Genomic DNA, 144,179 nt, shown 5'->3' with positions numbered 1-144,179 from the left:
TCATATATGTCCAGCCATGTCTGCCTTATTTCTGCTGGGGGATCCAGGCAAATTCTCACCTCAAACACTCCTACTGTCCCTTCTATTACAGTGGCTGGTACAATCTCCCCTTCATTATTTTCCTTAAATATTACATTCCTGACTCTGTTCAATATCTCTAAGCTCACATTTTTCAAGATTGTCACGCCTTCTCCCACTGGTCTCTCCAGAGTTTCCCAATAATGGGTCACTTCAGTGCTAAGATAAGGGATTTGCACTTGTTTAGCTGACTTTCTTATTTCTATCCCAAAGGTGTCCAGCTGTTCCCCAAATCCTGCCTGGCAGAGTCTTTCTATGCCTGTTATAAAGGTTCCAAGACACAAGTTCTCCATTGTGACTTCCAACCAGTTTACAAAAGGCCATTCTTGTTCTAATTCTGGTAAATTTACTATCTTAGTCAAACCTCTCAACAGTGCCTTCTTTTTGTCTAATGTCAATTGTCTTCTCTGTCCCGTGTAATCTACATACTCTGTTTCCCTCCAAAAATGATCACGTATGCCCTTTGACTCTATCAATGTCTTTTCCAATTCTCTCTCCCATTCTTCAGGTCCCCGTCGATCTTCACATCTCACAAATTTCATGGGTCTCTGCATTTTCTCTTTAGTTTTGTTTACTGCAATGGAAAACATTTTTCCTTCATTCTATTTTCCCAACTCATTCTTACTTTTAGTTTGTGTTATTTTTCTTGTTGCACCTGATTCTCTGCATTATTCTGCGTTTGCACACAACACATCATCAGCACTGTGATCATGCATTTAAATAAGCACATAGACAATGCGGTTAGTAGTATAAAAACACATGCACCAACAACATAGTTAGTTATACACATTATTCATTATCTCAAAACATGCACATAGTTCAACAATTCCCCCGTTTTCTGCACAGTCCGGGTTCCATCAAAAACACTTCAAAAATAGCTAAATCTACCACCTGGAGGACTTTTACGCAAATTTCAACCACCCGAGTTAGGATTTTCACCTGTACAGGATTTTCTCTGCCACTTCTTGGCTAAACCTTGAATAAATGCACCTAACCGGGAATTTTCACGCGTCGTCGCTTCTCGACTCACCTCCAGGCCCAGAGTTGCTTCTCAACTCTTTTTTTAGTCGCTTCTCGACTTTTTAATAACTTTCAGTCGCTTCTCGACTCTTTAAATAACATTCAATCGCTTCTCGACTCTTTAAATAATATTTCTCAAATAATCCCATCCCAAATTATTTGAAATCTGGAACTCGTCTCTATTTTAGCCAATTAGTTCGAATGATTCTATGTCCGGACTGGCAAAAGTCTTAGGGAAGCCACTTACTGGGACTCGCTACCACAGATCACACAAAAACACCTTAAGCAAAGATGTTTACCTCAGTTTCTGGCGCCGGTGTTTCTGTGCGATTCGTGCAAGCCGTCCCACCAGCGACCTCTACCCCCTTGACCTCAAGGCCAGTCCCTTCGTGGTCGCCAAAGATATGTTGTGGAATATCGCGATGATTTTCTCTAAGTCGAAGAATACTCTCAGAGTCTTGAGTTCCAGATGCCAAAGTTGTAGTTTATTGAGAATCAACAAACATGAGTCCAGTCAGCTGTCTGTCCTGACTCTATCCTCTTAAGGTCTCAGTTATATACCTTTGTTATCTTTCTATCTGTTATCTCTGTGCAATGAGGAAGTTACCCTAATCTCTGCCTCATGCCACCAATATGTTTTAATTCTCACTTTAAGTAATTATTGGTGGAAAACTCCCCATCTCTCTATTTTTAAAAAAGACAAAGACATACATTATGCATATGTCTGCAATAACATACATATGTCTGCAAATACATACATACATATTTACTTAAATGCATTAGTATACGGGACTTTTTCACACAATAAGAGACTCTTTTACACATATCATTCTCCTAGTAATGATGTCAATTTGATCACAAGACAAAGATCACATACATCTGTACTTTTTCCCTTAAGATGACCTGGTGACCTTGTTTGAGCATGTGCTGCAACATTAATACATTATCAGTAAGCAAAAGAGAATACAAGAGATATATTTCATAAATGAACGATATATGACATCAAAAATATGATTATTCTACCATATTTCTTCCAAACTCGAGCCATTTCTGCCCCACACTCCACAGCGGGCAGTGCAGTAACCGCCGAAAAAAGAAGAAGAAGCTGAACGTTGCACACGCGGGAGACGTGACCGGTAGCGCCAAGATCCGCCCTACGAAGCAGCTCATTGCATGGCTCACGATTGATTAGACTTTTCACCTCGAGTGGTTAAGGTTAGGATAGCGGATTGAACAAATAAAATTTTTTTTTTATAAATTTTATAGAATACAGGGCTTTTAAAAAGAATTTAATAGTATAAAGGAAATATAATATGTGGGTATACTCCAGTCCAGCGGTGGCCGTAATACAACAACAAGTTGTCAACCGCCAGATAAAAATAGGAGAAGAAGAAGAAGATTGGAGGGCGGGTCTTGGCGCCAATTCGTAATTTCGCTGGGGTTAGAGAAGTGCGTTGGTCACTGCTGCTGCACCTGTTGGCTTTTGCCCCTGCCACGCCGAAGAGGTAAGAATGAAATTCTTTTGACATTATCATAATAATGGAAGGTGGGGATTAGGTAATTAGGTGTCTGTCCAAAAAGTAATTGACAAAGAAACTCCGAACTAGGGCTGCACGATATGAGGAAAAGCTGCGATGTGCGATAACATTGTTTAATATTGCGATGACGATATGACTTGCGATAAATGTGATAGTTAACTATACTGTTCCCATGTCTTAGTGCTTTAATAGGTTCTTTGCTTGATAGGTCAAACGTTTATTACCTGCCTGGTTCAGAATACACGATTTTAGCGCGATTTTGGCACGATCCGTTTGACGTATGGGTGTCGTGGAGATTTGTAATAACGACAACGGGCGTCGGGACGCAAGATTTAATCGTTTCATCTCGTATAGTGTGTCATAGTGGGCGACAACCTACGTCGCGTCTGCGATGCTTCACGACAGAAAGACTATAGCATGTTTAATTCTTTAACGGTCCTCCACGACGGGTTGAATATGTGAGCGAGACGAGAGTGAGTGAGTGAGAGTGCAACAGTGAGTGTGTGTGTGTGCGCCAGTGAGCGTGTGTGTGTGTGTGCGCGAGTGAGTGAGTGAGTGAGCGAGCGAGCACGAGTGAGTGAGCGAGGGACAGTGAGTGTGTGTGTGTGTGTGTGTGTGTGTGTGTGTGTGCGGAGTGAGTGAGCGAGGGACAGTGAGTGTGTGTGTGTGTGTGTGCACGAGTGAGTGAGCGAGGGACAGTGAGTGTGTGTGTGTGTGTGTGCGCGAGTGAGTGAGCGAGGGACAGTGAGTGTGTGTGTGTGTGCGCGAGTGAGTGAGTGAGCGAGCGAGCGCGAGTGAGCGAGGGACAGTGAGTGTGTGTGTGTGTGTGTTTGTGTGTCTGTGCGTGCGAGTGAATGTGTGTGTGTGTGACGGCACGCGATGACTGGTCGGAAAGCAACGTGTAGTCTGACATGTTTCTTGTCCATGACACGACAAGATTTTAGGAGTCAAAAACGTGTAATCTGAACATTATTCATCGTGTCAGGCTGTCTGTTGCGATGTGTTCATCACGGGAGTTCATATCGCGATGACGATGAAAATTCGATGTATCGTTCAGCCCTACTCCGAACTGTATTCAGCCCGTCGAAAATGGGATGGTTGGCTAAGTTAGCTAATGTTAACGTTAGCTAATGGCTAATGTTAGGTTCTACATTGCATATCAAACTGGGGGTCCTTGAAATGAAAACAGTTTGAGAACTGGCGATCGGTGGATCTTAATTGGGGAAGCTGAGCTCATATTAATGACCGGACTGGGAGAAACAGGACGGTGTCGCACGCTGAGTTGGTGGCAGCTGCGGCCGGTAGATCTTAATTTGCTAGGGCGGGTTCATGTTACGCTCGGGACTGGAGCTTATGGAACGGGCCGCAATGCACAAAACCCAGTATGCAATACCATTCTGTTTCGTTCCATTCGCTCCAGTCCCGAGCGTAACATGAACTCGCCCTAGCTAATTAAGATCCACCTGTGGTGGCTGCCAACAACTCAGTGTGGAATACCATTCCGTTTCGCCCAGTACGCGAGCAGTACACTTGTGAAATATCTAACTGAAATATTGATTAGCCTACATGTTACCAGATGTTCATTTATTTTATTCATTTTCTTTGACTGTGAAATTCTAGGGTGTGGCAATTCTTGAAAACCATGATTTGATTTGACTTTTGATTTAAAAAAAATAAAGGTCACGATTTAATTAAATTTAAATTTGACTAAGTTGACTGGACTCGCCCTCCTATTTTTGCTCTACAGTAGCTAAATATCTCTGAAATTTCAGATCTGCAAGTTCATAAATATTGTGTCACGAGTCCGTATGTTGTGAGCAGATTTTCTGCCAAAGCTCACCCAAGAATAGGGATGCTATCATGGTTCATGATCTTTAAATTATTTTAATCTTGGTGGTTTTATAGGTTATAAAACTAACAATCAATTAGGAAAATAATTTGATTTGATTTTTGCTCATTTTGATACCATTCTTGCCTCAAAGATATGAAGTGAATTAGGTTAAAATAGTGTCTATTTATATTTATACTTAGCGTTAATGATCTAAAATGTATTTTTTTCATTAACAGGATGGAGAAAAAACAAAGTGCTGGCAAAAAAGAGGCTACGGGTTCCCACTCAGAAAATGAAGGACCTGAACTGCCCTCTCCCAAATGAGCAATCTGGTAAGTATTAACGTAATAGTTTCTGTTACATACGGGGGTAATAATCATAACATTATTGTCCAAATAATGTCTAAAAATACCAGTCTAAATTGTTGTGGCCAAATAGAAATAGAAATTAAACATATTCTCTCTCTCTCTCTCTCTCTCTCTCTCTCTCTCTCTCTCAGGAGATGGTCAGACACAAGTGGATTAATCAGTTTGTCCAATAATGTAAGACAGGAAACAAAGGAGCTGCCTTAAATTCAGGAAGTAGTGGAGCTGTGCGTAGAGCCCATTACTGTATTTCAGTAAATAGTATGTGAGTGACTCGTGGGCCCTGATGAAAATTATTTGCTATTATTTTTGCTTAATGATCAGAATCGTTTACGTTCATCTTTTTACGAGCTCACATGTCACAACATATTGTGATCTTGTTGATCAGCTATTTCCAGTATTGAAATGTTTTATGTTTTTAAAGTATAAAATGATTATAAATATGGCAGATTTTGGTCATAGTACATTTATTTTCATTATTGGTACTGGCCATCATATACATAAAAAGAGTAGACAGCCCCAGTTGTCAAGGCAGCATCTACCCTTCATTTATGTCTATGCCAGTCAGTTCTATGTAGTTATTGGTCAAATCTCTTCTGGGCAATTTGTGTTTACAGAAATGTCATTTCTGGTTCCATGTAATTTTATTATAGCTCTGCCAAAGGGGGGACCATTGGTCCATCACCCTACAGAGGCCATACACCCAGCCCATCACTGTATGACCTCAACACCTCTGGTCCATCACCTGGTGGAGGCCATACACCCAGCCCATCACCGTACAGCCTCAACACCTCTGGTCCATCACCTGGTGGAGGCCATGCACCCAGCCCATCACCGTACAGCCTCAACACCTCTGGTCCATCACCTGGTGGAGGCCATGCAGCCAGCCCATCAGCGTACAGCCTCAACACCATTGGTCCATCACCCTACAGAGGCCATGCACCCAGCCCATCACCGTACAGCCTCAACACCTCTGGTCCATCACCTGGTGGAGGCCATACACCCAGCCCATCACCGTACAGCCTCAACACCTCTGGTCCATCACCTGGTGGAGGCCATACACCCAGCCCATCACTGTATGACCTCAACACCTCTGGTCCATCACCTGGTGGAGGCCATACACCCAGCCCATTACTGTTTCATGCACTTTTTGATCATTTCTTCACTGTTGAGGAGTGTCAAAATGCAGTGCCCTTTGGTCGCCCTGGCAACAACCCCTCAGGAAAGGAAGGAAAGCAGGTCCTTGACTGTAAAAAAGTTGACGGAATCCTAAGTAAGTTTTTTCAAAATTAGGCTCTGTGTGTTTTTAGGCCACGATATTGGGAATGATTATATCCAATCATGACAGTGTAGCAATGATTGATGAAAAGTCTGCGAAACTACTTCTGGCAGACAACTCATGCTGATCAGCTGATCAGTCACATGCCCTCCTCATCCAAATAGGGCGGGCTGTTTAACCCCCCAAGCTTACCTTCTCATCCCTGGCTATGCTTCTGCTGCCGTTGCTACTTCCTGCTCTGCTGCCTTGCTGCTGCATACATCTTGCTGCTGCTGCTGTCACCCATTAGCCCTCCAGGATTTTGCAGGCTTTTTTTGTGATTGTTGCGGGCTAAAATGCCTAATATTGTGGCAGGTTTTCTAAAAAGTTGTGATGAAAGTTGCAATTTTTTTTATAGGTTAAAACTGCAAAGGTAGATAGATTTTTACCTAAAGTGCTCATATTATGCTTTTTGTATTTTTCACTTTCCTTTATTGTGATATACAGGTGCTGGTCATATAATTAGAATATCATCAAAAATTTGATTTATATCAGTAATTCCATTCAAAAAGTGAAACTTGTATAATGTATACATTCATTCCACACAGACTGATATATATCAAGTGTTTTATTTCTTTTAATTTTGATGATTATAACTGACAACTAATGAATTCTCCGCGTATATTTAGTCGTGGCAAAGTGTTTTTTAATTGTCGATTTCTGTTTATGTTTGACAACTATATTGCACATCTTTCAAAACAGTTTACCCCCGCTTTCGTAAAGAACACCTGGGGGGTATTGCACAAAACTAGGATAAGGGATTAAGCTGGGATTTTCCAGTTATCCTGGATGAATTTAGTCTTGACTTGTTTGCACAAAAGCAGAGGCACCTTAGTTACCATGGAGATTTATTCTGTGCAGCTAGCCTGCTCCAGACCAGGCTAACAGCCAGGATTTATTAATCCTGGGGCCTTTTCTGTTCACTCAGCAGTAGTTTTATCTTATTGTTATCAGCCTGTATTAAAATACAATAGGTGCATAATTGATGTTCAGTTAAGCACTATTACTATTTAAAGTTGTGACCAAGCCAAGATGCACATACTAGACTTGGACAAGCCTCGCTTTTTCAGTTATCCTGGATTTGTTAAATTCTACTTTTGTGCAATAGCCCCCTGGATACTGTTTTTCACCGCCTTTTGCTGTTATTTTTGTAGGCAAATGTGAGACATTGGTAGCACACATACATGTCTGCGGCGTCTTCTGAACAAAACAAGTGACTTTGCTAACGTATGACAACGCCCTTTGCAGGAGACCGCAATGATTGGTCAAAGTTGCAGAAACGTTGCGGTGATTGGTCCAAATTGCAAATCGCACTGAATTCACAGGGATTTGTTGAATTTGCGTTAATAGTTGCGATCGCGACATCGCGAAATCCTGGAGGGACTGATTAGGTTTTGCAAACCCACCTCCTCCCCAGCATCCACCTTTGAGCTCTGTCTTCATGATCCCCTGCAGGAGGTCTGCTTCATTCCCTGTAATGTCTTGCAAAGCAGATCATTCAGGGAACAAATTACTGAGTCAGAGCCTGATGCCCAACCTGCTGCATCCATGCTCAAGGATACTGTGCTTCAGCTTGCAATGCTTATAAATTATTTGTTCTAATTTCAGAGTTGTCTGACTAAACTGTCAGAATAGAAGTTTAAAACCAGAAATGAAGTTTTATCCAGTATCACTTTATAGCACCTTTAAGGATAACACTGTTGTTTTATTTATATTCATGATTGGCCAAAAAATCTTACTTGCTGATTTGCAATTCTTTGAACTGAAATGGACGTCTCACTGTGTTATTTCCTTTTAACCTGAAGTGCAGTTGTATATGGTCTATGTGGTAATTTTTTTTGTCAAATTACTCATGACAGATTTTAATGCTCTTGTCTTACAGCTTATATCCTGAGATGTGCAACTCTACCGGACTGGGAACCAATTGAGGAGGCCAAGCTCAAGAAAGCCTTTGTGAACAAATGTAGGGCCAGAGCAGGCTCCAAGGAGTAGGCCACTGATATAGCCTGTCCTATGTGGACCGCTATCTCTCTCTCTCTACCCCTTCTTTTATTTTTCTTATTCGTTTTCATGGTAATATGTTAATATAGTTAGTAGTAGTAGGCAACGGGACTGCCAGACCGGTAATGACCATGGCAAATTCACATACGGTAGTCTACTGCCGGCAACGGCACCGATCGGGTCAGAATGAACACCATCAACGACAACAACTCCTATTGGCTGCTCCCATTCACCTCTGGTTCAACCTCAGAGTTGGTACATTCCCTTTCTGGTTGTTGATATTTGTAAATTTGTCTTGGTGTTTGTAAAAGTGTGTTCTTGGTAATTTGTTTTCTGAAATTTAAATTTGTTTCGGGACTTGTAAATGTGTTATGGTAATGTCATTTGTTTTATGATATGTAAAAATGTTTTCTAAAATTTAAATTGGTCTCAAGCTCTGTAAAAGTGTTTCAGATTTTGTAATGTTAGTTTGCACCTCCAGGCCACCGTACTTTTCATGTGTGTGTGAGCCAAACATTATTGTTCCATGTGCTAGTCAGTGTTTTATTTTTACAATCTGGAAGTGTTGTACTGTACTGTACTAGTGATGTCCCCACACTCTAGCACCTACATCTGAGGAGTGAGCTGAGTTGGTACAAGTGTGCCTTACTATAGTTAGCATTCTAACCAAACCCTGTTATCTTTTCATGTTGGTTTTGCACCTCCAGGCCACCATACATTTCATGTGTGAGCCTAACATTGTTGTTCCACGTATCCCACGTTCCACTTGCTGGTCAGTGTTTTTTGTCTTGAAGTGTTGTACTGGTGTTACACAAATACAGTTTTCAACTGTTCAATATTGAGTATTGTTTTTACAGTTATTTCTAATTAATAAAGATAATTAATCTTTAAATTGCATTCTCAATTTGTTCTTGTATTTATCAAATATACCTCAGATATCATTCTCATATATAGCTTCAGTAAGACATTAAAGAGAAATAATCAAAGAGATGGAAGAGACGTTGGACACACAATAATAAGATCTCTTTTAAGGCTCATAATTCTCAGATTTGTCTCATAAAAGTCTCAGATTCATCTCATGTTATTCTCTTTAATTCTCCTTCAAATAACCAAGACATAATTGAGATCAGGTGTATACAATTATGAGATCTCCGCTGTTTATCCCACTTCTCAAGTATTGCTCAAATGGTTTTCTCAATTTAACCTCCTTTGTCTTACTGGTGTCTTGTCTCTTTTTAGCTTATGTCTTGCTCCTAAGGGACCCTTAGGAGAAGTAACTCAGAAACAAATGATCACAGAATGATATGAATATGAGAAGCTCAAACTGATCTCAAGAGATGAGATTGAACAACAGATGAGCAACACATTTTTCCTATGGGTTTACCTTTTGCAGGTAAGGGATTCATTTGCAATTATGACCTGTACAAACATTTAAGTAAGTGTTAAAGTCCCTGTAAAGGCAATAAAAAAAAAAATCTTAAAAAAGGGGATAAAAATTGCTAAAACACATTACAAAGACTACTGTGGAGTACTGAATAGCCTACGTGCACAAGCGTAGTGACAAACTTCCGCTGTCGCCACAAGTCGGCATATCTTTTTACGGTTTACTTGCGCGTCGCCCAAAATGTCTGTTTTTACTCGATGTCTCCATGATCTTCCGAAAATTTGCGTCAGCGATGTTCATCGCATTGTTGATGCCTGGTCCCCTGCTCTGACAAGCAAGAGGGACAAGGGCTTTAAACTCTACATATCGAGTTATCTGCACAACTACAAGGGTAAGTATTTTAATATAATGTGGTGTGCCGGCAGATAGCGGCTAAGCTAGTTCGCCACGTGTTCATTTTTAATGTAACGTTAGTATAGAAGCTTGTTTTAAAGCAGACTGTTTGTTAATTTTTGTGATAATTGTAATATCAATTATATTAACTTGCTCTCCTCTCAGTTTCTAATAAAGATCAGGGCACAGGTGAAGTCACTGTCAGGGCATTGTGTTACAGGTCCATGAGGAAAACGGAGAAACCTCACAGTTTGAGTGTATGGTGAAGCTAGAATTGATAAGACTGCAGTTATAGGCTTGTTACTTTAATAGCCCGATGTTCCTGGGGACTCGGCTAAGGTTATTCATGTTTAATGTAACTCAAATGAAAACAGTTATTGTAGGCAGGTAAGTTTCCCTAGCTGTCCCCTCCGGGTAAAATGAGTTCTTATTCAAGTTTTCAACTCAGTCATTCGTTTAAGATGCAATCTTGTGTTATAAGTATTAGGCTATCATGATTATACAGTGAGCAAGCTATATAAATAAGTATTTAATATAATAAAAGTGTAGAGAAACAACCTAGGGTGTAAGGTAAGGCTGAATATTGTAGATTTATTACAATATGTTGCATGTTTGAATTAAAATACCTGTGGATATGCAACTTCTCACTCATGAAAGTTTTATGTTATTCAAAGGAGCACACTCTCTACAAAGGCCTGACTGGAGATTTGCCTGATCTATCCGTCCTTCAGGTGAGTAGGGATATAACAATAGCAAATTTCACTGTACAGTATGATATATCAACCAAAATCTGTATACTAATATTTCATTATTTTCTTTTTCCTCCCCTTTTACAAACAAATATTCTGCTTCAAAGAAAAAAAATGAAATTGATGTTATCATAAGGGTTCTTCATTATGAACTTGTATGCCATGCATAACATACTATGGATAGAAATTACAGGGAAAGTTACTGGTATGATAATTGTGGTTATATTATATTACTATTATATTTAGTGTATTGCTGTGGAATAATTAATGCTTCTCAACAACTTCTCTGGTGATGTAATGTGGAAAAATGAAGGCCTCTTTTACACTTCTTTTGTTGGGGGTAGCTACATCTGTTTCCTGTTCCAAAGATGTTCTAAGGATTGTGTTTTTGTCTCTTTTCTCACGTTTCACACTACCTCGAATGTATGTCACCCCCATATAAGGTAAATAACTATTTCATTGGTGGGGGTCCAGTGGAATGTGGTTTTCTGGACCATATAACAGAATGCTGAGACAATAAATGTCGAAGAAAGGATTTGATACCATTCGTGTCTGTCAGTTCTTCCCTCAGCTGAGCCGTATCGAGACGGGGATTGCAGCTCAACAAAAAAATTAAATACATTGGATGACAAAATTATCTAACAGTTTGGGGGCTCGTCCGGGATTTCTCCAGACAGGTAAGACTGATTTAAGTATCAGGTATTCCTATCTGATGAGAGATTGAATAAAACTTAGTTTAATTTGGCTATATATTTTCTCCGTTAATAACTCTGCTCGGGGGCCTCTTCTGAGAGACGAATTTGCCCTATTATGAAATAGGTTTTGCTCTATTATATTATAGGGAAAACCCCACAACCGCAGCAGCAGTTTAAGGATATCCTTATTCTGGTATGAATAAAAAGAGGACGGGAATTGTCCTAAGGAAAAGACGGAACAAATTTGATCTGCATTATTGATCTGCAGGGACCGTGTCGATCGGGAAATTGTTTGTATTATTATTATTATTATTATTATTATTATTATTATTATTATTAGAAGGGTGACATTGTGGGACAGGAAATAAGCCGCCCGTTATTGAAGTAAACTCCAAAATAATGGATGTTTTGCAATAAATATGATTATAATACTGAGCCATATTTCAGCAATGTGGCTGGGTGGTCAGAGAAAGGAGAAAGGAAAAAGGAAGAAAAATAAAAGGAAAAACTTAATTAGATCAATTCATGAGTAAATTAAAATATATGGTAAAAGGGTGAAAGGACCCTCAGTGAGATTATAAATACATAAAAGAGTCATACGAGGTGTGAAAGAAAATAAAACTATTCTGGGACATAGGTCCTGAACAACAAGAGACTAATCAAATGCACGCAGCGGTCTCTGTTTCAGAACAAGCCGTCTAAATATGATATTGTCGTGAACAAAGCTTTAACCCCTAGCTCCCAACGACACCGTGCGCACTGTTGTATCACGGATGTATTCGATTCAGAGTCAAAGAAAAATACGAGTAAAGATACAACAGCTGCATTTCCTTTAATCAAGTGCCCAAACGGATATAAAATGGTTTCAATAACATTGTCAGAGACGCTGACTAAATGCAAAGAATTACCATATAAAAACTGCATACCTTTATCATCGAAACTGCCGCATTTAAAAAGATAATTTACAGCGCATTGCTATGAGGGCTCTATTACGGGACGTACTCTGAACTGTGGGAATGAATGGCATTCCTGTGAAGTGTAATATGACACCAAAATGAACCTTAACATCTCCAGATAACACAAACTTGTTTAAAAGGCATGATCTGACTCGTCTGTGATCCGATGCATAAAATTGGAAAAAAAACTTTTGATTCTAACTCAGTACAATTACTGTTTCCCTCAGTATATTTTCAGTCTGTGTATAAAGGACATTACGGAGAAGTTTGCAGCTCAACGTCTGACAACACTTCTGCTGCGAAACAGGAAATGCTCAACGTCGACCCAGCACTATGGGCCGCCTACAAAGATGAGGCGGGCTTTATTGACGTAAGACCATATGTTGCCAAACTGTCTTTAACTTACCAGTATAGCCTACTGCAAACAGTATCCACTTTCCAAAGAAAAGAACAAGGCATTGGATAGCAATGCCTGTAACAAGGTATTTTGAAACACATTCACTCATCACAAAAATCACCAATTAATCCTATGAAGAAAGCTAATAATACATGGCGATTAACACAATATTTGAAAATGAATACCATTGTCACCAGTGGTGCCGGATGTGTGCACTACTATTAACTAAATTCCAGCAGACCACACTCATTTTACTATTATTAATTTGTGTTAATTCAGTGTCAGTTATGCCAATTACACAGCCGCCGTTCACATTTCACATATGGAGGCCAATAGTAACAGAATTTAGAGACTCGCCTGCTGTGTTCTCTGCTGTAGTGCTTTGAAGGACACCAAGCTGCCATATGTCTATTGCAATATGCTGACGACATCCTGCTTTCTGGCCCGGAAATCAAGTCATGCACAACCGCTTCAACTACTGTGTGCAATGTATTAGCGAAGGCTGGCTTCAAGACATCAAATGGAAAGATGCAATGGGTGAAACTGAATTATCAATCTGGGTCATGAACTACAGAAAGGAACAGTATGTCTCTCCACAGAGTGAAGAAGATTAATACCTTCCAACACCCTAAAACAAAGGCTAAAATGCCAAGCCTATTGGGTTTAGTGAACTATTGTCAAGCATGGGTGCCAAACTGCTCGTTATATGACAAAATCCTGAAAGAAGCAACACTCTCAAGAGCTGAGGAACCTATCAAATGGACTGCTGAAATGAACATTACTACCAAATCATGATGAACCCTTTCATCTGAACGCGCACGAGGCGAAAGGCACAGCAGCAGCGATCCTCGCTCAGTCCCATGGCGGAACATATAGACCAGTGGCGTACTTGTCAAAAATTTTAGAGACAGTCGTCAAAGGTATCCCTGCATGTTTGTGAGCAGTGACTGCTGAGGCATTGATGGTTCAACATGCAGAACGCATTGAACTCTCACATCCATTAGTTGTGAACACCTCTCACCAGGTAGGAACAATCATGCACAACATTACCACATGACAGCACAACATTGATCGGGGTATGAAGTTATTTTATTGGCTACTGCTAATCAGACCATTAAACCAACCTCCGATGTACACACCACGACTTTATCATTACAAATTACTAACTCAAAGTGAATTTTCTAACGACACACATGATTGCTTTGATCGCCTAAAAACATCTACTTTATACAGGCCGGATGTTTCATCATCCACCCTGGAGGAGGGGAACCATTGGTACGTTGATGGGTCCTGTTTGGGTAAGCTGTAACGGAACTTCCGAATCGAATTATTGAAGCTTATTCACCCATATAAGCTGCACAAGCCGCTGAGTTGTTTGCGTTGATCAGAGCATGCCATTTGGCTAAAGGTAAATCAATAGATATCTACACAGACTCGAAGTATGCTGATGAGGTAGCAAAGTGGGCTGCAAGGGAAGTTATGGTAAGCCCAGATCTGAATCGAGCTGAAGATATTTTCCATGATATAATCAATACTGGTAACAGACAATGACATTAAATTGTTACAGGTAAATCCATCTGAATCTGACAACATTGGGCCTCAAATTAAGTGAATTCAAACTTATTGCATAAATGGCTTACAAAATGCAGTAAAATGTATGTCTTGTGTTTTAATATGCGCACGGAACAACAGACACAAGCCTACGAAGCACAACTCATTACCACACTCGGAACTGCCATTCTAAACGGACAGAAGCTTTCCTGTGTGTGAGGTAAAATTATAAAATGGTGAAAATTTGGCAAAATAAATAATACAGAGATTCGGCTGACTGAGCTCAGAATGTCACCGTCCTCTGTTGTTAATCTTTCCATTTGAAATACTAATGGGTAAGCCTTTCCTGACCCCTTGGGGTCAAAGGACGCGCTAGCTTTCTCTCCACAGGTGACAAGGAGGTGGTGACTGCAGAATATGTGGATTCCCTCATTAAAATATTAAATGGCATAAATGATGATATCTCTCTCCCTCTGCCTGCAGAAAGCCTTACTCATTTGTTCCGAATCAGCAGGTTCTGGTGAAGTGTCTGAAACCAACACTGTTAGGTGAACCAAAGTGGGCCCAAACTACTGAACTGCTGTGACCAGAACGGGGGTGCTGACTGACCTTCAACCACAGTGGATCCACGCAAGCCGCGTGAAGCTTGCTCCAGAGGAGGGCCTTACTGATTCAAGGTGAACGGTGAAAGCACTGGAGGAGCTGAACACGCAGCGCCAGTGCCCAACCGGGAATCTGTGAATTAGGAGGACCTGAGGAGGGACCCGGAACAGTCAACATGAAGACATTCCTACTGACACTCTGCATATGGCAGGTGTTCGTGCTTGCCTATGCCCGTTCAGTATCAACACAACAGCAAGGAGTCACAAGTGTAATTCCAATTCCTAGAAATAATGTATGATGGTTTATGTTTTATGGTAATGTTACAGGAAGATGTTTCTGTTATGAAGGTACGGGTGAACACCCGGAAACGAAGGTACATAGAATGTGATGCCTCAAGTGACCCTGAAGTATATCTAGACAGTGTTGGACAGCCAAGAGGCATTAAATGTTTGGATTAACTCTTGGCTAAAGATGGAGGAGGAATATGTAAAATGTTTGGAGACAAATGCTATACATACATCCTGGGTCACATTGATGATGATGGTGAATTCATGAAGGTATGAAAGGAAATGGATAAGTTGAATAAAGAATTAGCTGCTGATAACATCAGGGAATATGGGGAAATTTTCAATGTGTTTGGGTGATTTGCACCCTGGATGTCTTCCATTATATCGATTTCCATATGCATTCTACTTATGTTATTATTTGGCCCATGTTTGCTACAATTACTAATGCAAAAGATGAATGTAATGATAAACGGGCATAATATCGCCATGGTCCATTATGTGTGTATACCTGACACTGAAGTTGGTTGAGAAGGCTATGTGATCCTTTCAGGATCAAAGTGGGCATTGTGGAATAATTAATGCTTCTCAACAACTTCTCTTGTGATGTAATGTGGAATAATGAAGGCCTCTTTTACACTTCTTTTGTTGGGGGTAGCTACAACTGTTTCCTGTTCCAAAGATGTTCTAAGGAATGTGTTTTTGTCTCTGTTCTCACGTTTCACACTACCTCGAATGTATGTCACCCCCATATAAGGTAAATAACTATTTCATTGGTGGGTGTCCAGTGGAATGTGGTTTTCTGGACCATATAACAGAATGCTGAGACAATAAACGTCGAAGAAAGGATTTGATACCATTCGTGTCTGTCAGTTCTTCCCTCAGCTGAGCCGTATCGAGACGGGGATTGCAGATCAACAAATAAATTAAATACATTGGATGACAAAATTATCTAACAATTGCTAATCAATATATTGTTACTTCCCATGTGACAGCGGCTCACTTATAGAGCAGGTGAAGCAAGTTGGGACAATGTTGAAGACGTTTGCTCGCACTGGGCAATCAGGTACAACTTGCAAACAACACCTGTGGTTTTTGGTTTAATTCCCACTGGGGCCACCTGTACATGTAGTAGACCTAGATATAAATGTCAGAGTTTAGTAGTTGAAGGACCAGGACTGACTACTTTATTCTTTTATTCTGGGAACACATGTAGGTGCAGATCAGACCCTAATGCTGCGACGTCTTGGAGAGTTTGGCGATGTTGTGCGTAGCATGGACAACAAAATGGACGCTATGCTGCAACATTTCAGTGCCAATGTGTCTGTTGGAGAGTTATCCCTGCCAGGGGATCTGTTACTCCCCCCTAGACACCCAGGAAGATTTGGCGTTGCTTGACAACAGTTTGAGGCAGGATAAAGTGCTCCAGCAACGATTTGTAAGTGTGCCGATTTCGTTTATTACGCCATAGGGTAATCTAAAAAGTAAAATTAAGATTGTACACTGCATATTCTACAGTCTGAATCCACAGCCTGTCACATTTTTAATTTATGAGAAGCTTACATTTATGAGAAGCTTCAGAGAAATGTAATTTGTAACACTTTTTTTTTGTATTTTCAGCTTCGGTTTTTGGCAATCAAATGTGGGAAGGACCTAAAGACAACCGTGTGGCGAATGCTTCAGAGTATCTTCTCTAATCACCTTTCCATCAATACAACCTGGACTGGTGTAGGGGATAAAGCATGTTTTAGAGACATGTTCCTGAAGACCATTGTTCAAAGTAAGTTGGATATTTTTTTTTATATTTAAGTAGATGTGTATGACCTTATGCCATTCAAATGGAATGACAGATCTTTATTTTCTACAGGAGCCATCTGGAAGAACCCGGCAACCCAGGATGCCACTGATGAGGCGATCCAGGTTAACGTTACGCGTTACCTGAAAGGAGCATCTGAACGTGAAGGTGGAAAAAGGTGCCGCACAGCTTAGAGGGACCCACAGCCGACCCCTTAAACCTAGGCTGACTACTGACACCCCAGCATCACTGACAACTGGAACCCTTTCTTTATCCTGCAGTCAGTAACATCAAGACCCCTAAAAAATCCTGCTAAAAGTGTCAGACTACACTCACCCAATCCACACTGTTCACTGTGGAAATTGCTGTTTTTGTTTTTCGTTTTTTTTTTTTCTCTCATGACCCTGCTTTGAGGGCAGCTCCTTGGATGAATATGGGATGGTTTGTCCTTTTATACCTGTTATCCTGCACATTCTTTGATACCAAAGATCCCAATTATTTAATATACAATTTGCTGCTTATTTCATTGTTACAGTGCTTAACTATTCTATTTTCAAATATAGCTTGTACATCCTAGATTATATATCTAATACTTGATATCTGCACATTATCTGGTATAAAAAATTCTACTTACCGTGACATTAGTATTGGCTTATTTCATTCCGTCAGTGCTTAATGATTCTATTATAGTTTGTAAATCCTATTTCATACCTCTGATACTTGATATTGCACATTAACTAGCACCAAAAATTCTACTTTCATTCCGTCACAATGCTTAACCTTTATTCTATTGTTAAATATAGCTTGTAAATCCTTGTGCCACAGGTCAGCATTGCAGTTATAATGGTATATTCTACTCCAGAGCTTTACTCTAAATTATTACCACTTATCCTATTGTTAGAAATGACTTGTAAATATGATGTTATACCTCAATTTATTTGGTATCCTGCACTTTATTTGGTACCAAATATCCTCATTGCTTATGTTTACTGGTAATTCTTTTCATCCCAGAGCTGACCTCTTTATATTATTAAAAATGATTGTAAGTGTTACAATAGTGTTTTTTATTTTTTTTATTTAATTTTTTTACCAAAATTGAATTGGAAACCTGCATGTTCTTTAGTGTGTGTGTGTGTGTGTATGTATATAATGTTTGTATTTTTCTGTTATTTATATTTCAGTGATCTGACATCTTGTTTCAATGACAGTTACTGTACTTTGAAATGTGGAATTAAAATGCCAAATGGAAATTTGTCTGGTTTGATCAATCATTATTCTTGATAAACTGCATGCTATAAATATTTAAAAAAAAAAATATATCACAATAAGCGGCGGCAGATCGCTCGAAAATAGCGTTTGCCTCCGACGCCCCGCGGAAGGTCCGCCTTCGATATAACGGCGGCGGAACGGCGGATGGCCAGCGGGCCGGCCGCGGAACGAAGGCGGTAGGAAGGCGGCTGCCGCTTTTAAAAAGCGGCTGCCGCAGGTGGTGCGCCGGCAAACGTGTTTGCAATAACGCCATTCTGCCGCTTCTACTGCCTCCGGAGCACCACCAGCGGCCCACCGACTCATTGCTATCTGGGTTTTTGTCCTCTTAGAGTAAACGCATTTTATTGTTTCTGGTTTTTGTATTTTTCCCTTACCCTGGCAAATTAGTTGTATTCGTGTATCTTTGTCTTTTTTGTTTTGTTTTTTTCCATGTTTATCTGTATTGCTTTTATGCTTTATGATATCTAATAAAAAATTTTAAAAAAGAGTTGGAAAAAAAAACTCGAGAATCGCTTCAGTTTGATTTGTCAGTGAGTCGAACACGAGAATCGCTTCAGTTTGATTTGTCAGTGAGTTGAACACGAGAATCGCTTCAGTTTGATTTGTCAGTGAGTTGAACTCAAGAGGGGGGGGGCAAGATGGCGTCTGAGTAGCATACCTGTGCCGAAGCTCTGCATTCGTTATATTATTGACAAAATACTTAATAAGTAAAAGGGCATAATGTAATAATTTATTTACTGATTTGAGAAAGTCTTTGTTCGTTCTTTCGTTTTTCTAACTTTTTAACGAGCGCGATGGAAGAAGATAAGCCTACTCGGGGTGCCATGCATTCATACGCAAGGAAAGGTGAATGACGCTAAGAATGCATCAGGATGTAAAGTTTCCCTACCGAGAAGATGTCCGGAAAATTCTAATCGACCTATTCGGCAAAGTTTCTCCGGAGATCGCAGACCAGCTCGTCTACAGGCTCGACATCGGCCACAGACTGGGCCCGCGCTCTGAAGGAGCTCGCGCAAGCCGTCGCATCATCGTGTAGTTTCTGTCACGCAATGTTCGAGATAAAATCTGGAGGGATGTCAGAACTGCGGCCATTCTCAAAGAGAGGAAAATCAGAATTTTTGAAGACTTAACGTAAAGCACCAAAGACGCCAGGAACAAACTTTGGCCACTTGTGGAACGAGCAAGAAAGGAGGGGAAGAGAGCGGGCTTCAGTGGGCCGTTTGCATATGTTGACGGTAAAAATATTTCTGCAAATGATCAGCCAGGCTGAATGATGCTGTGGCATCCTTGTCGAAGTTTCAGCACACCACTCTGTGGTACTCTCGGGTGGGCACGAACAGCTTCAGAATTATATAAATATTTTTTTTCTTCTTCAGACAGAATGGATAGACTTTTTGTAGTACTTAGTGTTGCTCATTTGATCTTAATGCACATGCTGGATCTTTAACGCAATTGTTTTATTTTATTTGGAATTTTTACTTTTGAATCCATACCTCTCTATCAATGAGAGTGCTCATTCTGAAGAAGTAAGGTACCAAAAACTTGATGACTGAAAGAGGAACGAAAGTGAGATAGAACAGACAAAAGGGTTAAAAGAAACGAAACGAAAAAGACTTTTACTCATGCCCTAGTACTCGTTACTGCTGGTTCTCTATAATGCTGCAGAGTCAGGCGAACTACTGCATTTTTTTTTATTATTATTCTAGTTCTTTATGTTCTAATTGGTATCCTGTTTCATACCTAGTTCTTCAAGTATTATATACGCTTGTTCAATTTTTTTTATGTCTTTGTCTTTATTTTCTTTAAATGCCAGGGGTTTGAAAAACAATATCAAAAGGAAGGCTTTATTTTTATTTTCTAAGAGGCACAAAGTAGATTTCTGTTTTTTCCAGGAAAGTCACTCTGCTTCAAAAGATGCCAAATTTTGGAGGTCACAGTGGGGCAATGATATTTGGTTGTCACATGGGTCAGAACATTCTGCTGGAATAGGGATTATGAGGTATAATTTTAATGGTAACATTTTGGAAACCAGTTTTGATCCTTCAGGACACTTCTTGCTAATGGTGGTTGTTGTCAATCATTTTATATTGATTATTGTCAATATCTATGGTTACAACTCTGTTACAGAAAACTGTGCTTTCTTTAACACCCTAGATCAAAAACTTTCATATGCTTTAGGCAAATATCCTTCTGCTTTTCTGATTTTAGGTGGTGATTTTAACATAGCAATGAATAACATGCTAGATAGGCACCCTCCAATAAAAGCAGTTTCCCCAAACTCAAATCTTGTAGGATATCTTATGGATAAATTTGATTTAGTTGACATTTGGAGAGAAATGTATCCAGGTGTAATACAGTACACCTGGAGTAACAAAGACCGTTCAAGGCAGTCCAGAATTGATTATTGGTTGATATCTAAAACATTAAGAGCAATAATATCTCTATTAATATTAGTAACAGCCCACTGACTGACCATAATGCCATTTACATTTTAGTTAAGTTATTGCAAAATATCGCAATTAATGCCTGCAAACCATCGTTCTGGAATTTAAATAGCTCCCTCCTTAAATATGAAAGGGCCAAACAACAGATTATTAAGCTAATTCAAATATACTGGGAAAGAGCTAAATCACAAAAAGCTTATGGACGTAACTGGGAGCTTTTAAAATATGAATTAGGGAAATTCTTAAGAAAATTTGGAAGTAATATAGCAAAGCAAAATAGACTAATAGAGGATGAAGTTCTTTTCACAACTATCTGCTATATCATTTAAGGAACCATTAACAGATATTCAAAGCATTGAATATTCCAAACTACAAAGTAAATTAGATGACCTCTATAGATCCAAAGCTAAAGGAGCCTATATTAGATCCAGGAAAAAATGGCTGGAAGAAGGAGAGCAAAATTCAGCCTATTTTTTTAGGTTGGAAAGATCCAATGCTATGAATGTTTCTGTTGATCGCCTCCGTACAAATGATAGTGTTATCGAGAATCCTAGGGAAATAGCTTCTTTTTGCTCCAAATTTTATAATAACTTAAGTTATTCCTTTAGAAGATAAAGAAGCTTGTGATAATGTTATATCCCAATCAGAAATTCTACAGGCTATTAAGAGTTTAAAAAATAACAAAAGTCCCAGCTGTGATGGTTTAACCTCTGAGTTATACAAGATGTTCGCAGAGAGCTTATCCCCTTTCTTACTAAAACTTTTTGAGGAAAGTTTGGAATCGGAAGCAATTCCACCAATGATGGCTCAAGGGGTCATCACTTTGATACCAAAACCCAATAAAGATAAAGAATGTTTAGAAAATTGGAGACCGATAACCCTCTTGAATAATGATTACAAAATTCTAGCATTCATTTTAGCAAAAAGAATTAAAGCTGTCCTTAATTGTATTATCGATGCATCACAATCAGGTTTTATGGGAAAACGTCACATTACGAATAATATAAGATTATTCCTAGATATGTTAGATTATGAGGATCTCATCCCTAATGATAGTTATTTGCTTTTTCTAGACTTCTACAAAGCCTTTGACTCACTTGAGCATAATTTCATATTTCAAGCCCTTACCAAATTTGGGTTTGGAGATTCTTTTTGTAGAGCCATTAGGACATTGTATAGAAATAATAATAGTGTTATTAAATTAAAATTCGGAACCTCACCAAGATTCGATTTGTCACGTGGAGTAAGACAAGGCTGTCCTATATCTCCATATTTATTCTTGCTTGCCTCACAATTTTTAGCTATACATATTTCCAGTAGTAATTTACAAGGTATTACAATTGGCGATAGACAAATTATTATTAGCCAGCTGGCTGATGACACCACTTTGTTTTTGAATGATGCCTCTCAAATCCCTTTAGCTTTAAGACTGATTGATTCCTTTTCCAGAGCTTCTGGTCTGTATCTAAATATTAACAAATGTGAGTTAATGTCAATTAAAAGCTGTAATGTTCCCTCTATATGCAATATCCCTGTAAAACAGGGGTGTCAAACTCAGTTCCTGGAGGGCCACAGCCCTGCAGAGTTTAGTTCCAGCCCTGCTCCAAACTGCCTTCTTGTAATCTTTAAGCACTCCTGAAGACCTTGATTAGCTGCTTCAGGTGTGTTTAATTAGGGTTGGAGCTAAACTCTTGTGGACTGTGGCCCTCCAGGAACCGAGTTTGACACCCCTTTACAGTGTAAAAGATCAAGTTACATACTTAGGAATTGTAATTAATAAAGACCAAAAAACAAGATGTCAACTAAATTTCGATCCTCTTATAATGAAAACCCAAAGGAAACTCAATTCTTGGCTGCAGAGAGACTTGTCGATAAGAGGAAGAGTTTTACTCTCTAAAGCTGAAGGATTGTCGAGACTAACGTATGCGGCTCTCTCCTTGGAGGTTGATAAAGGGACATTAAAAAAGGTTGATAGCATGTTAAATAATTTTGTTTGGAAAATAAAACCCACTTCATTAGAAAATCAGTACTGATGAATCCATTAAAATGGGGGATTGGAGTTTATAGAAAAAAAAACTTTTAAAATCAATTGGCTTAAAACTTCCCTTAATAATCCCTCTTCACTTTGGAATATTATACCTAATTATATTTTCTGAATGTTATCCCTAATTTATGAATTTTCTCCTACTTTGTAACTATAATGTTACAAAGATCCCTATCAAACTCTCTAATTTTCATAAGCAGATGCTCTTGGCATGGTCCCTAATATACAAACACAACTTTTCCCCACACAGATATTACTTATGGAACAATAAGGATATTCTCTACAAGAATAAATCTCTTTTTTTTGACAACTGGTTCAAAAATGATCTTTTAGTTGGTCAGCTTTTTAATTCACAGGGTAGACTTTACAACTATTTAGATTTTTTACAGAAATGTAAAGTTCCTATAACTGTTAATGAATATGCAATTCTTTTCAATGCAATTCCCTCTGGAGTGTCTTTTCTGTTGCAATGTTCTACATTTCCATAGCCATATACTTACTCTTTGAACCTAACTGACACAATGATCGGAAATGTATGCTTTTCTGTAGAGCAACAAAAACATAATTATAAAATCAGAGCTCTCTTTCAGAAATAGATAATGACAATTCCTTATGTAATACCATACTGGAATAATATTGTAGAGAATTTACCATGGGAAAAAGTTTGGTCTTTGTCTAATAAGTATCTGCTTACCAATAAAGTAAAAGAAATAACATTTAAATTAATTCACAAATGTTACCCAACCAAAATCTTTCTTAGGAGATATAAGTCAGACATTGAATTGAATTGCTGTTTCTGTCACGCTCCTGAGGAAGATGTCATTCACTTGTTTTGGCAATGTACCCACACAGTGACATTTTGATCAGATTTGTTAATGTTTATCCAATCTTATTTTGTAAGTGACTTTTCTTTCTGCTTTAAAGATGTTTTCTTTGGTTTCTTTGACTACTCAAAAGAGAAAACAGGACAATATTACATCATTAATTTGTGTTCTCTTACGAGAGGTTCTCTCGTATTGCGTAAGCTAGCTTACGCTACGGGAAAGATTCATCTTTTCTGAGATATTGAAGCCAAAAAATTATCCTTAATTTTGTATCATTTGTCAACGCAGTGCAGCAACTGCTGCAGACTATAGACGATTGGTTGCTCTGCGGCAACTGCTGCAGACTATAGACGAACTTGGGCGAACTCGCGTCCAATGAGAGGCATCCGCGCGCTTACTGCATCAAAGCCCACCAAAATGGGCGTGGCTAGAGTGCATATAAGCGTAGTTCGTAGGCTGGAACCCTGATTTTCATCTCTTCAGCGAAGCTCTTCGCATCTCTGAACTGGAAGCCGCGTTGCCGTTCGAGGGGCATCTAGCAAGCTTGGACAGCGCTCGAAGAAGCCGGCCGTCTCCACCACCTTCAGCCGTCCTGCGAGCTACGCCATCCGGCGACGTATCCTTTTTTAGAGCAAGCTAGTTCTTAACGAACTTCACAAAAGAGTAACGAGCGTCTTTTTTAAGATGCCTCGCACCACTTGCGCTTCATGCCGCGCCCCTCTCAGCGCCGGAGACCGCCACATCATCTGCGCTCTCTGCCTGGGACTGGGGCATGCAGAGCTCGCCCTCGCTGAAGGCGGATGCGACCTCTGCGAGGAGCTTCCGATGTCGACCCTGCGGGCTCGACTCGAAGCGCTCAGAACCGAAGCCGCCGCGCCGCCTTCCGTTCCGCCGCGCAGGAAAAAGCGCCGCTCCCAAAAGCTGCCAGAACCGGTGATAGAAGCGACTGCCTCTCCCTCGAGCATCGCTCTCACCCTCCCCGCCCCCCCGGGACGCGCAGTTGCCGCCCAGCGGCCATCTCGGAGGATGAGGCGGAGGATAAGGGCTGTTCCATCATGGCTTCGGACAGCGAGGAGTGGTCAGGCTCCCACGCCTCCTCCTCGGCCCAGGAATCCAGCAGGACCCGCGCCGGAGTCGAAGGGGAACTAACACGCCTCCTCACACAGGCCATCGACCGCCTCAGGCTCAAGTGGTCACCGCCCCCTGAGCAGGCTCCCAACAGACTCGACGGCTGCTTTCTTCAGAGCCGTCGCCGCGCAACACCCGCGGCCCGGGCCGCTCCCTTCCTGCCGGAACTTCACAATGAGCTTGCAAAGTCGTGGAACGCGCCTTTCTCGGCCAGGATCCGTTCCCACGTCTCCACCCCTCTCGCTTCGGTGGACGGCGCCACCGAGAAGGGCTACTCCTCCATCCCCCCGGTCGAGGATTCGGTAGAAGCACACCTTTGCCCACCCTCCGCGAGATGGCGGTCTAAGCACACCTTTGCCCACCCTCCGCGAGATGGCGGTCTAAGCCAGTGCTCCTGTCTAAGGCCTGCAGAGCGTATTCTGCCTATGTTGGCCGCGCCTATTCCGCCGCCGGCCAAGCCGCATCTGCTCTGCACTCCATGGCCGTCTTACAGATCCTCCAAGCGGACCTTCTTCGGGAGTGGGATGAGAAAGGCAGGCACCCAGAGGCTGTTACAGATCTAAGAAGCGCGACGGACCTCGCCCTTCGCGCCACCAAAGCTGCAGCCCAAGCTCTAGGGAATTGCATGGCCTCGCTGACTGTGGCCGAGAGACACCTGTGGCTAATGCTAGCCGACATGGGAGAAGCAGAGCGCTCCACGTTCCTCAACGCACCGCTTTCTCCGACCGGTCTCTTCGGCTCCGCGGTGAGTGGCATTGTTTACCGCTTTTCAGAAGTCCAGAAAGCCACCCAAGCCATGAACCTCTTCCTGCCGCGTCGCGCTACCTCCTCTGCAGGCCGCCCATGTGACCAGCCTCCTGCACGAGCCTCTTCACAGCGCCCAGCTCAACAAAGTCAGACTTCTCAGTGTCGACAGGGCGGCCGCCCTCGATCGCGCTCAGACAGCCGCCGCAGACCGCCGCCCCCCCGCGGGCCTCGGTCTAAGGTTGCGCTGGAAACCTGAGCAACCAAAGTCCTCCTAGCCTTGTTGAAAAAAACGACGGCTAGTCCCGCCGCGGCCGGACCACCGTCAAAGCTTCGCCCCTGTCAGTCCCCTCTCTCAGGCTACTACAGTGGTGGATTCAGCAGCCAACAAGCCGGTGATACTGCCCGCTTGCCTGCACTCAAACGCCGTTTTCACGGCGACCCAAAGAAATCTTGTAAAAGCAAACATGCCTTATGTGTAGAAAATGTGCCCACAATCCAGTGTTCACCCCTACACACAAGCATTACACTTCCCGTGTTCCTATCAGAGCCCACTCACATAAAGCGGACACAGCCCGCTCGAGTGTTAGAGTCAATAAACGCCCCACGAATCCATGCTGCGCCCCTTCTCTGGCAGCTCTGTCACACGACCAGCCTTATGTGTAGAAAATGTGCCCACAATCCAGTGTTCACCTCTACACACAAGCATTACACTTCCCGTGTCCCGATCAGAGCCCACTCACATAAAGCGGACACAGCCCGCTCGAGTGTTAGAGTCAATAAACGCGCTCACGCAATACGTCGCTGCGCCCATTCTCTGCCCGCTCTGTCACACGGCCAGCAAACACTTCTCTGTATGTAAGTCCCGTGCCCGTGACTATGCTCGCGCATCACTTAACAGATGTGACTCTTTCCCCATTCACCTCAATCGGGAAGTCACTCACAGAACAGCCTGTCCCTGCTGTCTGCGAGCAGTCATGCATAAGCACAGTAAGCGGCTCACACATTCTGTTCAGCGCTGTGTGCAGCAATCAGGGCGATTTGGCCATTCACCCTCTAGCGTTACGCTTCAAAGCGTGGGAAGCTATCCCAGGGATATCCAAATGGGTGTTAAGCACAACAAAACAGGGCTATTTGCTACAGTTCGATCGCCGCCCTCCCCGCTTCAGAGCGCGGCTCGAAACTATTGTGAACACGGAAGCAGCCTGCATGCTTCGTTCAGAAATAGCAAACCTTCTGTGCAAAAGTGCCATAGAGAAAGTGCCGCCTTCGCTAAGCGAGTCAGGGTTTTTCAGCCGTTATTTTCTTGTTCCCAAGAAAGACGGCGGCCTCAGACCAATATTAGATCTCAAGGGTTTGAACAAGGTGCTTGCAAAAAGACTGTTCAAAATGCTTACAATCAGGAAACTCCTCGTGCATACACGCCAGGGGGACTGGTTTATCTCTCTCGATCTGAAAGATGCCTACTTTCAGATTCAGATAAATCCCCGTCACAGGCCATTCTTGAGATTCGCCTTCGACGGCCAGGTTTATCAATACACCGTCCTTCCGTTCAGCCTGTCTTTAGCACCCCGTACTTTCACGAAGTGCATGGATGCGGCGCTCGCACCCCTGCGGAGTCAGGGCTTGCGAATTCTCAACTATTTGGACGACTGGCTGATTATGGCACAGTCACATACTGAGCTGCTGTCTCACAGAACAGTTCTCCTCAGCCATCTGAAAAGTTTGGGTCTTGCAGTCAATTGGACCAAGAGCTCACTACAGCCCAGTCAGGCAATTTCCTTCCTTGGAATAGAACTAGACTCCGTGGCAATGACGGCTCGCTTATCTACACAGCGCGCGCGCCGTGTTCAGCGACTAGCCGCGTCCTTTCAGATGAACAGCCTCACACCTCTGAAAAAATTTCAGAGAGTGCTAGGTTACATGGCCTCAGCCGCAGCAGTACTTCAGCTGGGTTTACTGCGCATGCGCCCGCTTCAGCATTGGCTAAACACCCGCGCGTCTCGCCGGGCTTGGGCCACAGGCCGCCAGCCAATCAAGGTGACTCAGACCTGTATTTCAGCTCTGCAGCCCTGGACAGTGGCCGAATGGTATCAGCGGGGAGTGACGATGGGAGCTGTATCTCGCCGAAAAGTCATCTCGACAGACGCGTCCAACACGGGTTGGGGCGCGGTCTGCGAGGGCTCTCCGGTTTTTGGCCTATGGTCAGTTCAGGAAAAGCTCCTTCACATAAATTGTCTGGAAATGATAGCGGTCGAGTACGCGCTTGTGTGCTTTCTCCCAGTCATTCAGGGTCACCACGTCCTGGTCCGTTCGGACAACAGATCTGTGATATCCTACCTAAACCGTCAGGGCGGTGTCAGATCCAGGAACCTCTTCCATCTGACGAAACGCATACTGAGTTGGTCCCAGTGCACCTGCGCTCGCTGAGGGCGACGCACGTGCCAGGCCACCTGAACGACGGGTCAGACAGACTGTCCAGAGACAATATTCCTCCAGGGGAATGGCCCCTGCACGCTCAAACAGTCCAGAAGTTATGGCGCATATTCGGCAGAGCAGAGATAGACCTCTTTGCTTCAGAAGAGAACTCTCACTGCCCAATATTTTTCTCGAAAAGCGAGGACGCGCTGGCCCAGGACTGGCCCAACCGCCCGCTTTACGCCTTCCCTCCCGTCTCACTATTGCCACAGGTAATGCAGAGGATCAGGGAAACGCGTCACTCGGTGCTCTTCATAGCCCCGCGTTGGGAGAATCAGACATGGTTCCCGGAGCTTACGCAGCTGTCACTGACAACGCCGTGGCCCATCCCAGTGAGAGCAGATCTCCTCTCTCAAGCTCGCGGCACGATCTGGCATCCCCACCCAGAGCGCTGGCCGCTGCACGCGTGGGTGATCAACGACTACCCGTCGCTCTGCCAGAAGGGGTAATAAACACCATCATACACGCTAGAGCCCCTTCCACGAGAAGGCTCTATGCGTCAAAATGGTCTGTGTTTTCAAAATGGTGCACCGACAGAGACCTGGACCCACGGACATGTAGGGTGTCGTCGCTGCTCGTGTTTTTACAAAAGCTGCTGGATAAGGGCAGATCCCCATCCACGCTCAAAGTGTATGTGGCGGCCGTCGCGGCATTCGCCGAACCCCTGCACGGCCAGTCACTGGGAAAAAACGAGCTGGTCATCCGCTTCCTCAAGGGAGCTAGAAGGATGAACCCCAGCGCTCCCATCGGTTCCTATCTGGGATCTTTCTATAGTTCTCGAAACTATGAAAGCCCCCCCTTTCGAACCGCTTCAATCCGTGGATTTGAAATACCTTTCACTCAAAACCGTTTTTCTGACTGCCCTGTCATCAGTCAAAAGTGTGGGAGACCTTCACACGCTGTCTGTCAGCGCTGCGTGTCTTGAGTTCGGACCAAGTGACTCCAAGGTCATTTTAAAGCCTAGACACGGCTATGTTCCCAAGGTGATCGGTACTCCTTTCAGAGCACAGGTCATTTCCCTATCGGCGCTGCCAGCATCCGATAGCGAACGCGACGCCAATTTCCTTTGCCCAGTCAGAGCACTGAGATTGTATACTGCGCACTCCGCCTCTTTCAGACGCTCTGAGCAGCTTTTCGTTTCGTTCGGAGGGCGCACCAAATATCTCGCCGCATCGAAACAGACACTGTCTAGATGGATAGTGGACGCTATTGCTGCCGCATACGCGTCAAAAGACCTGCCATGCCCATTGGGCATTAGGGCTCACTCCACTAGAGGCATGGCCTCATCGTGGGCATGGTCCAGCGGGATTTCCATTCACGACATATGTGTGGCAGCGGGCTGGGCTTCCCCCTCCACCTTTGTCAGATTTTACAATCTGGAAGTGCCCGTCCTGCAGGCAAAACTACTAGCGGTTTAATACGCTACAGCTCCCCTGGTGAGCTGCACTGATGGGACTCATTCCACACAGACCGGCACCGCCGCTCTGTCGTTCCCTTCCCACTATGTGCTTATGTATTACACACACACTGGCCCGCACTCTTGCCGGCCAAATATTACTTCCCCACTCACAAGGGCTCCCCCGGGTCCCCCCCACACCCGGGGCTCATGCAGTGGATGCTTGGCGCACACGGCGTTGACAATGGGTTCCCGTAGAGTAAGATAGCTTACACAATACGAGAGAACCTCTCGTAAGAGAACGAATCGGTTACCTAATGTAACCTCGGTTCTCTCTAGATGAGGGAACGAGTATTGCGTAGCCGGCCGTAACTTTCACTTCATTCAATGAAAACCAGGGTTCCAGCCTACGAACTACGCTTATATGCACTCTAGCCACGCCCATTTTGCTTGGCTTTGATGCAGTAAGCGCGCGGACGCCTCTCATTGGACGCGAGTTCGCCCAAGTTCGTCTATAGGCTGCAGCAGTTGCCGCAGAGCAACCAATGAGCTCGCTAGCTAGCCCGCTCAAGGTCTGCAGTTGCTGCACTGCGTTGACAAATGATACAAAATTAAGGATAATTTTTTGGCTTCAATATCTCAGAAAAGATTAATCTTTCCCGTAGCGTAAGCTAGTTTACGCAATACTCGTTCCCTCATCTAGAGAGAACCGAGGTTACGTTAGGTAACCGATTCGTTTCCTTCTAGCTAAATTTCATATACATAAGCAAATATTTACTGGCTCTAAACCTCTCTTTTCTCTATTTAAAAATGATCTAGACAATTACATGGAAACTATCCAAAGCTCTGTTAATCCCAAAGCATTGAAAACTGTATCTCTATATTCATCCTTTGTGTCCTCTTAGAGTAAACGCATTGCATTGTTCCTGGTTTTTGTATTTTTTCCTTACCCTGGCAAATTAGTTGTATTCGTGTATCTTTGTCTTTTTTGCTTAGTTTTTTTCCATATTTATCTGTATTGCTTTTATGTTTTGTGATATCTAATAATAAAAAAATTGAACATGAGAATCGCTTCAGTTTGATTTGTCAGCGAGTTGAACACGAGAATCGCTTCAGTTTGATTTGTCAGCAAGTTGAACTCGAGAATCGCTTCAGTTTGATTTGTCAGTGAGTTGAACTCGAGAATCGCTTCAGTTTGATTTGTCAGTGAGTTGAACTCGAGCATCGCTTCAGTTTGATATGTCAGTGAGTTGAACTCGAGAATCGCTTCAGTTTGATTTGTCAGTGAGTTGAACACGAGAATCGCTTCAGTTTGATTTGTCAGCGAGTTGAACACGAGAATCGCGTCAGATTTGTCAGTGATTTTATGTAGGGTTTTTTTGTGAAATAGAAGAACCGTAGATAAACGCATTGATTAAACTTCATGAATATGGTTTGCTCAGGTTGAGTTATTTACGTGAACAAAATATCAAATGAATGCAAAATCCGTTAGTATGTGGTGACATAAAAACTCACTTCAATTTCTACTTGTAGATATATTAACAAATGGACAACATATGAGCAGTACGGGACTGTGTGTGTGTGCTATTTTACAAATTGTATATTGTTTGTGTGTGCATACATGACTGCTTTAGATGCTTTTAGATGCGTTTACTGCGTAGGTGCATTGTAAACTTATCATGGTGATTTTTATTTTTTATTTTTTTTGGGTGGGGGTGGGGGCTGCTATTTGGCAGTCTGTTTCATATAACAAGCGTATCATGTGCTTAAAAATAATTTTTGGGGAGCTGTTTGTCTTATGAATGATAACTGTACATCCACGTTAAGCAGATATGACTGCGTTCATTTGCGTTTCGTGTTGACCGTGTATTTGAGCAGAAAATGTTAATAGTATTAGATGTCCGTCTCATAAATACTTAATGAGAAACTGTTTGCTGTGCCCTGCAATATTTTTTTTAAATGCATGCTAATTCAAATGTCTCTTCCTGTATGTATAATTATGTTAAATTTAGCATGAACATTATCATGTTTATAATTTAACATTATCATGTTTTTATCATAAAGTAGAAAGCCTATTCGCTGCCCATATTTTGAATAAAATTGTTTTGTGTAGTTTACGTGAATGGATCTGCTATTATTTTAGGCTAAACTGTAATTTCTTTTTCCTTATTTTCTTAGATTGATCACTGAGCTTTACATCCTGAGCAATTCTTGAGGTGAGTGGCATTATTATCCCACAATTGATGAAGTGAATTTAATCAGATAGGATACAAATCTTCTATCTTAAAATATCTTATCCATGCGATGTGCAAATGCAGTCTAATAGACCAGCTGTTGTCAGTTATAGGTTAATATTAATCAAACAGCAATGTTGTCAAGAAGAGAATGGCACTAAATGTGTCCTTTGCTGCATAACTATAGTAGCTTTTAGCCCAATACATTTCAGTAAAGGTTTTATTGCATTGAATCACTATTAATGTATAGACCATCTAATAATCACACTGATTTTATTAATAATTTATATAGTTTCGTTTTGCATTTATATAACTTTTTCGTTTTTATATACAAATTGTTTAATTGCTGTAAATATTGAAAAAGTTAATTCACTATTTACTCTGCTTCATTGCTTACTGGCAGTAATAAAATAACAATGTTTATTAAATAATTATTTCAAGTATTCATAATGAGACCTCAAATGTTTTGTTTTATGGTCTTCCAGGAAAGGAGAAAGCATCACTTAAACAAGACTATCACATTTTGTTCTCTGTATTTAGTAATACAGATAATGATAGTTCATTATACTTGATTAATATGTCTCTTTTCTCTTCAATTTTTTTTTAGGTTTCCTGTGGTTTGTGTGTTCAACAGTAAGCAGATACCAATACTTTTAATGGATAAAAACAACAACTTCTACAAACCCTTTTTGTTGAATTTGTTACTAGATTTTGTTCCTTTTTAATTGTTTATTTTTTCCTTCTCTCTCTCTGTGTGTTTTTCAGTTCTCTGACACAACGGTTACTTTATACAAAAAAGTAACCCAAAGTTATTCCCAAAGTTGAAGGTTTTTCTTACAATACTGACTTATTTGCCTGTATTCTTTTTCACATACTGTCGGATTAGCTATATTTACACTACATTGTATTTGCTATTATAGTTATTTAACTGTTTGTTTTCATTATACTTCAAGTTTTATCTTTTCTGACAGCATTATTAACTCCAGAGAAACTTTGAAGTAAGTGCCTAGTCCTTGTGTATATTCTGTTGCAACAAATGTTATAGATAGATAGATTTCTTTGTTCATCATGCTTTGTGAGTCTCTCATATTATAATAAACATGTTTTTGGTGAAATCTCTTTTTGAAAGATGTATAAAAACATGGCTATTTCTTTCAAAATTATACAGTTTATTATCTCAAGTATTATGTTTTTATTACCAAACAGTTTTTTACCTTTTTGAAATTTAAAGGATGCCAAGAAAAGGTAGGCGATCCCTGGCTCAAAAACTACGTTGGGTGAAGCTAGACCTGGCAGATGAACAGACCAGCCTGTCAAATAATACAAGGGTCTAGAGAGAGACCAGGTCTAAGTTCATCCTTTTCTTCTACACTCACTTCCTGCTCAGGTGTCTTCTTGTGGCACTTCTATTTGTTCAAGGCCTTCATCAAGGTGACTTCCAAAAGTTGTGTTTTCGTTTATGGAGATGTTTTTGTATTCAGAATGCATCTCTTTCAGTTTAGACAAAGCTGCAAGCACATTTTGCATATTCACTGTATGGAAATGCTGGTATCCTTTGTACTTGATGTTTCTTTTTAGCTTCACCTGCAGTAGCTGGGATTCACTACTAGGTCTTGGCAGACAGCTGACTGTTGTCTCCACTTCAGAGGGTACACAGACAACAGCACCACGCACTGCTCTTTGTTGTCCTTTGGGCAATGCAACAATTTTTGCAAATGGTAAGAATTTAGCAATGAGCTGTCTTTCAAGCACATTTAATTCACACAATTCTGCAGGGATATGTGCCAGTTCAAGATTGTTTGCCACTGCAATGGAAGGCCTGTGTCCTCTCAAAAGATGACTGTCACAATTGTAGCAGATCCATTCCTGTAGCCTGTTCTCTGGAATTGAACAAGGATCCGTGCAGGTGCTGTCACAGGCATGAATGTATTTCCCGGTTAAGCAAAATGATGCAACATTTACATTTTTGTCATATCGCTGTAGGTTGCATATCTTGACTTGATTTGGAAACAAACTTCGGTAGCAAACTGTGCAGACATGTGTAGGTCCTTGCTGAATTTGAAGATGAAATGCAGATATGGCTGTATACATCAAGTTGTTTGACACAAGCTGGTTTATAGCATCAATATGGGGAGTGTCCTGGCAGGAACATGCAGCTTGCAGAGTGACTTCCTGCAGAACATAATCAAGGATGTGCGTAAAACGGATGTAAACGAGGAAGAGGAAATGAAGCACATAATGCAGGCCTACTGTACACACAGGCAAGTAAGCGCTCAGGAGTCCGTGGCACGAACATGCAGCTTGCCGTTCAAGAAGTGTTCACGTAGCATTGTGTTCATACCGACGGATGACGATGCACTAAAAATGAGCCTGCCCCTTAGTGCCTTACACAACAAAAATCCTGACTCTGAGGATATCTGGATGTCAGGCATAATAGACAAATACAGAGCCAGGCCTGAAACTTTGGAGTTTGAAAAGATGTGTCTAGCAGACTTCGCCTCAAATTACCGTGTTGTGTATGGCCGTCAGACTAAAGGCAAAAATGTTCACCGACTGCTTAATGACCTGGGATTTATTCAGGAAAGAACGGTCGGTAAGGCTGCAGTCATCAGATATGCTAGATTTTCGGAGGAGAAACAACCAGAAATGTTTTACGGAAGATTGCTGAAACTTTATGTGCCACATCGTGTTAATGCACAGCTGAAACCTCAAAGATACCCTACATATGAGCAGTTTTACAAGAATGCATTTGTGGAACTTCCTACACTCCCTGGTTTTCTGCTTCCTGTTTGTGCAATTGTCAAAGCACACCAGCAGAAGTTTGAAAAACACAGCAAACAAGTGGACGAAGCATTTGAACAGGTGCAACAGCAAGGACCAATTGAGAACGCATGGACAACTTTTGCACCTGAAGTTGAAGCGGACCGTTTAGAGTGTATTGCCGAACAAGGAGTCGACACAGAGGAAGAGAATGAAGACCATGTTCCCGAATTCCAGATCGTTTTTGGAGGAGACGGAGTCATACCAAGAATGGAGGCACCGCAATTAGTTATGACTTTGTGAGGAAGATGTTTCGCAGTCTAAATGAGACGCAGGCATCTGTATTTTACACTGTCCGCCAGTGGTGCCTGAGATGCGTTTGGGGTCAGAATCCTGAACAGTTCTTTTACTTTCTGTCAGGTGGAGATGGCTGTGGAAAATCACATGTCATTAAATGCGTATACACAGAGGCAACCAAGATTTTACGATAACTTCCTAGACTCCAGGAGGACGGAGATCTCTCCATGCCTACTGTGCTCTTGACTGCATTTACAGGAACTGCAGCATTTAACATCGCTGGCAAAACACTTCACTCCATTTTAAAACTCCCAAGGAACTTGAAACCACCTTATCATGGACTTGGAAATGCCCTGGATGAAGTGAGAGGAGTATTATCTAATGTGCAGATTCTTATCATTGACGAAGTGTCCATGGTTTCTAAGCATCTGTTTGCTTATGTAAACTGGAGATTTCAACAGATTAAAGGCAGCAAGAAACCTTTTGGTGGCATCTCTGTTCTTGCTGTAGGAGACTTTTACCAACTGCCACCTCTTGGTAAAGCCAAACCACTCTGTGTATATGAAGACGACGTGTTGGACTTCTGGAAGGACAATTTTCAAATGATAACCCTGGCAGAGATCATGCGTCAGAAAGAAGACCTTACTTTTGCTGAACTTTTGAACAGGCTGCGAGTAAAGCAAAAGTCTGAAGCTCTTAGTGAATTTGATAGAGCTTTACTTCTCCAAGCTATGGTGGACCCCAAAGACTGCCCACGTCATGCACTCCACATATTTGCTACCAACAAGGAAGTGAAAAAGCACAATGCTGAAACTGTCCGTGCCCTTCACACTGACATCATAACCATTGATGCTGAAGATTACAGGAAAGACCCTAGAACGGGAGAGATGAAGAGGCAGAAGAAACCTGTCAATGGTAAAAAAGATGACCTACTTGACACCATTCAACTCGCTGTCGGAGCGCGTGTTATGGTGACTCGGAATCTGGATGTTGAGGATGGAATCGTAAATGGCAGTTTTGGGCAGATTGGCAACATTGTCAACCGCACAACAGATGGAATAGCCACAGTAAAGATGCTTGGACTTCAGCTGGACAATGCAAGTGCAGGTCAGAAACATCGCCGAAAAGTACAAGTTGAAAAAGATAACCTGGTTTACATCGACAGAGCCGAGGAAAGCCTGAGAAAGGGATCTGTAAGAAGACAATTCCCCATTAAGTTGGCCTATACCTGTACCGCTCACAAGGTTCAGGGGATGTCAGTGCAGTCTGGTGTGGTGTCTTTGAGGCATATTTTCGAGCCAGGAATGGCATATGTTGCCCTCAGACGAACAACCTCATTACGTGGACTGCACATTTTGGGCTTCAATGAAAAGAAGATATATGCTGATCCAGAAATCACAGCATCATTACAAACCATGACACACGCATCATTCAAAGGTATTATGCCTTTTTTGCAGCAGACAAGAGAAACTAATCGGATCCAAACACTTTCGGTCATCCATCACAACACAGAAGGACTGTCCTCTCATATTGAAGACATCAGATTTCATCATGAGCTGAGACTATCTGACATTCTTTGCGTAACCGAAACTCGATTGTCCGGATCGTTCATTTCACCAAATCTCCAGGTAGAAGGATACAAAATTTTATATGCAACAGACATGTTTCCTACTCGACACATACAGGATTCGCAATGAAAGATGGAGGTGGAGTTGCAATATATTGTAAAAACCATATTCAAGCTCAAATCATGCAGTACATACAAAATGTCACAGACCTGGAGTTTCTTGCTATCAAAATTGACACTCCAATGAAAGCAATGATTGCTGTGGTGTACAGACCACCACAGTACAGTCATGGAGATTTCTTGCCTAACTTGAAGAGCTTATTGGATTATTTGGACACCGTGAATGACCATCCAGTAGTTGTCTGTGGAGATTTCAATGAGGACCTGCTATGTACAGGAAAAAACCTATACTGGAGTTGTTTCTATCAAAAGGATACACTCAAATGATCTCAACATCAACGACTGAAAAGAACACACTACTGGATCACATTTATATCTCTTGTCCAGACATCTGCCTTCACTGTGATGTTACAGAGCTATCACAGTTATCACAATCCTGTGTACTGTATTTTGCAGTCATGAAGACATTGAGTCAAGAAAAGTGTAAATGGTGCATGGAAAGGAGGATACTTGGTGATTTGGTTGCCTACAGTCCTAGCTGGGGCAATTTGTGTAGTATTATTGTGTGTTGAGGCATTATGCCATATAGAACCGTGAGCATTGAGAATACAGAGGAAAGGCTTAGCCACTGGGTTGGCGTGTATGGTCATGTGAGATATTATGCCATACTGAACCAGGGGACAGCCTTGCGGTTGTTGTGTATGGTTGTGTGAGGTAATATGGAACCGGGGGGCTAGCACAGCCTTGCAGTTGGCATGTGTGGTTGTGTGAGGTAATATGCCATACAGAACCGGGGGCACTGAAAATACACACACAATGGCTAGGACAGCCTTAGCCACCGGGTTGGCATGTATGGTCGTGTGAGGTATTATGCATACTGAACCAGGGGACAGCCTTGCGTTTGTCGTGTATGGTTATGTGAGGCATTATGCCATATGAAACCAGGGTCACTGAGCATGTATTAACTATGCCAGTGGCTCTAGTATATAGCCTTAACAATTAACAGATTGGCAGCTACTGTGCAAGTGGACTGGAAAAAGGATAGTCAGAGCAGCAGCTTCACTGGCTGACAGGACACAAAGAGGAACACACTGAAGATGACCTGACAATGAGGTAAATCTAGTAAGACACAATTTTATCATATATTTGGCTTTTGAGCTCTTCTCTGTTTAGCTTTTAAACAATTACCAATTTTGGTCCTTAAATCTTGCTCAGTATATTATATAGTGCCCTATTTTTAATTACCAGTATACAGTGGGTACGGAAAGTATTCAGACCCCCTTAAATATTTCACTCTTTGTTATATTGCAGCCATTTGCTAAAATCATTTAAGTTCATTTTTTTCCTCATTATTGTACACACAGCACCCCATATTGACAGAAAAACACAGAATTGTTGACATTTTTGCACATTTATTAAAAAGAAAAACTGAAATATCACATGGTCCTAAGTATTCAGACCCTTTGTTCAGTATTTAGTAGAAGCACCCTTTTGATCTAATACAGCCATGAGTCTTTTTGGGAAAGATGCAACAAGTTTTTCACATCTGGATTTGGGTATCCTCTGCCATTCCTAATTGCAGATCGTCTCCAGTTCTGTCAGGTTGGATGGTAAACGTTGGTGGACAGCCATTTTCAGGTCTCTCCAGAGATGCTCAATTGGGTTTAAGTCAGGGCTCTGGCTGGGCCATTCAAGAACAGTCACGGAGTTGTTGTGAAGCCACTCCTTCGTTATTTTAGCGGTGTGCTTAGGGTCATTGTCTTGTTGGAAGGTGAACCTTCGGCCCAGTCTGAGGTCCAGAGCACTCTGGAGAAGGTTTTCGTCCAGGATATCCCTGTACTTGGCCGCATTCATCTTTCCCTCGATTGCAACCAATCGTCCTGTCCCTGCAGCTGAAAAACACCCCACAGTATGATGCTGCCACCACCATGCTTCACTGTTGCGACTGTATTGGACAGGTGATGAGCAGTGCCTGCTTTTCTCCACACATACCGCTTAGAATTAAGGCCAAAAAGTTCTATCTTGGTCTCATCAGACCAGAGAATCTTATTTATCACCATCATGGAGTCCTTCAGGTGTTTTTTAGCAAACTCCATGCAGGCTTTCATGTGTCTTGCACTGAGGAGAGGCTTCCGTCGGGCCACTCTGCCATAATGCCCCGACTGTATTGGCTGCAGTGATGGTTGACCTTAAGGGCAGCAGAAATTTTTTTTGTAACCATGGCCAGATCTGTGCCTTGCCACAATTCTGTCTCTGAGCTCTTCAGGCAGTTCCTTTGACCTCATGATTCTCATTTGCTCTGACATGCACTGTGAGCTGTAACATCTTATATAGACAGGTGTGTGGCTTTCCTAATCAAGTCCAATCAGTATAATCAAACACAGCTGGACTCAATTGAAGGTGTAGAACCATCTCAAGGATGATCAGAAGAAATGGACAGCACCTGAGTTAAATATATGAGTGTCACAGCAAAGGGTCAGAATACTTAGGACCATGTGATATTTCAGTTTTTCTTTTTTAATAAATGTGAAAAAATGTCAACAATTCTGTGTTTTTCTGTCAATATGTGGTGCTGTGTGTACAATAATGAGGAAAAAAATGAACTTAAATGATTTTAGCAAATGGCTGCAATATAACAAAGAGTGAAAAATTTAAGGGGGTCTGAATACTTTCTGTACCCACTGTATGTGCCCTTCCATAGAATTGTAGGAATAGTTTGCAGACAACAGCATTGATATTCTGAAACAACACAATGAAATGGACTCCTTTCCAAGGTGGGATATGATTCTGCAGTTTACAGTCTGAAGCTAAGTGTTTAGCCTTTTTAATTTGAATCATTGTAATACACTAATATGTCATAACCATGTGTAGAGGTCGACCGATATTGTTTTTTTCAGGCCTATGCCGATGCCGATCTTTTGAAATCTGGGTCGGCCGTTGGCCGATTAATGCTGCCGATTTATTTTGGTCGATATTTGGCCGATATGTGCTTGTTTTTAACCTCTTATTTGAACCTTTTATTTGAAAGATAACATGTAACACAAATAATTACTTAAGATAGACAAAATTTCTAAACAAATACATTTATTGAACACTTGACCAATCTGCACTTGTACACTTAAATTAAAAATGTATAATGTAAAAACATATTGTATAAATAATGTATAACAAATATATTAAATAAACGAAGCAGGTGTTACGAAATGCTCCGAGACACGAAGGTTGAGATCCAAATGCAGCTTTAATTAAGGGGCAATCCAGACACGTAATCCAATATTCAGAGCATCCAAGAGAAGCATAGGCATAACTACGGATGGTTATCGTTAAGGTTTTAATGGTATTACTACTCTTATCGATCCTGCTTATCGATCCGGTACTTCAACGGTATTCTTAACGGTTCTTCCCCTTCTGTCGCTCTCTCCACGTTGTGTCGGAGAAGCGACACTAGGGGTCTCTCTTGAGTGCCGATATTCACCTCTGATCCATTGAAAAGGGCCAATGGGAGTTGGCAGTCAGTATTTGCATACCCCGCCCCCGGACATACGGGTATTTAAGCGGGGCAAATACGGGAGTTCATTCAGAAAAATTTCTTCGGAGCCGATGGTCTGTCTGCAGTTGCTGCGAGTTTACACACCACTATAAAACGTTCCTGTTTCCTCTGACGATCTGCATGCTGTTGGATCTTGACGGCGCACAACAGCGGCTTTCTCCTTCACTTTGCACGGCGTGCATTGTTGCCCCTGAGCGCTTCGACAGCGCAGACACACATACACACTGTGTATATTAAAAGAGTTATTTTCCTTAAAAGAGTAAATTTCTCTAAAAGAGCAAACACAGCGGCGTTGAACGTCCTTTTCAGGATGCGTCTTTCTGAAGATGCCTCTCCGCCCCTGTGTAGTTTTTGGAGGCGGTGATTTCTCCCCACCTCTGACGGTCATAAAAACCGCCTGGCATACCTGGGTTGCGAAACACGCAGGCAGCGTTTTTTATGAATGGTCTATGTTTTCAGTACGAAAACATAGCCATGACAGCATTGCGGTCGTAGGCTTTCTCTTGTAGTGAGAGAGAGCCGCTTCAACCGCCCCCTGCGCCTCGCCTCCTTCCCACGGGATTGAGGCAGGCGCCGCGCGCGATGAAAACGATCTGGGGTCAATGACGGGTTGCGTTTCGCCGGGTGAACCCCTTGAAACCCCCGCCTCCCGGCACGCTTGCTGTTTTCCGTCCGGGCTCGGGATGAGCATGCTCTCCAATGGGTTATGTTTTCAGCCTGAGAACATAGCTGCAGCAGCGTTGCGATCTCTGCTTTCTTGTGAGGAAGAAAGCCACTTCAGCCGCCCTCCGCTCCTCGCCTCCTACCTACGGGTCTGCTTGCCCAGTCTGAGCCTGACGCACGGAGATCCGCTATGCTTCCCCGGGCTTGATGATTCACGGGCTGGTGCGCCGCCCACAGCCGCACCCCCCCCGTTCCTTCCCGGACGTGCACGACGAGCTGAGCGAGCCAAGCTTCCTCGCTCCTCCGCTCTCACTACCCTCGGCGGTAGAACGGTCCCAGACCGCTCCCCCCCTGCATGCCATGGCCCCTCCCTGCAAGTCCACCGGGCCAAGGCACTTCAAGATTTGCACTTGGGTAGTCCTGTTCTTGACGTGCTGCAGGAACTGCACTTGGACAGGCGATGTCCACCCTCGTGGTCCAGAAACATAACAAATGGACTGGATCTGGTCGTAGTACAGGAGGTAGACAAAGCACACTTTCTCAAAACTCTCCAGTCTCCCAGCTCCATTCGGCGACACCACCTGACGACTCCACCCAGCAGTCCTCAGTGGTGAAGAAACAGACGGAGGCCAGGTCACACGTCCTGCCCGCCGCCAAACCTGCCGCCAGGGGCCATGCCCTGTCTGCTCGCCGAGGGCGTCCTCCTGCGGCTTTCAAGGAAGAAAGGAAGTGGTGCTCCGCCTCAACGAATGAGAGCGGGCCTAGCTCTCAGCCCCGCGTTGAGCTCCCCGCAGAAAGAGGACGCCCCCTCGTCTCACGGACCCCCTCGAGGACCCGGAAGGCTCCCAGGCGCTCCTGAGACGACCGACCCAGAGACCGAGACGTTAGCTCCGGAGGTGGTAAGACCTCTCCGTTCCCGGTGGAGGGCGGGAGGAGAATCCTTTGTTTTTACATTTTCCACATTCTCAATAATAGAGCTATTTCCTTTGCCTCTGTGTCACCTGGCCCGCAAATGCCATTCTCACGGCAATCTGCTTTCAGATTACGACAGTCCCGGTACACCGGACACGGCGATCCCGCCTTCCGCCTGCCCACGACTGTCCCCGGCCGGCCGGTTCAGGCGAGTCCAGAGGACGCCAGCATCAGACCTCCTCCTCAGTCACGAACCCGCCCCTGCCGGGTGCGCGTGAGCAAGGTAAGTGCTTTGAGTCTATTCTCAGCACCTCAGCCTCAGGCCGCAACGAAGCCGCCCGACGCTGCATTACCTGTTCGGCCCCGCTGCGAGGCCCCGCCAGGTACGTCCAAAATACTCGTCCCTTTGGTGCCCCTAGCGTAGAGCTGGGAAGCGTGGCTTTCGCTTCCCAATGCACCACGCTGGCTGCACCGGACCATTCGACTCGGTTACGCAATTCAATTTGCCCGGCTCCCGCCCCCCTTCAGGGGCATCCGCGGAAATCACGACCCTCTTAGCCAAGGGCACGGTAGAGCCCGTCCCTCCAACTGTAATGAGGAAGGGTTTCTACAGCCCTTACTTCATTGTACCCAAGAAAGGCGGCGGCTTACGACCAATCCTGGACTTGCGAGTTTTCAATCGGGCCTTGTTAAAACTCCCGTTCAAAATGCTCACGCAGAGAAATATTCTGGCTGGCGTTCAGCATCTAGATTGGTTTGCAGCAGTAGACCTGAAGGACGCGTACTTCCACGTCTCAATTCTGCCACGACACCGACCCTTCTTACGGTTCGCGTTCGACGGCCAGGCGTTCCAGTACAAAGTCCTCCCCTTCGGCCTGTCTCTGTCCCCTCACGTCTTTACGAAAGTCGCAGAGCCCTTGCCCCGCTATGAGTAGCCGGCATCCACATTTCTCAACTACCTCAACGACTGGCTCATCCTAGCACACTCTCGAGAGTTACTATGCACACACAGAGACCAGGTGCTCCGGCACCTCAGCCGCTTGGGGCTTCAGGTCAACTGGGAAAAGAGCAAGCTCACTCCGGTTCAGAGCATCTCTTTTCTCGGGTTGGAGTTAGACTCAGTCTCAATGACAGCACGTCTCACAAGCGAGCGTGCTCAGTCGGTGCTGGACTGCCTCGCTTCCTTCAAGCCAGGCACAGTGGTCCTTCTAAAACTTTTCCAGAGGCTCCAGGGGCATATGGCGTCCTCCACGGTGGTCGCGCCGCTGGGGTTGATGCATGTGAGGCCACTCCAGCACTGGCTCCAGACTCGAGTCCCGAGACAAGCATGGCACCACGGCACGCATCGGGTAAGGATCACCCCCGCCTGCCTCAAAGCACTCCGACCCTGGACAGACCTCTGCTTTCTACAGGCAGGAGTGCCCCTGCAGCAGGTGTCCCGACACGTCCTGGTCACAACCGACGCCTCCCGGTCCGGGTGGGGTGCCGTGTGCAGTGGGCATGCAGCAGCGGGCCGTTGGAAAGGGGCCCCGCTGCGTTGGCACATCAATTGCCTGGAGTTGTTGACCATCCTTCTTTCTCTCAGGAAGTTCCTCCCGTACATAAATCGCCAAGGCGGCGTACGCTCCCACCACATGTCACAACTCGCTCGCCGTCTCCTCAAGTCGCTGCGCGCCACTCACATCCCCGGCAAGCTCAACATCGTAGCGGACGCGCTATCACGACAACGCCTGCCCGGCGGGGAGTGGAGGCTTCACCCCCAGTCGGTCCAGCTGATTTGGGAATGGTTCGGCAAGGCCCAGTTAGACCTGCTTGCCTCCCAGGAAACCTCCCACTGCCCGCTCTGGTACGCCCTAACAGAGGCTCCCCTCGGGACAGACGCGCTGGCACACAGCTGGCCCTCGGGGCTGCGCAAGTACGCATTTCCCCCAGTGAGCCTTCTTGCACCGGTGCTGTGCAAGGTCAGGGAGGACGAGGGGCAAGTCACGTTAGTGGCCCCCTACTGGCCCACTCGGACTTGGTTCTCGGAACTCAGGCTTCTCACGACAGCTCCTCCCTGGCGAATTCCCCTGAGAAAGGACCTCCTCTCTCAGGGACGGGGCACGCTCTGGCACCCGCGCCCAGACCTCTGGAACCTCCACATCTGGTCCCTGGACGGGACGCGGAAGAGCTAGCCGGCTTACCGGCGACCGTTGTGAATACAATCAACCAAGCCAGAGCCCCTTCTACCAGGCACCTTCACGGCCTAAAGTGGCGCTTGTTCGCAGATAGGTGTTCTTCCCGAACTGAAGACCCGCAGAGATGCGCTATCAAGTCAGTGCTCCTGTTCCTACAGGAGAGGCTGGACAGGAGGCTGTCCCCGTCCACCCTCAAGGTGTATGTTGCCGCCATTGCCGCCCACCACAATCCTGTAGACGGCAAGTCTTTGGGCAAGCACGACCTGATCCTCAGGTTCCTGAGAGGCGCCCGGAGGTTGAATCCCTCCCGGCCAGACCTAGTTCCCTCCTGGGATCTCGCGGTAGTCTTGGCAGGACTCCAGAGACCTCCCTTCGAGCCGCTTGAATCAATTGGACTCAGGGCCCTCTCTCTTAAGATGGCCCTGCTGATCACGCTCGCCTCCATCAAGAGGGTCGGGGACCTGCAAGCGTTCTCTGTCAGCGACACTTGCCTGGAGTTCGGTCCGGCAGATACGTCTGTGATCCTAAGACCGCGACCGGGCTATGTGCCCAAGGTTCCTACCACACCATTCCGAGATCAGGTAGTGAACCTGCAAGCACTGCCCTGGGAGGAGGCAGACCCAGCCCTTTCATTGCTGTGTCCAGTGCACGCCCTGCGCATTTACCTGGACCGCACACAGAGCACCAGACGCTCTGAGCAGCTCTTTGTCTGCTTTGGGGGACGGCAGAAAGGTAATGCCGTCTCCAAACAGAGGCTCGCCCACTGGGTTGTCGACGCCATCACACTGGCTTATCACACCCAGGCTGTGCCCCTACCCTTGCGGGTTCCGAGCTCACTCAACAAGGGGTGTTGCGTCCTCGTGGGCACTGGCAAGGGCACCTCCCTAGCAGACATCTGTAGAGCTGCGGGTTGGGCAACACCCAACACCTTCGCGAGGTTTTACAACCTCCGCGTTGAGTCGGTTGCGTCTCGTGTTTTCTCAGGTCTGAGCCCGTAGAACTCGGTAACACGTAGACCGACAGGCCGGGTGGATCGCTTGCCCCCAGCGCCCTTTTCCTGACGTCAAGGTAAAGTAGTGCGCCTTCTTCCCAGGGCGCCCCACTCCGAGTCGGGCCCCTGGTCGATACCTCCCTAGCCCTCCGGGTCCGCGGTTCAGCGGAGGAACTCGCCGACCCAAGCCACTGCGGGTACCCTGATGGCTACCCTGTACTGGTATAGGTGCTCCACAGGTAAGGCCTCCTGCTCCTCCACGGTTCTGTCCCCTTACGAGCGGACCCCCGTGTCTCCCTTAGGCAGTTACAGCTGCCCCGGTTGCTGTGCTGTAGCAACTCCCCCCTTTCGAGGCTGGATCTACCACCGCACCATACTTTCCACACGAGCCCTAAGACGGCCGTGTGACGTGTCTACCACTTTTCCTCCCCAAGAAAAAGGGCAGGTGTGTTCTCCGCAGGGTCTGGGTAAGACCCCCTTCTCTATATGCGTGTAAGGGCCCCGGCCGTGATTGCTCTATGCGAGAAACATAGAGAGAAAAGAGGCCCAGCCAGGCTGGCCCGTTCCCATGTTGGCAAACATCGCCTTGTTCCCCTCCCAGGGTAACAAGAAGGATTCCGATGTTCTTATGGGGCATTGGGGAAGGGTACGTGCAGCCAGGTACAGACGATGCGCAGCACTGGATGAAATCCCTGCCCGCCTCTGTATCGGCGGTTCACGTACACGGTTCAGCGCATGGCAAGATTGGAATGGGTCCCCTAGTGTCGCTTCTCCGACACAACGTGGAGAGAGCGACAGAAGGGGAACGTTTGGTTACGTATGTAACCTCCGTTCCCCGAGGGAGGGAACGACACGTTGTGTCTTTCCTCCGCCATGTCGCTGAACCGAGCCACTGTTGTGGCCGGACCATTTCCGGCTCCTCAGAAAAATCCTGAATGCCCTCCGTATTTGCCCCGCTTAAATACTCGTATGTCCGGGGGCGCGGTATGCAAATACTGACTGCCAACTCCCATTGGCCCTTTTCAATAGATCAGAGGTGAATATCGGCGCTCAAGAGAGACCCCTAGTGTCCCTTCTCCGACACAACGTGTCGTTCCCTCCCTCAGGGAACGGAGGTTACATACGTAACCAAACGTTTTTGTTATATATATATATATATATATATATATATATATATATATATATATATATATATACACAAAGATAAACGTTATATAGGCACAGTGATTTAATTTCAGGAAGGTCTACTAACATTACTGTTCGGGTGTGTTCTAAAAAGAAATCTAATAAAGTTATCAATTGTAAAATAACACTGCATAGTTTATCATAGATAGATTAATGCAGAAGTTATTCATTCAAGAGCTGTAAGTGATTTTCTGTTTGCCTTTTGTTGTTTGATTTGCAGTAATGGCTCAATCGTCAGCATGTTTATTATTAGACAGCTTCCCCTTTAAGACCGAGTCTAATAGGCTCCTGATGCAGCATATTTTCTCCCAACTATTTCCATAACTATGTCCATTTAAGACATAAACTGTGTTTAAGTGAATCTCCAAGCCGGTCGTTTTGACATATTTTTGTGTATAGTTGATCGTTTAGACGCACATGAAACCCAAAGTAGCCTATAGTTTGCTTGTCTCTTTGCGGTGTGTTTCGGAGCGTGCACCGCCTTGGGAACGGTATCTCTTGCGCTCTTTTTATTATTAAACGCGTCCCGCAATTTAGCAACAGTAGCTAGACTGCATTTTACAACAATCACCGATCGTGCTGATTCTGACGTTAAGTTTGAGTTTTAGGGAGAAATGTTAGTGCACCGCTGTGAAGGGAAGGAAGTTGTGCTAGACAGAATGCGGCTTATGTATAAATATTATTTTTATAATCTTTGGAAGGCGAAATCTAAAATAAAATCAGACTAATATCACAGATCTAAACCAGGCTACGTTTGAATGTTTAGTTCTGTCACTCATTTAGCTGGGCTCGTGTTGTGCTCGCTGTGCGCGAGATCTCTCTCTCTCTCTCTGACTGCAAATAGCTAAATTGCATCACAGACACATGGTTTCATATTATTATACATAGAAATGGCTGGCGAGATGAAATAACTTTCTCTTTACAGCAATAATAAATGTATTTTCTTAATTTCTCCAGTACCAACAGCAGAACCGATAACGTCCGAGCTTACCAAAGCCAGTCCTTCAATAGCCTATAGCGCGTTGGTATCTTTTTATTACTTATTTCTCTGCATTGAGTGACAACCCTCTCAAATATAAGACACACAAACAGAACAAATAAAAGTCTCAGATTCACTGTCTGTAATTGCAAATTTCTTGCTTACTTGCCATTGTGACATGATAGCAACCCTTCTGCTGTGATAATGCAACTTCAACTACGCTATAATATCCAAAGTAGCCGAACGTAATGTCATGTTTTTTCTCGAAGTTGGCAGTAACATATCAAAAGTTTTTAATTAAATATAAAGAAGTTATACAAATTTAATCCTTACCGTTCTCTCAAAGGAACTTAGTTCCTTCCTTAGGCACTGGATGAGGTCTGCTCACTCTGCTGGAAAATGACTCTAGGGGCAGCGTGCGTCGAACACGTGTTCCACAACAACACTAGGCTGCCCATAGATGCGCCTGCCTAATAATCGGCTTGATATACTTGGATATTGGCCGATGCCGATTATGTTAAAAAATGCAAAACGAATCGGCCGATTAATCGGCCGGCCGATTAATCGATCGACCTCTACATGTGTGTAGGGAAAAGTTAAAGAGTCACAATGAATTCAAAAGTTTAATTTAGGTGTTGTTTAATGTCTTTCAGAAACTGGACAATTGAATTGACCAGAACAATCAAGCCCTCCTTTACAACAAGAGGGGCAGACTGTGGTGAAGTGTGCTACAGCACTGATGAGAGGGACAATCTGGATGGCAGCATATGCGGTAAGCATGGGGTTAGAATTGTTTAAATTATGAACGCACAATACGTTTATTTGTTTGATTAAAATGGGTCTAACCTATGTTTGATTATATTGTTATAAATGTATATTAAATATTGTATTGTTATTTCATGTATATTATTTTCATTGTTATGTGGTTCACATTGTTTATTCATTAATTTATTTTGATTTAGTAGTTTTGTGCACATAGTCTTCCCATGATTAATTTATTCATTCTTTGCTCATAGGTGAGGACCATATGTGGATGGTAATGAGGACCACAGTGATGATTAATGACAAATTGGAGGAATGGGCACATTTATACACTGAGGTAAAGGCTATGAATAGCACTACTTTTTTTAAATCATGTTTTTGTTCAGATGTATGATTATTTTAATATGAAAGGTCAGATTTTAAACTATGTAAGTGCACATAATCTTTGTAGAATGAAGTATATTACATTCATAGCAGTATAGTCTAAAAAAGCTTTCTCATCAACCACTGCCTGCTTGATCTGTCTTAGGATGGACTCCATAGAGAATAAACTGCTGTTTTATGTATTTCAATATAAAATCATTTTCACTGTTTATTCAAATATGTTCCAGATCTGGTTAATGTTATTTAGTTTGTTTATTGATGTATTATGTAATATTGTTTTAACTTAAGATATTGGTTAATGATATTGTCTGTGATTTTGGGGCATCAAATTGTTATTTAAAATAAATGTATTTAAATAAAAATTGTTTATTTGATATTGTATTGTGTACTGATATTCATTGGAAACCAGGTGTGTTGTCCTCCCGAAAAGTTAGGGTCAGGTGATAGCTGAGTTTAAAATAATAAAGAATAGCGTGTAACGCTTCACTGATCACTACTTTCATCACTTCATTCTCTTAAATTAATATACATTGGTAGCCATTCAATTATTATGCTTTAGTTTCAAACATGTCCTACCATTTAAATTTTTTTTTTTTTTTTAAATCTACTCCATTTGCTCAATGCATTACCCATAGCTAAATGATATTGCCATTGTTCATGCTGCACAGCCATTATAGTTTTAGTTACACCTATTCAAATATAATCAAATGGACTATTCCAAACTGATATTCTTGCATTTGTTTTATGTTCGGTTTTATATCATGTCCATGTGCATATTTGAGGTACACTGTAGATATTTACCACACTGTTTTGTAAACATGTAGATTAAAGACTAACATCACTCCTGTAAAAAAAGCCAAAATTGTATCCATACTTTTAAAATCTAACAGCAGTCAGTACACTAAAATGTCAAACTTCTTCTCACTTTCACCTGTTGTCTGCCCAGAACACCAGATAGCTTCTTCCTCTTATTTACAGAGGTAGGTGGAAAAGCACACATTAGCGCTATATAGATAAAATAATTGTGTTGAAATGAGGGGATAAAGTAAACCAATTGAAAAGTGAGGCAAATACAACTTCTGTTACTGTACTTCGCAATGATAAATTTGTATATTTTAATTAAGACAGATTTGTTGCTTTTTACAGGGAAATACTAACAGTTATGTACACATTAAAGGGGAAATTGTATGGTTATGACATCGTGGTAAGAAATTTTGCCACGGCAAGCACCACTCACATTTTCTTCAGGAAAATGTACCTATCTAGTTAGTGGTGCTCCGTACAAAACTTCGGCACCTAACTCGTCCCGCACCGTTTGGCGTAGACCCACAAATGAGGTGTCAAATCGAACGGCCTATTGAGGACACATGTGCTATGACTTTTCTAAGGGATGGGTGGTATGATGTTCGCACAGCGGATGAAAAAGTGGCCAAAAAAGTCCCATTGACTTAACATTGCAGAATGTTCAGAAATTTAAATCCCAACTAACATTTTCACACACACAGACAAAAAGGGCCTGACAGCCCTGCATGTCTCTCTCTCTCTCTCCCTCAGAGGATATATATTATCAAGCAGCCTATAAGTAATGACCTAAAATCTTCATAGCCACACACTAAAACTTGCTAGCATCATGTTAACACATGCTAGCATCGCCTAGGGAAGTTCTAAAACATGCTAAAAACGTGCTAGCGTCATGTTAACACATACTATTATTGCCTAGCGAAGTTCTAAAACATGCTAAAAACGTGCTAGCATCATGATAACACATACTATTATTGCCTAGCGAAGTGCTAAAACATGCTAAAAACGTGCTAGCATCATGATAACACATGCTAGCATCGCCTAGCAAAGTGTTAAAACAAGCTAAAATGTGCTAGCATCATGTTAACAAATGCTTGCTTCGCCTAGTGAAGTGTTAAAACATGCTGAAAACGTGCTAGCATCACGCTAACAGATGATAGCATCGTCTAGCGAAGTATAGAAGACATTGTTGACACAGTGCACCGAATTGGCAGGAAGGAACCAGGGAAACCAAGGCAGATGATCATGCAATTCACATTGTGGAAATATGGGAATGAAATGTGGAAATCAACAAAGAATTCGTCAGTCTACCTGATCCATGGAGTCAGAATCATGGAAGATCTTACGAAGGCTTATCGAAACGCCCATGCTGCACTGTGGCATTTGATTGAACAAGTGCGTAAAGAAGGGAAAAAGGCTGACTTCCGGGGACCATTTTGTTACATGGAAGGAAGATGCATTGTCTCAACATAATATTTTACTTGAACTGATTAAGGGTAGGATGGTGTGAGATATTAATATTTGGAGACACACTGGGTTGTGAGGAATATTCTGGGTTTGTTGGTACCCAACCCTGAGGAACATTTGTTCCTTTCATACCAGTGCTTGTTTTTTTCTAATTTCAAACTTTAGTCTTTTATGTTTCCAGTTAAGTTACCATTTTCATTAATGTCATTAAACATTCAGGGCATTCAAAATAAGGTCAAAAGAAAGGCAATGTTCTTAGTTTGTAATAGTGGCTCTCACTGTACTTTTCTACAAGAAACTCTAATGTAACTGATGCTGTTTTTTGGTCCAATCAATGGGGAGATAAAGTTTTATTTAGCCATGGATCTTCTCACTCAGCAGGAGCTGCAATTTTCTTAATGGACATTGGATAGCGGGGGTTTAAGATTTTGAAAATATTTTTTTCATTATGATTAATTTATATGGTCACAATAATGCTAAACAGAATCAACATCTGCTTTCTGAGGTTTCTTCCTTAATTCTCTGAATTAAAAAGGTTATATCCAACAGATAATATTGTTGTAAGTGGGGACTTTAATGTTGTACCAGATGAGACACATGATAGACCAACCAAACTCCTTAATTACCAATTTTTGCAATAATCTCAAACTGATAGATGTGTGAAGATATCTTAATCCTTATCTCAAACAGTTTCCTTGGTTAAAACCCAATGCTTCCAGCAAATCAAGAATTGATTATTGGTTTATTTCAGATAATTTATCGTTGTTTGTAAAAGATTGCAGCTCTGGAGCACCTCTGACAGATCACTGTGCCCTTTCTTTATTAGTTAAACCGAATTATAACACTTCACGTAATAAGGGATATTGGAAATGTATTTCTGATTTATTAATAATGAGGGATTCTATGATAGAATAAAAGTTTTAATTCAGAAAATTATTAATAATAATGAATTAAATTCTCATAGCAAAACACTTGCTAAAGGAGACAGCACGAACATAACATTATCTATGAGATTAACGAATACTGTAGTAAAAGTGTATTAAGGAATGTTAAAAAAAGAGAATTGGAATTAGATTTGGATAATCTTTACATTTAAGAAAGCCAAAGGTGCATAAGTTTAAAAGCTAAATGGATAGAAGAGGGTGAACAACGTTCTTACTTTTGTAGATTAGAAAAAAGACGATGGTCTAAAAATGCAATTCTTTCATTAATGGTGAATGATACTGAAAGCACAGATCCTAAATAAGCAAGGAAATCCATCACTTCTACAGTGCCTTGTATTCTTCTAAATTCGCCCCAATATAATCTATATCTATAATAAAAAATATTTTTAAATAATACATTTCATTCCCCGCATCGATATGAATTGAGAGATCGCTGTGATGGTGGGTTATGGATTGAAGAATTTGACTTAGCGGTTCAAAAACTTAAGAGAAACAAATCTCCTGGTCCTGACGGTCTCACAGCTAAGTTTTTTAACATTTTCTGGAGTGATCTTAAATTGTTGTTATTTAATGAATTTGTTGAGTCTATGGAAGAGGGGTCTTTAGGCCCACAACGAGTCATGGGCAATTACCTTAAACCCTAAACCAGATAAAGACCTAAGATATGTAGATAATCTTTGCAAAACAATGATTATAAAATATTCACACATATTTTTGTAAATAGATTAAAAGATGACATTAATAATTTAATGAGACACAATCAGGTTTCCTTAAAGGGAGATCTACGTTTTAGGCACTAATAATGCCATAAATATTTTTCTTTTATCAATAAACATCATACAAAGTCCAGTGAACATAAAAAAGCTAAATCAATATTTGATGTGGCCACCTTTGCTTTAAAACAGCCCCAATTCTCCTAGGTACACCTGGACATTTTCTTGGTTGTAGGCAGATAGGATCTACCAAGCTTCTTGGAGAATTCACAACAGTTATACTGTCTATTTAGGCTGTCTCAATTGCTTCTGTCTCTTCATGTAATCCCAGACTGACTTGATGTTCAGTGGGGGGCTCTATGGGGGCAATGCCATCTATTGCAGAGTGCCTCTTTCTTTTATTTTTTTTGTGATTGGTTAAAGATGTATTTTAAGTCGTTTTTTGAAGACAGAGAGTGAGTCAGCTTCATGGATGGAGTTGGGAAGGTCATTCCACCAATGTGGAATGATGAAACTGAAAGTTCGGGAAAGTGTTTTGGTGCCTCTTTGTGTTGGTACAACGAGGTGATGTTCCTTAGCCGCAGGCTTCTGGTGGGCGGATAGCTCTGCAGAGATTATTTTAGTTATGCTGGAGCAGACCCAGTGACTGTTTTGTATGCCAGCATCAGAGCCATGAATTTGATACGTGCATCAACCGGCAGCCAGTGGAAAGAGAAAGAGTGGTGTAACATGTGTTCTCTTTGGTTCATTAAAGACCAGACATGCTGCTGCATTCTGGATCGATCGATCTATCTATCTATCTATAAAGGCTGTCAATCGATTAAAATATTTAATCAAATTAATTACATGATGTCCCGATTAATTAATCGCATATACAAATATTTACTGAGAAAGCCCCTCATATAACAATAATTAAATATATAATGATGAAATGTATGTATATATAATAACATTTAACCTAAAAAAAATTTTATGGTGACAAATTCATTTTAAAAAGTGCAATTGTATTTTTCTTTAATGTTGAACTTGCATGTGTAATAATACAAGTGTAATGCCACTATTGGAAATTTCATATCAACTACACATTTTAACACATATTATTAGCGAGTTGAAACCTAAAAAAAAGTGGTGTTATAACTGTCCAAATGTGATCTGCCGGGCCCAATTTACCTCCCGTGGTTGTGGGAAAAAACGAACATTTAGAGTGACAAAAAAAAACACCTCACTAGCTTTTTAACATAGTAAAAGGGTGCTGTAGACTCACACATCAACTCTTGGTGAAAAATACTTTCTTTGCTCCCACACATAATCCATTTTGATTGACTCTTCTTAGTAGCTTCAGTACAAAAGTTAGATGACAAAATTAGGAGCGCTGAAAAGGGTTGGGCTGAATAAGGTGACTAGTTTATACAACTGCGTTACAACGTGCCCTGTCGGCGCAACTGGGATTTTGGCTCGTCAGTTCTGCTGGCTAGCTAACAATTAAAGACCATGTAAGATGCTAGCTAACAGATTGGAGATTAAAATAATACCAAGTTTGCCTCATTTTAAATATAAACACTAAAAACAGAGATGAAAATTTACTTTTGTGTGAATTATTTACTTTTGCTACATAAAACGAACTTTTGGTGAAATCTTCAAAAGTTGTCTTTTTTTTTTTTTCAAATTTCAAATTTCACAATTTTCACAAAAATGTATTTTTTTTCTTCCCTTTTCTCCCCAATTTGGAATGGCAATTCCCAATGCGCTCTAAGTCCTCGTGGTGGCGTAGTGACTCACTTTAATCTGGGTGGCAGAGGACGAATCTCAGTTGCACCTGTGTCTGAGAACATCAATCTGTGCATCTTATCACGTGGCTTGTTGAGCGCATTGTGGAGACGTAACATTGTGTGTGCATCCACGCACAACTCACCACGTGCCCTACCAAGAGCGAGAACCACACATTATAGCGACTATGAGGAAGTTACCCCATATGACTTTAACCTTCCTAGCAACCAGGCCAATTTGGTTACTTAGGAGACCTGACTGGATTCACTCAGCACGCCCTGGATTCGAACTCGCGACTCAGCGTAAATAATCGCTGAGCTAACCAGTCCATAACTTTAAAACATATAAAACTGGATTCTATAGAGAATGCATTAAAAAATAAGCACTTTATAGCTCAGACAAATAACATGTCTGAAAACTTTTTTACCAACATAAATATGTTTCAAATTTCAAATGTACATAAAAGTACAAGGGAAAGTGTGTATTTTATGTGCTGTGACAAGTCTGCATTTCTTAATCACCTTTCAACTTTTTTCTAGAAGTGCAAATTAATTATTGCCTTAGTTAATGTGAGGTTGTGGAAACAACAAGTATAATTATAATATATTATATGTATTTGTAGTTATAAAAGATCATAAAATTATGTGTCACACAGTAGGACACTGATGACAATGCTTAAAATTTGATTTGATGCCGTATGAATATGTACATGACTACATGACTCATCTTATACTTAATATGTTGTCTTTGGTTGTTACCATTATTGTATGTTATTGTATGTCAAAATCTGGTCCACATGAGGAACGAAGTTATCGATAATATCGACTAATCGTTTCAGCCCTAGATAACATGAAAATGAATGTGGAAAAATATAATTATATAAGCGAATAGTTGCATGGCATCAGAACAATTTTTTCTTCCGCTCATCTTGACGCACAGAAATACTAAAACACACTAGCTGACAGACAGCGCTCACCCTTTCAGTCATAGCACTCGTTCAAATAGAGAGCACTGTTTTCCTTAAGTAATAACAGGAAAACAGCATCTGGAGTTAGTAATGACAAACCTAGACATGGCATGTTTTATAATAGGCTTATGTAGCAATTTTGACAGGTTTATTTAAATTCAGGTGTTAAAACATTGATAATGATCTTTAATTATTGTTAATAAAAATTTATAAATATGAAAACTATTGAGTTGCTTATAGGCTACTTACTAATTTTTAAAAGGTAAACAAAGCTAATAATTTTCTGCTAAGGCCTATATATATATATATATATATATATATATATATATATATATATATATATAATTTAAGGTACTTATTTTATCCAAAGAATTCGTAAAAATGGAATTTATTAGAGGTAAATACATTTGAAATTAAATAAACCTAAAAGTACTTGGTATCGTATCTAAAAGAAAATAAGCGGTTTCGCCCATCAGTACTTGCTTAACAACAGGCCCAAATTACCCAGCGGCCATATGCCAAGATTGTGATAGAATTTTGAGTAGTGGGCAAACAATTTAACAAAACGCAAACAGATTAAAATGTTAAAAATTGAGTTTTGCCATGTGTCCAAAAGGTGGCAGCAAGTCTTTTGGAATGCGACTTGACACACCTGTATTCAGTCAAAAAGAAATGGGAATTTACAGCTGGGACGTGGCTATCTAACCAAATACATTGAAATACTCCAACAACAAGTTTCGCTCATGCAACACATTCCAGCTCTTTTTGAGAAAGTGTCACTCTTACTTTCAGTTCGCTTCTTTACACACTTTAAAAACGTAACTTATAACTGAAATGTGAATCTACGTGACGCACTTTAAAACTTAATTTCATTTGCATATCATAACAACCCTCTTCTACATTGATAAAAAAAAAAAACTTTAAAATCAAATTATGATTTTACTTGATTTGTTTTAAAATGTATCAACGACCAAACATAACACTCTTAACACAAAACAAACCTAGAGAAATCCCTTGCGTAACGCGTCTTATAAATGCCTCAGTTCCGGGTAATAAAGGCAGACCAGAGCAATAGTATTGTGACTATGGGCGACGACGCGCTGGAGTTAAAGACTATTGTTGTATGTTACAACAATAACGTCGCCACTGACCAAAGCATCGAGGCAAGTTGTTTGATATTTTTTTATTTTATTCGTTGCTTCATTCTATTTTAGTCTTCTGACCAGGGACTAGTTTAGTTAACTCGTGATCTGTAGATGTTTGTGCAAGTGCGCACACGTCCTGTCTTTTCAGGAGAGCTTCAGTTTCACTCAGATAGCCAATATTGTGTATGTGGAGGGATAAAACTTTTAAAATATAATTTTAATCACCTACAAAAAAAGAATAGCCTGCAGTTATGGTACTATTGTACAACTGTGATGGTAACATACGACATGGAAATATTAGGGTAGTTTGATCTACTGTGGTAATGAATGGTTAGCTTAATATAATGTCCATGTACTGTACCATTGTATGTCTAAAAACATGGTAGTACCTTGGTACCCCATGTGCTAATAACCAGGGTTGGGAGGGTTACTTTTGAAATGTATTCCACTACAGATTACATAATACATGCTGTAAAATGTAATTTGTAACATATTTCGTTAGATTACTCAAGGTCAATAAAGTATTCGAAATACTTTGGATTACTTTGTCAGCAGTGGCAAAAATGTTTTCCATTTGTTTTGACTACGGCTGGGCGATATGACGAAAATTGTTATCACGATAATCTTTTTCATATTATGCGATATCGATATTTATCACGATATACATTTACAAATTGCACTTTTTTTTTATTTCAAAGTTAACGGAAGAAAATAAGAAAAAATAAATTCGAACAGTCAAAATAGTCTCTACAAAACTGCATAGGGGGTCCAGAGACGGCCAAAGCAGTGGGGTCTGCGGATCTTTTACCAAAATATTAAAATATTTTATAGTTTATCAATTGAAAATGAATGTTAAAAGATCATCTGTTTGTTCTGAAGCATAGTGACAGCAGTCCAGTATTTGTTGGAATATTTTACATTAAATTTTCTTTTTTTTTTATATATATATTTCTTTAGATTCAGATACCCAAGTATGGGGCATAGAAGCCCTTGTGACTGTGGAATGATGCTGAATATGGGTTCAGCGGTGTCCCGAGAGAATTTAGAAAACGTTTTTTTTTTTTTATTTAAAAAAAACATTTGTATATTTTCTTTAAAGTGAGAGACTAGTCTACCAACTAGTAATTTTAGTCTTTCCTTATCCATTCCAGACATCTAATTAATTTTCACAAAATTAGAAATGAAATAGATTTGTTTATTATTAAAGTCTCATAACATACTGATTAATAAAGATACATTTAGAAGGGAAAAACGTTATGGTCTAAAAGGTGCTTTGAAACCACGTTAACTCATGTGGCGCTTCATGTATACACGTGCAGGGAAAAGAGGCAACATGTGCGGAGCGAGACAGGGCAGAAATTATGCATGTTTGGTGCTAGAGGACAATATTCAAGATTACAGCGCAGAAAGATCAGAGCAGTTGTCCACATCACTGTTGTTCTGTCGCGCTCTTCACTAGAGATGATGAGAGGGCGCAACCATTGTTATGTCCGATGTAGCCTAATCGCTAGCAAGGCAGCTAGCATTAGCAAGTTCATCCAGTCTGACCCTACGTTATCACTGGCGCGTTGTGAGCGAAGCTGAGAGCATTTTCAGTTCATTCCTATGAAAGCCGAGCGTCATGCTCGCAAGGTGGATCGTAGGATTGGCAGCGGGGCGAAGCAAGCTCTCTCTCGCGCTGAGAGCACCTTTGAGCGGATTTCGTCCACCCCAGTGGAAACGCAGCCTGAGAAAGCCAAACTGCTTGTGTTGTAGTGACATGCAGTAAATATCGAAAAAGCTTATCCTGGATTTTCTTTATCCTGATAAATATCGATATCGTTTTATCGCCCAGCCCTAGTTTTGACTATAAAAAGACAAAATACACATGTTAAAAATACATTCTCTGAAAAACATAAATATCTTATGCAGTGCTGTTTCTAAAACAAGATCAATCAAATAGATCTTGTTTTAAAGATTTTTTTTTATATTTTTACAGGAAAACAATAAAAAAATTATTATCAAGAATACGATTTTTGCCCTAATATCAAAGGTCTTACTAGTAAAAAAGGAATTATGATCCAACATGAATTTGATATATGAAATATGAACGTGCCTGCTAACATATGTATGTAAAATGGCTAGAAATAGCATTTTAGCTTAGCGTAAAGCTGACAATTTACACAAGGTTTATTTCTATTTCTTCTGCTCCAAACTTCAAACTTACTTCTCTGTCTGCTCGTATGAATGTAACACATCATAAGAAGGTGTTTCACCGTTGGTCAAATGTACTTTGGATCGCATAATTTATATGTATACATTTTTTACATCTGATAGGACTAAATATTAAATTAAACAAATTACAATAAAATTCAAAGTAATCTCTTCAGTAATCAAAATTATTTTTTAATGTAACTATTCTAATTAATAATGATTTTAATTGTAACTGTAGTGGAATACAGTTACTTAGATTTTGTATTTTAAATACATATTCCCATTACATGTATTCCGTTACTCCCCAACCCTGCTAATAACACTGGTACTATGATAGTAACATGGCACTCATTTTAAAAATATTTTTTCATGGTTGTTAAAAGATATATTTTATAGTCTACCATAGTGCAATATTTGTCTCTGAATGGGTGTATTCTATCCATCTGTCAATCTATCTAAACAATTTAAGAATAGAATGACAAGATGAAGATGTTATTGATGGGAAGTCAGATTCTTTTCCGGACAGTTCGTTTCAATAAACTGTTTAAAAAAAACAATTATTCACCAGTTAATTTACATCGTCGCATAATGACGTCACTGTATATAACGCTAATACTCCAGAGTCATAGAAAAAAATGCTCAAGCACATTAATTAGAGCCATATGTAAGTGCATATTGCTGATTTATTACATTTTATTTAAGTTATAATAATATTGACATATTATGACTATTTCATTCAGTGATCTTTCAATACATCCTACATTAAAGTGTTTCTCCTAAACCAATACTGACACTAATATACAAATGCAGATGTTCTACAAATGTCTAAAGCATATAAAGTGATTAAACTAGTCTTAATCAACTCACCCTTTTTTTTTACAGAAACCATGATTCTGCTCATCACAATTCCAGATATAATTTGCATGCACAATACTCAATAGTAAAATTAATTTACAATTCTCGACTACAAGTCCTCGCTTCACGCATGCTCATCAGCTGCACACTGATCAGCAGTTCTCAGTATTATGTCCTAAAGTGGCGATTCTCATATCATTGTGCTGCTGACTCGCATACTGCTGTGAGCGACCCCATGTACAGTTGACTCGAGAACTGTAGACTGGATCATCTTCATACATTGATAAAACAGTAATACAATCAAGTCATATTTGTTATACTTTCCACTGTTCAGCAAAGTACACCAGAAACAGACATTTTGTCCCTTAATCACATTCACGCTCAATGACACCAGCTCATCGTTTCTCAGTATGTCACCTCCGAAAAGGCGATTCTCAGTACAGTGCACTGTTGACTTGTGAACTGTTGCGACCTGAGCGTTCAGTCCGATTTGTTAACAAGTTAGAGCGGTTAATTTCAAAGAAAATTTGGCAAAAGCAGATATCACAAGTTTTCGGATCATATTACTCCCGGTTATCAGCTAATTTCGATTCGGAGTGTCAGACATGTCCTGTAGACAGATTAAGATGAAACGAACTGTATTTTAAAATAAACATACCCCCCTCAACTACTACTGTGCAAATGTTTACAGGTGACTCCAGGAAATGGAGCTTGCTCAGACCATGCAAAATCCGGACCAAATGAGGTGTCTCATCTTCTATCAGTGCCACAGGTAAGCTCAATGCCACATTCTTGCAGCTGTAGATTGGCTGAAGAAATAAATCAAAGCTTGCAGATTGACTGTAGGCTATATCACAATGTTTCTGATTTGGCACAAAACCTTCATATAGCAGGGTCAGAAATTAATGGGGGCAAAAATACCACCAAAATGTAAAAATGCCCCCTAAAGTCAAAATGAACGAGCATAAAAATTCCCTTATAATGAATTAATTTGTTTTTGTATTTGTAACATCTGCTACAAATCTTGATATTCTATTATAGTCCTAGTAATACAAATTATGGCATACAAATATGACCTGATGTTGATTTCATTCTTAGGTTAAGAGGTAATAAATTCTCTACATTGTGAATTTGTATTAATTAATTCATGAAATTGATGTTTTGAACATAAGCTGATGAGACACAATTTATATTCAAAATGGTTGGAAAAATATACTCAAAAGTAAAAAAACAAATCAGGAGTAAATACTGCCCCTTTATGTAAAAGTTAATTTCATAGTTTCATTCAACTACAAAAAACAAAAGCATGTCCTACCTTATTTCAAGTGGGATATTTGATATGCATTGACTCAAAAGAAATATGCACACATAGTTGAAAAGCAATGAATGGTGCCAGTGATCTGATACAGTAATTGCACTCCTTCTGTGGTTTTATTTTATTATAATAATGCTAATCTATTTCAAATGCTTGCAGTGTGCAGTTTCATCTGTGTGTCTGGCTTCGTGTGTGTGTGTGTTCAGGTCTCTGACAACAACAGGGAACAGTACAATGTGGATGGAGATGCTATTGATGATGAGTCTGTAAACGGAATATTTACCTCAGAGGTAATTCTTTTTGTGAAAAATCAATGGATGTTTTTTTCCAAGTGTTACAGAAAGATGCATAATTTGACACACACATGTATGTATGTATATATATATATATATATCTAGAGTGCATCCGGAATGTATTCCCAGCGCTTCACGTTTTCCACATTTTGTTAATGCCTTATTCCAAAATGGATTAAATTCATTATTTTCCTCAAAATTCTACAAACAATACACCATAATGACAACATGAAAGAAGTTTGTTTGAAATCTTTGCAAATTTATTACAAATATAAAACGTAAGTACCTAAGTATTCACAGCCTTTGCCATGACACTCAAAAATGAGCTCAGGTGCATACTGTTTCCACTGATCATCCTTGAGATGTTTCTACAACTTGATTGGAGTCCACTTGTGGTAAATTCAGTTGATTGGACATGATTTGGAAAGGCACACACCTGTCTATATAAGGTCCCACAGTTAACAGTTTATGTCAGAGCACAAACCAAGCCATGAAGTCCAAGAAATTGTCTGTAGACCTCCGAGACATGATTGTATCGAGGTACAGAAGAATTTCTGCAACATTGAATGTCCCAATGAGCACAGTCGCCTCCATCCGTAAATGTAAGAAGTTTGGAACCACCAGGACTCTTCCTAGAGCTGGCCACCCGGCCAAACTGAGTGATCAGGGGAGAAGGGCCCGATAAAGAACCGATAGTCACTCTGACAGAGCTCCAGCATTTCTCTGTGGAGAGAGGAGAACCTTCCAGAAGAACAACCATCTCTGCAGCACTCCACCAATCAGGCCTGTATGGTAGAGTTGCCAGACGGAAGCCACTCCTCAGTAAAAGGCAAATGACAGCCCACCTGGATTTTGCCAAAAGGCACCTGAAGGACTCTCAGACCATGAGAATCAAAATTTTCTAGTCTGATGAATCAAAGATTAAACACATTGGCCTGAATGGCAAGCGTCATGTCTGGAGGAAACTAGGCACCGCTCATCACCTGGCCAATACCATCCCTACAGTGAAGCATGGTTAGGGCAGCATCGTGCTGTGGGGATGTTTTTCAGCAGCAGGAACTGGGAGACTTGTCAGAATTGAGGGAAAGATGAATGCAGCAATGTACAGAGACATCCTTGATGAAAACCTGCTCTAGAGCACTCTGGACCTCAGACTGGGGTGAAGGTTCATCTTTCAACAGGACAACGACCCTAAGCACACAGCCCTTATAACAAAGGAGTGGCTACGGTACAACTCTGTGAATATCCTTGAAACATTTCAACATCTCTGGAGAGATCTAAAAATGGCTGTGCACCGACGCTCCCCATCCAACCTGATGGAGCTTGAGAGGACCTGTAAAGAAGAATGGGAGAAACTGCCCAAAAATAGGTGTGCCAAGCTTGTAGCATCATACACAAAAAGACTTGAGGCTGTAATTGGTGCCAAAAGTGCTTCAACAAAGTATTGAGCAAAGGCTGTGAATACTTAGGTACATGTGATTTTGTAAATTTCAAAGAAAGTTCTTTCACGTTGTCATTATGGGGTATTGTTGGTAGAATTTTGAGGAAAATAATGAATTTAATCAATTTTGGAATAAGGCTGTAACATAACAAATGTGGAAAAAGTGAAGCGCTGTGAATACTTTCTGGATGCACTATATATACAGTATATACTGTGTGTTTGTGTGTGTGTGTGTGTGTGTGTGTGTGTGTGTGTGTGTGTGCGTGCGTGCATGCATGTGTGTACACACTCACACACAATGTCTAGTTCACACTTTACACTTTTACAATTTATACAAATAGAAGAGATGACAATAATATTTTTTTAATTAGTTCTGCCCTTCACAAACTACATAACAAATATTTACACATATCTCACATAATAATTTACACGTCAACCCTGTTCAAAAGTTTACAGCCATTTGGTTCGTATGTGTGTTGCCTTCTTGAGCATCAATGTTTGCTCCTTTTGTAAAAAAAAAACTGCGCAGAAGATGCTGAGAATAAAAAAACCTCCAGGATTTTCCTTAATAACAGTGGGCAGCTTCACTGCTTAGAACAAATAAACTATCATCAAAGATAGAGACCGTCATTGATAATCAAGGAAGAACCACACAATATTAACAACAAAGAGGATGTAAACTTTTTTACAGAATAATTTGTGTAAAGCTAACATCTGTGTGATTATGACTGAACTCCTCTAAGTCAGAATCCCCCCTAAACGTAACGATATCATAGTGCCACGGAGCGCTGATTGGCCCGGGATAGCGGCCCACGAAGGCCCGGCAAGGAGAGCCGTTCGTTTGTGGAGAACCTGGTGCTAAATGACTCGTAGACGACCTGAATATGGGTTGGGGTATCGTGTGTGTCACTCGCTGCGATCCATTGAAAGTCAGCCCTCGATGCAGGGGACATAGAAGAGGACGCTAACCCGCTGATCATGCCCACTTACAGGACTTCCCGTTCCAGTTGCTGTCGGCACACAGCACGGGTGTTTGTAGCCTGCTAGCCTGATTAGCATTGCTTATTCTTATACGTTCATCGTTTTATTATTTGCCATTTTACCATGTGCTTTGGGTTTTCTCCACTGTGTTTTTACACGGATTATTGCATCAATCTCAAACATCTGCTGATCAGGATCCACATCGAACCACATTGATCTCAAATCCTCGCCACTCAAGTAAAACCATAACAAAAACAAAAAACAATTGCGGTAAGTCATTGCATCCGCTAATATTATTTCTTCCTGCATTGCCTGCCACAAGATTATAGCTTCTTCTGTCAGTAGTGAGGGATTTACATGTGAGAAAATGTAAGGAATTAGTCTGGATGACAAAGAAGGTTAATGAGTTAGATACACATATCTGAACACTAGTGGAGTCCCTTGAGAAAGAGGAGCCGGTTGATACCGTTTCAGATGTGGGTAGTACAGCGAGCAACACACACACTTTGGTTCCTGCTCTAGAGCCCCCGCAGCAGGGCATTTGGGTGACGTCTCAGCGCATACACGCTCAACAAAGCAACACCACTCTCTCATTCCTGTTAGGGTTTCCAATCGATTCTCCACACTCAATGATGCACCCACTGAGAATCATGTTGAAAAATCCTTAATAATTGGTGATTCTATTGTAAGGAGTGTGGAAATAGAGACTCCAGCCACCATTATTAAATGCATTTCCTAGTGCTGGCTAATGCTAAACATATATTTTCTAAAATTGTTATTCATGTCGGCACTAACGATGTCTGGCTTTGCCAGTCGGAGATCACTGAAGATAATGATAAAGAGGTGTGTGAACTTTTAAAAACAATGCCAGACACTGTAATATTCTCTGGCCCCTCTCCCTGCTTATCATAATGACCAGGTTTATAGTAGATTAGTGTCACTGAATGGCTGGATGTCTGAGTGGTGTCTGGAGAATAGTATAGGATTTATAGACAATTGGAAGAGTTTTTGGGGTAGACCTGACCTGCTAAAGATCTCCCCAGAGAAAGTGCCATTCTCCTCTGTAGAAATTTGGCTCATATTCTTAATAATGAAAGTATTTGACTAATTGGGGCCCAGGTCAGGAAGCAGACAAATTGGTTAATCTGAACGTCTGCTAGCTGCCTTAAGATGTCACACAGGTCACATAAACTGCAACATATAGACTGTGTCTGCTCCCCAATCTACCAAACCAAACCCCTGATTAAATAATTTAGAAAGAATTTGTCAAACTTGGGGGAAAAAACAAAAAACATTTTAAGATAAACATAGGGAGGTAAGGCTACTAAATATTAGATCTCTTTTTACCAAAACACTAATTGTAAATTAAATTATTACAGATCATAGTTTGGATGTGTTCTGTTTGACTGAAACCTGGCTTAAACCGGATGAATATATTCGTTTAAATGAATCTACTCCCTCAGGTTATTGTTATAAACATGAGCCTCATCTGAAGGGTCGAGGAGGTGTTGCTATAATTTACAGTGAATTTTTTGGTGTTAATCTGAGGACAGGTTAAGAGTTTGTCTTTTGAACTTGCTACATAGATCCCCTGGGCCATACTCAAGATTTCCTTGGTGGATTAGCACATTTTCTGTCACATCTAGTAGTTTATGTAGATAGAGTTTTAATTGTTGGTAACTTCAACATTCACTGTAGCCTATTTTCCATTCACCTTTCGGTCTTTTTTTTTTATCAACAAAGTAAAAATGAAAAAAAAACATTTGCGACATTTGCCACCTTCTGCCCGTTTCCATTCAAATGGCCTTTTATCGATAAAAATGGTGTGCGTGATGACGTCATGCCTAAAAAAATACTTTGTCGCATAGGTTTTGGTTTAGCGCAGAAGAAATCTGCCCTGAAGCCGTTTCCATTCAGAAATGTGTGTTTAACGCTAATCCGCCTCACAGATGTCCCTAATTTTTTTTCCTCTGAAGTTTGGGTAAATGGGGAGATTATTGAGACAATTCATTGAAATTAGTCAGCTTACTGTCATTTTAATTAACAAATAAAATCAATCAGAAGAGGAGGAATTGCAATCAAAAGGGAGTTGTTGCCCTTCTGATATGACCGTTATATTGGTCTTGATGTTGCGAAGCGGATCGACATGGCCCTGTTCAAGCTGGCAACCTGCCAGCAAAAGCAGTGAGGGAAACTTTCTGTCTCAGTATAAGGACCATCAATCGATGTGTATATGCGGTGTGCACAGCTATTAAAGAAAAAAAATTATGCAGTGTTATATCAGGGTTTACATATGATACATTCCTGATATTCAATATTTTTAACAATCATCTAATCAAAAGCATCGCCATCACAACTGCATTATGTCCCACATATTTCTCCAGCAACTTTTAATGACCAACTGAACTTGATTATCATCTAAAATGTATTTTACTTTCATAATGCAAATACATTTTATTTGAAAGAAGCAGTAAATGTGATCCGAGGTATAGATGGTTAGATTTAAAGTATTTAAATGTTTAAAAACTTTCAAAAGCTTGTTTTCGGAAAGTGAACTCCGCATTGGACAAATAGTTCTGATAGTTTATAGCCTTGTAGAACATTCTGAGACTGTTCTAGTCTACAGAAGAGGGTAAAGCTCATTTACGTTTGTGTAAAGAAAAGGCATATATAGGTCTAAAAATATATATATTTTTTTCATTTGGTAATTAGTTTTTTTTATTTAATGCTTTTTTCGTTTGGTAATTTAAATATTTTTTTATTAAATTTATTTGATTTAATAAAGATAATTTTTTTCAAAAGTAAAACTAAACAATAATTTAATAGAATTGTGCTGTGTGTTTAAAAAAAAAAAAGCACTGATCCTTTTCTCCTAGCATTGTGTATTTATTTTTAATTGAAAACTCTCAGAAATTATATGTTTTGTGGGCCATGACTGCCAACAATTTTTTTTGAATGGTGTCGAAAAGAAACTTTAATAAATAGCTAAACGGATGGATACTGCGATTTAAATTAATTGCAAACAGTGGCCATTCAATTGTTCAATGTGCACGAGATATTGGTGTTGGCACTCCTGGAAGTTTCACGTTTGCAGATCGGCTCTATATGCCATAAAGATCATTCCATAATCACGTACAATAAATTGGCTTTCAATACTGTCGTCATGATTAACACAGGCTAATGATTGGGGCAAACTCTGTCATGTGACAAAAATGTTTGCGTTAATGCCAATTTTATCGACAAAATTGTTTCCAAACCAGTTTTTAGTGACTTTTCATGTATCGACAGTTTATGCGCTTGAGTTAAACGGAAAAATATTATGTTGACATTTGTGACATTTTAGCAATAATATGAAAATAATGTGCGTTTCCATCGCTAAATGTGCGTTAACTTTTTCCTCAAAAAATTCTTGGATGAAAACATAGTTATAGATAATGAAAATGACACAATGGGATTAGCATTTATCGTTATTCTCAACTCTATTTGAGTCAGACAAAATGTGACCGGACCAACTTATCACCATAACTATATGCTAGATTTAATTCTGTCTTATGGAGTTGATGTTGATACTATAGAAATTCTTCCACAGAGCGATGACGTATCAGTTCATTACCTAATTTCTTGTTTGCTGTGATCAGCTAATGTCACTCAATCTACACCACGCAGTTCAGGTAGAACTATTCTTTCGACCACTAAAGATAGATTCACTAATAATCTTCCAGCATTGTTTCACATACTCAGTAAGTCAAAAAGTCTAGAAGAACTTGATGTAATAACAGAGAATATAAATACAGTCTTCTCTAGCACTCTTGATAGTGTCTCCCCCCTTCGATTAAAGAAAATTCAAGAAAAAAGCCCCGCACATTGTACAATGATAACACTCATGCTCTCAAGAGAGCAGCTCGTAAAATAGAGCACAAGTGTAAGAATACAAAATTAGAGGTATTTTTGAGTGCATGATGGATAGTGTCTGTAGCTACAGACAGGAACTAAAAGCTGCCAGGTCTGCATATTTGAACAAACTCTAAGAAAATACCCACAATAATCCTTCAGTACTGTGGCTAAATTGGTTAGGAATAAAGCACCGACTGAACCAGATATTCATTCACAGCACAATAGTACTGACTTCATAAATTTCTTAACTGATAAAATTGAAAATAAATATGAAATAAAAGTGGATCTATGCAATCAAATGTCACAGCACCTCAGAAAACAGTGTCTCGTAATTTTCCTCACAAGCAACTTCAATCCTTCGCTGTCATAGGTCATGAAGTGCTAACAAAACATGTATGTTTGATCCAATACCAACTAAGCTCTTAAAAGAGCTATTCCTTGTAATATCAGAACCTCTTCTTAATATGAATCAATATTAATGGAAAGGATTGACAGATTGATAGCTCTTTCTCGTTTCTGTGGGTGGTGGTGCATGGCTGTTCTTAGATGGAGTGATTTGTCTGGTTAATTCCGATAACGAACGAGAATCCAGCATGCTAAATAGTTATGCAGCCCTGTGCGGTCGGTGTCCAACTTCTTAGAGGGACAATTGCCGTTCAGCCACACGAGATGGATGCCCTTAGATGTCCGGGGCTGCACGGCATGCCACAATGGGTGGATCAGCGTGTGTCCACCCCGCTGAACCCCACTCATGACCGGGACTGGGGATTGCAACTATTTTCCATCAACGAGGAATTCCCAGTAAGCACAGGTCATAAGCTCGCGTTGATTAACACTCTGGGGTCTTAGGGTGTTTTAGGCCTAAGTTTTGACATGCCTTGCCATATGTGCTTTTTTCAGTTGTTTAAAAACATATTAATGGCTGAAGTCTGATTTACTGTATTCATCACAAACTGGGCTAAATTAATATGCGAGCAACATGTATGTATTTTTGAGAAAATAACGTTTATGCATGGTTTTTGAAAAAACATTTCAAGTTATTGAAATAAGGCCATATAACACATACTAAACATTTGTCCATAAGACTTTTGAGAACTAGATCTTGTAGCCTAGAGTGTTTGCTACAAAATGATGTGAAAAACATCCTGATCACTCATTCATACAAAACAGTATAGTAATTGAACTTTTGTAAGACACTTTTAGTGTTAGAAAGGTCAAATGCGAGGAGGCGTAAACTATCATGAATATTTATTGTAATTCACACCTGAGGAGACAAAGAGGGCCTATCAATGAGGAATGTGACAGAAAGAGAATGAATGTAAGGAGACTTAATGATCAAAATCAAGTTTAAGTTAAAATAAGTAATCTGACTATACGTTTTCTTTACATAATTACTTAATTTTAGACCTACACTACCATTTAAATGAAGTCTCTTCTGCTCACCAAGGCTGCATTTATTTGATCAAAATACAGTATAAACATTGATATTGTGAACTCTTTTTACAATTTAAAAGAACAGTTTTCTTTTTGAATATATTGTCAAATGCAATTTGTGATCAAAGCTGAATTTTCAGCACCCTCATTATAATATGCTGATTTGACACTTTAACACCTGAACAGATATTTGCAAGCACAAGCTTCATTGATGATAATGAGGCAGCATAAACATTAGTTAAAATATAATCTAAACATTCATATTATTTTTTACATCATGTTACATATCATATTTATATGTATATAAATGTATATAAATAGCAAACTATTTAAATACCTGCTTTAGACAAAACAACATTTACACTTAACTAAAACTTGCCTATTTATAAAATTTCAATACACTGAATCCTGGCTGGCAAGTCTGGAAACAGTCCCACTAGTAAAATATGTACATGTTTATATAAAATAGCATGTCAACTAATATGTAATTAAAACGAAATGGCTTACACATCCGAAATTGTATATATATATATATATATATATATATATATATATATATATATATATATATATATATCTCTTCAAAACACAAACGTTCATTGGAGTCCAGTTCTTCTTCTTAGGAAAATGTTAACTCTTAAGTCACTATCCAGGAGTTTCCTTAGTGTGTATCGTGCTATCTTTTAAATGCGCAGAAAAGTGAATAGACCTGTTGTTTTTAAGGCACAGTCGGGGGCAATTTACCATTTGCATTGATCGTCTCAGCACATTACCTTATGAATGGCGCCCTCTGCCCGTGGGTGTGATCACATTAAGGATAATTAGCTGAGCCAGGGGAAATTGTACATTGCTTTGTTTCATACAGATTACATTGTAGGAGAATATTTGTTTTAAATTTGAATTGTTTTATTTTAAAGTGACATTAAGCTTTCTTTAGACATATGTTTGTGTGCTAAGTATTCATGGAGTTTCAGTTCATTTTGTGACGTGTTTCAGATATTTGCTCGCGAACACAGAGACTGCTGAAAGCTCACCCTTTTTATTTTCTTTATTTTACAAAAGCACAAGGTTTTGTTGTTATTGTGAGTATACACAAATAAAAGTAGACCCTTTATAGTCTCTAATGATGTCTTAAACTTATCTGTATGCCCCAAAATGACAGAGTATTTTATGTTGTTTCTGCTGTAATGATGAAAAAATCCTGCAGGGTGTCCACACTTGACCCTTTGTACACACCGCCCGTCGCTACTATCGATTGGATGGTTTAGTGAGGTCCTCGGATCGGCCCCGCCAGGGCTCCTCGAGGGCCTTGGCAGAGCGCCAAGACGATGATCAAACTTGACTAGCTAGTGGAAGTAAAAGTCATAACAAGGTACAAATTATTGGACCAAATCCTCTAAAAATAAGCTGCTAAAATATAATTTGACTCTCGATGGATGTACTGTTACGTTGTCTTCTACAGCGAAGAACTTTGGTGTTATATTTGTTACCAATCTGTCCTTTGAAAATCAAATTTCCAATATTTGTAGAAGAGTATTCTTCCACCTCATAAATATTGCAAAGTTACGACACGTGCTGTCTGTTGCTGATGGCAAAAAACAAATTCACACTTTCATGACCTCAATACTAGATTATTGTAATGCATTACTGGGAGGATATCCAACAAGTTCAATAAATAAACTTCAATTGGTTCAAAATGCAATTCCTCTAATTCCTTGCAGCAAGACCTACAAAATGCATCTCTTTGTTTTATTGCATTTAATAAAATGTTTACACTATTCTAATTTTCTAAAAAAGCAACTTTTTCAAATTCTCACAAAAATTGGGATGTGTCTATTTTGAACCCTCCTGACAAATAGTTATCAATGGAATTTTGATTCCTCAAAGCTGTGCGAAGATATAATCCAACAAATTGGTCAGGCATCATCCATATCTACCAAATGAAAAGGCCAAATGTTATGAATCTTGGTATACATAGACAACAGGATATTCTGAGTATGCATGCAAAGTCGTGAAAAAAATTTGCCTTCAGGGAGAGCTACAATAAATAAACGCTCGTAACTCCGCAACCATATGATCAATTAAGTTGAAAATTGGTATGCATTTTATAGAGGCCAAAGGCTAACATATCCTATAATATCAGTTCGAAAAATATAAAAACATGGCTGCAGCAGCCAATCACATTTCATTAAAATGGCTGTATAAGTTATGTGTAAATTACTGTATATTATCCAATGTTACCTGCTTTTGTGAACTACATCTAAGATCAATAATTATCAAAGAAAAGTTGAGCTTTAGTTATTTAGGGGTTGCATTTATCATTTGGGTTTGTCCAAGTGTATCCAAAAGCTTATAATTCCTAAATAAATATTCACATTTCTAAAACCTTTTTGGAGATTGGGTGATTTGTGGCTTTATAACAGTAAAAAAAAAATGACAACCATAACAATTATCCTGTTTCATGATCGTTGAACACAAGACAAAAATCAGCAACTTACAAATAAAAAAATGTTTTGTATACTTAAGGCTTGATGACAATTGCTGCTTACAGCTATAGTTGTTATTATTATTATTATTATTATTATTATTATTATTATTAGTCTGCTCTAAAACTCATCATGCAGACCAAACAGTAAGTCGTAGAGAGCTGAAACTTTGAGGGAAGGTAGTCCCTTTGGCCAATAACTCCTAAACCGTTTGTCGCACACTCAAGTGTCTTTCATCATTGGATTCCTTGGCTCAAGATGTATATCTCTGATTTTATGGAAATGGAAATGTTTATGCTAATTTGCATAATTCGAAAACCTTCTTTTTCAAACTCTTAGGCCGTATGTGAAATTCGCACAAAAGTCAGTGTTTGTCTACTTTTGCCCTATTCTGACAAAAAGTTATCAAAATCCAACAAATTGGTCAGGCATCATCCATTTTGTACGTATTGACCAATAGCTACCAAACGAAAAGGCCAAATCTTACTAAACTTGATACACATAGACAACAGGACATTCGGAGGATGGATGCAAAGTCGGGCACTACAACAACAAAAAAACGCTCATAACTCCACAACCGTATGATCAATGTAGTTGAAAATTGGTGTGCATCTTGTAGGGGACAATAAAAAAACATGGCCGCCAGCAGCCAATCAAATTTCAGCAGCTTATAACAACAAATCTGAATTAGATATTCATACACCATGTCAAAATGAGGTTTTGTGATAATCGTCCACAAGGTGGCGCTATTACTAATTACTAATGCTAATTAATCCACATCAGAGCACATCAAAATCAAAATGTAATTGTCTAGAAGATACAATCCGATATATTTGACTTTTGTGGCCCATTATGACTAATATTCTTGTATATGTAACTTGACAAAACTATGTAAATATATAAAACGTCTAGGTTACTATTGTAACCTCCGTTCCCTGATGGAGGGAACAAGATGTTGTGTTGAAGTGACACTAGGGATCTCTCTTGAGAGCCTCACAGATCTCTGATGTCCCGCCCCCGGATATATTGGTATAAAGGGAGGGAAATGCGTCTGTCCATTCAGGATTTTGCCCTGAAGAGCCGAGATTGAGGTTCAGCCAAATCAGTGGCTCGGTTCAGTGTCGTGGCCGGGAGGGCACAACGTCTCGTTCCCTCCATCAAGGAATGGAGATTACAATAGTTCCCGCTCACTTCGACGTTGTGTCGAAGCGACACTAGGGGTCCATATTTAATCAGGCCATGCGCTGAACAGTGTACGTGCGCTGCTGACGCAGGTGCAGGCAGGCAGTTGCGTGCCAAAGCGACAGGCCACGTCAGACTGCACGCACCCTTCCTCAATGTCCCATAAAATCATCATAAACTTCTGGTTCCCGACACCCCGATGGGGGGAACAAGGCGACGTGCCAAGCATGGGAGCAAGCCGTGCCAGCCGCGCCTCTTCTCTCTCTATAGAGTTGCTCTGTAGAGGGTCCATCTTAACGCTAATACGCGCATCGGGGAATGCGTTCTTTTCCAACTCCTATTCTTTCAGGGGGAAAAGACCCCGCGGAGACCACACCTGCCCAGGCTAGGGGAGGTAAAGAGTGGTGAAATGCATCACATGGGTTTTCAGGCCACATGTGGGAAAATGCTGCGGTGGTAGATCCTACCTGCTGAGAGGGAGGAGTTGCTCCAACACGTTGACCGAGGGGCAGTGGGGACTGCCCAAGGGAGATGCGAATTCGCTCGTAAGTGGACCGTACCATGGAAAATACACGGGGGTATTAATCCCATAGTAGCTCTGGTTGGGGAATTCCTCCGCTGAATTCGTGGACCAGAGGGCTAGGGAGGAGTCATCCAGGGAGCTGAGTTATTGGGGTCTCCTGGGATGAGATTGCACAAGATCGCCTCAGTGGAGGGGAAAATGCGCTAGATGCAAGCAATACACCTGGTCAGTTGTTTCCGTGTTACAGAGTTCTACTGGCTCAGACCTGAGAGAACATGGGGTGAAACCGACTCAACCCTGAGGTTGTAAAATCTCGTAAAGGTATTGGTGTTGCCCAAACCGCTGCTCTGCATATGTCTGCTAGGTAGGTGCCCTTGGCCTGTGCCCACGAGGATGCCACACTTCTCGTCGAGTGTGCTCAAACCCTCAAGGAGGTGGGCACGGCCTGGGTGTGATAGGCCAATGCTATGGCGTCAACCACCCAGTGGGAAAGCCTTTGTTTGGAGACAGCGTTCCCTTTTCATTGTCCACCAAAGCAGACAAAGATCTGCTCAGAGTGTGTAAAGCTCTGAATGTGGTCCACATAAATACACAGGGCACACACTGGACACAGCAATGAAAGGGCTGGGTCCGCATCCTCATCCGCTTGCAGGTTCACTACCTGGTCTCTGAAGGGAGTCGTAGGAACATTGGGCACGTAGCCCGGTCACGGTCTTAGGATGACATGAGTTTCTGCCGGACTGAACTCCAGGAAGGTGTCGCTGACAGAGAATGCTTGCAGGTCCCCAACCCTCTTGATGGAAGCGAGTGTGATCAGGAATGCCGTCTTCAGGGAGAGGGCCTTGAGCTCGACTGATTCTAGCGGCTCGAATGGGGATCTCTGAAGGACCGAGAGGACCACTGAGAGATCTCAGGAGGGGAACAGGCTTGGCCGGGAAGGGTTCAACATCCTGGCGCCTCTAAGGAACCTGATAGTCAAGTCAAGCTTACCCAAAGACTTGCCATCTACTGCATAGTGGTGGGCCGCAATAGCGGCAACATACACCTTCATGGTAGAGGGGGACAGCCTCCCCCAGCCTCTAGAACCGTGGAAAGGGTCGGTGTCGAGGCAAGATCGAGACGTGGAAGTATGCATCCTTCAGGTCTACCGCTGCTAATCAATCTTGATGCCGGACACAAGTTAAGATATGTCTTTGTGTGAGCATTTTGAACGGGAGTTTGTGTAAGGCCCGGTTGAAAACTCGCAAGTCCAAGATCGGTCGTAAGCCGCCGCCTTTCTTGGGTACGATGAAGGGCTGTAGAAACCCTTCTTCATCTCGGTTGGAGGGACAGGCTCTATCGTGTCTTTGAGTAGAGGGGTCGCGATTTCCGCACGCAGGGTGTTGCCGTCCTGGCCAGTCAGCATGATGGGTTTGGAAGTGAATGCCACGCATTCAAGCTCCGTGCTAGGGGCACAAAGGGGACGATCTCTTTTGACGTATCCAGCGGGGCTTTGTAGCGGTGCAGAGCAGGCAATTCGGAGCAGGCAATGCGGCATCGGGAGGCAAAAGTGCATAGAGAAGACTCGAAGCACTTGTCTTGCTCCACACACGTGGCAGGGGGTGGATTAGTGACTGAGGAGGTCCCATCGTCAGAACCAGCCGGCCGCGGGGCAGCAGTCGTCGGTCCGGAGGTGGGGGGTCCGTGTCCAGTGTGCCAGGACTGTTGAGGTGTGGCACCGGGGTGCCATGAGAACGGAATTTGCGGGCCAGGTGACCCAGAGAAAGAGGAAATTGCTCTTTTATTGAGAATGTGGGTACCATGGGGCGATCCCACCAGGTGGATCACAACCGCCCTTTCCACCTGGGGGACCACCTAGTACCCGTGGGCCGCTTCGCTATCGAGGGTATTGAGAGCGGATGAGCGAAGAGGTCTGAATGCATATAAACTTGTTTGAAGAAACGGGGCACACTGACAATCCCGTGGGAAGAAGGAGAGATGCGGGGGGCGACTTGAGTGGCGTTCCTTTTTAGGAAGCCGTGACTGCACGGTTGCCATGGTAAGGTTTTCGCAGTGAGAACACAAACATCCACAAATGCTGCCTTGGTGTGATCGCAGCCCAGACATACGAGGCAGCGCCTGTGACCGTGAGGAGCGGAGAGAACTCAACCTCTTCCAGGAACTACACTGGGGCGGTAGAGCATCTTTATAAAGACGCATCCTGAAAAGGACTTTCAACACCGCTGTGTATTGCTCATTTAAAGAAATGAACTCTTTTAGGAAAATATTCTCTTTTAAAAGCGCTGTCGAAGCACCCAGGGGCAAAGCTGCACTGCTGTGCAGAGAAGGAGAAAGCCGCTGATATGCGCCTTAGATCCAACAGCATATGCTCTTTTTAGAGATAAAGTGAATGGTCTTTTGAATGCAGCTCGCTGATCACACAACCGCTCTGCTCTGAAGGAAAATTCTAAATGAACAGACACATTTCCCTCCCTTTCTGTCTGCCAATTTCTCATTGGCCTTTTCATTGGTTGACATGTACGAGGCTCTCAAGAGAGACCCCTAGTGTCGCTTCTTCGACACAACGTCGAAGTGAGCGACAGACGGGGAACAGAACATTCTGAGGAATCATACTAAATCTCATGGATTTATGATGAATGGGGGCTATCAGCCAATTTTAAATAATCAGCCATTTATCTGACCAATGAAGGCTGTAATACTATTGTTGTCCACCAGAGGGAGCTACAGGATAATAAATAATTTTAAGGCTAAGGCTTTCATAGGTGTATGAATGCATATAAACTTGTTTGAAGAAACGGGGCACACTGACAATGTCTTCTGACTTTTATAATATTAATTTGCAAATAAATCTGTGATTTCCAAAATTATTATAGATAATAATTCAAAAAATATTTAAAACATATTTGTCAAATTGCCAAACATGATTAACTGTCACAATTTTTTATGTATTTTTGCATATGTCTGGAATTAAATTGTGTTTATTTTTTCCATTATCCCCGTTTCTGATGGAAAACTGTAAATTGCTGCCTTAAAACCAGCCCAAAAGTGCCCCATAGGCATACTATGGCAAGGCTCTTGCCCATGAAAACAATTATTTGATATTATGACAAGACAATTAATTTTGTGGGATCATATCTCCCAATCAGAATGTCGTAGAGACATAGGGGCAGGCTCATTACATTTGGGCTATCAATCAGTCTTTAAGAATCATCTTGGAAAGGACATAGCCACACCCTAGCAACCATTTACGACACCCTAGCAACCACCCCTTAGACTTCCATTCAAAATGGATCTTCAGAACAGAATTTTGTTGACACTTGGTGATTGGATCTTTTGAGTCAGGTCAGTAATCAGCCAATAAGAATCTCTCTCTAGTCACTGGCTAGCCATACCCTATCAACCAGCGCTATTGACTTCCATTAAAAATGGCTGAGAGGGATATCTTTGGAACTGAATGGACTACAGACATGACAGTTGGATATTTCACTTGGGTGAGCAATCAGTCTTCATGTATCCACTTGAAAACGAGTTAGCCACGCCCTAGCAACCAAATCACATTGACTTTTATTCAGAATAGCTGAGAGTGATATCTTTGGATCAGAATATCCTAGAGAAATGACAATTGGCTTGTTTAACATGGGTGAGCAATCAGACTTCAGGTATCATCATCGAAACTACTTAGACATACCCTAGCAAACTAGCAAGCAAACTCAATTGACTTCCATTAAAATGTCTGAGAGTGATATCTTTGGGTCAGAATGTCTTAAAGAATTGACAGTTGGCATGTTTTACTTTGGTGAGTAATCATTCTTCAAGTATCATCATGGTCATTTGGTCGCAGAAAAAACTGAGAAAAATGACTATGGTTGGATGCTATGTGGTACTATGGGGTAATTTTCATTGAGTAGGGTTATATAAATCATTTGTGTGAATAAATTCCCGATATACAGCATATACACTACTGTTCAAAAGTTTAGGGTCACTTACTCATTCTTTATTTTTCATTTTTTCACATTTTAGAATAATAGTAAAGTCATCACAACTATGGAATAATAGAAATGGAAATATGGGAATTATGTTGTAACTAAAAAAAATCTGAAATAAATCAAAACTGTTATATTTTAGCATCTTCAAAGTTGCCACACTTTGCCAACATTTTGCAGAAATGTACTCTTGGCATTTTCTCAAACTTCTTGAGGTATCACCCTGGGATGTTTTTTTAAACAGTATTGAAGGAGTTCCCATCTATATGCTGGGTACTTAGTGGCTGCTTTTCTTATTTATTTGGTCCAGGTCATCCATTTCAAAAACTTTTTTAAATAAAATTTTTGTTTTGTAATTAAATAAATTAATATGTTGGCACAATTATATTTTTTGTCTACAAAACTAATTTCAAACATTTAAGCATATGCCTTCAGATAAGGATTTTAGGAACGTGAGAAGCATTTCAGGCAAGTGTCCCCAAACTTTTGAATTGGTGTGTGTGTGTGTGTGTGTGTGTGTGTGTGTGTGTGTGTGTGTGTGTGTGTTTGTGCAGGGACGTGCACAGACATTTTTGGGGGCAGGGGCTCAAGTGGAAAAAAAGGGCACTTTGCATAATTATTTAGTAAAAAAAAAAAAAATTAAACAAAACATAAAAAATATTAACACAACTCTGACTTCCTTACCAATTTATTTGAATTACCTCACACTCACGCAATATATATTAACAGATTTCGTTTGACTTGGTGGCTGCATAGATTCCTAAAATAATTCCCACTGGTTAAATGTTGTTTAAACAAGGCTAATATCATTAATAATTTAACAATTACATTTACCAAATAAATCCATTTAGAATAGAAAAACCAACATACAAGTTCAGTAAGACACTGACTAATTGTGATATTACAAGTGACCTTAATATAGTAGGCTAATATATTGCCATTGATTACTGCAGGTAAATCAACGTGTTACTATATAAAACTAAATAGGCTATGTATTTTTTTAAAAATATCCTCACCATCAGCATTGGTGTGTTCCACCTCAACATGTCAGACGAGGATGTTTGTGGGCTGTCCATCAAGCAGGATGCGGACATACACCATCACACACTACTTGACAGGCATTTCGGTGTCTCCATCATTGATGATTGAGATGTACTGAGCTGACGATACTTTATCTGCGGTGTTCTCGCGGATGGTATCTGCTATCATGCCGATGATGTTGGCACATGACTTGTCATTTGCATACGTCATGTAGATTTCAACACTGTTCATTTTCATGAGCTGCAACATGGGTTTAAATTTAGTAAAGGTGAGCTCTTCTATGGCGGTGTTAAATTTCACTTTCAGCTCTGCCAATTGAGCGGAATGTCCAGCAGCATCTTGGTGATTAATAGCTTCAACAATCGAACCGGATCCTGAATTCTTTGGCACACACTGATTTTGGCATTTCTTGTGCTTGGCACTCTCCCCTTGTTTAATTAAGCTCTTGCGCTTAAAATGTGTGGATTCAGTGGCGAAGGCAGTGTTACCTGCAACCTCTGTCACACAGACTTTACAGTGAGCCTTTTTTATAGTGGAGACACTCGAAGTCTTTCAGCCACTCACTCCGAAAACTGTAAGCCTTCTTTTCTGCTGGTGGATCCAGATTCACCACATGATCGCCATCACCAACTTCAGGAGTTACATTAGCTGTAACTTTAGGCGGCTTACAAAATAAATCTCTCAGTGTTCTATTCATCATCTCTCTTCAGCTCTTAACATTTTGCATGCTAGTTAGCTCCCTGTCACGTGACATGGAGCACAGTGAAAAGGAGTGATTGACGGCTAATATTAACTAATCCAAAATCTGCATTAGATTTAAGAATGTAAAGATCAAGAATGTAAAGTTAAAATGTAATGTTGAATGTAGCGGATGACTGGTCACTGTATCAGCTCACAGCAGGCACATAGTGCCGTAATTAGCAAATATTTTGTAGAGAAATGAAAACCGGTTGTGTCCCAACAATTATTTGCTTTCGCACAGATGCTCCCAAATATATTTTGAGGATGCCCAGATGACATTTCGGGAGCATATGCGACCAAAATGGTTGCAATTTCGAGACTTGTATCCTATTCACCTGCAGTGTCTTGACAAATAAAGCAAATTATCTAATTTTAATATCTAATTTGCATATCAATGTGGCAATTGTGATGACGTTATTAAACACAAATTTGACTGTATTCACCTGTAATGTCTCCAATAAGTACAGTATATTGGCCTGTATGGCCATGATATATTGCCTTAGCTAGACTTTAGCTAACCTATTACATTAGCTAGTAGATCATGAGTCATGAATGTTAGCAAGACACAAGTTAACTATATTTGCTTTTGGCTAATTAGCTGTAAAGGCCGACAAAATCTCATCTACCGACCTGATGTTTTGATTTTTTATTTAATAAATATATTTGTTTGACAGGGAAGCTGTGCGCAAACAGGAATATATATATTAATTTATTTATTAAAAAAAAAAAAAAAACACCCCAGAAAAAAGGGCACTTTTTCTCGAGGAAGAAAAAGGGCAGGTGCTTAAGCCCCCTTTGATGTCTATGTGTGCACGTGCCTGTGTGTGTGTGTGTGTGTGTCATATATAAAATCTCGCAATATCCAATTACATCGGAATCCCCCGGGCTGAAATTGCATTCCAAATGAAATGAGAAGGCAAATAAAATAATGTGATGAAAGAATAATATATATTTATATAAATACACCTTTCCATTTACCATCAGGCAAGTGTCCATCTAAACATGCAGGTGGAAAATTACTTAAATGAAGAAATAAAAACAATTATAAATGTAAAAATAATAATTATAATGATGATAATAATCACTGCAATATAAATCACAGTTCGAGGTGAACGTGTTTTTGTATTATTTATGTTTTAATCACAGCTGTATAGGCTGCAGAGTTGCGGTCACAATGAACTGCTTTGTGGAAATAAGGTGAACTGAACTCAAAACAACTCCTGAGATGTCTGAGGTCATATGCAGAACTCCTAGATGATACTGTTCTTGCAACCAAAAAACTAAAACTAAAAATCAGAAGATGGAAACAAAGAAAGAGTAAGAAACTTTTACATGAACCATGAAAAAACATGCATGCGCATAGACAGCTTTATGTCATCTTTTCTTAATAATATAATAAACAGTTTCTTCAAGTACGTGTCTACGGGCAAATTATTGTAATATTAATTTGATAATAATAATGGCCTAATAAATAATAATAAATTATTTAATACATGGCAAAACAAGCCAAATATCGTCTTGACGTGGTCATAGGCATCAGCTATTGGTGATCACTCTGACCATCATCGACCCCATCTGTCGTCACAATCCTAATGTGCATTTCAAAAAGAGTTTATTCTCCTCAAAGAGTTATTTTTTTCTGGTAAAAGAGCAACACACACAAGTAAATGTTGAACGTCCTTTTCAGGACGTGTCTTTTTAAAGATTCCCTACCTCTGCTGTGTAGTTCCTGGATGTGGCCGGTATCTCTCCAGATCACACTGAAGCAGCGTTTGTGGATGGTTCATGTTCTTAATGCAAGGACATGACCATGGCAACGTTGCGGTCGCGGCTTTTGTTTCTCAAAACGAATGCCACTCCAGCCGCCCCCTGTGTTGCTCCTTCCCACGGGATTGAGGACGACCCGGCGATGGAGGCGATTTGGGGATGGCAGCCAGGCACAGCCCCGTGAACCACCCCGCCCCCCAGCACGCTCGTTTGCTTCCATCTGCGCTCGGGACGACTCATCCCTGGAGAGGGTCTGGATGATGACATCGGCGCTGCATTGGAGAGCATTCAGGTGTCTGATGCCAAAGACCTGACCGGACTCCCATCCTCGGGCCAGCCCACCCAGTCTGACGTGCAGATGGCCGACATGCTTTCCCCCTCCGGTACCTTTCTTCCCAGAAGTGCATGACGAGCCAACAAGTTCATGGAGTGCACCTTTTACTGCCCAGAACCGACCTCCTCGCTTGTCCGCTCTCGCTACCCTGGACGGCGGGGCAGTCCACGGGTACATGGGGGTCCCTCAGGTGGACAGGGCGGTTGTGATCCACCTGTGCCTCGAGAATGCCGCTACCTGGTGGGACCGCCCGGTACTCCCCTCCATGGCCTGTATGACAACGTTGTCACTGACTGCGAAAGCCTACAGTGCCACTGGACAGGCTGCCTCTGACCTTGCAATGCCATGGCTCTCCTGCAGGTACACCAAGCCAGGGCACTTAAAGAACTGCACCAAGGTAGTCCCGATGCCGATGCCATATCGTTGCAGCGCAGGCCACCCCCTGTCTGCTCACTGTGGGTTTGGTTTGCGGCAGTAGACTGAAGGACGCGCACTTCCACATCTCCATTCTGACACCGAACCTTCTTACGGAGGACACCGACCCTTCTCACGCAGCAGCTTGCTTTCACCTGGCTCGACAGTCACGTAACACGAGTAGTGCATGGCGTTTTGAAGTGGGACCGTGACAGAAGGGGAACGTCATGGTTACTGTTGTAACCTCCGTTCCCCAATGGAAAGAATATCCCTAGATGTTGTGTTCCCCTTGCCACGTTCACTATCCCTACCACTGTAATGCACCGTAACCTTATTCTCGGCTCCTCAGGGAAAACCTGTCTGACAGTCGATCGCTCGCTCCACTTTATACCCGTATGTCTGGGGGCGGGGCATGCAAATTCTGTCTGCCAACTTGACATTGGCCTTTTCTCAAGTTCAGAGGTACGCGAGGCTCTCAGAAGAGACCCCTTGTGTCACTACAATCGACAATGTTACGTTCCTTTCATCAGGGAACTGAGGTTACAACAGTAGCCATGACGGTTATAATGTTATAATGCGCACCTCCGTTAGAAGCAGAATACTGTAAGTTTGGTGTACCGTCATCCTCACACAGTTGTGCATAGAGGCTCTTATTGATAGTGACATTTCATTATTTATTTATTTAGTTGAAGATAATGCTTATCATGTTGAGTTACACTGGGATGCTGACAGGCTGTTTAATGGAATCGCATATTTTATGCACATTCTTATTTGACCTGCTATATTTTCATAATCTTGCATTTGAGCGCAAGATTTTAAGACGTCCATCGTTATTCAGAATGGTGTCCGTCATTTTGACTGATAGGCCTACAAGCAAGAAACTCGACTTAAACCATCATCACATGGGATATCTTCACTGTCTCTCGGTCTATGCTTGCATGTGAAAGACAAAGAGAGGGACAGAGTGAAAGGAGCACTCGCAGCCATGTGGTATACAAGGGCGTTTTTTTGACTGGGCGGGCCAGGGTGGGGCTGGGTGTGCTTGTAGGGAGGCAACTGTATTATACCTTAAATGTCCCCTGTACACATATAAAACATAATTTGATGTTTGCAGACGTGCAATTTTTTTAAGAAAAGGAAAGATTCACCAAATTTGAGTAAACAACCAGGCTCATGACAAATGTTTGAATTGGTCAATACAATCTAACATCCTGGTTTTACCCAGAAACTTTAAGCCATCTTGCCATGCTGTTCTTTAGAGTGACAAATACAGTAAAATTCTTGGGTAAAATTAATGGTAGGCTACATCAAGATTTTAGGTTAGAATTGAATCAGTAGGCTATAATCAGCATGCACAGAAAATGAGAGGCGGTGGAACATGCTTTTCTGTAATCCTTTTATTGTCATTGTAACCTGTACAACGAAATTTAAAAGTGCCAAACAGTTGGTGCATCAATAAAATCAATATCAATAAAAAGAAAAAAACAATCCCCATCTTATTGGAGATACACACACACCACCACCATTCCTTCTGTCATAGTTATTGCACACACACACCACCATTCATTCTGTCATAGTTATTGCACAATCTAACTATATAGTATTGTTTTATGAATGTTTTTTTATGGCATTAAGGGTGGTTATTGCTGTTGGATAAAAACTGTTTTTAAGTCTGTTTGTTCTTGATTTGATTGTCCTATATCGTCTGCCTGATGGCAACAGTTCAAACAAGGAGTGACCAGGATGGAAAGTGTCTTTAATAATGCTCTGAGCTTTTTTGGCACAGCGAGCACTGTGAAGGTCAACCATTGTCGGGAGGGGACAACCGACTATCTTCTGGGCCATGTTAATGACCCGTTGGAGAGCCTTTTTCTGGGCTACTGTGCAGCTACTAAACCACACACATAGGCAGTATGTTAAGATAGATTATATTGCCTTTTTTAGCACCTTCACACTGTTTACGCTCCATGTCAGACCCTCCTCAATGTACACACCCAGAAAACAGAAGTCCGACACCTGCTCCACCCGATCCCCGCTGATGATGAGTGGTGTGATGTCAGTCTTTTCCCTCCTGTAATCAATCACCAGCTCCTTGGTCTTTACAGTATTAAGGAGAAGGTTATTCTCCCTACACCACACCGACAAATGTTTAACTTCCTCTCTGTAAGCTGATTCGTCTGCTCCAGTGATGAGGCCCACAACTGTAGTGTCGTCCGCAAACTTCACTATGATGTTATTGTGGTGGGTGGAGGTGCAGTCGTGCATGTATAGAGTGTACAGCAGGGGGCTCAATACACAGCCCTGTGGGGAGCCGGTGCTGAGACTAAGGGCCGTAGATGTATGATGGCCAACTCTCACCCTCTGGGTGCGACAAGTGAGAAAGCTTTTAATCCACATACAGGTGGGGTATGGAATGCCTAGATCCATCAGTTTGTTCATCAGTTTTTGAGGAAGGATGGTGTTAAACGCAGAGCTATAGTCCACAAAGAGCATCCGTACGTAGCTCCCCTAGATGGGACAATGCAGCTTGCAGGGCTGTAGCTACGGCGTCCTCTGTGGATCTATTAGCTCTGTATGCAAACTGGTGTGGGTCCAGGCTTTTTGGCAAGCATGATGTAATGTGACCCCGGACCAGCTTTTCAAAGCATTTCATCACCACTGGGGTGAGTGCGACTGGCCGGTAGTCGTTGAAGTTGGAAATATAAGGTTTTTTAGGCAGGGGGACGATGGTGGAGGACTTCAGGCATGGTGGGACTGTGGATTCAGCCAGGGACTGAAATCCTCATAAAGATTCCAGCCAGCTGATCCGCACATTCTTTTAGAACACGCCCAGAGATGCCATCTGGCCCAGCAGCCTTCTTCGGGTCCACGGCCTGTAGTGTACGCCTCACCTCATGCTCAGTAAAGGTGAGGTTACTATGGACCGTGGGGTGTGGTGTCGCTGCCATACTTGGTTCCACCTCAAAGTGGGCAAAGAAAGTGTTCAGGTCCTCTGCCAGCGAGGCCTCACCTTCAGCTGCTCCTACGGTGGACCTGTAATTGGTGAGATGTTGGACTCCCTGCCACACCCGCCTGCTGTCATTACTTCCCAGATATGCCTCAATCCTCCGCCGATAATCCAACTTGGCCCTTTTGATGCCTCTTTTCAGGTCAGCCCGGGCCACAATGTAAAGGGTCTGGTCACCAGACCTGAAAGCGGTGTTCCTCTCCCTCAGCAGCCGATGTACCTCCCTAGTCATCCAGGGCTTCTGATTGGGATAGACCCGGATCTGTTTTTCCACGGTAACAGTGCCTATGCAGTGACGTATGTAACACAGTACACTGTCCGTGAACATTTCCAGGTCTTGATGTAAAAACACATCCCAGTTGGTCCTATCAAACCAGTCCTGCAGCCGGTACATGGCTCCATCAGGCCAGATTGTTATAGTTTTTGTGATGTTGGGTGTACTTTTCCTGAGGGGGGCATATGCAGGAATTAACAGCAAAGACAAATGGTCAGACTGGCCCAGGTGGGGTAGTGGTTTAGCCCTATAACCAAGTTTGATGTTAGAGTAAACCTTATCCAGAGTTTTATTTCCTCTAGTTGTGCATTTAACATGTTGATAGAGATGAGGGAGTACTAATTTCAAGTCTGCCTGATTGAAATCCCCCGCTATAATGTTTACAGCGTCAGGATATTTACTCTGTTGGCTGGTAATGCTACTATGCAAATGACTACTAGCCATTTTAGCATTAGCATCCGGTGGTATGTAAACAGCTGTTATCATGACAACCGAAAACTCTCTCGGGAGATAAGTGGGTCTGCATTTCACAGACACATACTCCAAGTTCGGGGAGCAGTGACTGTCCACAGTTACTGTGTTAGTACACCAGTTGTTATTCACGTACACACACAGCCCCCCTCCTCTGCTCTTACCGGAGCTCTGTGTCCTGTCCTGTCATTGCCCGGTATAGCCTGTTAGCTCCATCGCCGAGTCCGGGATGAGTGGGTGAAGCCAAGTCTCCGTAAAAAGCAGAATACAGCAATCTTTTACGGTGTTGTTGGTTGCAATCTGTAGCCTCAGCTCATCCATTTTGTTGACAAGTGATCACGCATTAGTGAGAAACAGGATGGGAAGCGGAGGTTTAAGTGGCTGCCTCCGTAGCCTGGCGAGTGGGCCAGCCCTACAGCCCCGCTTCTGCCTCCTCTCTCTATGCCGCCTTCGCCTCTTTCCGGCAGGGATGATAATCCACGAGGAGCCGGGGTGCCGTGCTATCTCCTCCGGTATATTGTGTGTGTGGAGAAACTTGGCTGTAATATTCTGTTCGTAACAGACTCCTATCTTAAGGAGATCGTGCCGACCGTAGATGTTATTGGCCTGACAGAAAACACTCAGGACATATATAAACACGAAAAAACAACGCAAACTATAGCACCAACTGAGAGAGCACCGAGCCACAGCATCTATGTGCGCCGCCATCTGAGTATCAAGATACTGATACAAGATACTGCTCCTGCTTTTACATCAATGAAAGTTGGTGTACAGATTTTTGCCCCAAACGCTCCAAACAAGAAGACACATTTCTGTCTGGTGGCCAAAGTGAATAAATAAAAGAGGGAAGGGAACGCTATATCAGTCCCTTCGTTTTTCTCCATGACCTCCATAACAAGTATTCTCATTCATGGAGGAATCCTTATACTTGCTGTGTCTTCGTGCCCTCGACGTTGACATATTCGACTATCGTGGGTGCTGAAGCTCGGGGGGATTTGGTGATGCCGCCGGTAGAAGAGACACTTGCGGGTTATCTCTTGCCGGGTTCGGTATCGTCACAAAAAAAAAACTCTCTCCCCACAAAGCCTTGCAGAATTACTTCCATCTTAGTGGGGAGGGCTTATCAAGCAGCGGGTCAGGCTGGTGCTGCTCTGCACACGATTGCAGTGTTACAGGCGTACCAGACTGACCTGCTGAAGGCCTGAGTACAGGTACTGCTTTGCCTACTGGCCTATTCGGGGACGCTATGAACACCGTTATCTCCAGGTTCCAAGAGGTAGAAAGCCACGAGGAAGCCTTTGGGCAGTTTCTTACTCAGGGGGCGGGTGGGCAATACGGCGGTAGTCTCTTACATAAACCATCAAGGAGGTCCACGTTCACATCAGCTGAATTTCTGGCATGTTGGATTCTCCTTGGGGCCCAGGGCAAGCTCCTGTCACTCAGGGCAGTTTATATCCCTGGACGCCCATATGTGGGAGCAGATTTACTGTCCAGACAGAAAATACAGATGGGGGAGTGGAAACTCCACCCCGAGGTAGTGGAACAAATCTGGGTGAGATTTTACAGGGCAGAAGAGGACCTCTTCACCTCTATGAACAGCGCAATGTCTCCTCTACTTCTCCCTGAGTCACCCAGCCCCCCCCCCTGGGTCTGGACGCGATGGCACATACATGGCCCGGAATGCATCTGTATGCATTTCCCCGGTTTCTCTGCTCCCGGGAGTCTTGGCCAGAGTTTGCCAGCAAGGGTCTTGCCTCTTACTGATAGCGCCGCGCTGGCCGAACAGAGTATGGTTCCCGGAGTTAATATCTCTCCTCGATGGCTCGCCTTGGGCGATTCCGAACAGGAAGGACCTTCTTTCTCAGGCACAGGGGACAATATTTCATCCCCTGCCCACAAAAATTGTGGAACTTTTCATGCTTGGCCCCTAAAGGGTACCAACTGAGGTACACAGGGCTTTCTCCAGAGGTTATCCTCTACTCGCTCGCTTCATTCGTGGAGCCATGTGACTGTGGCCTCCTGCTAGGACCAGGACCTCTTCATAGGACTGAGCAATAGTCCTTGAGGGTCTGGTTGAGACCCCCTTTGAACCTCTAGAGTCAGCATCTGACAGACTTCTGACTCTCAAGATGGTTTTTCTTATGGCGATTACCTCTCTAAAGAGAATTGGGGACCTACAGGCTCGGTCTGTTTTGCCAGCCTGTTTAGAGTTTGCCCCAGGAATGACCAAAGCAATTTTGCACCCTCATCCTGACTACCTGCCTAAGGTGCCTTTCGCGACCCTACATCATTTGCCCCTAAAAATAGATATGTGCTGGAACTGGAAAAATTATTTACGAGCACAGTGTGCGATTAAAGATTACAAACGTAACCCCCCCTTTTTTAGATATTTGTTTAAAAATTACAAAACCCACATTCCACAAGCGGAGTTTTATGTAATGACGCGGTCCAGTCAGAGAGAGAAAGGTGAACAACGGAAAAGCGGTATAGGCGACATCGCATTTTATTTTAAGCGAAAAAGAGATGAGGAGAAAAAGGAATTTGGCGAGGGGGATTCGCAAGATTCAACTAATGAAGTCTCTTCACAAGGTTTACTGGAGACGGCTAACGTTAGGGATGCTTAGAGCAAAGCTACCGTGACCACAGCTGTCACTTCAACGTCCACTGTAGCCAGTGGAGGGAGAACATATAGATTCAATGCAAATTTTCTCAAAATGTTCCCATGGCTAGAGTTCGAAAACAACATCATGTTCTGCAAATATTGTAGAGGGCAGAAACAGGTGGGCATCTCGTCCTTCGTGTCAGGAAACCCGCATCTGAAATAGTGATGGGTCATTTGCGAACGAATCGGCTCTTGTAGGTGAATGTTGGGAGCCGGCTCGCATATCAGAATCTATTTATAAAAATATTTAAAAACAAATTAAGATACGAATAATCAAAAGATTTAAAAATAAATAATATAGGCCTAAATGCTCAAGCGCGCACATTAGTTCTGACTCTCCGCTCAGACTAAAAGCCTCACCTGTTGTTGCTGTCAATCAGACATGCAGTGTCAACCAATGAACCAAAGATGCGTGAGGGAGGGCGGAGCCAACTTATGTTGTTCAGATTGTATTTGAATGGTTACATTTATATGCACTTTGTTATGTACATTGAAAAGTTAAACTTTAAATGCACATGTGAAATAACATCCTTCTTTTTTACATTTATTTACATTTGTGGGATGCTGCAGTTTTGCAAATTATTTATTTTTCTTTGATATGGTGCATTATTCTATTATCAGTACCGCCGCTACCTACATGCATACTACGCAGTTTGCATAGGGCGTCAATTCCCTAGGGGGGCACCATCTTACCCTAGGATGGCACCAGAAAGTCCACCAGCTGCCCTTACTCGTTCACTATACGTTATTCAAGGACCCGAAAGCAGTTGCGGAACACAGATGATCGCTTCACGCTCATATCACGCATAGGGCATCAATTTGGCCAGCGGTGGCCCTGTCTATTATGCTGTTCAGATTGTATTAATTTGAAATGGTTAGATTTATATGCACTTTGTTTATATACAATAAGTTATACTTTAAATGCAAATGTTTAATAGTATTTTTTTTCTTAACAATCAATGCATTTTTAAATAAATTGTGGTTACGGTAGAGTATAATTTAATTTAATAATTTAATTAGAATTGTTTCAACACCAATTATGTCCGGAATGCCCATTGCTAATCTGAAAAGAGATAGTGTAGCGAAACATCTCACGGCGGCATATCCAGTGCTCTGGATGAGACCGGAGAAACTATCAAGCTCGGTGTCAGCAGCCTTGAGGAGGCATGTGCTGCAGTCTGAGGAGGAGAAGTGGAAGCAGCTGAAAATAAAGATAAACATTGCATACATCATTGTGAAAGAAGAAGAACCTTTCGTCCAATTTGGGCCGCTTATCAGACTCCACCACAAAAACTGAGTTTACATGAATCCCACATACGACAATGTGCGGAGATGATCGGTCAAATTGCTGACACAATGAGAGATCGCTGGCTGACCTCTAAGTATGCCAGATGGTCATCATACAAAAGCAGCTGGACAACTGATATCCTTTTATTTTAGTAGGCATGGGTTCAATGTGTGATTTGGGAGGTATGTGCTGTGCCACAGATGTGTGTCCCTTAGTACACGCACACACACTCATACATGCAGTATAAATATGTATGTAATAAATTGTTTGTTAATAAACTCTATTTAATTTTCAATGTGCTCCTAAATTTCTTTGTGTGCTCCTAAATTTTTTCATTTAGGACCGCATGTACTCCTTGGGAAAAAAGTTAGCGTAGAGCCCTGTACATCCGGTCACTCTCTATTATATATATAATTTATAATTGTTAAATATATATATATATATATATATATATATATATATATATATATATATATATATATATATATATATATATATATATATATATATAAAATATTCAGATAATTAAAATGCATTACATTCTTGTGGCAGAAGAGTTAATCATTGATAAGACAATACAAAAAAACGTCTTTAGAATCCAGTGTATTGTTTACTACCATATTATTGAACATAAGCCAATCATTGGCATACAGTTCACAGCAATCCATTTCACAAGTGAATTTGTCTATCAGTTCGAGATTTATTATGAGGCCTTGTTTAAGGAGCCATCAATTTACATCTGTGTCAGACATGCTTGTGTAGTGTCTCGGGTGCATCACATCATAAACATAAAATTTTTAGGTCACTGTGTCATGTTAAATATAGTTTAATACTCAATCTTTAAACACATCTTGAGATCGCTTTGTTCGGATTTGCGCTCCAAGTGTTTTGAACACAAGAACGTAATGCATGTCTGTGTTGTTGCTGCTGAAGGTTGTTTTCTTCACTGTATAAACTGTGTGCAGTGTTGCCAACTATTTTCAATGGAAAGTAGCTAAAGCCTGCTCGAAAAGTAGCTAAATGTCGCCAGATGACGTCATGCGTCATTAGCATATTAATGACGTCATCGCGTCGTATTTGCATTCTGCCTAATTTGTCGGTACTGTAGCCTACTTCAGTTTATAATAACGGTTATCTCCCCTAAACCGTGCTCATACTGTTTTTATATAAGTATATAGCCGAATGTCCAGTAAAACGGTTCTCAATTACATATTTTTTATGTTTGTAATGTTCTAGCTGTGTGTATTTGTATTTATATTTGCTTGTGTATATATATCCGCCTTTTATATTATGTTCATATGTTTAATAAAGTTGAATTTATATTGTGTGTATATGCGTTTTTGTATGTGTATAAGAGTTTGAGGGGAAAAAACGGTCAAATTAAATGTTTTGAATTAAAACAAAGGAGAAGGCAGCTGATATGTGATCACTGATTAGTTCCTGCTAACACAGCGTGCACATGCGCAGCTCATTCATGTCTATGTCCGCTGGCGTGCAGTCAACGGAATGTGCTGCTCCTCTCAGCCGCTCACTGAACAGAGCAGACGCAGCGGGGAAGTAAGACCTCACGCTTGCAGTACTGGCGATATTTGGAATTTGGAAAGTTGCTAAGGTTTGTCCAAAAAGTCGCTAGATTTGTCGCTAGTCGCTTTTTTGAAAAAATGTCGCTAAAGCGGTCTGAAAAGTCGCTAAAAATAGCGACAAAGTCGCTAAGTTGGCAACAATGACTGTGCGTTTTCACACAGCTGAAGTTTCACTTACTGCCCTCTGGAGTAAACAGGTGGTACTACAAGCTTGCATTTCTCAGGAATCTTTCTTATACGGGGGCATGCGATTAATTGCATACATTTTTATAAAATTAATTGCACTGAATTAACGCCTTAAATCGACAGCCCTAAAATATATATATATATATATATATATATATATATATATATATATATATATATATATATATATATATATTATACACACACACACACACAGGTTTGGGAGGGATACTTTTGAAACGTATTCCACTACAGATTACAGAATACATTCTATAAAAAGTAATTTGTAACATATTTAGTTAGATTACTCGGGGTCAGTAACGTATTCTAAATACTTTGGATTACTTCTTCACTTCAGTACTGGTGGATTTTTTTCACTTGTTTTGACTATAAAAACTCTGCCAGTACAGTAAGACAAAATACACATGATAAAAATACATTCTCTGAAAAACTTCTTATGCAGTGTTGTTTCTAAAACAAGATAAATCAAATTGATCTTGTTTTAAAAATGTTTAGATATTTTTACAGGAAAACAATACAAAAATTATTATCAAGAATACTAGAAAAAAGAAATTATGATCCAACGTGAATTTTCTTGCTAAAAAAAATATGATTGTGCCTGGTAATGTGCATGTAAAATGGCTAGAAATAGAATTTTAGCTTAGCGTAAAGCTGACAATTTACACAAGGTTTATTTCTATTTCTTCTGCTCCAAATTTACTTCAAACATACTTATCCGTCTGCTTGTATGAATATATATATATATATATATATACACATATACAGTCAGGTCCATATATATTGGGACATCGACACAATTCTAATCTTTTTGGCTCTGTACACCACCACAATGGATTTGAAATGAAACGAACAAGATGTGCTTTAACGGCAGACCTTCAGCTTTAATTTTTAGGGTATTTACATCCAAATCAGGTGAACGGTGTAGGAATTACAACAGTTTGTATATGTGCCTCCCACTTTTTAAGGGACCAAAAGTAATGGGACAGATTAACAATCATAAATCAAACTTTCACTTTTTAATACCTGGTTGCAAATCCTTTGCAGTCAATTACAGCCTGAAGTCTGGAATGCATAGACATTACCAGACGCTGGGTTTCATCCCTGGTGATGCTCTGCCAGGCCTCTACTGCAACTGTCTTTAGTTCCTGCTTGTTCTTGGGGCATTTTCCCTTCAGTTTTGTCTTCAGAAAGTGAAATCCATGCTCAATTGGATTCAGGTCAGATGATTGACTTGGCCATTGCATAAAATTCCACTTCTTTCCCTTAAAAAACTCTTTGGTTGCTTTCACAGTATGCTTCGGGTCATTGTCCATCTGTACTGTGAAGCACTGTCCAATGAGTTCTGAAGCATTTGGCTGAATATGAGCAAATAATATTGCCCGAAAAACTTCAGAATTCATCCTGCTGCTTTTGTCAGCAGTCACATCATCAATAAATACAAGAGAACCAGTTCCATTGGCAGCCATACATGCCCACACCATGACACTACCACCACCATGCTTCACTGATGAGGTGGTATGCTTTGGATCATGAGCAGTTCCTTTCCTTCTCCATACTCTTCTCTTCCCATCACTCTGGTACAAGTTGATCTTTGTCTCATCTGTCCATAGGATGTTGTTCCAGAACTGTGAAGGCTTTTTTAGATGTTGTTTGGCAAACTCTAATCTGGCCTTCCTGTTTTTCAGGCTCACCAATGGTTTACATCTTGTGGCGAACCCTCTGTATTCACTCTGGTGAAGTCTTCTCTTGATTGTTGACTTTGACACACATACATCTACCTCCTGTAAAGTGTTCTTGATCTGGCCAACTGTTGTGAAAGGTGTTTTCTTCACCAGGGAAAGAATTCTTCGGTCATCCACCACAGTTGTTTTCCATGGTCTTCCGGGTCTTTTGGTGTTGCTGAGCTCACCGGTGCGTTCTTTCTTTTTAAGAATGTTCCAAACAGTTGATTTGGCCACACCTAATGTTTTTGCTATCTCTCTGATGGGTTTGTTTTGATTATTCAGCCTAATGATGGCTTGCTTCACTGATAGTTACAGCTCTTTGCATCTCATATTGAGAGTTGACAGCAACAGATTCCAAATGCAAATAGCACACTTGAAATGAACTCTGGACCTTTTATCTGCTCCTTGTAAATGGGATAGTGAGGGAATAACACACACTTGGCCATGGAACAGCTGAGCATCCAATTGTCCCATTACTTTTGGTCCCTTAAAAAGTGGGAGGCACTTACAACAAACTGTTGTAATTCCTACACCGTTCACCTGATTTGGATGTAAATACCCTCAAATTAAAGCTGAAAGTCTGCAGTTAAAGCACATATTGTTCGTTTCATTTCAAATCCATTGTGGTGGTGTATAGAGCCAAAAAGACTAGAATTGTGTCGATGTCCCAATATTTATGGACCTGACTGTATACACTCACCTAAAGGATTATTATGAACACCATACTAATACTGTGTTTGCCCCCCTTTGCCTTCAGAACTGCCTTAATTCTACGTGGCATTGATTCAACAAGGTGCTGAAAGCATTCTTTAGAAATGTTGGCCCATATTGATAGGATAGCATCTTGCAGTTGATGGAGATTTGTGGGATGCACATCCAGGGCACGAAGCTCCCGTTCCACCACATCCCAAAGATGCTCTATTGGGTTGAGATCTGGTGACTGTGGGGGCCATTTTAGTACAGTGAACTCATTGTCATGTTCAAGAAACCAATTTGAAATGATTCGAGCTTTGTGACATGCTGCATTATCCTGCTGGAAGTAGCCATCAGAGGATGGGTACATGGTGGCCATAAAGGGATGGACATGGTCAGAAACAATGCTCAGGTAGGCCGTGGCATTAAACGATGCCCAATTGGCACTAAGGGGCCTAAAGTGTGCCAAGAAAACATCCCCCACACCATTACACCACCACCACCAGCCTGCACAGTGGTAACAAGGCATGATGGATCCATGTTCTCATTCTGTTTACGCCAAATTCTGACTCTACCATCTGAATGTCTCAACAGAAATCGAGACTCATCAGACCAGGCAACATTTTTCCAGTCTTCAACTGTCCAATTTTGGTGAGCTCTTGCAAATTGTAGCCTCTTTTTCCTATTTGTAGTGGAGATGAGTGGTACCCGGTGGGGTCTTCTGCTGTTGTAGCCCATCCGCCTCAAGTTTGTGCGTGTTGTGGCTTCACAAATGCTTTGCTGCATACCTCGGATGTAACGAGTGGTTATTTCAGGCAAAGTTGCTCTTCTATCAGCTTGAATCAGTCGGCCCATTCTCCTCTGACCTCTAGCATCAACAAGGCATTTTCGCCCACAGGACTGCCGCATACTGGATGTTTTTCCTTTTCACACCATTCTTTGTAAACCCTAGAAATGGTTGTGTGTGAAAATCCCAGTAACTGAGCAGATTGTGAAATACTCAGACCGGCCCGTCTGGCACCAACAACCATGCCACGCTCAAAATTGCTTAAATCACCTTTCTTTCCCATTCTGACATTCAGTTTGGAGTTCAGGAGATTGTCTTGACCAGGACCACACCCCTAAATGCATTGAAGCAACTGCCATGTGATTGGTTGATTAGATAATTGCATTAATGAGAAATTGAACAGGTGTTCCTAATAATCCTTTAGGTGAGTGTATGTATATATATATATATATGTATGGATATTAGGGCCGTCGATTTAACATGTTAATTCAGTGCGATTAATTTGACAAAAAATAACACATTCAAAAAATGTACGCAATTAATCACATCATAATAAGGAAGAGTCCTGAGAAATGTAAGCTTGTAGTACCACCTGTTACTCCAGAGGGCAGTAAGTGAAATTTCAGCTGTATGAGCAACGCACAGTTTATACAGTGAAGAAAACAACCCACAACACGGTTCTTGCATTAAAAACACTTGAAGGAGCGCAAATGTGAACTAAAGGATCTCAAGATGTGTTTAAAGATTGAGTATTAAACTATATTTAACTTGAAACAGTGAACTAAACATTTTATGTTTATGATGCAACACAGCCTGACGTAGGTGTAAATTGACGGGCCCTTAAACAAGCCCTCATAATAAATCTCCAACTGATTGAGATTCACTTGTGAAATGGATTGCTGTGAACTGTATGCCAATGATTGACTTATGATCAATAATAAAGCCGCTTTTTGTATTGTCTTCTCAATGATTAACTCTTCTGCTACAAGAATGTAATGCATTTTAATTATCTGAATATATATATATATATATATATATATATATATAATTTTTAATATTTAAAGATAACTATGTATAATTATATATTGATATAAATATGTATAATCTTTATACTAGCAGCCACTAGTGTTTGCATAAGCAAATATGTCCACCAGAGCTTGAACTTTTACTGCCTTTTAAAACCTTCTTTTATTAAAATAGCCTTGCCCGACATACTTCCATTGTGAGTGCATCACTATAGGCTACACATGTTTTTCATTTGTTTTACAAACTGATGAACTATTTAAAACGATTGTCTCTGGTTAGTGACAGCATGCCACAGATGCTTTAAATGGATAGTTCACCCAAAAATGTAAATTCTCTCATGATTTACTCACTCTCATGGCATCCCAGATGTGTGTAACTTTCTTTCTTCTGCAGAACACCAATTAAGATTTTTTTGTAGAATCTGTAGGTCCATGCAAGTTGAAGGGGTGCCAAAATTTTGAATCTACAAATCCAAATAAAGAGAGCATAAAAGTAATCCACACGACTGCAGTTGTTAAATCCATGTGTTCAGACAGGATATTATAGGTGTGGGTGAGAAACAGATCAATGTTTATGTAATTTTTGTCATAAATTCTCCTCCCTGCCCAGTAGGGTGCAATTTGCATGAAGACTGTGAATCGCCAAAAACAGAAGGTGAAAGTGAAGGGAAAATTACTTAAACATTTTACTGTTTCTCATATCGCTTCAGAAGGTATGGATTTAACCACCAGAGTCATCTGGAGTCCTTTTATGTTGCTTTTTTGTGGATTTTGAAGCTTCAAATTTCTGTACCCTTTCACTTGCATTGTATGGACCTACAGAGCTGAGATATTCTTCTAAAAATCTTTATATGAGATCAGCAGATTAAAGAAAGTCATGCACATCTGGGATGGCATGAGAGTGAGTAAATGATGAGAGAATTTTTGTTTTTAGGTGAACTAAACCTTTATGCTGCACTGAACATGGAACATTACTATAAGCATTGTCAGTTAATGAGCTTGTGAAGGTTTTGTAACTGTTATATGTAAAGTTGTTTTCTGATAATTTTTTTTTTTTACAGTGGCAGAGGGAGCTGCAGAGGGTCAAGAGAGAGCTCTTTGAGGTGGTGGTGTGGAACCTCAAACTTTGGATGGTGGTTCTAATAATTTTCCTTGTTATTGTTCTGATCATTGGGATCTCTCTCATTGTCTGTACAGGTACATTTCCATTTGGATTGATTTGTTTAAAATATTTTATATTCTAAATGCTTTTAATAATGTTACCAGTAGGGATGTGCAGAACGATTAATTTCACTGACGTTTATGAACATTTTGGAGTCATTTAGTCTAAAAAGAAAGAAACCCCCAGAAAACAGTCAAAGCAAATTGTGTGTTTATGAGGCCCATTTAAAATACTTCCAACAGCCGAATCCGACTCTTATTTCTGCTGAAAAGGGCATTTATCTGCAATGTGCTTGCCTTGCATTATCATCATAGGCTACATTAAAGTAATTTTCAGAGTTCAATACAGGTTAAGCTCAATCTACAGCATTTGTTTCAATGTTGTGGTAATGTTGATTACCACAAAAAAAAATTAAACTCATCCCTCCTTTTCTTTAAAAAAGCAAAAATCTGGGTAACAGAGGCACTTACAGTGGAAGTGAATGGGGCCAATTTTTGGATGGTATATAGGCAGAAATTTGAAGACTATAATTTTATTAAAGCACATATTCATTCTTCTATTAAGATGAATGTATTATTTGAGCTTTAAAATCATCATGTCAACGAAGTTGTAAAATTTTATCACACTAAAATATTTATATGCATATAATATTTATGTCTTGTGGCTAGACTTTTGAAAAAATAACAATTTTACCATCCAAAAATTGGCCCCCATTCACTTCCATTGTAAGTGCCTCTGTTACCCAGATTTTTGCTTTTTTAAAGAAAAGGAGGGGCAAGTCAAAATAATGTTTTGTTGTAATCAGAATTATGCCACAAATGCTGTCGACTAATCTTAACTTGTATTGAACCCAGAATATTTCTTTAAATATAGAACATGACATGCATTTAACGAATCAACGTTAGTGAATACAGACATATTTATTTAAAATATTTTAATGAATAGTGCAGGACCAATATAAGTTAAAGTTGCTTAACTTATTAAAACAGTCAGGACATTGTTGAATATAATTAACAGGTAAGTCAAATCTACGAGATAAAAATGCGCTGAAAAGTTGCGTTCATTTCACAACGTGCATTAGCCTATGTTCTAATATGACAGCAGTTCAGTTAAAAACATTAACCATTAACAGTTATGGTGTAATAAAAATATCTATAGGATAGAAAAAATAGGCCTGTGAGAAATGTACAATAAACCAAATGCATTGTTCTAAATATGACGTGCACATAGAATAAAGGATAAAATAAAATCTGAAACGAACTGAAATAAAATAAAAATGATCTTGAATAAGATTGAATTTTCGTTTTTGTTGCAGTGCTTTTTAACCTTTAAATCCGCCATTACCATAACACGAAGATGCCACTAGACAGCGATAATAGAAGGCCTAATACGTCATTGCATCAGTAACAGATTGAGAGTCACTACCATCATGAAAAGTGGCAAACCAGGTAGATGACAGTCTTTTCACTCATTCTGTCATACCCTGTCAATCTGTGATTTGACTGAATGAGATTTAATTTGGAACCGGTATAGAGTTTGGTTTGAAGTTCAGCAGGGCTCGACATTAACACTTGTCCGGGAATAGTTGGTTTTTGAAGAGTCCAGTCAGAGATTATTTATCAGAAATGTGCCACTTCTTTTAAATTGAATGGGAGAAATTGGAGCTCTGAGCGCCTAACGCAGGCCCAGTATCAGATCAAATTCACTGAGGGTGCTCCAGAAAATAGTGGGGGTGCTCTGTATAAAGTGGAGATGTATCATAATTAAAAAAGATTTTAATAGATTCAATCTATTATATATAATAAATGCTACTAGACAATGTAAATAAAAGTTAGTTTTTTTAATTTACAAAACATTTATTGCTTCGGGGGTTTCCCGCCAATAATCTGTCACTGAAAATGACATAAAAATTCTGTGCCTGCAGATTAAGACCTATTGATTTGCAAAATCATACTCGTTTATAAGTTTTGATGCAGCATTTTGTGCATTCAAAAATGCAGGGATTCGTGTGTGTTTGCTGGTATTCAAGAAAATCTGCTTGCAAATTTACAGTATTAGTCTTACATATTCAATTGAGCAGGGGTGTGCAATTATTTTGGTTCTGGGGCCACATCAGCCATTAAATAGAACATGGAACAGACAAGATCAAATTTCTGCATTGTTTTATCTTTTAAGCCCAGACATGCACTCAATGAATGATGCACAATTTTCTGAAGTGCATACTGATGGGACCATTCTGCGATTGCATCATGTGTTATTAAAACTGAATAAAGGCTTCATAAAATTATTAATTTATTATTTTACCATGCTTCAATGCAATGGTAATTTAGTATTCAATTTAACACACTATGTCAGGAGTTTAATAGTAAAATGAAATTTCTGAAATTATAGATTCTATAAGGTTATTTTAATGTTGACCACAAAGTGGACCTGTTTACTTGTTTTATTCTCAGAACATTATAAACCTGTGTACACTCTCATGGGTCATGATGTGAGTCTCGTCAATGTTTGGCACCCCATTCAGCACACAACTGAATAAAACAGACAGCATGAGACTGATAAATGATTACGGCCAGAGTAACATTCACATACAGGTGTAAGAGACTTTTACAAATAACACAAAGAACAAACATTTTTACTAAATTTCATCACTGAAAAGGTTAGTTCGTAGATTTGGCACAAAACAGCACACGCAACCTCACAAAAGTGCATCACACTATTCTTTGAGCATAATATTTATGGTAGGCTCTTTTATCATTTCATTTTCAGATTTGACAATCCGTAATTATGTTTTGACTAGTCAAAACTCCAATTTCAGATATCTGTTGTGCATTTTTGACTAGTAAATTCACATTTATGATATCTACAACAAGGGACTTCAGCATTTTACAAATAGCACAAAGAATAAATATATTCCTCTCACTTGGTTTTGCTCGCATGTCCCTGCACTATTGAGCGCAAAGTTGTTGTTCGTTTGTTTTTTGCAGAGAGAAAACGCATGCACTCTTATGTATGATTGCCAGTTTGCATTAATAAAGTATGACATAAGCAGAAATATTTCCAATTTGTGAAAGTATAAATCACTGATTGGGGTATTGCATATATTATCTGGCAACCCTGCACATATTAAAAGCTTGAGGAGGCGCGATAGGTCCAAAAGCCAGATAAATGAAATATCTAATAAAAAAACGTTCACGATAAAGCAACCAGCGGGCAGTAGTTTGCCCTGGTCTCAACTGAGGGTGCTCTAAGGTTCTTTTGAGGGTGGCCTGGACCAACGATCAATGGATGTAGAAAGGAAGATCTGCCTTAAAGTTAAAAGAGCCAATCACCTTTTAGATACAGACATCACCTGTAAATAAACTCTAGAACACGCATGCTCGTTAGCTATACAATCTGGGAGTATTGCGTTTTTAGTAATACGAGGCAAAGAATCTCAATTTATGATATATTGTCAGATATTATTGCTGATTTGAAATATGTTCTTTGATCGTAATCTTGACCAACTGTTTTTGAGATTTTGGTCTTTCTCCATTCAAGTCGATAGGAGCTGCACTGGCATGACTTTGGAACCCTCTCCCGAGAGGGTTCCAAAGATGGCCGTCAGTGGACTGACTTGTTAGAAAGACTTTGTCAAGTCATGTCAATTTTATTTGTATAGTGCCTTTCACAACACAAACACGATTGTTAATCGTGTTTAAAAATAAGTAATTACATAATACTTGTATTAATAACCCCAGTGAGCAAGCTGAAAGCGACTGTGGCAAGGAACACAAAACTCTATAAGATGTAGAAAAATAACCTTGGGAGAAACCAGACTCACTGTGGGGGCCAGTTCCCCTCTGGCTAACATCATGAATATAATGTAAATATTACTTATGTATAGTTAAAGTCATGGTTTCAAATTATTAAACTAAGTAAGTGTTAAGGGTCAGTGTTTAAACATTGATTTTGTTTGAACTGCAAGATTAATGGCCAATGTCTTTGAAGTCCATCCTGGATTAACTGCAGAAGTTCACATAGATGCAATTGTCCTTGTTAATTGGCAGATGAAAGCTTTTGTTGGCAATTGTTAGTCTATGCATTCCATTGCAAGATCGTAGTCCATCAATAGACAGAGGTGATGCAGGCAGAGATCAGGGATGTGAAATGCAGTTCAACCTGGCCGGTAATTTCGGTGAAGTTCGGTGTGGTCCATCTTAAATCCAAGGTTCAGACAATGGCATATAAATTATCCCATGTCTTATGGTTGGAGTTGGCATCAGTTCATCCTCTGAAGTCCACCATAATAGACTGAAGTGATGTTTGGCTGGCACCGGCTGCATTTAGTCATGATCATTCAGTGACACGTGGCAGTGGAGTCCAACACGAAGCAGGAATGGTGCTGGATCCAGCCGGTTCTGATGACCTCAGGATAGGAGTCCTGAGGTTGAGACAGGGAAACAAATAAAATAATATTAGCATAGATGCCATTCAATTTATTGCAGAGTTATAAATCATGATCAATGTTTCTGGTTCCGGCAGACCCAACTAAAGCAGCCTAATTGTGGGTTGGAGTATAAATTAGGTGTATGCCTGGCTAAATAGATGAGTCTTTAGTCTAGACTTAAACTGAGGGAGTGTGTCTGCATCTCGAACAGTGTTAGAGAGACTATTCCATAGTTTAGGAACCAAATATGAAAAGGATCTACCTCCTTTTGTGGATTTTGATATTCTAGGAACTATTAACAGGCCAGAATTTTGCAATCGTAATGAACGTGATGGAATATAGCGTGGTAGAAGGTCACTTAAGTACTGCGGAGCTAGACCATTCAAAGCATTGTACGTAGTTAACAGAATTTAAAAATTAATACGGAATTTAACAGGTAGCCAATGTAACGATGATAAAATGGGGCTAATATGATCATATTTCTTGGTTCTCGTCAGCACTCTGGCTGCTGTATTTTGAACCAATTGTAGTTTATTTATTGATCTTGCTGGACATCCTCCCAGTAATGCATTACAATAATCTAGTCTTGAGGGCATGAATGCATTAATTCATTTTTCGGCATCAGCAACAGAGAGCATGTGCCTTAATTTAGCAATATTTCTTGGGTGGAAGAATGCTGTTCTACAAACATTGGTAATTTTGATTTTCAAAGGACAGATTGGTATCAAATATAACACCTAAGTTCTTCGCTGTTGAAGATGATGTAACAATATTATTGTATGTATGTCAAATTATATTGTAGTGACTTATTTTTAGAGTTTTTTGGTCCAATAATTAGTACCTCTGTTTTGTCAGAATTGAGTGGAAGGAAACTTCTGGCCATCCAATCTTTTATTTCATTGATACACTCTGCGAATTTAGAGAATTGTGAAATCTCATCCTGACTGAAATTCTTCTAATTTCTCTGTAGAAATGAACATATTTGGGAGGATAATACCTTTTCTAGTATTTTTGACATAAACGGGAGATTTGAAATCAGTCTATAATTAGCCAGTTCTCCAGGATCAAGTTGTGGCTTCTTAATAAACAGTTTGATAACTGCCATTTAAACGTTTCTTGGGACATGTCCTAAGCATAGCGAGGAGTTAATAATATTAAGAAGAGGTTCTGAAATTACAGGAGATACCTCTTTTAAGAGCTTAGTTGGTATAGGATCTAACAAACTTGTGGCTTTTGATGTTTTGTTAGCTCTTCATGACCTATGACAGAGAAGGATTGAAGTTGCACGTGAGGAAAATTATTAGACACTGTTTTCTGAGGTGCTATGACAGAAGATTGCATAATAAAATTTTATCTGTAAAGAAATTCATGAAGTCATTACTCTTGTGCTGCGACGTTATATCTGGTTCTGTTGAGGCTTTATTCCTAACCAATTTAGCCACAGTACTGAATAAACATCTAGGATTGTTGTGGTTATTTTCTATGAGTTTTTTTAAACATGCTGACCTGCCAGCTTTTAGTGCCTGTCTGTATCTAAAGAGATTCCATGCACCACGAAATACTTCTAATTTTGTATTTTTCCACATGCGCTCCATTTTCCGAGCTGCGAGAGAGAGAGCACGAGTGTGATCATTGCAGCATGGTGCAGGGCTTATTTCTTTCTATAATCAAAGTGGGGTGACAATATCAAGAGTGCTAGAGAAGACTACATTTATATTTTTTGTTATTTCATCAAGTTCTTCTGGGCTTTGGGGTTTATTGAGTGTATGAGATAGATCTGGAAGATTATTAGTGAAGCTATCTGTAGTGGTCGAAAGAATAGCTCTACCTGAACGATAGCATGGTGTAGATTAAGTAACATTAGCTGATAGCAGCATACAAGAGATTAGGTAATTATCCGAGATGTCATCGCTCTGCTGCAGAATTTCTATATTATCAACATCAACTCCATATGACAGAATTAAATCTAGCGTATGATTATGGCGATGAGTTGGTCCTGTTACATTTTGTCTGACTCCAAGAGAGTTGAGAATATTGATAAATGCTAATCCCAATGTATTATTTTCACCCGGGTGATCTATACATTGTAGCAAGGACAAAAGACGACAGAGATTTTTTATTTATATCTGACGGTGTCACATTAAGCATTATTAGTTCAAAAGACTTACATTTATATCCTGTCCTCTGAGTAACACCAAAATCTTCACTGTAAATTGTAGCAACACCACCTCCTCGACCCTTCAGACGAGGCTCATGTTTATAACAATAACCTGGGGGAGTAGATTCATTTAAACTAATATATTCATTCGGTTTAAGGCAGGTTTCAGTCAAAGAGAGCAATTTATGATCTGTAATCATTTCATTAACAATTAGTGCTTTGGTAGAAAGAGATCTAATATTTAGTAGCCCTATTTTTATATGATGTGTATTTTTTATTTGTTTGTTTTGTTCAAGTTTGACCTTAATCAAATTTTTTCTAAACGATTTAGTGAGGGTATTGTGTTTGGTAGATCGGGGAACAGACACAGTCTCTTTGAGATATCTAGGTGATACAGTCTCTATGTGTTGTAGTTTATGTGGCCTTTGTGATATCTCAAGGCAGCTAGCAGACATTCGGATTAACCAGTTTGTCTGTTTCCTGCTTCCTGACCTGTGCCCCAGTTAGTCAAATACTATCATTATTAAGACTATGAACCAAATCAATAGAGAGGTTTGACTCTCATTAGAGATGTCTCCTAGCAATCCTGCTAGCTGCAGCGCTAGCATTTGTGCTACAGGTGTACAATTATCAAAAGATATTATAATGTTTTTATACCTGTTTCTGCAGGTGTTTGTTAAAAAAGCTTTAATATCATGTAATGTGTAAATTAACTAATTTAGTATCAAGTTATGTGGAAATTAACTCAATAACAATAGCCTCCTCCCTTACCCAGCACAGTTTACATTTATGTCCTGGAGAATCGAGTTGATTGTAGAGCTGTACTATTAGCAGGGCCGTTTCCAAGCATATGGGGGCCCTAAGCAAAAATCCTACTTGGAAGCAACCCGCAATAATATTATTTAGAAATTGGACATTGGGGAGTCCAGCTACCCACATTACACAAATACCTGTTTTCCCAATTCTCCAATATCCCTTAATATAAATACTAAAACTAAAATAAAAATTAAATGTACTGAAAAACTAAACTAAAACCAACAAATAACTAACCAACAAAACTAAAACTAAACTAAAACCAACAAATAAAATGAAAATGAAACCAAATTGGAGTGAAAAACTGAAAATGAAATAGAAATAGAAATAAAAACTAAATAAAAAATGAAAAATATTATAACGTTGTTTGCTGATCTCGCGAGACGAAATTTTCCTCTCTGTGGTGAAATTAAACTTTGTATACTCCTTCTCCAGATATCCTCTTTTTTAATAATATTTGTATTATACATTTTATTTAAAATGTGTAATATTAACATGAAAGTCTTTGTAAATATATAAAGCCAAAGGTAAATCTGTAAAAAAATACTGAAGAGTTTTTATTGACCGACAAGTAATTACAGTGTACTAGACGCATCAGAACCTTTAGTCGACTAGTCTCACACATCCCTAGGTACCAGGGCAATTTGTTTTTTATTGTCATATCATGATCATACATGCTCTGTTTACAGAGCATAATGACCACATTACATATTACAGTACCTTTAAAATATTTGGATACTTAACCCTCTGGGGTCTGAGGGTGTTTTGGGCCCAGGAGAAGTTTAGACATGCCTTGACATTTGAGCTTTTGTCAGTTGCTTAAAAACATATTAATGGCTAAAGTCTGATATCTCTGTATTAAACACAAACTGGGCTAAAATAATATGTGAGCAATATGTGTGCATGTTTGTATTTTTGAGAAAATAACGTTTATGCGTGTTTTTTGAAGTCATTGAAATAAGGCCACATAACACATTCTAAACATTTGTCCACAAGCCTTTTGAGAACTGGATCTTGTAGCCTAGAATTTTTGCTACAAAATTATGTGAAAACCATCCTGATCACTCATTCATACTGTAACGATTACCCTGTCTTGTTTCTCTGTTGCCCTTTTGTTTACCATTTGTTGTCACTTTTGCATTTCTTAGTTTTCACTTTAGTCCCTTATGTAATTCCATAGTCTCTTTGTTAGCGTTCGTGTTTTCCTCTGTTCATTGTTTTCACCTGCCCTTGTTAATTTGCCTTTGGTTTCTGTTAATCACATTGTTATCTTGTTTGAGTTCTGTTCTTTCATTGGTCCCTTTTTTCCCTGTCTGTGTATTTATACCCTGTGTCTTTGTTCAGTCTTCGTCGATCGTTGTTTGATGTTTGCCTGATGTTTGCGTCTCTCCCTTGTTCCCTGTTTGCCTCTACCGTGATTACCTTATCTAGTTTATGTTTCTTTTCCCCATCGTGGGTTGTTCTTTTGTTCATTTAGTGTTTTGTTATCAAATAAACTCTAACTGCGTTTGGATCCGCATCTCTTCGTCAGCCTCATTATTCAGACGTAACAGAACGATCGACCACTATGGATCCAGCAGTTATCACGGGCCAACTGCCGGTTGCTCAACCTCAAACAAGAGGGCCGCCCTGTTGAAGACCACATCAGCGACTTCCTCGGCTGGCGAAGTTCACAGACTTCTCGGACTCAGCCCTGGTGGTCTTCTTCAGGGACACTTTACACGGTTCGCTCAGGGAGCGTTTGCCGCCGGCAACGCTTGGTTGGACTCTCCACGACTTCCTGGAGGCGACCTTACTGGTCTGCGGCTCACCCTACACCGTGGTCTTCGCCAAGGAGGATTCCACCTCTCCTCCCACTGTGGTGACTCCCCAATCGTCCTTGGCGCTTCCTGTCGCACCAGCCCCACCTGTCAGCGAGCCCGTCCCCACGCCAGTCGCCTTCCATGAGCCAGCGCGGCCCACTGCGTCTGCCCGGAGGAGGGAGAGAAGACGGGCTTCCGCCTCCCGGCCCACGCCAGCCCCGGTCTGCGAGCCAGAGCCCGCGCATGTCACGGTGAGCGAGCTAAAGCCCACGCATGTCACTGTGAGCGAGCCTGAGCCCTCGACCGTCCCCGAGCCAGTGCCTGTAGCCTCAAACGTCAATGAGCCAGTGCCGTTAGCCTCAAACGTCAATGAGCCAGTGCCGTTAGCCTCGACCGTCCCTGAGCCAGCGCCTGTAGCCTCGACCGTCCATGAGCCAGCGCCTGTAGCCTCGACCGTCCCTGAGCCAGCGCCTGTAGCCTCGACCGTCCCTGAGCCAGCGCCTGTAGCCTCGACCGTCCCTGAGCCAGTGCCAGTAGCCATGACCGTCCAAGAGCCAGTGCCAGTAGCCATGACCGTCCAAGAGCCAGTGCCAGTAGCCATGACCGTCCAAGAGCCAACGCCAGTGGTCGTGCCCATCCTAGAGCCAGCACCTCTCGAGCCTTCTAGGGCTCCTCCTCCCGAGCTTTCCAGAGCTCAGCCATCCGAGTTTCCCGAGCTTTCCAGAGCTCAGCCATCCGAGTTTTCCGAGCTTTCCAGAGCTCAGCCATCCGAGTTTCCCGAGCATTCCAGAGCTCAGCCATCCGAGTTTCCCGAGCTTTCCAGAGCTCAGCCATCCGAGTTTCCCGAGCATTCCAGAGCTCAGCCATCCGAGTTTCCCGAGCTTTCCAGAGCTCAGCCATCCGAGTTTTCCGAGCTTTCCAGAGCTCAGCCATCCGAGTTTCCCGAGCTTTCCAGAGCTCCGCCTTCCGAGTTTCCCGAGCTTTCCAGAGCTCCGCCTTCCGAGTTTCCCGAGCTTTCCAGAGCTCCGCCTCCCGAGCTTTCCAGAGCTCCGCCTCCCGAGCTTTCCAGAGCTCCTCCTCCCGAGCTTTCCAGAGCTCCGCCTCTCAAGCCTCTCGAGCCTTCCAGGGCTCCGCCTCTCAAGCCTCTCGAGCCTACCAGGGGTCCGCCCCTCAAGCCTCTCGAGCCTCCTAGGGCTCCGCCTCTCAAGTCTCTCGAGTCTTCCAGGGCTCCGTCTCTCAAGCCTCCCGAGCTTTCCAGAGCTCAGCCTCCCGAGCTTTCCAGAGCTCCGCCTCCCGAGCTTTCCAGAGCTCCGCCTCTCGAGCCTTCCAGGGCTCCGCCTCTCAAGCCTCTCGAGCCTACCAGGGGTCCGCCCCTCAAGCCTCTCGAGCCTCCTAGGGCTCCACCTCTCAAGTCTCTCGAGTCTTCCAGGGCTCCGTCTCTCAAGCCTCCTGAGCTTTCCAGAGCTCCGCCCTCCGAGCTTCCCAGAGCCCCGCCTCTCAAGCCTTTCGAGCCTTCCAGGGCTCCGCCTCTCAACCCTCTTGAGCCTACCAGGGCTCCGCCCCTCAAGTCTCTCGAGTCTTCCAGGACTCTGTCTCTCAAGCCTCCCAAGCTTTCCAGAACTCCGCCTCTCGAGCCTGCCAGGGCTCCGCCCCTCAAGCCTCTCGAGCCTGCCAGGACTCCGCCCCGCAAGCCTCTCGAGCCTCCCAGGGCTCTGCCTCCTGAACCTCTCGAGCCTTCCAGGGCTCCGCCCCCCGAGTCTCCTACGGCTCCGCCCCCAGAGCCTCTTGAGCCTCCTACGGCTCTGCCCCCAGAGCCTCTCGAGCCTCCTGCAGCTCCGCCTACGGGGCCTCCTACGGCTCCACCTCCAGAGCCTCCGATTGCTCCGCCTCTCGATCCACTCAAGCCTTTGATGGCTCCGCCCCCAGAGCCTCTTGAGCCTCCTACGGCTCCGCCTCTCGAGCCACTCAAGCCTTTGACGGCTCCGCCCCCAGAGCCTCTTGAGCCTCCTACGGCTCCGCCTCTCGAGCCACTCAAGCCTTCGACGGCTCCGCCCTCAGAGCCTCCCGAGCCTCCTATGGCTCCGCCTCCCGAGACTCCTCCGGCTTCGCCTCTCGAGCCACTCAAGCCTTCGATGGCACCGCCTCCCGAGCCTCCTACGGCTCCGCCGCTCGAGCCACTCAAGCCTTTGGCGACTCCACCCTCAGAGCCTCCTATGGCTCCGCCTCCCGAGCCTCCTCCGGCACCGCCTCTCAAGCCACTCAAGCCTTTGGCGACTCCACCCTCAGAGCCTCCTACATCTCTACCCCCAGAGACTCCAGAGTCTTCCTGGTCTCCGCTCCTAGAGCCTCCCACGTTGCCGCCTACCTCGGCTCCGCCTCCTGAGCCTCTTTCAGCTCCACCTCCTGAGCCTCCCGAGCCTCTCCCGGCTCCGCCTCCGAAGCCTCCATTGGCTCCTTCTTCAGAGCCTTCATCGCCCTCGCCTCCTTCGGCTCCGCCTCCTGAACCTCCTTCAATTCCTCCTCCGGAGCCTCCCGAGCCTCTCCCGGCCCCGCCTCCGAAGCCTCCATTGGCTCCTTCTTCAGAGCTTTCTTCGCCCTCGCCACCTTCGGCTCCACCTCCAGTGGCTCCGCCTTTTGAGCCTTCTACACCATCGCCTCCCTTGGCTCCGCCCAACACTGTTCCGCCTCCTGACCTGCCCAAGGCCTTACCACCTGAGTCTGCCATGGCCCTGCCTAAGCCTCCTTTGGCTCCACCTCCTAAGTCTTCTATGGCTCCGCCTCCGAAGTCCTCCTTGGCTCCGCCTCACTGCGGCTCTGCCAGCCTCAGTCCCGTGGCCTCTTCCCAGGCCCCCTGACCCAGTCCCTGTCTGGTGGCCTCCACCCAGGCCTCCTGACCCTGTTCCCGTCCTGAGGCCTTCCCCAGGCCTCCTGACCCAGTCCCTGTCCATTGGCCTCCTCCCTGGTCCCCCAAACCTGTCCTTGCCCTGTGGCCAGCTCCCAGACCACTGAAACCTGTCCCCACCCGGTCGATACCACCCCGGCCTCCCAAACCTGTCCCTTTGTGCCCCCATGGACTGCCTGGTTGTCCCTTGTGCCCCGTGGACTGTCTCATCTCCCTTTGTGCCCCCCGTGGACTGTCGCATCTCCCTTTGCGCCCCCGTGGACTGTCTCATTTCCCCTCGTGGCCCCCCCCGGACTTCCTGCCTGCCCTCTGTGCCCCTTGGACTGCCTCCTTGTTCTCGTGCCCCCCCTGGTCTGCCTGTCTGCCCCGGATTTCCTGCCTGCCCAGTGTTCCCCCTGGTCTGCCTGTCTACCTATGTGCCCACTTGTACTGTCTGTTTGCCCCTGGTGCCCTCATGTTGTTCTTATGGACTTTTGTCTTTTGTTGTGTGTTTTTTAGGATCGTCTGGAATCCAATCTTTAAAGGGGGGGCTATGTAACGATTACCCTGTCTTGTTTCTCTGTTGCCCTTTTGTTTACCATTTGTTGTCACTTTTGCATTTCTTAGTTTTCACTTTAATCCCTTATGTAATTCCATAGTCTCTTTGTTAGCGTTCGTGTTTTCCTCTGTTCATTGTTTTCACCTGCCCTTGTTAATTTGCCTTTGGTTTCTGTTAATCACATTGTTATCTTGTTTGAGTTCTGTTCTTTCATTGGTCCCTTTTTTCCCTGTCTGTGTATTTATACCCTTATGTCTTTGTTCAGTCTTCGTCGATCATTGTTTGATGTTTGCCTGATGTTTGCGTCTCTCCCTTGTTCCCTGTTTGCCTCTACCGTGATTACCTTATCTAGTTTATGTTTCTTTTCCCCATCGTGGGTTGTTCTTTTGTTCATTTAGTGTTTTATCAAATAAACTCTAACTGCGTTTGGATCCGCATCTCTTCGTCAGCCTCATTATTCAGACGTAACACATACAAAACAATATAGTAATTGAACTTTTGTAAGACACTTTTAGTGTTAGAAAGGTCATATGCAAGGAGGCATGAACTATCATGAATATTGATTGTAATTTACACCTGAAGAGACAAAAGCCCCCTCCCCTGGGCCTATCAATGAGGAATGTGACAGAAAGAGAATTAATGTGAGGAGATTTGATGATCAAAATCAAGTTTTAAGTTAAAAGAAGTAATCTGACTACATTTTCTTTACATAAAGACTTTACTTAATTTTAGACCTAGACTACCGTTTAAAGGAAGTCTCTTCTGCTCACCAAGACTGCATTTATTTGATCCAAAATACAGTAAAAACAGAGATATTGTGAATTATTTTTACAATTTAAAAGAACAGTTTTCAATCTGAATATATTGTATAATGCAATTTGTTATCAAATCTGAATTTTCAGCATTATTACTGCAGTCTTCAGCGTCACATGATACTTTAGAAATCCTTATAATATGCTGAGTGCATTTTGCTCATTTAATGTAGCATGCCCCCCGAACAAGGATGTGACTTTTACTGATGGTTTTATGCTGTTTAATCCTTTATGAACCTTAATCCGTTCACCATATTACCAACGTAAGAGCTGAAATGTATACAAAACATGTAACTGATCAGCTGATCAAAATGCTCATATCTCAATTGATTTAACATACCTTTTGCCTCTTCAGAGGGGCTGCAAGTATGAATTTGACGTTTAACCACGGCTCTGTGTCGACGTTATTGCCGTATTTGGGATAACAAGCTATATGCTATAAAACTGCGCAATCCAGAGCGCGCGCGCTTCCAAAAGAAAACAAAAGCGCTCAGCTTAAGACCGGAAGTCAACCATTTCAATACAAAAAGTTCAAAATAAATGACAATCGCTTTTTCTGTAACAAAATATACTTATGGTTATTTACATTTAACCAGAACACATTTGCAAGCACAAGCTTTGTTGATGATAATGAAGGAGCATAAACACTAGTTAAAATATAATCTAAACATTCATATTATTTTTATATCATATTACATATCATATTTATACCATACAGCATACAATTTAAATACCTGCTTTAGCCGAAACAGTATTTAAGTGTAACTAAAACTTGCTTATTAGGACATATTTCAAATTGCAATACTCTGACTCCTGGCAAGCAAGTCTGGAAACAGTCCCACTAGTAAAATATGTACATGTTTATATAAAATAGCATGTCAACTAATTAAAACTAAATGAATGACTTGTCCGAAATTGTATCCTCGTCTGGATCAAGTCTCTCTTCAAAATACAAATGTTCATCACAGTCCCGCTCTTCTTCTGAGGAAAATTTTAACTCTTCGTCACTATCGAGGAGTTTTCTCACTTGTGTATCATGCTGTCTTTCAAATGCGCAGAAAAGTGAATGGACTTTGTTTTTAAGATTAAGATTCAACTTAATTGTCATTGTGCAGAGTACATGTACAGAGCCAGTGAAATGCAGTTGTTTTCACATATCCCAACTAAGCTGGGGACAGAGCGCAGGGTCAGCCATGTAACAGCGCCCCTGGAGCAGATAGGGTCAAGGGCCTTGCTCAAGGGCCCAACAATGGTATCTTGGCGGTGCTGAGGCTTGAACCCCCGACCTTTCGCTCCGTAACCCAGAGCCTTAACTACTGAGCTACCACACATTGCACAGATCGGATATTTTGATGTATATTTTTGACGGCAGTTTTGGTATCTTCAAGAGGGGCATTTTAACCAAGAAGTGCATTTGATTGTTCATGCGCGCAGCAGCATTCACAGCGAGACACGAGCGGTCACGTGTAAAAATACGCATGCGAGCGTTTGAAAGTGAAAGCAGTCGGCTGTTCTCAATCGGTGCGTAGGTACAGAATTGAGTCAGTACTCGGTACTGCTGGTACTTTTAACATTGGTTGTCCTTGAAGGACAGTTCAACACCACAGAATCTAGAAGCATGTGGCAGGGAATTAACATCATTACGGACTATAAACGGAATAAAAACTCCACCATGAACACCGCTGCCTCTCTCCCGGATGAGCTTAATTCATTTTATGCTCGTTTTGAGGACAACAACACCGCCCTCGTGGAGAGAGCACTCGCGGCTGATGCTACAGAGGTTGATTCACTCTCCGTCTCTGTTGCGGATTTAACCCGATCCTTCAGACGGGTGAACATCCGTAAAGCCGCGGGTCCAGACGGCATTCCGGGCCGCGTGATCAGAACGTGCGCTAACCAACTGGCAGGTATTTTTGCGGACATTTTCAACCTGTCCCTCTCCCTGTCTGTAGTCCCCACATGCTTTAAAACTTCAACCATTGTGCCTGTACCGAAGCAAGCCAAAATCACTTGCTTAAATGACTGGCGTCATGTTGCTCTGCCCCCATCATCAGCAAATGCTTTGAGAGGTTAATCAGAGATTACATCTGCTTTGCTCTGCCCCCCTCTTTGGACCCATTGCAGTTTGCCTACCGCAACAACCGCTCCACTGATGATGCCATTGCATCTACACTGCACACTGCTCTCTCCCACCTGGAAAAAAGGAACACATATGTGAGAATGCTGTTTGTAGACTACAGCTCAGCATTCAACACCATAGTGCCCTCCAAGCTTGATGAGAAACTCCGGAATCTGGGCTTAAACAGCTCGCTGTGCAGCTGGATCCTGGACTTCCTGTCAGGCAGACGTCAGGTGGTTAGAATGGGCAGCAACATCTCCTCATCACTGACCCTCAACACTGGAGCCCCGCAGGGCTGTGTTCTCAGCCCACTCCTGTATTCACTATACACACATGACTTTGTTGCAACACATGGCTCCAATGCCATCATTAAGTTTGCTGACGATACGACGGTGGTAGGTCTGATCACTGACAATGATGAAACAGCCTATAGAGAGGAGGTGCACACTCTGACACGCTGGTGTCAGGAGCACAACCTCTTCCTCAACGTCAGTAAAACCAAGGAGCTTGTAGTGGACTTCAGGAAGAAAGACAGAGAACACAGCCCCATCACCATTAATGGAGCACCAGTGGAGGGAGTCAGCAGTTTCAAGTTCCTTGGTGTCCACATTACTGAGGAACTCACATGGTCCGTCCACACTGAGGCCGTTGTGAAGAAGGCTCACCAGCGCCTCTTCTTCCTGAGACGGCTGAGGAAGTTTGGAATGAACCAGCACATCCTCACACTGTTCTACACCAGCACTGTAGAGAGCATCCTGACTGGCTGCATCACCGCCTGGTACGGCAATAGCACCGCCCACAACCGCAAAGACCTGCAAAGGGTGGTGCGAACTGCCAGAAACATCATCGGAGGTGAGATTCCCTCCCTCCAGGATATCTATAACAGGCGGTGTGTGAAAAAAGATCGGAGGATCATCAGAGCCTCCAGCCACCCGAGCAGTGGGCTGCTCTCACTGCTACCATCAGGCAGGCGGTATCGCAGCATCAGGACCCACACCAGCCGACTACAGGACAATTTCTTCCCTCAAGCAATCAGACTTTTGAACACTTGATCTCTCATGATCAACAATCAGCACTGCACTTTATTAATCATCATCTTGTACCACACACTGGACTGTCAAATATATTCTCCCCAATTCAACGACTGACTGTATATATATTTTTATATACCCTTACCCATATTTTTTATTTTTATTGTATATGTATTCTATATTGTATGTATTGTTTACTGTACATTGTATATTGTGTTGTATAAGTATGTGTACATTTGTTATGTAAATTGTGCTGTGTAAATTTGTTGTTTATTGTAATTGGTACTGCTATGTTATTCGGAACTGCACACAAGACTTTCACCTACTGTTGCACTTGTGTACACAGTAGTGTGACAATAAAGTGATTTGATTTGATTTGAATTCAAATATTGAACTGAGCGGAGATTCCGCAGCACCCCTAGCCAGTCATGGCGGCGCCCCAGGTTGTGTTCCCGCTCTGTTGCTAATGCAGTGATGTCAGAGGCGCAACTACACTTTTCCGAGCAGGTATGCAAAATTAAATTGTGTGCCCCATGTATCTATCTGTCAAGCGAGGGGCGGGAAGAGTCATCCATTATAAGCGCAGGGGTCCATAATTATGTTTGAAGGGTCGAGGAGGCCGATTGCACCACCTTAATTGAGCCAGTGGCGCCCCACTTTACATGGCGCTCCTATGCATTGCATACCATGCATATATGGTTTTTGCACCTCTGAGTGAGGTCTATTATCGCCGTCTTGTGTCGTCTTCATGCTACGGTAATGGTAGGTTTAAAGGTTTAAAAACGTACCGCAACAAAAATAAAAACTACATATTTTTCAAGATTATTTTTATTTTAGCTATAAATCTTAGTTTGTGTTCTGCAGAAGAAACAAAATCATGCACATCTGGGATGGCGGTGGGTGAGTTAATGATGAGAGAATAACATTCTTTAAGGCACTTATGGCTTCACCGAATGTGTACTGTTGAGAAGCTTGGGCCAGGGGCATTGGTAGCTCACCGGAAGCTTCATCTTTGTTTTCCTCGTGTTTTGGTTTAGTGGGCACGCTGAGTTTGTGAGGGTATTGTCCAGAGGAAGAGCGTGAGCAAGTCGGAGGTGCTGCAGAGCCCCCTCGCCTCGGCAAGGGGTGCTTGTAGACCTCCAACTGCTTCTGCACCACCGGAAACCTTTTGGTTAAGGCACTTATGGTGTCACCAAACACACCCTGTTAAGACACCGGGGTGACTAACAGCACGGCTTTGTCCCTCTCACACATCTCTGACAAATTAAGCCAGAGATGGTGCTCTGCGGACACCAGGCTGCCCATCAATATGGCGATGGCTTGAGCTTGGTACCCTGTAGAGCCATGTCAATTGCGCCTTTGCAACTCTGTGAAGGACCTGAGATCCAGCCCGCATGGTTCCATTTCCCTGAGCAGATCAGTCTGGTAGGCTTGCTGCACTGCTGTGGTGTGCAAAGCCATGCCAGCCTGACCCGCTGCTCTATAGGCCTTGCCCAAGAGCCTTGATATCGTCCTACAGGGTTTGGATGGATGAGCGGGCCTGTATTTGCATGCCCAGGTCGAGGAGGGGCACAGATGGGCCCAACCACCTCTTCAATGGGGGAATCAACACATAATCATGCACCTCAGCATGGTTTAGCATTGCCCTAATGGTGGGACGCAGTTCATCCGGGTGTATTCCAAAGGCTAAATTGCTCATGGATGAGGCGAGGAGGCAAGCGAGACTTGCACAGGCAAAATCTCCTCAAACGCATGCAGCTCATTCTGCCCTCACACGTCTCCCTTGTGTGGTCCCCTGGGAGCCACATAAGGAGCATGGTGGAAGGGGAAGGAAAAGAGGGACTCAGAAAGAGGGAGAGATGAGAGCGCAGCGTTCTGATGCTCCGCGTTTTGAGTGAGCAGTCTGACCCACTGAGTGCTGCCTCTGCATGATATAAACATTTATAAAACTGCATCTTAAAAAAAGGGAAAATGTCACCTGGTATGACAAAGCTTGAAATCTGCTGTTACAAGTAGATGGAAGTTGTTTGAAAATGAAAACAAACTGAACACATTTTTTTTGTATTTCTTAAATCAAAAATAAAACTGGTGAATAACATTTTTGACTGAACTAAAACCTTTAATGAACCAGTGTAAAGTGGTCACAGATTGCATACCTGAAACTAATATTTGAAGTAATTGTTTTTAATAAAAAATCTGATTGTTTGCTATTTTCCTTATGTGTTCCTCTGTGTTTTGTCAAAGTTGGTCATGACGATGAGGATGAAAAATATGACAAATCATCATATGTGGTGGAGCGCTTCTTCAGAGGAAATTTTACTGTGGACAGCAACAGTTTCACTTCACACCCACTGAACCAACTCAACGAGACAGACAAACTGTTAGAACAACTTAAACAACAGGTAATGATGAGAATGACATGACCCTTACTAGACATTAGAAATACACTATATGGCCAAAAGTGTGTGAACACCCTCTTGTAATTAACAGGTCTGGCTATTCCTGTCATTTTTGTGAAAATAAATCTTAATTCCACATTATACAGTGTCATTCTAGATAATTTGCAGCCTGATCTCATTAAAATATTGTGAATTTGGCAAAATCTTTGCAAAATGTAATAACGTGGTTAACTTCAAGTAACGCTGCAGTTTCGAGGTGAAATGGCAAGGATAAAAGTGAACTAAATGTACTCCCAAAAAGATTGTTTTTAAAGTTTATGCTTTATAGAGTTTTAAATGAAAAAAATCCTACCTCCCTAACTTAAACCTTTTACCAAATCCTAAGTAAAGGGGCAGTCACACTACACTTTGCGCTCCATTCAAATGCAGCCGAATGTCAGTGGTGTAGTGGTGCCTGGAGAAGTGGGTATACTCTTAATTTATGCCACCCATTTTTTTTTTAGAAAGCAGCCCAGCAAAGGATGAATGCCCTGTGTTATATACAGTGACATGCAAGACTAGTCTTGCATATTTAGTTCACCCCAAAATGGGCTAATAGTATTTGCATACTGTCACTTAACTTCTGCTACTTGACTTCACGGAGTAAGGATCATTATGAAATTAATATTAGCCACAGAAGAGGTGCAGATTTTGCAATCAATACTGGCCCAAAGACTATAGGAAGAGACAATTATATAATTATAAATTTTGTTCAAATACCCGACCCACATATTTCACTCCGAGCTAGAGTCTGTGGTGCTAAATAATCTCTCACAGGGCCTCATTTAACAATACACCATGTTTATATAGAAAACAATTTTTTCAGTGTATAATGTATACCTACTGTAGCTTTAACAATTTCATGCTCTAACCATTCTGAAAAGCAGGGTACAAACTAGGGATGTCATTCTCAGCTTTTTGTCTTTTAACGTTACCGTCCAAAAATGTAACAATTTCACATTCTATAAATTTTTATGATGTCATGAAATTGCATTTTACTAATAAGACAAGCTGTTGTCACTGTTTGAAATTTCATACATATTATTAACAAAACAATTCACAAGGTGGGAACTTAATAATGAAAATTAGGGGCTGACAATTAATTGTCAAACAAATAATTGTGAATATGATGATTTATTTCCTGTTTTAGGTATTTCACGAATATGATGATTAATTATCATACAAACTCACTATGACCCAGCCAACCTGTATAGCTATTACATTACATTTTATTGTATTGTATTGTATTGTGCAATAGTTCAATATTTCTGCCTTAAATTCTTCACTTTCACACATTATTTTAAGGCTCTCTGATTAACTCACCAGCCCTTATTTCTCATGAAGGAAGTCTTTGAGATTGAGTTTCTTGCATTCGATCATCTCCACAGAAATAGAGCAGGACATCTCCTCTGTCTCACTGCTGCACTGTGTGAATAAACCCCATTTGCATTACATGGCCGTTAATTGAAACTGGAGTCCTTTGTGTTCACAAAATTAATACGTTTATACCTTGTTTATTTTTCACAAGAGTTTGGCGAAAGTCTCTGAAGACGGCGTGCATATCAGAACGCTTTAGAAGTGAGTCATCTTCACAACTGAATGACACCAGTGCTTTTTCCTGCACTCATCAGACAGCATGCAGGGAAAGACGATGCTGAATCCAGCTTCAACTGTTTGTATTTAGTAAAAGGGACTTGGTGTTCGAAACTACACAACTCTACCACTGGCGAGTGAAATGTTAATTTCATTATTGAAAGTGCGGCATAATTTTATTATGCCAGTGGCTAATAACAAAAGTTTTTTGGTCGCACAGTGAGTAATTTACTCGCATATGTGAGTGATTTATTCGCAATGTAGAGGGCTGAGTAAACATTACTTACCTCAAAGATTTGTTGTCGTCCTCAACCAAATAACGGACGGAATACTCCAGTGCATAAATCTGCGAGTGTGTGAGTTTACAGCAGCCGGTAAGGAGCTGACTGGTGCGCGAGAGAGAGCGCAAAACACAGCCTTTTATTTGATGTTATTATGAGACTGAGAAGTGCAAAAATATTTTAGATGAGAAGTGTAAAAAAAATTTCGGTTCATTATGAGACCATGGCGGGGCAAATTAGACTAGTCAATTAATGGGAAACACTGCGATTGGATTAGCTACTCGTGTGCTGGACTGTCATGTTTTTGGCTAATGCAGGACACTACTGAATGATGCGCATCATAGGGGATTTAGAAGTGGGTATACGCAATGCAGACTTATAAAGAAGTGGGTGTATGCTGTATACCTGCGTATACCCTGCATACCTGCATATACCCAGCACTACGTCCCTGCCGAATGTGACCACCCCTTGATAGTGTCATAAAAAGAAAATATGAGATGATTCAGCATTAAACTTGGAAAAACTAATCTTTTTTTTGGTTTGTTTTAAATATCCTAAACCTATGTCCCTACTACAGGGCTCCACATTAACGCTTGTTCGGAAAAAGTAGAATTTTGAACGGGCAAGTTAGAGAATTGAACTTGCCCAACCGGACAAGTTTCCTGATTAAAACCTCAATAATGAAAATAAGCTCAATAGTGCGGAATTGAGGGGATTGAGCTCAATTCGAACAATTACCGCTTGTTTCACTTTCAAAATGGAGGGAGTTCCCTCTTTCGCATCGCTCTCTCTCCCTCTCCCCTTCACTCGTGCAGCGTTCAGCAGCTTGTGAGCGCACGCAGCGGGGAAGCACATTTTAGTAAACACTAGATGTTACATATATAAACCATAGACTGTAAAAAAAAGATGGACGACGCACCTTCGCTCTTTTCCATTGGTGAGAACTGAAGCCACCAGTGTCCCGATATGGCGCTGACATCTTGGGACTTGAGTCTGCGCAGTTGCGATTTCGGGACCAGACCTGTGCAGAAGTGAGCAGGAAGTAAAGCCGCGAAATCAAGGCCCTGCCCTCACTCTCGCTGAATCAATCGCAAGCACACGCCCCTGCACTTTTTACTTATGATGGTGTGAAATAATTAATTATAGAAATTTAGATATCAAATTTAAAGCTCCCGAAAAAAAGTCTGTTGGTTCTTCAGTGACTACTTCGCTCAGAGAACCTGTCAATCACAGCTGTCAATCATGATGTCACAGCACCGTTTTTATAGAATTGTGTTGTACCGTGTCTCTGTAAGCGAACGATGCAATAAACCATCGCTCCTGTTTAAAAACAAAGATGTCTTTATCACAAGCACACAATGTTGAAGTGATCATTTTGTCTCGTTACATCATGGCGCACCCTTATAATAACGCAAGAAAGGCATAAACTGCAAAAACGTTTTGTGCTACCTTCTGTAGAGTGAAGAGAAACACTTAAATATATTAATACATTTTTCAAAACAAAAAGTTGTATATGAACATTAGTTAATGCACTATGAACTAACAATGAACTATTGCATTTCTTTAGTAACTAACATTGACAAAGATTAATAAATGCTGTAAACATATATTGTTTATTTTAAGTTCATAATAGCTAATGCATAATTTAATGTTAATAAAAGGTGCACTTGGTAATTTTTTCTAATAAAGAAGTTGTAATTTTGCAGTGTATGTAGGAAATCATGACCTCTCACACTAAAATGAAGACTCAAGTCATCAATAAAATGAAGACTCCAGTCATATCAGTAACCTTACAAAAGCAGTTTTATTCTACATGGAGATGGTCCGCTCATGGGGGCTGCCATGTTAGAATCACATGGCCATCTGAATACTACTTGTATCTCAGTAACCATCCTATTATTTGACACTTTTAAATCACATCACCCAGCACTATTGCTTTTAATTAGAGAGTAATATCTTCAGATCAGAATGTCCTACAGAAATGAGAGTTGGCTTGTTTTAAGGGTGAGCGATCAGTCTTCAAGTATCATCATGGGAACTACTTAGCCACGCCCTAGCAACCATTTAAAGCACCCTAGCAACCAAGCACCATTGACTTCAATTCAAATTCAATAAGATTGGTTTCTCAGAATTAGAATGTTCTAGAGACTTCCGGGTTGACTTATTTCACTCGGGATAGCAAGGAGCCTTGTTGGCTGTCACCTTGTTAACTGCCTAGCAACCAGATGGGGTTACCCTAGCAACCAAGTAACAAATCAAATATATCTGCACCAGAAAATCGTAGAGACTTATGGGTTGATTTATTTCAATCAGGATGGCAAGGAGACTTGATAAGTATCACTAAGGTAACTGCCTAGCAACCAGATGAGGTTACCCTAGCAACCAAGCAAGAAATCACATATCTCTGCAACAGAACATTGTAGAGACTTCTGGGTTGACTCATTTCAATCAGGATGGCAAGGAGACTTGATAAGTATCACTATGGTAACTGCTTAGCAACCAAATGGGCTTTCCCTAGCAACCGAGTAACAAATCAAATATCTCTGCACCAGGAAATAGTAGAGACTTCTGGGTTGATTTATTTCAATCAGGATGGCAAGGAGACTTGATAAATATCACTATGGTAACTGCCTAGCAACCAGATGGGTTTACCCTAGCAACCGAGTAACAAATCACATACCTCTAAACCAGAAAATTGTAAAGACTTCTGGGTTGATTTATTTCAATGGCTATATGCATGGATCGTTAATTACAACTTCCGGAATAATATAAGCCAGCTCAAAAACTTTCGGTGAAACGTCATTTGCTATAGCGGCATATTCAATTTTCTGCTAGACAGTGTAAATAGCCTGTAAGGCGATATCAATCTTTTTTTTTTATATATATATATTTATGAATATATTTGTGAAACAGTTATTCACTTGTTTAAATAGATTATAAAAATAAGTGAATGAAATGAAAAAGACGTTTAAATTGCAGCTCTGTGAGTGGACGACAGCTCAGCACCATAAGTGATAAGAAGATCTTTGCAGAGTCAGAAATACTTACATTACTTAGGCAGGATATGGCAATAATGGTGGACAGATGCTTTCTTGTGGAAGACTGTGTGCCCTGTAAAGTGTACAGGCCTGCATTTCTTTCTGGGAGACCTCAGATGCCAGCACACGAGGTCAGGGAGACCCAGGCTATTGCACATCTGAGAGTGCATGTTGAGCGCCTTATTCACGGTTTAAAGGAACACCCCTAAATATGTTTGGTAACATTAACCAGCACTATGTAGTTGCATGCCTTCTGTTAAATTACCAGAGTGGCCCACTTGTAAAAGCTTTGTTTAAATAGATGCATCAAGACCAGTGCACAGTTCTGTTTAGTATTTAAACTATTTTATTGTTTAATAATAAAATAAAATAAATTGTATTTATTGTTTAATAAAATAAAAATTACTGCTTTTTGATAATGATAAAGAATGGATTTACATCTCTACAACTTCATAAAGGGATCTGTATTTTCCCCTCATTTTCAGTTTCATGCTTCCAGTGAATAAACCTACATTTCTTTGTAACTGCCTTTTTTAATTGGCTCCCCAAAGCATTGTGTATTTTATTGTGACCATTACAAACAGCATTTAAACAATACTAATTTTAGGTACTAATACGTTATAACCTCAAACTCTCACATAAATAACATTTATTAGAAAATATGTAATTTTAATAAATAAATGATGACATGTTCAACTACATAACATAATTTGTATACTAGAATTATATTGTATTAGAATATTTTAGTGGCAGATGACAATAGTGAAAACATGAAAACTGCTCAGAAATGTAGTGAAAGCCAAACTATTTGAACTTTGTAAAAAAACGGTTTGAAAGTTAACCATGGAAATTTTCAATCCAAAAGTATAGGTAGGTAAAAGTAATCAACCTTTTGTTTGGTTGTTTTTATGACTCTCCCATCTCTGAATATTCTTTGAATAAACAATTCAATAAATGCTATTCCCATTGTTGTTGTGGGTGGAGCCGTTTCCCTTGGCATTCCTCGGTAAATCTCATTCACACGCAGAACTGACATGTCTGGAATTCACAGGTCCAGTCACAGGCCCCTTTGTACAAGTTACTCCTGAAAATATACACAACAGAACAGTTAGACAAGTATTTAGGTATGGTTTGTTATCATCATTACGTAATGCTTTTCATGTCAAATTCTACTTCAGTGTTGTGTAGCTCTACGCTACAGGGATGTTGTGTGTGTGTGTATGGACATTCAGTTCAATTAGAGGTTCATCTTAAGTCTAATAAAGACTAGTCTAAAAATACAAAGTACAATTTTACATTTCAAGTACATATTTTAATTCATGTAGCAGACATACTGCCCATTTCTATGGATTACCTGATCACTTCAGCCAATCTTCTCTCCTTGGGCCTAGCTGACAACACCACAATCTCATTTGTAGGACCAGGCTTAAAGCCCTGTCAAGAAATTTTGAAAAATAACTTATTTACTTTGTGTAAAAATGTATTAGCTCATATGATCACATTTTCATAAGGAAGGATGCTGCATGGAGCCTTGAAAGTTGATGCGATTTACATAACCAGGAAGAAGTGAGACACATAATGTAACATAATATGTTAATTGTGGTAGTGTTGAAAGCATCACCTGGGTTCTAGGTTTGTGCCACTGCAGCTCAGACCCTGTGCAGCTGTGAGTAGGGGGGACAGCCGTTAATCCCTCCTGGCTGTAATGTGAGATCTGGTAGAGCAAAGCTGCAACATGATTGCATAGTGCAAGCCCTGCCACACATGAGCAATGACAGGCCAACAGCTCAACAGGTTAATAGTCTTTGAGAACAACCTGTAAATAAATAATAATAATTATCAATTGATACTGTAGCTTATGTGTTTTGAGGTTCAGGTAAATCATTTTATTGAGAGTGGCTGAGATTACTGAAATACATATTTAATAACAGAACTACATGGAGTCAGTGTAGATAGTGTTTTAAACATGCTCACTGTGTACGTCAAATGCTGGCAACCTATCTGCCTCTACTCTCACAGACACCTCTTGTAGGAGCCATAAGGCTATTAATAATGTTACTTAATGTCACGGCTGTATGTAACTATTGTCTGTACTCCCCCCTGTGGTAAGGGGAAAGAATTGCACCCCTTTTGGGGACTTCCTGAAGGTAGCCATCTTAAACAGGAAGTGATGTGGCAAGGGCAGGGGGGATTCCAGCACACAGAGGCAAAACAGGCTCTGCTGCAGGAGGAGGTTTTGTGCGTTCCACTCAGTAAGTCTGAAGCTAAAGGAATAATCAAACGAAACATCATTAAGGAGTGGCAGAACAGTTGGGATACAGGAAACACAGGGCGACATCTCTATATATTACAGCAAGATGTGGGTACAGGAAGGATAGCCAGAAGAAACAATAAAGAGGAGAACATCTTGACAAGGCTAAGGGTAGGACATACTAGGCTTAATAAAACGTTGCACTTAATAAATAAACACCCTTCAGGAGTGTGTGAGCATTGCCAAATAGAGGAGTCAGTTGAGCATGTAATTCTTCACTGTCAAAAATTATCTCGAGAGCGGGAAGGATTAAGGGAGGAAAGTAGAAAGTTTGAACAGGAAGAATTAAGTTTAAAAAATGTTTTCGATATTGAAGTAGGGAAGTTATTCTGTTATTTGTGCGAAACTGGATTGATAAATAGAATTTAGGGGCAGGAATTATTATTAGTATTATTACTATTATTAGTTTTATTTATTTTGTTTTTTCAAGGGGAGGAAAGCTCTGACCCACACTCCAACATAGTAGGTGGCGGTAATGCACCATAATTTTGGTTGCCACCCGCCATTAAACGTAACAAAGAAGAAGAAGAAGAAGGGCAGGGGGGAAGGGAGACCGTTTTTTGACCTACATTACACCACACTGCTTGTTTTGGAGGACAGAGTTTTGTCTTTAAGTTTTCACCTTTTTGTTACAATAAAGCTCAAGTCTTGTTAAAACAGGTGTAGCGTCAAACATACTTGCCCTCACGGAAGTGGCGTAAGAAGGAAAGGAAGCCACTACATTAAGTAAAAAAACTCCCAAGAAGGACATGCAGGCATGCGGTAGGCCCAATCAAGGCCTACATCTGGAATGATCAAGCCACGAGTGACACGTATTGACAGCTTTGAAAGGATTCTGAAATTCATCCAATGTGTGAGTAAACAAAGGTGAACTTATTTCTAAGAGCTGTGGTTGAGAATTTTGGCTTTGATCAAAGCATGGTACAAGAAGTTGATGCTTATGTGTACATTGTGGCCTGTTGATTCTATGGAAAGCTGGATACTTGATTGTGCTTGTTTGTGTCAAACATGGCTGATGAAATGTCCAAAAATGAAAAGGATGGAGTTGAACAAAGCATTGGATCCCTCAGTTCTATGCGTATGGGAAGGCTTGGTGTGTGCACACGTAGGATGAATGAAGTAAAGGCATTGCTTGCTGAGGGTTGTGATGTGGAATCAATAAAGAAGTGCAGAGACATTTTTTATGTCACTTGGAGAATTTAAGACTGCTCATAGGCTTGTGCAAGAACAGCTATCTGATGATATCAGAGAAAATGAGTGCATTGACTGGTTTGAGCCTAAAAAGGCTACATTTGAGAACTTTATGAGTGAATATGAGATGTGGAAAAATTTTCAAAAGGATCCACAAACACTCATTGAGCCAAGTGATAGTGTTTCGAATGTGTCCAAGAGGTCACATAAATCGCGTAGTTCTCACAGCTCAAGTATATCATCATCGGTGTCATCAATGAGGATAAAAGTAACTGCTTATAAAGTAGCCCTTCTTGCTCGCAAAGCTGCATTAAAACAAAAACAGGCCCTAGAAATGGAAAAGGCTGCTTTGAATAGGAGACTGGAAACAGTAAATTTGGAATGTGACATTGCAGCAAACAATGCTAAACTGAAGGTCTTTGAAGACTATGCAACAACAGCAAGCCCAAGTCTACAAGTTCGATCTGTTATTTCCCAGCAATCTTTTGAACCTAAGGACGAAATGAATGAGTATCTTGAAAAGTACAGCGCCGAGAATTCTAAGAATACATCAACGAAACAGGATCTGACATCACCAGGACCCTCGCCATCTTTTGAATTTGTTCAACTTGGAGCTATCCCGAAAACTCAGTTGCAAAGAATGTTTCAACCTCCAAAACTCAACCAAGTAGCACACCGAAAGTCCAATGTTGAGGATGCAACAGCAACATCTGATAATCCTGCTACAACTTTTCAAAATCCATCTGTTAGTTGCACAGACGTGGGGCTTACAAAAATGAATCTTTCGAACATGGTGCGGAGGCAAAATGACATTGCTGAACTTCTGGTCTTGCAGCAAAAACACACTTTACTCCCATATAGAGAAATTCCAGTGTTCGACGGAGATCCACAAAATTTTCACCCTTTCATGCAAGCCTTTGAACATGGCAAGATAATACAGACAATGATAGGGATAGACTTTACTATCTGGAACAATTTACTTCTGGCCAGTCCAAGGAACTTGTACGAAGCTGCTTGCATATGGATACTAGAAGGGGTTATGCTGAAGCTAAGAAGCTCCTCAAATGTAATTTTGGTGATGAAGTGAAAATCACCAGTGCTTATATGGAAAAGGCCCTGAGTTGGAGTAATATCAAGACCCTGAAGACAATGCTTATGCACTTTACTTGAGAGGCTGTTGCAATGCTGCGGAAGACCTTCCTAACTTGTTTGATCTTGATTTGCCTTCCAATCTTAAACAGATTATATCCAAACTCCCATATAAACTACGTGAAAAGTGGAGAAACACAGCATGTGACATTCTTGAAAGAACACACAGAAGAGCCAAATTCCAGAACATGGTTGCCTTTATTGAAAAACAGGCAAAGATACTTCAAGACCCTCTCTTCGGCAATATTCTAGACCCTACTTCTGCTACAAAAGGCATTAGGGCCGAGACAGGGTCTCGTCCTTTCAAGTCCGGGAGTAAGAAAAGCTTTGCTACTTCAATATCACCACTGATATCCAGTACGAAAGAAATAATGAGCCATGAGGCTACAGGTGTTGCATTACAGGCCCCCTGCTTGTTCTGTTCTGGCAATCATGCATTGGAAGCATGTCGTCAGATAGCGTTAAAGCCTTATGGAGAGAAGATCGATTTTCTAAAGGGAAAAGGACTATGCTTTGCATGTCTTCTAAAGGGGCATATGAGCAAAGCATGTAGAAAACGTCTGGATTGTAAGACTTGTCACAAAAGCCACCCAACAATTCTCCATGTTGAAAGTATGCCCCTCAAAGAGCAACACACTTCCCAGAAGGATAAAGGTTGCAGTAACTTAATTACAATTACCATGGTGTCAGCAAAACAGGCGGAGGTCGGCTCTTTAGACTACAATCTTGCTATTTTGCCAGTGAAGATAAAGGCCTGCAATGGGAGTAACATAATAGAGACTTATGCTTTTCTTGATACTGGAAGTTACGCAACTTTCTGTACGGAAAGTCTAACGGAAAAGCTGCATGTGAGAGGGAGGAGAACAGAAGTTCTACTCAGGGCTATGGGACAAGAAAGAACTCGTTGCAGTCATGGTGGATATCGAAGGAATGTTTCATCAGGTTAAAGTCACACCTGAGGATGTTGACTTTCTGCGGTTCTTATGGTGGCCTAACGGCGACATTAGCCAACCATTGGCAGAGTATCGGATGCTAGCTCACCTCTTCAGTGACGTCTCTTCACCTAGTTGTGCAAACTATGCACTCAAGAAAACGGCAGAGAACAACGAGGGCAGCGTTGGTAAAGAGCTTCTTAGTACCATTCGAAGGAACTTCTATGTTGACGACTGCCTAACTTCCTTACCCAATGAGGATGCAGCTATTGCCCTGATTCGAGACTTGAGAGCGGTCTGCGCCACCGGCGGATTTAGACTGACAAAGTGGACAAGTAATAGTCGCTCTGTCCTAGCTTCAATTCCAGTAGAGGAGAAGGCCAAAGATGTGAAGGCTTTAGATCTTGATATTGGTAAACTCCCTGTGGAAAGCGCTCTTGGAATTCAGTGGAGCACTGAAACAGACTCCTTTTTCTTTAAGGTTAACTTAAAGGAGCAACAGTCTACCAAGAGGACTATTCTTTCTACTGTGAATTCCATCTATGTTCCAATTGGATTTCTTGCCCCATTGATTCTTCCTGCAAAAAGAATCCAACAGGAACTTTGCAAAGTCAGCTGTGGTTGGGATGATAAGATTCCAGACAACTTAACAAAATACCGGGAGGAATGGCTTGAGGGTTTGGACAAACTTAACCGCCTAAGTATTCGCAGATGTTTTAAACCAGCAAGTTACGGCAAAATAAAAACTGCCCAGCTACATCACTTTAGTGATGCGAGTGAATCAGGGTATGGTATTGCTAGTTACCTGCGCCTTACCAACATCAGTTGTGATGTTCATGTTGCCTTTGTATTGGGCAAGGCCAGAGTTGCTCCATTAAAACCTGTAACTATTCCCAGGCTTGAGTTGGCAGCTGCTGTCCTTGCTACATGTGTTGATAGGATGCTCAAGAGAGAAATGGAAGTTCCGCTCACAAAATCTGTTTTTTGGACAGATAGCACATCTGTCTTAAAATACATCTTTAATGACACAACACGATTCAAAACATAGGTTGCAAATAGAGTCTGCAAAATACGTGATTTGTCTGAGAAATCTCAGTGGCATTATGTGAATGGCTCACTGAACCCTGCAGATGCGGCATCACGCGGCCTGTCAATCGATTCCTTTCTTGGTTCAGAAAGATGGTGGAACGGTCCAGAATTCCTTTCACTACCTGAATCAAACTGGCCTTGCTTTCCGGAGGAGCAAATTACCATATCTTGTGACGACTCCGAGATAATGAAAAGGGCTATGGCTTTCACTATAGTTTTAACCGGAGGCTCTGATACAGTTAACAAATTAATTGAGCACTTCTCTTCTTGAAATAGCCTCAAAAGAGCTACTGCATGGATCCTGAAATTTAAAAGGATGCTCCGGATGACGAGCCAAAAACAAAAAGATGCTCACTCAATTATTCATCTACAAAGCACTGATCCTTATTCGGCCAGGTCCAATGACAGGAAAGCTGAGAGCAAAACTCAATTTGGAGATAAAGAGCTTTCAATGGATGATCTTAAACAAGCAGAGAAGGCGTTAATAGGCTTTGTTCAGCAACAGACATTTCAATCGGAAGTGACGTCTCTGAGAAAAGGACATACTGTTAAGAACTAGCAGTATCTACAAACTGGACCTGATGGATGGTATCTTAAGAGTTGGAGGGAGGCTACACAAAATGTCAATGCCTGAAGATTTGAAACATCAAGTCATTTTGCCAAAGAACAGTTATCTGTCCACGTTACTTTTAGACCACATACATCAATCAGCAGGTCATTGTGGAAAAAATCAGATACTCTCAAAGCTTCGCAAGAGATACTGGATAGTTCATGCCAATTCCGCTGCTCGGAAGCTAGTCAGGAACTGCCTGCCATGCAGACGTTGGAACGCACCGGTAATGGAGCTTAAAATGGCCAATCTACCTCCAAGTCGTCTAGCTTGTGACTCCCCTCCATTTACATGCATAGGTACAGATTATTTTGGTCCAGTCGAGGTAAAAAGGGCCGGAGCCTGGTAAAGAGATACGGTGTCTTATTTACATGCTTGGCGAGCAGAGCAATCCATCTAGAAATGGCCTATTCATTGGATACAGATTCCTGCATTTTGGCCTTGAGAAGGTTCATATGTAGAAGAGGTCAAGTTCAAGAAATGATATCAGACAATGGAACTAATTACGTAGGAGCCGAACGAGAGCTTAGAGATTGTCTCGCTCAGCTGGATAACAGCAAGATCAAACGTGCAATGCTGAACGAGGGAATCAAATGGAGTTTTAATCCTCCCTCAGGGGCTCATCACGAAGGCGTATGGGAAAGGCTTGTCCGCATCATTAAGAGATCTCTGTATTCCGTCCTAAAACAACAAGCCTTAGACGAAGAGGGACTACAGACAGCACTCTGTGAGGTAGAGGCTATAGTCAACGACCGCCCTATTACCACCATATCTGATGATATCACCGATCCCGAGCCTCTTACACCTAATCATCTTCTACTGCAGAAAGGAAAACCACCTGGATTGTTCATAAAAAGTGATTTGTATTCAAGACGGAGATGGAGACAAGTCCAGTATATCAGTGATCTATTTTGGAAGAGATGGACAAGAGAGTACCTGCCACTGATGCAAGAGAGGCAGAAATGGCATGAAGTGCGAAAAAATCTTAAGCCGGGGGACATAGTTCTTATAGTGGACGATACATCACCCAGAAATTCTTGGCCTATGGGACGGATCACAAAGACCTTGGCTGACAAAAGAGGACATGTTCGTCGTGTCTTGGTTAAAACAAAGTCCAACATACTGGAAAGACCTATTAATAAACTATGTCCTCTTCAAGAGTAACCCTAAATAGTAATTTCAGTTACTTGCAGAGTTGACATGATCTCTTGATGAAGATAACGATCACCACTTTTGGCAAATATTTTTTGGACATATTTCGAACCTTTTTCATTGATTTTTCCATTGGACTATTTTTTAATCTTTTTCTTTGTTTGATTTTTCCATTGGAATATTTTTGAATCTTTTTCTTTGTTTGATTTTTCCATTGGACTATTTCGGACACTTTTTTTTGTGCATGAACAGATTTTAAAAAATCTTGAAGTACATTGTAAATATGTATTTATATGGCTCCTCAATATATGTATATTTTATATAATTGCCTTGTCATCATCAATTAAGGGGCCAGAATGTAGGAGCCATAAGGCTATTAATAATGTTTCTTAATGTCACGGCTGTATGTAACTATTGTCTGTACTACCCCTGTGGTAAGGGGAAAGAATTGCACCCCTTTTGGGGACTTCCTGAAGGTAGCCATCTTAAACAGGAAGTGATGTGGCAAGGGCAGGGGGGAAGGGAGACAGTTTTTTGACCTACATTACACCACACTGCTTGTTTTGGAGGACAGAGTTTTGTCTTTAAGTTTTCACCTTTTTGTTACAATAAAGCTCAAATCTTGTTAAAACAGGTGTAGCGTCAAACATACTTGCCCTCACGGAAGTGGCGTAAGAAGGAAAGGAAGCCACTACACCTCTCCTGCCTCATTCTTGTCAGAAACTGAGAAACAGAGGCAATGAATTAAGCAAGGACCACATAGCAAGACAAAATGTTATCCTAGTGCCAAGCCTGGTTATGTCAAGGAGAGTAGCGGAGACAGATCTACATATCTAAATGCTGCCAACTTAGTGGTTATATTCTGTTTACCAATGCTAACGTTAAGCTGTCATTGGTCTTTTAACTTAACAGTAGCTAACTTACGTTCAACAACGTTAGCTAAGTTAGCTGTCTATAGCTAGCTTACAGAACGAAAGAATTATAGCGTACTTTTGCCAACTTACCTTAGTCATGGATATAGCTGGATATGTACAGCTTAAATCCCTTTTCATGTTTGCTCGATGAAGTCTTGGAATTTGACTAAATCAGGCAGTGTACATCATTTAAGTTGAATCGAGGTAGATCCTGCAGGCAGCGAGTATAGAACAGCTTTGATTTTTTTTTTCAGGAATGACAGTTGACCGGAAATGTTCGAGCTGGCTTATCTAAACCAGGAAGTAACTGTGCATATAGCCAATTAGGATGGCAAGGAGACTTGATAAGTATCAATATGGTAACTGCCTAGCAACCAAATGGGCTTTCCCTAGCAACCGAGTAACAAATCACATATCTCTGCACCAGAAAATCATAGAGACTTCTGGGTTGATTTATTTAAATCAGGATGGCAAGGAGACTTGATAACTATCACTAAGGTAACTGCCTAGCAACCAGATGAGGTTACCCTAGCAACCAAGCAACAAATTGCATATCTCTGCAACAGAACATTGTAGAGACTTCTGGGTTGACTAATTTCACTCAGGATAGCAAGGAGTCTTGATAAATATCACTCTGGTAACTGCCTAGCAACAGAGTAACAAATCAAATATCTCTGCACCAGAAAATCATAGAAACTTCAAAGTTGACTTATTTTACTCAAGATGGCAAGGAGCCTCATTAAATATCACTCTTGTAACTGCCTAGCAACCACATGGGGTTACCCTAGCAACCAAGTATCAAAAAACATATCTTTGTATCCTGTTTGGCTCATTAGAATCAGTGTCATGCTTTATAATAAAAATATTCAGATTATGAAAATGCATTACATTCTTGAGGCAGAAGAGTTAATCATTGATATGACAATACAAAAAGCGGCTTTAGAATGTATTGTTTACTACCATATTATTGATCATAAGTCAATCATTGGCATACAGTTCACAGCAATCTATTTTTTAAGTGAATTTGTCAATCAGTTCAAGATTTATTATTAGGGCTTTTTTTAAGGGCCCGTCAATGTACACCTGCATCAGAAGTGCTTGTGTAGCGTCTCGGGTGCGTTGCATCATAAACATAAAATTTTTAGGTCACTGTGTCAAGTTAAATATAGTTTAATACTTGGAACACATCTTGAGATCCCTTAGTTCGGATTTGTGCTCCATCAAGTGTTTTGAACGCAAGAATGTAACTGTTAGGGTTACCTGTCTTGTTTCACTGTTGCCCTTTTGTTTGCCATTTTTGTCACTTTTGCATTCCTTAGTTTTCAATTTTGTCCCTTGTGTAACTCCATAGTCTCTTTGTTAGCTTTCGTGTTCACCGTTCATTGTTTGCACCTGCCCTCATTTATTTTCCATTTTGCTTCTGTTAATCACCTAGTTATCTTGTTCGAGTTCTGTTTGTTCATTGGTTCCTGTCTTCCCATGTCCACATATTTAACCCTGTCTGTTTGTTTAGTCACTGTCTATCGTTGAATGTTGTTAGCCTGGTGTGTGTTCCCTGCCTGTTTTCCTCAGTCTTGTGTTCATTTCCCCATCAAGGGTTTTTCCTTTGTTCCCGTGTTTTCCATGTACCTGCCTTGTTTGTTCCTCAATAAAAGTTGAACTGCACTTGGATCCGCATCTCCTCGTCTGCCTTCGCTGCCCATTCGTAACAGAACGATAGACCAACTATGGATCCAGCGGTTCAGCAAGCAAACTACCACCTGCTCTGCTTACAACAAGAAGACCGCCCTATAGAGTACCACATCCGCGACTTCCTTGAGCTGGCGAGTATTTCGGATTTCCCGGACTACTCTCTGGTGGTCTTCTTCAGGGGCAATCTACACCCCGCACTGAAGGAGCGGCTGCCACAGGCGACGCGTGACTGGACCCTCCGCGACTTCCTGGTGGCGACCCTACTGGTGTGCGCCTCACCGCTCGCGGTGGGCATTGCTGAGAAGGACCCTGCCTCACCGTCCACAGTGGTGTCTCTCCAGCCACCCCCGGCGCCCCCTGTAACACCAACTCCACCTGTCAACGAGGTCACCCTCACGTCAGTCACCTTCCACGAGCCAGCACGGCCCTCTTTGTCTGCCCGGAGGAGGGAGAGAAGACGGGCTTCCACCTTCCGGTCCACGCCTGCCCCGGTCTTCGAGCCTGTGCCCACGCCTTCCACGGTCAGCGAGCCTGTGCCCACGCCTTCCACGGTGAGCGAGCCAGCGTCTACGCATGTCACTGTGAGTGAGCCAGCGCCTACGCATGTCACTGTGAGCAAGCCTGCGCCTACGCATGTCACTGTGAGCGAGCCTGCGCCAACGCATGTCACTGTGAGCGAGCCTGTCGCCTCAGAAGTCAGTGAGCCAGTGCCTGTCGCCTCGACCGTCCAAGAGCCAGCGCCAGTAGCCAGGACCGTCCAAGAGCCATCGTCAGTAGCCTCGACCGTCCCCGAGCCAGCGCCTGTAGCCTCGACCGTCCCTGAGCCAGCGCCTGTAGCCTCGACCGTCCCTGAACCAGCGTCTGTAGCCTTGACCGTCCCTGAGCCAGCGTCTGTAGCCATGACCGTCCAAGCGCCAACGCCTCCCGAGCTTTCCAGAGCTCCGCCTTCTGAGCTTTCCAGAGCTCCGCCTCCCGAGCTTTCCAGAGCTCCGCCTACCGAGCCTTCCAGGGCTCCTCTCGAGCTTCCCAGAGCTCCGCCTCCCGAGCTTTCCAGAGCTCCACCTCCCGAGCTTTCCAGAGCTCTGCCTCCCGAGCTTTCCAGAGCTCCGCCTCTCGAGCTTTCCAGAGCTCCGCCTTCCGAGCTTTCCAGAGCTCCGACTTCTGAGCTTTCCAGAGCTCCACCTACCGAGTCTTCCAGGGCTCCTCTCGAGCTTCCCAGAGCTCCACCTCCCGAGTCTTCCCGGGCTCCGCCTTTCAAGTCTCTCAAGTCTCTCGAGCCTCCCAGGGCTCCTCTCGGGCCTCCCAGGGCCCCGCCTCTCGAGCCTCCCAGGGCTCCTCCTCTCGAGCCTTCCAGGGCTCCTCCTCTCGAGCCTTCCAGGGCTCCTCCTCTAGAGCATCCTATGGCTCTGCCTCCCGAGCCTCCTACGGCTCTGCTCCCAGAGACTCCAGAGCTTTCTAGGGCTCCGCCTCTCGAGCCTCCTACGGCTCTGCCCCAGAGACTTCAGAGCTTTCTAGGGCTCCGCCTCTAGAGCGCCCTATGACTCTTCTCCCCGAGCCTCCTTCGGCTCCGCCTCCCGATCCTTCTACGGCTCCGCCCCCAGAGACTCCCGAGCCTCCTACGGCTCTGCCTCCCGAGCCTCCTACGGCTCTGCCCCCAGAGACTTTCAGGTCTCTCTAGTCTCTCGAGCCTCCCAGGGCCCCGCCTCTCGAGCCTCCAAGGGCTCCTCCTCTCGAGCCTTCCAGGGCCTCCCAGGGCCCCGCCTCTCGAGCCTCCAAGGGCTCCTCCTCTCGAGCCTTCCAGGGCTCCTCCTCTCGAGCCGCCCAGGGCTCCGCCTCTCAAGCCTCTCGAGCCTTCCAGGGCTCCTCCTCTAGAGCCTCCTCCGGCTCTGACTCCCGAGCCTCCTTCGGCTCTACTCCCAGAGACTCCAGAGCTTTCTAGGGCTCCGCCTCTAGAGCCTTCTACGGCTCCGCCCCAGAGACTCCCGAGCCTCCTACGGCTCCGCCTCCCGAGCCTCCTATGGCTCTGCCCCCAGAGACTCCAGAGCTTTCTAGGAGTCTCCTACGGCTCCGCCTCCGGGACCTGTCCCTGTCCGATGGCCTCCTCCCAGGTCCCCTGGGCCGGCCCCTGCTCTGCGGCCATCTCCTAGGCCTCCTCGACCTGTCCAGTCCTGTGGCCTCCTCCCAGGCCTCCTGACCCGGTCCCGGTCCTGCGGCCTCTTCCCAGGCCCCCTGACTCAGTCCCTGTCCAGCGGCCTCCTCCCAGGTTCACCAAACCTGTCCTTGCCCTGTGGCCAGCTCCCAGGCCTCCTGAACCTATCCTTGCCCTGTGGCCAGCTCCCAGGCCTCCTGAACCCATCCTTGCCCTGTGGCCAGCTCCCAGACCACCTGAACCTGTCCTTGCCCTGTGGCCAGCTCCCAGGCCTCCTGGACCGGTCCCTGCCCTGTGGCCAGCTCCCAGGCCTCCTGAACTGGTCCCTGCCCTGTGGCCAGCTCCCAGGCCTCCTGAACCTACCTTTGCCCTGTGGCCAGCTCCCAGACCACCTGAACCTGTCCTTGCCCTCTGTGCCCCCTTGGACTTCCTGCCTGCCCTCTGTGCCCCCTTGGACGTCCTGCCTGCCCATTGTGCCCCCCTGGACTTCCTGCCTGCCCCTCGTTGCCCCCTGGACTGCCTGTCTGCCCCTCGTTGCCCCTGGACTGTCTGTCTGCCCCTTGTTGCCCCCTGGACTGCCTGTCTGCCCTTCGTTGCTCCCCTTGGTCTGTCTGCCCACCACAAGCTTCCCCCCAGTCAATGGACATTTGTTCTTCATGTTTTTTTTTGTTCTGTTACTGTTGATCATCTGGAATCCGATCCTTGAGGGGGGGCTATGTTAGGGTTACCTGTCTTGTTTCACTGTTGCCCTTTTGTTTGCCATTTTTGTCACTTTTGCATTCCTTAGTTTTCACTTTTGTCCCTTGTGTAACTCCATAGTCTCTTTGTTAGCTTTCGTGTTCACCGTTCATTGTTTGCACCTGTCCTCGTTTATTTGCCATTTTGCTTCTGTTAATCACCTAGTTATCTTGTTCGAGTTCTGTTTGTTCATTGGTTCCTGTCTTCCCATGTCCACGTATTTAACCCTGTCTGTTTGTTTAGTCACTGTCTATCGTTGAATGTTGTTAGCCTGGTGTGTGTTCCCTGCCCGTTTTCCTCAGTCTTGTGTTCATTTCCCCATCGAGGGTTTTTCCTTTGTTCCCGTGTTTTCCATGTACCTGCCTTGTTTGTTCCTCAATAAAAGTTGAACTGCACTTGGATCCGCATCTCCTCGTCTGCCTTCGCTGCCCATTCGTAACAGTAACGCCTGTCTGTGATTTGTCTTAACGCATTATTATTAATACAATTAATTGCACTGAATTAATGCGTTAAATTGACAGCCCTAGTTAAAACATGCTAGCATTGCCTAGCTAAATGTTAAAACATGCTAAAAATGTGTTAGCATCGTGCTAACGCATGCTAGCAACGCCTAGCAAAGTGTTAAAACTTGCTAAAAAAATGCTAGCATCATATTAACTCATGCTAGCACCACCTAGCGAAGTGCAAAAACATGTTAACATCATGCTAACACATGCTAACATAACATGTGGGTGCTCTCATTTGATTCGGGCTTGCAAGCCGTCTTCAAACATACCCTGTGTTTGGGAGTAAAATGTACCCCAGGGGGGCAAAAACTGTCCCAAAAAGTTTTGTTCCTACTATGGGAGGCAATGCAAGAAAGTTGTCAGATCATATCTCCCAATCAGAATGACATATAGACATGGGGGAGGCTCATTTCAATAGGGATACCAATCACTCTTTAAGTATCACATTGGAAATGGCAACGCCATACCTTAAAAAACATTTATGGGACCCTAGCAACCACACCCCATTAACTTCCATTCAAAAAGTCTCAAGAACAGAATGTCATAGACACTTGGGGATTGGCTCTTTTGAGTCAGGTTAGTAAACAGCCAATACGAATCACTCTGTTCACTGGTTAGCCATGCCCTGGCAATCATGTAGAGCACCCTAGCAACCAACTCTATCGCTTTCAATTAGAGTGTGATATCTTCGGATCAGGATGTCCTAGATACATGAGAGTTGGCTTGTTTTAATTGGATGAGCAATCCGTCTTCAATTATCACCATGGGAACTACTTAGCCACTTACTAGCAACCATTTAGAGCACCCTAGCACCAAAAAACATTGACTACCATTCGAAATCACTAAGATGGGTATCTCAGGATATATGATGATAAGTATCACCCTGGTAACTGCCTAGCAACCACATGGGGTTACCCTAGCAACCAAATAACATATCACATATCTCTGCACCAGAATATCATAGAGATTCCTGTTTGGCTTGTTTGTTTGCTCTAGAAAGGAGCATTTTGAGAATCACCCTAGTAACTGCCTAGCAACCAGATGGAACACCCTAGCAACCATAGAACAACACCAATATCTCTGCACCAGAACATCCTACTTTCACGGGGGTTGCCTCTTTCAACTTGGGGCAGTTGGTGGGACATGGCAAGCACCACTTACATTTTCTTCAGGAAATGTACCTATTTTAGTGTAGTTTAAGTGCTACTAAATCAAAACTACTATGCAAAATAATAATAATAGTTTTTTACCAAACTCTTGCAAAGATGCAGCACAACCCTATTTGTTAAATTCTTCAATATTTACATTGTTTTCTGAAGTTAAAATATTTCACAATGTATGATTGTGCCTTTTAAATATTTATGTATTTAAAAAAAATGTACACTTACTACATTACTACATATTGTAACATGTTTGTTTATATGCACATTGATATGTATCACAAGCGCTAAATTTATGTTGTCTCTTAAAGGGAATGGCTGCTTATCGCACATTAACGAGAGATAAGTTGCGCAGTTGTTTTTCCCTCATCTGTGCACTACATGATTCGAAATAATGTTTATTTTTGATCTCACACTTACTGTAAATAACATAATTTGCAGTATTTTAAAAGAGACATGAAAATAAAATGGGGTGCCTGTGTCTCATCTTTGGATACAAAATACACAGAAAGAAGCTAGAGGAAACTTTTACTTATATGTATGACTTACTTGTACAGACTTTTCTTGTACACATTTTCAATTTATAAACTACCAGCTCTCGAGTTTTGCAACATGTTTATCTTACCTTACATCCTTACTGACGTCCAAAAGGCACATTACTGGTCTGTAGCCATGCTTTAAAACTAAGAATGTTGTGAAAACAGTCTGGGGAAATGTTTAACCAAACAGAGACGACGTTGTTAAATGCAATGTAAATGTAATTCGGTGACAGCGTGATCACAACAGATCTGGACCCGCAGCAGCCAAATATTATAAATGTATTTTAGGGCTGTCACTTGGGAGACACAACACGCTGTAAAATACAAGGCTGAATCCAGCTTCTTAATCACCAGATTCTTATGCAGTAAAAGGATTGCGGTGCTTAAGTGCCTCTTCTTCACTACACAACTCAAGCTCTGGTGAGTAAAATATGAATATGTACTCGTCAGTGGCTAATAAAATATATATTTTATTCACATAGTGTGAAATTTGGTCCCATATGCGAGTGATTTACTCACTATGTAGAGGGCTGATGGGGCTGATGATGTAGGCAATTCAAAATGCAGAGGTTTATTTAATAATCCATCTCCTCTCAAAAAATCAGGGAAGAGTCTGTTTTATAATCAACTCTCCATTATAATTTTTACATTACACCAAAAGTTTTCATTTATAAAATTTTGCAAGCATTCACAAATGCTCTTTGCAGCAAGGTTATTATCGTTAACGAAAAAAAAATGTGCACATTGAAAACTAAACTGAAACTATAAATGTGCACTACAAAACAAACGAAAACTAAATAGAATCATAGAGAAAACTGTTTTTGTTTGTTTTCATCTCAAGCCTTATTTTTCTGTTTTCCTCAAAAAGAACTGTCGAGTGGCTGCCTGATTGACATGTGAAAACAACCAATCATAGGTAGACTGCACACATGATGTTCCGAGGCACATACAAATTTGGGGGAGGGACTCTGAACACCATAATAAACCAACATGTGAGAGCGTGCTTGCTGTCTCTGAAACATTACAAAGACAGCACAAATTAAATTGGAACCTCATTTACTTGACCTCAAGCAAAACTTCTGAATATATTTCATTCCATGAACTTTGGAACTTTATCAAAAACGCGACTAATTGTTCTCTGGTGCTAACTGTTGGACAAAAGACTGTTGTGATTCCAGTCCATGCTGCTGATACACTGCTGAGGAGATGTAGTTACAGCTGAATGTATTAACAAAGGAACAGTTATGGCACATTTAATACATTTCAGCAAATGCTGCAGTATGCTGTGATGTTGTGATTTTGACGAATACAATTTTTAATTTTGGTGGTATTATATTGAGCATGCGTAACTTCTGATCATGTGTCATCACATGTAGGCTTTCACAATAAAATATTTTTGGTAACATTTTACAATAAGCTTCTTTTTTGTTAACATTGGTTAACACGTTAGGTATCATAAACTAACAGTGAATTACATATTTTTTTCTGCATTTATTAATATGAGGTAATGTTCATTTATAAAAATGCAATTGTTCATTGTTTGTTCATGTTAGTTCTTTCTGCATTAACTAAAGTTAACATATACAACTTTGAATTAAAATCTGTGAGACATATAAGTGTTGAAATTAACACTTGTTACTTCATGTTAAAAAGAGACATTTTCAAAAAATAAAATAAAAAAACACCATTTGCGTGCCATTAAAACTAAATAAACGAAACAAAAATTGAAAACCAAAACACAAAGCAAAATAAAATAATAGTAACATTTTCAAAACTATACAACTGCATTTCTGTGAAATTAACTATGTTTATTCATGCATATACACAATGAGCCCTACTCTTTTTAATCTTTTAAATAGCCTAATACAATTTTTCAAGTAAGTTGAAAGCCCTCCTGCAATATACACGTATAGCAGCCGACACTTTGGAAAAGCGCATCAGAATCAATCTCACTTTCAATCACGTTTGCAGTCTGGCATTTCGCATCAGAGTGAATTGTAGCTTGAATTGTTACTTTCTTACAGCATTATAAGTGAAAATGCTCATGAGATACTGTATGACAATCTCACAAATAATGCAGCTGGTGGATATTGTGAGAAGTGCAACACATGTATTTTAATTCTAAGAAACCCGTCTGTGGTATGCTGGGGGATTTCATGTAATGGATTGCTTGAAGGCACATAAAAAACATGTCCAATCTGCAGCTAGACAGATGACAAACACACCCTTCGCCCAAGCCTAGGAGGAAGCCATGCTCCTGGTCAAATGGTCCTTATACCCCCATGGGACACTTGTAGGTCCTGCAAATAAGCAAGTGAAATGGAGTTGATAACCCAGTGAGAAAGCCTTTGCTTGGAGATGGAAAACCTTTTAACGACCCCCAAAGCAGACAAAGAGCTGTTAAGAAAAGGCTCTTTTTTTTCCATGCTTTACACTGAAACAACTGACACACAACAACAATCACAATATCAATAGTGTTTCAAACATGAAAGTGATTAGGATACGTTGTTCATCAGAGAACAAGCAGGGAGATAGTAATAATCAGCTTGCTATTAAGGTTTGCAGTTTCATTGCAAAGGTGTCCAGAGCATGAGAGATGTTTTCATGACCCTGAAGAGAAATACTCTGCTGAAATGGTGCTTTGCTTCAGTTTATATTACTGCAATGACACGCACATCAGGGGTAGAGTGTCATGCAACATATGCTTGAAACACTGCTTTGCTTAATGAAATAATTAACCAAAAATGAAAATTCTGTCATGATTTACTTTTTGGGTGAATTATTAATTTCAGTAAATTTTTAGTTTTTTGCTTTTCATGCTTTTTGTTTTTGCCCCTTACATTCCTTCAGCTGACTGGAGTCTACAATTCTTCTCCTGCGTTGGCACGATTCTTTTCAAGTGTGAAGATAAACATTTTCAGGTGATTTAATTCCACACTACAAAATTTCAAACTTTTTATTCAGTTTGCTCTCTTGTTTTTGCCATCATTGTGCCTTAACAGATCTTATAGCTATCAAATATAGGTTGACAAGGAACTAATCAATTTCTTATGCTTTGTTTCAAATACAGCGACACTACAGCCCAGTTTGAATTACACTTCCTGATGCCTTCTGAACATGAGCAGTTGGTCCAGTACACTTTGAGCCAAGAAATGGTTAGAAATGTGCTTCTCCAAAACTTTTATGATCAGAGTCCTGACACTGGGGACTCTCTCTATATCATACCAACATCACTCAGGATGGAAGGTTATGAGAAGGGTGTCCTAAAAGCAGCATGAGTATCATTTGCTATGTAATTTCAGGAATTACTATGGATACAGTAATACAATAATTGCATATGAACTGCTATAGATACCTAATACACAGACAATGAAAAGTTACTAACTTAAAATAGAAAGAAATAGAAAGAAAAAACATAATAACCAACAGATTACATGTTAAAAAAAATAATAAAATTTCACATCATTACATAATCCAAAACCCAAAACACTGCTTTGACATCCTATGACTGAAGATAATCAGTTTAAGAAACAATAATGGATACCTGTAAAATGGATTTTATTGTAGAAGTTGAAAAATCTCATGAAATAGCCTGGTTAAGTCCTTCTATAAAAAGTGGTAGCATCACAGTTTGTTTTCCAGGCTAGTTTTTGTTTCGGACTTGGCTAAATTAAGTAAACTGGAAGTAAAAATTCAATCTCGTCAAATGGAGTATCAGACGAGAGCCAGAAGTTTGTCAAAATGCTTAATAATATGCTTAATGATATGTAATTACGCTTAGTTTATTATGAAATCTCCTTGAAAATTGAAGCTTAAAGGGATAGTTCACCCAAATATTTTAATTCAGTCATTGTTTACTCACCCCTGTGTTGTTATAACCCAATATGACTTTCTTTTTCTTAACACAAAGGGAAAATTGTGAAAAAATGTTGCGCTCAAGCTTCTTCAAAATTTACTTATGAGGACGCAAAAGTATAATTCAGAAGCCTAAAAATTATTCTATGAGACTCATGATTGTTATGAAAACATAAAAATAATGTTTGGTGAGAAACATACCAAAATCGAACGTATTATTTAGTGAAACTGTTGACGGACTGTTACTCTTCTCTGCGCATTCCTGAGACTGCACGAGACCAGTAGTTCACGCAGCCTACTGGCGAAATGGGGCGTTCAAGTGAAAACATATTTTGTTGATCTAAAAACAGGTCCACCACAGTGATACTAAAGAACATAACACAAAAATGTTTGTGAATTTACAAAACATGTCTGAAGAGTTTGTAATCCAAGAATAGATGCATTTATATTCCCAGACTTATTTTTTTTTAACCAGAGTATTCAGTCAAACAGGGAGTTAGAGTAGATGTGAATATCTGTCATTCTAAACCTCCAAGAGAGCGATACCTCAGCGAAACATTTGGTAGGTGTGAAATTCTCAGGTAAAATTTAGTAGTTTTTAACCAGTTCTTGAGATGCTGTTTTCAATGTACTGGTATGAGGAAGTTTTTGAACAAGTTCACTGCAGGTCAGGATACTGCGATGATGCAGAAAATAGAAACCGAGCGAACAACAGAATGTACTGTCTCTCATCATAGCTAGTTACGACAAAACTCTGATGATTAACATAGAAAAAATACCTTTTATCGCGTGTCGTTTGCCTTCAGGTTAGGAAACGGTGTGACTTGCAGCCTTCAGCCTGGCTGCATCCGAAAACTGGAAAAACGCTGCCTTCAGAGGCTATATACAGAGGTAGGATGAAAATAAGGTGCTTTTCAAACTGTCCTGAGACCAGTTCCCTTAAGAGTTCAATTTATTAATAAACGCTGTTGTTTAAGCTGTTAAATAATTATGTTTTCAGATGCAGCCTCTCTCAGTTTGAGAGTACTCTGGCTAAAATAAATAAATAAATAAAGCTGGTCATAGAAATGCATCTATTCTTGGACTACAATCTCTTCAGACATGCTTTGTAAATTTGGTTCTCAGGTTTGTGTGCAGCTGTGTTGTGTTGTGTTCTTTAATGTGATATCACATATAATTTTTGTGTGAACTAACCCTTTAAGGACATTTGTAATTTTATAAAGTTTTAAAGAATACCGATTACACAACCACTTGTCTGTGGTGTTACTTATTATTATTCGGGAAAAAATTTTTTACGATTTTAATGTAATTGCTTTATTAAAAATGTATTGATGATTTTAAAAATAAATTGGTGGAATTTTACAGTTGATCCTGTTTTAGTCAAGGGATAACAGTTATGTATTTATATTTTTACTTAAAAGTAAAAGGACATGACAAATGAGCTGCTTTTACTTTATAGTTTTTTGATTTATTGTATTTTAAAAGGAATTAAATTGCTAAGATGACGATGAAAGCTAATAACCCCACAGACAAATTTGCACAATTGTGGGCTTTTTTAAAATTAAGGCTTAATTAATACTTTAACAGTAGTTATAATAATAAAACCACCGACTCAATATAAAGTGAAACAGGAAATTATGAGACTCTCAGTAAAATATATAAAATATTTATAAGAAAGAATGTACTTGGCATGCACTCACTTACAAAGACCTTTACACATAAAAAGTAGCCCAAATACAATTCCTTGTTTTCTTAAAAGGGCAGTTTCCATTGTTGTAACACCACCGACATGTAGTTGTGGGACTTTTTCCTAAAATATCACAAAATATGTATTTTCCAATAACAATATAATTAATATATCTCTTTTCATAATATAGGCACTTTATTTGCGTATTCTTTTTTTGTTTGTTTTTGCAGTTACATGCCATGATACCTCCTAAAGAGATATCATATATCTAAAACCCTGTAAAATACATATTTTAAAACAAAAATTCAACCTTTAACAATGCTTTCACAAATTGTGCACTTATTTTACGATTTATTGGGATTTACAGTTGATTTCTGATGTCACAAAGGGGGCACCATCTGCCAATACAAATGAACAATGAACCATTTAGAGTGTCCACTAACTTTTTTTCTGACATTAAGATTTTAGGTTAAAAAAGAATGTGTATGTACAATATAAGGGAAAGTATACAGTATATTGTGTAGGTGGTGGTAACCATTTCCTTTGTTTTTCACCATTTCTAATCAACTGTTCTCTGCAGTTCATCTACAGTAAATCGTCCTTTGTGTGACAGATGAATTACAAGTTCAAATTACAACAATTCCATTTAGTCTAAAAAAAAAAACTACATGTACCATAAATATAAAATAATTTGAAAAATGCTGTTTAAAGTTGTATTGTGTATTGGATTGTAGTTGTATTGGATGACTGTTGACACTGCTTGAATGCTGCTGTCATGTCAACAACCAAATATAAAATAAGTCAATAAAAAAAATTATAATAATAATAAAAATAAAAACTACTGGTATCCACATCAGAAAACATTCCACTCTAATTTTTATTTTAATTGATTATCATTTGCAATCTTGTTAATGTCTGTTAATAATTGTATTATTAAACATTTCAGTAGCACTTTATTTTACAGTACTGTTCTACATTTACTTACTATAGTATAAATACAACAGCTACAGTAATTACTAGGTACTAACTCTAAACCTAACCTTAAGATTAAGATTCAACATTATTGTCATTGTGCATCGTGCTCCTGGTTCAGCCTTGTTTTTGGTTGTCACAATTATGTAGAGTGTATCAAACAAAATATTCATCCTAATTTTAAGAATTCTTGCTTGTAGTGTAGATGTCTTCAACCCAGATACTTTGCGCATCGTAGAGGGTCACCCTTTGGGGAGAGGTTAGCCAGCACTTACACCCAGGGCGTGGTTCTTCATATCTTTTTGTATATTCATTGGATAATCAATTTCCTCCCAAGTTGGTCTTTCTGTCCATTCAGGGTAGTTGCCATTGCATTGGGCCATTCACATTCACATCGATCAATGTCATATGCTCGAATAAATAATGATTTTACCAGTGGTAACACACAACAGAATATTATTCCTTCCACAATGTTGTTATTCCAAACATTATATTAATTTTAGCTAATTGTGCACCCCATTTCTTTTAGCAATCAGGCCATGTTAATTTTTAGTCACCACCATGTTTTCTTTTTTTTTTCCCCTTCTTCATTATTATTAATATGTACATGAGAAAAATAATTTTTCAATCTTAATTCTTCATTATGCAAACAGTCCCAGGTTTGCTTAATAATACTTTAATAATTTAGGCACTTCTTTGTATGAAACGGTTCTCAAAGCTTTACCTCCAAAATCAATCTATAATTTATCTTCTACACAGGGTGTGATCCCCTGATAACACAGTGATAGAATGCTTGTTATTCATCGCTGTGATAAAATATTTGAATAAAGCGGTTATTAAGACACAGTCGGGTTGAGTGGAACTCACAACTTCTGGCAGGTTTCTTCTAGACCTCCCTTTTTATGCTTCTAACGTAAAAGCATCCTTCCACTTCCTTAAACCCATTTCACCCTTCTTTGGCATCTTTCCAGGGCGGTGGAACCCTGTCTTAGGCAGCTCTCATTTTGCAATTGGAGAGTCTTTACCCGTCATTGGGTTGTCACCTCTTGCCACTGGAGAATTTTACCCATCATTGGGTCATCATCCTTTGTCTCTGGTCTCGATACCGCTCAGGCCTATTATCTAATCTTTAATAATTAAATAGACATTTCTTTTGTTTCAGGGAGTATCACCTGAGAACCGTCACAGCCAATGGAACCATCTACAACTGCTCAAACATTGAGACAGTCCAAAACATGGTTAAATTCACAAAGCATTATTCAAAGTTCAACAATCTATTGAAATTTTCTAAATTAAAAGTAAAATGTTACAATTTAACTAATTTACAGTTCACTAATTTCCATTCAAGTTGTTATGTTTTCTCATTTAGCAAAGGTCACAAAAGACCTTGTCTCTTGGTGAAGACTAACCATCAGAACAAATCAAAATACAGGGTCGCCTCTGTCAAGCTTCTAAGATGCTTAATTTAAATCATCACTTTAATTGAATAATTTCTAGGTAGTTTTAGAACCTACATTTATTCTTCCAGATGTACATTCAACCAAATCTCTTATCTTTAGTATGAACACTTCACTTCAAATTGCCCTCTGAATATAAAAAATCTTTAATCATGATGAGGAAAGCTGTTTGAACCTTTCCTTCATATTACTGTATCTAACATTATTGTCAAATCACATCATTTTCCATATAAAAGAAAATAAAATCAAAAGAAAATAAAACAATTTAGAGATATGCTTTTAGCCCACTTAAAAAACTTAAACTGAGAGCGAGATTGAAAGAATTTGGAGAGAGAGATTGCACTCCTTCACACTGTTGTTACAGTTATTCCTTTTTTTTCTTAGAAAATCACAATAACACATTCATGTGTTAGTGAGAATAGTGATAAATGTAATTTAATGAAATAATATATTCAAATATATTTCATTATATTATCTGCTTTCAACCTTTCCCATTTTAAACCATCTTCAAGAAAACTTCTAGAATTTCTACTTCTCTTATCCCTTCCCCCCTTGCGCTATGAAAATAATGCGCATTTGTATTCAGACCATTGAGAAATGTATATTTTAGTTTTTTAAGTCAATAAACTTCCTTATGATTACTTTCTCCCTTTTCCTGTTCTTTCTCAGGAGAAGGAACTTTCATAATGTCT

The 144,179-nt window shown here is 41.4% G+C and overlaps 2 protein-coding genes across 2 annotated transcripts; both read left to right on the top strand.

The window, feature by feature from the left end:
- Window positions 1-3,663: 3,663 nt before the first annotated feature.
- Window positions 3,664-8,380, top strand: LOC127631439 (skin secretory protein xP2-like). The gene is made up of 5 exons (XM_052109551.1): window positions 3,664-3,733; window positions 4,704-4,799; window positions 4,997-5,009; window positions 5,486-6,105; window positions 8,033-8,380. The coding sequence occupies exons 1-5, from the start codon at window positions 3,664-3,666 to the stop codon at window positions 8,140-8,142; spliced, it is 909 nt and encodes a 302-aa protein (XP_051965511.1). The 3' UTR covers window positions 8,143-8,380.
- A 47,200-nt stretch (window positions 8,381-55,580) lies between these two features.
- On the top strand, window positions 55,581-142,003 carry LOC127631560 (TPA-induced transmembrane protein). The gene is made up of 7 exons (XM_052109725.1): window positions 55,581-55,688; window positions 59,410-59,490; window positions 60,240-60,323; window positions 95,330-95,465; window positions 114,279-114,436; window positions 138,367-138,437; window positions 138,587-142,003. The coding sequence occupies exons 1-7, from the start codon at window positions 55,611-55,613 to the stop codon at window positions 138,792-138,794; spliced, it is 816 nt and encodes a 271-aa protein (XP_051965685.1). The 5' UTR covers window positions 55,581-55,610; the 3' UTR covers window positions 138,795-142,003.
- Window positions 142,004-144,179: the final 2,176 nt, after the last annotated feature.

Source organism: Xyrauchen texanus, chromosome 38 (genome assembly GCF_025860055.1).
Source record: "Xyrauchen texanus isolate HMW12.3.18 chromosome 38, RBS_HiC_50CHRs, whole genome shotgun sequence".
Taxonomy (NCBI): Eukaryota; Metazoa; Chordata; class Actinopteri; order Cypriniformes; family Catostomidae; genus Xyrauchen; species Xyrauchen texanus.
This window is presented reverse-complemented; position numbering and strand designations above follow the sequence as displayed.

What these genes read in the sequence shown, in the direction of transcription:
- LOC127631439 (XM_052109551.1), top strand. Translation starts at nt 3,664, where the DNA reads ATGACGATGAAAATTCGATGTATCGTTCAGCCCTACTCCGAACTGTAT. An exon ending in AGCCCGTCGAAAATGGGATG is followed by an intron (nt 3,734 to 4,703) that starts GTTGGCTAAGTT and finishes TTTCATTAACAG; the next exon opens with GATGGAGAAAAAACAAAGTG. An exon ending in AAAAGTTGACGGAATCCTAA is followed by an intron (nt 6,106 to 8,032) that starts GTAAGTTTTTTC and finishes CTTGTCTTACAG; the next exon opens with CTTATATCCTGAGATGTGCA.
- LOC127631560 (XM_052109725.1), top strand. Translation starts at nt 55,611, where the DNA reads ATGGGCGACGACGCGCTGGAGTTAAAGACTATTGTTGTATGTTACAAC. An exon ending in ACGGAATATTTACCTCAGAG is followed by an intron (nt 60,324 to 95,329) that starts GTAATTCTTTTT and finishes TTTTTTTTACAG; the next exon opens with TGGCAGAGGGAGCTGCAGAG. An exon ending in TAGAACAACTTAAACAACAG is followed by an intron (nt 114,437 to 138,366) that starts GTAATGATGAGA and finishes ACATTCCTTCAG; the next exon opens with CTGACTGGAGTCTACAATTC.